The sequence below is a fragment of the Puntigrus tetrazona genome, chromosome 11, assembly GCF_018831695.1.
Source record: "Puntigrus tetrazona isolate hp1 chromosome 11, ASM1883169v1, whole genome shotgun sequence".
Classification (NCBI taxonomy): domain Eukaryota; kingdom Metazoa; phylum Chordata; class Actinopteri; order Cypriniformes; family Cyprinidae; genus Puntigrus; species Puntigrus tetrazona.
The window spans coordinates 3162330-3282329 of NC_056709.1; the positions used below are offsets into that span (position 1 = coordinate 3162330).

General features: G+C 38.1%; 8 protein-coding genes across 9 annotated transcripts in view; 6 read left to right on the plus strand and 2 right to left on the minus strand.

The window, feature by feature from the left end:
* The first annotated feature begins 50659 nt into the window (after positions 1–50659).
* itih3a.2 (inter-alpha-trypsin inhibitor heavy chain 3a, tandem duplicate 2) lies at positions 50660–63289 on the plus strand. Its single transcript, XM_043252002.1, is given in 21 exon segments — positions 50660–50830; positions 53676–53830; positions 53929–54033; positions 54138–54300; positions 54401–54511; positions 54805–54933; positions 55019–55135; positions 55213–55381; positions 55559–55675; positions 56124–56305; positions 56389–56574; positions 56652–56791; positions 56871–57028; positions 59717–59743; positions 59840–59917; positions 60024–60137; positions 60463–60664; positions 61343–61515; positions 62744–62779; positions 62782–62854; positions 62934–63289. Coding segments are annotated over 21 exon segments (2688 nt in total). The 5' UTR covers positions 50660–50716; the 3' UTR covers positions 63073–63289.
* Positions 63290–63480: 191 nt separating this feature from the next.
* itih3a.1 (inter-alpha-trypsin inhibitor heavy chain 3a, tandem duplicate 1) lies at positions 63481–78930 on the plus strand. Its single transcript, XM_043252001.1, has 22 exons — positions 63481–63626; positions 68564–68596; positions 69003–69026; positions 69751–69905; positions 69995–70099; positions 70174–70336; positions 71031–71141; positions 71279–71407; positions 71497–71613; positions 71701–71869; positions 72036–72161; positions 72487–72668; positions 74635–74823; positions 75222–75361; positions 75467–75624; positions 75713–75739; positions 76420–76473; positions 76765–76878; positions 77531–77732; positions 77841–78013; positions 78265–78376; positions 78456–78930. Exons 1-22 carry the CDS (start codon positions 63531–63533, stop codon positions 78592–78594), a joined length of 2718 nt encoding a protein of 905 aa, XP_043107936.1. The 5' UTR covers positions 63481–63530; the 3' UTR covers positions 78595–78930.
* A 3569-nt stretch (positions 78931–82499) lies between these two features.
* dnajc16l (DnaJ (Hsp40) homolog, subfamily C, member 16 like) lies at positions 82500–91520 on the plus strand. Of its 2 annotated transcripts, none has more exons than XM_043252003.1 (15): positions 82500–82639; positions 83310–83509; positions 83662–83728; positions 84722–85043; positions 85349–85533; positions 86517–86621; positions 86709–86867; positions 86945–87075; positions 87174–87351; positions 87445–87627; positions 88354–88430; positions 89296–89376; positions 89457–89546; positions 89681–89851; positions 90177–91520. In XM_043252003.1, the coding sequence occupies exons 2-15, from the start codon at positions 83334–83336 to the stop codon at positions 90601–90603; spliced, it is 2352 nt and encodes a 783-aa protein (XP_043107938.1). In that variant the 5' UTR covers positions 82500–82639; positions 83310–83333; the 3' UTR covers positions 90604–91520. The 2 variants fall into 2 exon arrangements, with proteins under 2 accessions (XP_043107938.1, XP_043107939.1); XM_043252004.1 differs by having other exon boundaries at positions 82519–82639; positions 83238–83509.
* A 13-nt stretch (positions 91521–91533) lies between these two features.
* Positions 91534–93883, minus strand: cdab (cytidine deaminase b). The gene is made up of 4 exons (XM_043252009.1): positions 93612–93883; positions 92044–92155; positions 91884–91941; positions 91534–91797 (listed from the first exon to the last, which is right to left on the minus strand). Exons 1-4 carry the CDS (start codon positions 93781–93783, stop codon positions 91660–91662), a joined length of 480 nt encoding a protein of 159 aa, XP_043107944.1. The 5' UTR covers positions 93784–93883; the 3' UTR covers positions 91534–91659.
* A 666-nt stretch (positions 93884–94549) lies between these two features.
* si:dkey-33m11.8 (trypsin-3) lies at positions 94550–101785 on the minus strand. Its single transcript, XM_043252011.1, has 6 exons — positions 97616–101785; positions 96787–96849; positions 96482–96632; positions 96217–96358; positions 95168–95422; positions 94550–95037 (listed from the first exon to the last, which is right to left on the minus strand). The coding sequence occupies exons 2-6, from the start codon at positions 96836–96838 to the stop codon at positions 94879–94881; spliced, it is 759 nt and encodes a 252-aa protein (XP_043107946.1). The 5' UTR covers positions 96839–96849; positions 97616–101785; the 3' UTR covers positions 94550–94878.
* si:dkey-33m11.7 (trypsin) lies at positions 101300–104947 on the plus strand. The gene is made up of 5 exons (XM_043252513.1): positions 101300–101415; positions 102263–102442; positions 102819–102960; positions 104084–104350; positions 104448–104947. The coding sequence occupies exons 1-5, from the start codon at positions 101300–101302 to the stop codon at positions 104640–104642; spliced, it is 900 nt and encodes a 299-aa protein (XP_043108448.1). The 3' UTR covers positions 104643–104947.
* A 3544-nt stretch (positions 104948–108491) lies between these two features.
* Positions 108492–110281, plus strand: camk2n1 (calcium/calmodulin dependent protein kinase II inhibitor 1). Its single transcript, XM_043252010.1, has 2 exons — positions 108492–109053; positions 109302–110281. Exons 1-2 carry the CDS (start codon positions 108885–108887, stop codon positions 109361–109363), a joined length of 231 nt encoding a protein of 76 aa, XP_043107945.1. The 5' UTR covers positions 108492–108884; the 3' UTR covers positions 109364–110281.
* A 6190-nt stretch (positions 110282–116471) lies between these two features.
* ddx19b (DEAD-box helicase 19b) overlaps positions 116472–120000 on the plus strand; it is a 6740-nt gene continuing 3211 nt past the window's right edge. Inside the window, exons 1-11 of the mRNA XM_043252005.1 lie at positions 116472–116731; positions 117021–117075; positions 117183–117233; positions 117328–117463; positions 117589–117681; positions 118409–118511; positions 118592–118706; positions 118900–119077; positions 119272–119509; positions 119605–119767; positions 119854–120000. The exon at positions 119854–120000 is cut by the window's right edge and continues 45 nt beyond it. Coding sequence (XP_043107940.1) covers positions 116675–116731; positions 117021–117075; positions 117183–117233; positions 117328–117463; positions 117589–117681; positions 118409–118511; positions 118592–118706; positions 118900–119077; positions 119272–119509; positions 119605–119767; positions 119854–120000 — 1336 coding nt within the window. The 5' untranslated portion in view covers positions 116472–116674. The remainder of the gene's footprint in view (positions 116732–117020; positions 117076–117182; positions 117234–117327; positions 117464–117588; positions 117682–118408; positions 118512–118591; positions 118707–118899; positions 119078–119271; positions 119510–119604; positions 119768–119853) is intronic.

Here is a 120000-nt window from a genome sequence, read left to right on the forward strand (position 1 = left end):
CATAAAGAACTAATAAAAAGTCTAAAGTTTGTATGTTAAATAAAGTTTAAATAAAATAAAACAATCACGATTAATCGCATACAAAATAAAAGATTTACATAATATATGTGTGTTACATATTTTTAAGATTTTTTATGTTTACATGTTAAATACACTTATATATAATATAAAATGTAAGAATATAAATATATACGTTTTAAATAAATATAAATATTTCTAAAATATTTACTGCATGTGTGTGTATTTATTTATACAATGAATATATACAACACACACACATAAATTATATAAACAAAAAATTTATTTTGGTTGTGATTAATCACGATTAATCGTTGCCTAGCGCTAATAAAAAAAACATTATACTGTTATTGTTTTAATATCAAACATTTTAAGACATTATACAAATTTGCTATAAAAACAAGATTATATTTTTAAAATATCTTGCTAAACTAAATCATAGTATCACACAGTTAGCACCCCCCCGATTACAATGCTCATTATTTAAATGCTTATCGATACATAATTCATTTTCTAACAGATTCCTATGGCGTGGAATAAGTTACGCAAAAGATTAATATGTAGGTATAGTGTATTCGATTTTTGTTGTCGTTATTTAAAGTCCCTAACCCTATATAAGCAACAGCAATATTGATAACTTGTAAAAATGCGTGCCTTTTATGGAAAATAAACCTTGAAACATTGCATTAGCAGCCCAGATCTTCATCATGTACAGTGTCTAAAGTGTGTGCAAATGCCACCGGATTGATAGAAGCAACAGCTCCCTGTCCTGTTTAGACAAGTGTTTCCTATCGGGCGGCTTCAAATGAGCGACTGGCTCTTAACACACACGTATTGTCACACACACACACACACCTACGACCGAGCCACCGTTGCCTGCCCATGAACAAACACAAACCAGCAACAAACACAAAACCGCTTCGGAATGCGAGCAAAGACAAAAACAAATATGTCAGGATTGTTGAGATCACAGCCACAGGCCAACACACACACACACACACACACACACCTCAAAGTGAGTACCCCGGGGGCAGCAATGGGAGGTAGCGAGTGTGCTAACAGAAAAACATGTGTAAAGCTTTAAATAAGACACAAAGTTAAGAGGCGAACTCCCACTCGCTGTCTTCACCTCCTCTCATCCTCACAACGCCCAGATTATAAAGGGAAGAAAAGGGCAAAGGCTGAGGATGAATGCAATCTCTCTTCTTCCCTCTCTCCCTCTTTTTTCCCGTCGCTCCGCACATATGAATGCTTAATTAAATGTGCAGCTTGTGCAAAGTATTATTCCAGTTGAGATGCTTATCGGCCATCTATGTAATAAGATCTTTGCAGGCTCATAGCTACATTTCAAGCAAATTTCCTCCCTATTCTTGTTCTCGTCCCTTCATTCTGCGGCCGGTGCTGTGAAGAAGGGGAGGCGTGCACGTGTTAATATCCTGGTCCGGCATGTTTTTCTTAATTAGCGCTTGTACGAAAACGCGTATGGGGCAGATGGATGAAATTCATTTTTTGGGGGGATTTCAAGGGAAGCGTCCTTACATGTGTTTGTTCGTGACATGAACGGATGGTGAAACTGGGAATGGGAGGAGAGGAAGATGCTCCTTCAGCTCCCAAATCTCTCTCTCTCTTTCTCTCTCTACGTAAGGCTGGTCTCAGTTTTAGGAGCGAGCTAATCTGTCTTGAACAGTGTAAAATATGAGGCTGTTTTTGAATTCATCTGCGATCTGCAATCCACAACATGATTCATCATTCACAGCTCAAGGTTCTCTGAGGGTGGCCTGACTGCTCGATGGGAACGCTAATGCTCTTCAGCGCTTCTCGGCTCTTATCTCTGCTGTTCTTTCTTTCTTTCCGTCTTCCTTTTGTCTTTCTTTCCTAAATATGTTATTTGTTTGTTTGTTTATTAAATAATCTGTTTGATTGTTGGTTTGTTTTACTGTTTTCTTTCTTTCTTTCTTTCTTTCTTTCTTTCTTTCTTTCTTTCTTTCTTTCTTTCTTTCTTTCTTTCAGTTTTTTGTAAAATGGCATGATAATGCTAGACATGTACTAAAATAAAAAAATAAATAAAAATTACAAATAAATAAATAAATATATATATGTATATACATATACATGTACACACACACACACACACACATATATATATATATATATATATATATATATATATATATATATATATATATATATATATATATGATATATTGGACTATATATATATATACCCTTTTCATTTATTTTTCATGAGTATAATGTCACTACTATAACAAATATGCTGGATTACCATTTTGTTTTATTTTCATTATATATAATGTCATTACTATAACAAATATGCTGGATTACCATTTTGTTATAATTTTCTATTATATATATATATAGTATATATATATATATATATATATATATATATATATATATATATATATATCAGGCTTTCTTTGGTTTTTGGCTTTTCAGAACAAGCACTAAAGGATCTCTAAAGACATAAGCCAAACAGACAGCACATACACACATAGACCTGCAAGCATGACATCATTCTCATGGGCTTGTGATCAAACCTCTCCGAAGAATTCACACACATACATGATGCAAAACAACACTGGGCTCCGCAGTTGATTTCATCTCACAAGTTAAAATCTCATTTCATGCTGTCAGAGAAGGATCAGTCATCGCTCGTAACAGACCCGAGCCAGAGAAATCGCGAAGGCCAGATTTTTCCTCTCCATCCAAGGAAAGGAGGAATGGCAGAGGGAGTGAGAGATGTCAGCATCGCCTACCCATAAACATGCAGAAGATCATCAGCCTGCCCTAGGAAAGAGGCTTTTTTTCTCAAGATAGATGAGGAAGATGATATATAATAACAGCATTTCCACCCTCTATAAATCTAGCAACACATACGCACACACCCACAGGTGCACACACACACACACACACACACACACACACACACACACGCCTGTATCTGTTAAAGAACACTACTGCCTCCTAATGGTAATGTGTGAATCGCACTCAGGTTTACAAATCAAGTAAGTGGCTTACACACAAATTCAACAAGATATTTATTGATGGTTTTGCGCTGCTTTTGCTCATCCCCATCCACTTTCATTTTATTTATGAACAATTTGAATTTAGGAGGTATTACAGATAGCATACACAGCACAATGACATTTGGTCCCGAGCTGTCATCTAATGAGTATTAATTGCAATTGTGTAACTGTTTTCAATTGTATTTATTTCTTTCTTTTACATGTTAATTATATAAAGTTTCCACCTGTTCTGGATCTTTCTATATACATATTATATTATATACATATTATATACAGTTTAACCTTATTTTGATGGTCCCTTTAGTACATTTCTTGACAATTTTGCAGATTGGTGACATATCTACTAACTCTCATTGTAGACCGGTTATGATTGAAATAAGCTGACAAGCACTTGCAAAGTTACTCAAAGTCAGTACAACGTCTGTTAGGAGATCTTAATCAGACAGTATTGTAATGAGAGTTTGTTGAATTGTACGTGCAAAGTTACTTCTAGTTAACAGACTGTTCAAAATGGACCTCAAAAAAGTGCCACCTTATTTTGCTTTCATTTTAAATGTATTTTTAATGTTAACGTCTATCGCTCAAAACAAAAATGACAAAAAAACTAACAAACAATTATTTTAAAGTATGCAAAAAAACGGCTCTTAATAAAAATCGCTCTCCACAAAATAAACCAAAGCATTAACACGCAAGCAAGCAACAAATAAGAAAAATCTTAAAAACATGCAGGTTACTAAATTACTAAGCAACCGAAAATATGCTACCGTATATTATTAATTACTATTGAATAGCTTTGTTTTTTTGCTGTGCATGTGCATTTTCTGTGCATTTTTATATACTTTGTTTCACATTATATGCGATGCCAAAAAAAGCATCACATTTATGAAAAAACACACTTCACTTCTTTAAGCACATATTGTTAGTTCTCAATAAAATGGTCTTTTTTTTATTCATGTAGAGGCACAACTTGCCTATAAAACTAATATTTAAGCCATGAGTTCAAAAGATTATAAGAAACCTTTATTAAATCACATTCGTCCAAACATTCAAATGGTTTCTATATTACTAAGACTCATAATACGCTTGAATGTATAATTCCAGTAATAATATAGCATAAGGTCATTCCACGTGGTTCTCTGGGCACCATAAAGACAATACACATACTGATGGAATGACCGTCTTACTGAGACTCCCAACACACCCAAACTGACTGATTCCAGATCTGTATTTCTGCTTAACATCAGTAAAACAAATAAAGGGGATTCTGATCCGTGATCAGGCTCTTTATGAATACAGCTCAAAGTCGACCATCCATCACATTAAAGAGGAACTTGATGTGCGACTTCTCTCAATTACGTGTCATCTTCTGTGTTCAACACCCGCAGAGGTCGTGACCCCCGTTTATTACTCACACAGTCTTAGCGGATTCAGCAGAAGCGAGTGAGTCAGAGTCTGAGGGTCCTGGCCACTACCTGACCGCTGCTCTGAGATCAGAGTCCAGCAGCGCGTGTCAGGACGTCGTTAGCTGATGAGCATGATGTCACGCATGAACAATTTTTGGGGTGAAGAGAGAAAAAGTCCAAATACGTGACGCACTTTCATTTTGATCTTCTTCTTTTAGAGAATGTGCACCCATGCGCTCACGTGTGTGTGTGTGTGTGTGTGTGTGTGTAACGTGTATTTATGCATACATATACACACGTACATTTAATGTTTATCTGTTTTTATTACATTATTACATTGTTATTATTATTGTTTTTATTACCTGATCTGAGAATGCAGAAACATATTATTTATATTTCCAATTTTGCCAGTTTATGAATATTATTGTTACATGTTATAAATTAATGCAAAAAATGAAAAACAAATAAAGAAATTGCTAATAAATATATATATATATATATATATATATATATATATATATATATATATATATATATATATATATATATATAGAAAGAGAGAGAGCAAATAAGAAATAATAATGTAAAATCAGAATACATAACTGAAAGTCTATATATATATATATATATATATATATATATATATATATATATACAGCGGTGTGAAAAAGTGTTGGCTCCTTTTTTTGCCACGCTTTAATGTTTCAGGTCATCACACAAATTTAAATATTAATCAAAGATAACACAAGTAAACACAACATGCAGTTTTACTAAATTTCTCTAGCCACGCCCAGGCCTGATTACTCAGGCCAATCAAGAAATCACTTCAATAGGACCTGTCTGACAAAGTGAAGTAGACCAAAAGATGTTCAAATTGCTACACATCATGTTGAAATCCAAAGAAATTCAGGAACAAATGAGAAAAGAAAGTAATTGAGATCTATCAGTCTGGATAAGGTTATAAAGCCATTTCTAAAGCTTTGGGACTCTTTGGCGAACCACAGCGAGAGCCATTATCCACAAAAGGTAAAAACATGAAACAGTGGTGAACCTTCCCAGGAGTGGACGGCCAACCAAAATTACACCAAGAGCGCAGAGACAACTCATTGAAGAGGTCACAAAAGACCCCTCAACAACATCCAGAGAAATGCAGGCCAGTGGTCATGACTCCACCAAGACGAAAACCGCTGCTGAACAAAAAGAACATAAAGGCTTTTCACAATCTTGATGATGCCCAAGACTTTTCGTAATATACTACTGATGAGACAAAAGTTGAACTTTTTGGAAGGTGTGTGTCCCATTACATCTGAGGTAAAAGTACCACAGCAAGAACATCATACCTTCAGTAAAATATGGTGGTGGTGTGATGGTCTGGGGCTGTTTTGCTGCTTCAGGACCTGGAAGACTTGCTGTGATAAATGGAACCATGATTTCTGCTGTCTACCAAAAACTCTTGAAGGAAAAAGTCCGGCCATCTGTTTGTGACCTCAGGCTGAATCGAACTTGGGTTCTGCAGCAGGACACTGATCTAAATCACACCAGCGAGTCCACCTCTGAATTGCTGAAGAAAAACAAAATAAAGCCTAGTCAAAGTCCTAACCTGAATCCCGCTGTGATGCTCTGGCATGACCTTAAAAAGACAGTTCATGCTCAAAAGTCATGCACAAGCTCCGATGTGGCTGAATTCCAACAATTCTGAAAGGATGAGTGAGCCAAAATTCCTCCACAGCGCCGTAACAGACTCAGGTTATCACAAACGTGATCGTAGTTGCTGCTGCTAAGGGTGGCCCAACCAGTTATTAGGTTTAGGGGGAAGCACTTTTTCACACAGGGCCGTGTGGGTATAGATTTTGTTCTCCCTTCATAAACGAAAAAAAATCATTTTGTGTTTCCTTGTGTTATTTTTGATTAATGTTTCCATGTCTTTGATCTAAAGTGTGACAAACGTGCACTTTTTCACACCACTGTAAATACATAAATATGTATACTGTATATGTGTGCCTTTATGTATACATAATAAATATATATGATATGATTGATTGCATGTATGTGTATATACATACTAAATATGACTAAATACTAAATATATATACTAAATATTAAGTACTAAACTATATACTAAATAATTAGCTGAAGCATCTTTAGAGTCTCAAGCATTTTTTGGTTGATGCAACAAGCTTTGCTCATCAGCAATTTCACATTTATCAGCCAGTCTTCTCCTCACCTCTTCACCTCTCAAGCTCTGTCAGGTGGGATGGAGGCAGATGCCACAAATATTTGATTGGGTTCAGTCCCAGGCTGTGGATGGGCCTCACAAAGGTCATTCACAAAGTTGTCTACAAGCCACTCTTGCTGTGTGTTCGGGTCATTGTCCTGTTGGGAGCTGAACCTTCTGCCCAGTTTCTGAAATGTTCTGGACTGGGTTTCCTTTAAGGCTATTTCTATATTTACATTTTTCCTCATCTGTTCTGATGAGACTCTCAGTCTCTGCCGCTGAAAATCAGCCTTGCGTCATGGGATTGCTTCCAGCACACTTTTGGGATGGTACTCTGCAGGTGATGAGCAGAGCTGGTTTCCTTCAAACATGATGCTTAGAATTGAGGTTTATCAGACCAGAGAAGTCTGAGGGTGCTTTAGTTGCTTTTTTGCAAATTCCAAGTGTGCTTTCAAGTGGATTAACTAAGGATACGTTTGAGTCTTGCCACACTGCTATACAGCCCAAATTGATGAAGTGTTGCAGAGATGTTGTCCTTCTGTAGATTTCTTCTATCTTAACATATAGTCATGGACCTCAACTAGGGTGACCATCAGGTTCTCCTGATCTCCTATGTTGAACTAACCACTATGTGTATTAAAAAAAATATAAAAAACTGTAAACTGTTCTTTATCTTTGTGTGTTATTCTGCCTGCACCACATCATGACAAGGGGTTACGTCTGAATTTTCTCACACACATGTTTCCATGTTTTATGGGCACACTCCATAGGCGTAATGGTTTTTATACTGTACAGACTGTATGTGTTATTGTCCTACATCAACCCTACATCTAAACCTACGCCTTACAGGAAACTACTGGCATTTTTAGATAGTCAAAAAATGTAATCCTATATATTTTTTTAAGCTTGCTTCCTCATGGAGACCTAAAAGAATGTCCTTGTTGGGACATTTGGTCCCCGTAACGTGATAAATACCAGATACACACACACACACACAAAACGAGACACCAATGTTTTAGAACACGTTTATTCAATAACAGTTTTATTTATCATTTTGGTTTATGGCATGATTTTAAATCTGTATTTAACCTCAGAATGATCACAAAATGAATAAGATGTGATAAGCCTGATTTTGTGGTGGCTTTAAATTGTTACATGGCTCTGTGAAATGCTTAATTCTGATTGGTCAGTCTTGACATTCCGAGGTACATCCCCAATAACAACTGGTAAAAGCTTGGTAAGTACTAGTATTTCATTATTTATGTGTTGAAAAGTTGTGTAATAAAAGATCTATGTCTGCACCGTATCCCTTAAATGTCCATCTAGTTTGAACTTGCTGCTTGCTAGAAATTTAGACAATTAAAGAGTAATCAATTTTAATAAGTTACATTACTTTACTTTAATAAAATAAATGAAAAGTTACACTACTTATTACATTTTGAATAGGGTAACTTGTAACCTATGACATTTGCAAAGTACCCTTCCAAACACTGGATCTAGGAGGAGTCCAAGTTGTTTCAAACTTCTTTTATTAATGTTAATGTAGACTCCATGCGTCTGTGACCCTTCAGTGAAGCATATTTTTTTTTCTCAGCTCTGTTTCTCAGCAGTTACTTTTTGAGGGGTGAGAACCAGGAAGACGTAAGTGACATTTCACCAACTTTACAGGAGAGCCAAAACAAAAATGTTATCATAGTTTGATCTGGCTTTGTGTGCTGAACTTTTTGTAATACAAATTTGCACACTCATGGATGACAGTGCCTTTGTCAGTAGAAAGAGCTCATTAAGAGCTTTCATTTGATATATATATATCTTCATTTCACCAGAAATGTCACTTACACCCTTCTGGTTCTCACCTCATTTTGACCTCAATGCATGGTTTTGTTCTGATGTGCATTATCAGCTGTTAGACCTTTTATTAAGACATGTGATCATACACAAATCAAATACCAATACCCATTCCTGAGCTAGATTTCAACTGTCCAAGATAAGGGTATGAATACTTATGCAATTAAATCATTTTTGTTTTTTATTTTTAATACATTTGCAAAGATGTTAAAAACCTGTTTTTGCTGTACAATTATGGTAGTTTAACATAAGGCAGCAGCATAACAACATTTGAAATATATAAATGGAAATGGAAATATATATTTAGTTCTGGGGTGTAACATTTATGGTCGCAAAGTTGGGGCTCCAGGTTGGGCCACAGTGTCCCATTTACAGGTCAAGCTAATGCTATACGAGAAAGTCAGCATGCTGTGTATTCATATATAAATGTTACTCAATCTCTGTGTTTGCTAAATAAACACCGTTCAGCATGCACATCAACACACACACATTAAAGCAAAAAAATTCATCATAACCGATTTGACAAGAACAGAGGGATTGAATGCCAAACACTGGAAGAGAGAGAGATAAAATGTTGCGGGGATCGAAGGAAGAGGGTGATTTAATGTGAGCAATTTCAACATTAAAAAGAGTGGGAGAGGAAACCAAAAGGGAAAGAAAGGGAAGGAAACTTCAAAATGCTCTTTGAGGAGAATGAGATCACAGGCAGCAATTATATAATTCCTGTCAAGTGATGGCTGAGATAGCCTAGGAGGAATGCGCACGCTGCGGACGAAACAACCGCCCTCTGAGTGGGCCAGAGCTCCCGAGGTCACCCGAAGGTCAGTCACAGGAAGCAGTTACCACTCCCGTTATATAGCCCCCCGTTACAGCAAAGCAAACGGGTAGAGCGCCATGCAAGATGGCCGCCACGGCTGCATGTAACATGGTTCCTGGAGAAACACGCTTCCTGCGCCGATAGGCTATTTTTGGTTTATTGTACTTCACAGTGGAGCACAAATGTTGACCTGTGCGAGGGTCCAGCCGTAGCCCGGCGTGGGCGGAGAGGCTCGTGTGCAGGGGTAAAGGGGCAGTCAAGGAGTGCACGGTTCATGGAAGGTTCCCAGGGAGAACGACGTGGCTGGTGGAGGCAGTTTGTCTGCAGAAACACAGGCAGACTCCAACAGAGATGCCTATCAGCCCTGCTACAGCCTGTGGGGGCAGGGGCCGAGAGGAAGGGTGAGAAAAAGAGCAAGCGAGACTGAGAGAGACCAGTTAAACACGAATTGCTATTTTGTGTAAATAAATAGGTAGTACATTTTAATGTTTAAATATATGGATCCAAAAACAACCCATGCAAACTTTATTACAGGAAAACAGAAAGCAAGCACTCCAATTATTAACTTTTTTGATCAGTAAAAATTTTTTGCTGATGTTGGACTGGCTAATATGCCATTTGTCTTTGACTCATACTGACATCTACTGGTGTGGATGAAGAATTGTGTAAAATAAGATGTCATTCGTTACTAGTACCACTGTATAAATGCACAATTTGAGGTTTTTATTTATTTATTCAATAATACATTATTTTGGTTGCAGAGGTGAAGTGTGCTGTATTCAGCTAGTCATGTCATAAACCTGGCGGTAACACTTTAGGGTAGATAACACTTGTTAACTATTAACTACAAATTTTACCTCAGAAAATTCTTAATTTGTTGTTTATTAATAATTAGTAAGGTAGTTGTTAAGTTTAGGTATTGAGTAGGATTAGGGATGTAGATTAAGGTCATACAGAATAAGGCATAATATTTGTGCTTAATTAGCTTAATTAGCTAATATTCTAGTTATTTGCATGCTAATAAAGAGCCAAAGGGATATAACCGTAAAATAAATCAATGTAAAACAAACATTATTTTATTAGGCTGCTGATGTGACTGTAATCTTCCTCTTAAAGTGATAGTTCACACTAATATTGACAATTCTGTCGTAAATTACTCATCCTCATGTCATTCTAAACCTGTACAAATTTTGTTCATCTTCAGAACACAAATGAAGATATTTTTGATGAAATCCAAGAGCTTTCTGTCCCTTGGAACATTTTAATGATGTCCTTTCTGGGCCCATGGTAGTTGCATTGCTGTCTATGCAGGGTCAGAAAGCTCTTAGATTTCACGAAAAAATCTTTATTTTTTGTTATTCAAAAGTTTTATGGGCTTGGAATGACATGGTTGAGTATTTTATGGGGTTAACTATCCCTTTAAACCCTTTAATGCGTACAATAGGGTACATGTACTATAGTACAGTATGTACATATTGTATGCATGCAGGCATACATTTTTTGTGTGTGTGTGTGCTCTTATGTACTAATTGCTAATTATTCCACAAGGCTTTATGTAAATGTGCATGGTTTGAAGCATATTTAAGCACTAGTAATGCATATATTTGGGGAAAAAAAAATCATGGAAAAAAATTATGTGCAGTTTTAAGGAGTTACGGTATATAATGAATGACATGTTTTGTCTTTACGACTGATCATATTATAAAACTAGTTGAATGAAGTGTCTATCTTGTTGATATGATCTTAAACTATACTCATAAACGATGCCTCTGGGCCAAAGCTGGTCAAATACTGGACATACCAGTTATAATGATCACAGACCGTTTTCTTGATCTTGGGCAAGACTAAAATCACCAGGGCCCATGATCAGAACAAATCCTGCTTTGGAACTCCTTGCAAATTAGTGTTTTCCGAATGGCTTTTAAGTGCTATCTTTGGGGATCTTATTCAAGTGCAAGATGTTAGGCTTTACCAAATAATGCCAAAGATAAAATCTATCAACTTATCAGCCAATATAAAAGCAGAATGTTTCAGAGAGTGATTAACGTTTTAAATTGTGACTCCGTAAGTCTATAAATGCACATGTAGGATAAATTTGGGTTTATGGCCCATGGTGAAACCACCCACAGTGAAACAACAGGCCTTTCTTTATACCAGTTTATTCCAGATGGCCCTAAAGCTAATTTAGTTATAAGATAATAATTCCACTTTTATTGCACTGTAATTGTTATTCACAGTGTTTTGAAATACTAGCTAATTGTAATGTGTTATTAGTCTTACTTGTGTGCAGTGCTACATTAACCTTAAGAGAGAGAGAGAAACAAAAATACTTAAAATTCATAACAGAATTTTTAGGCTTTATTTATTTATTTATTTTAATATAATATTAGGTGTAAGGAGCTAAAATTAGTAAAAAAAATTTGATTGCATTTAAAGATTACATTTATTTTAAATAAAAAAACAAGAACAAGACAAAATTACAAATTTATTAATAAAGTACTACTAGATGTAAAAAAAAAAAAAAATCACAAGCTTCTCTGATCATTCTCAAAATGGTAGCAGATCCCAATTGTTTGGATTTGTTTCCCTTTTTTTAAGATTTACATTTGTAATTGCGATTACACACGTCTTTGGGTAAAATGGTAAAATTAATTTCAAGTTAAAGTGACTCAAAACCAAACAAATAAATAATAAAAAAATAATCACTTTTCCAGCCTCCAAGGAACTACAGATGTACCCAAAAACAACATACGCTCAAGAACCCCATAGAGCTCGAAAAGAAGAGGGCCTTTTGTTAAAAAGTGTTGCAAAGATCCATTGAAAAGCTTTATTTGTAAGAGTGTAAACACATACACACGGGCAGAGCGCAGCAGCTGCAGGAGTGTGAGCATTCGCTGTTTACTAATGCATCAGCTTGAGGGGACGTTCTTTATTCTCTCTGCAGATTGAGATGACATGCTTCCAGGGCTGAAGGGCCGCAGACAGGACTAATGTCGTCTGTCTCCGACACAGCGGCATCAAAGTAGCAATGTGTGTGTGTGTCCAGGCACTCTTGAGCCTCTGTTAGCATTTAATCTGATTACATGAATCTGACTGGGGGGCAGCAACAGAGGGGGCGTCAAGAAGTCTAAATTCGTTGGGCTGAGATGACTTATAATCACTTTACGCAAGTCATACTCAACGAATGCCTAATCTATTCTCTGCTTCATGTGTGTGTCTACAGTGAAAACGGAAAAGTTGTTTTCTTATGCAGCTCGTAGCCCTGTGACACCACCCCACCCCCATGTGGAGTGGAAAAATAATATTGGCTGTAACATGCGAGCACGGCTGATTAAATGTCAATGAACAGAGAAAGACGGTAAAGACCACCTGATGTAAGTGAAAGCCTTGGAAAGTGTTTTAACAATGAAAACTTTAACGCATGGATAAGAAACCTCACGTGCACAAAAACCTTGCATATATAAAAAACATGAAACGTTTCTGCGTGGATGGGAAACTTGTGCACAATAACCCTAACTGTAAACTGTTTGGATATCTCCTGTATAGTTTTGCTGTGCGTGCACATTTTTGCGTAGACTATGCTTTCGACGAACCTATAAAACTTTGGCCAGGACTTGACACTGTAAGCGTTTCACTAGCATTTGCGCCTAAAAATAGATAAAATGTATTTAGGACTACATCTTAGTGATAATTACGCATAGTCTTATATTCGAAAAACGGAAAAAAAGTAATCGCAATTAATTTATGTAACATTTTAAAAATTTGAAATGTAGCACTGTCGCGTGTTCTACAAGCTTACCGTTTCGGAGCGGTTCACAATCTATGATTATCATGCTGTTATGCCATTAGATTGCTTATGATTACGTCTTTGTTTGTTTTAGGGTGTTTGTATTGTGATATATATGTACATTTTTCTATATGAGCAATAAGACAATCATACACATTTCAAAATAAGAGTGCCGGTTAATTCCATTCATGTTTGTATTGCCCTCATACAAATAACATTAATTCAATTCTTACCATTTAACGCGCAAAATTTACTGACAATCGTGCCATTCATAGGAATCTCTAATCAATCCCTGTAGACAGTTCTATTACGCTCATCTGAGAAAACGACACTAACTTAAGGGGGCAGAGCTTAACAAAGAGTCAATTCATAATTCATCATCCCTTCGCAATTCTTTTCTTGAGTCTTACTCAAACACCACATAAAGGAGCAAGCAAGTGCACTACGGTGATCAGAAGCGAGAACCAGAATGAGAGAAACATAGAAAAGGATTTCTGGCTTGCAGTGGTTGAATGACGGCGCAGACACAGACGAGGCATCTGCTGAATGGGAGGGATGCTGTGCCGGGAGTAGCAAATTGAGGTACGTGTAACACGACACAAACGAACAAAAAGTATTTAGCTAATGATTTATTATTTAAGAAGGCTCCTTAACCCCTCGGCTAGGCCCGGGCTCTGTTGTAGACAGATCTGAGACTAGATAAGGGAACTTCTAATGGCAGTCAGCTGGCAGGTGGGCAAGTGTAGACCCAGCGCCGGCCCAGCGTGGGTTAATCAGTGTTAAGTGATATTTGAGCGAAGAGCGACGGCCCCGTGTCACTGAATACAGGGGGTTTAGAGAGGCCCGCCAGCACAGGTAACTCACCTGAGGAGGCAGCTGGGCCAGAGCGCTGAATACACTGGTAGCGCTAAACACGGTCAAAGACGGTCTGGATTTACTTTCCTTCATACACACATAGACACAGTCTCCTCTTGTACACCTGCAGCCACTGTTGTTTTGTGTTGGCCCATGTCAGGGTACTTCAGTAAAAAGATTATTCAATCTTCCTTAGGTGCGCTGTCAGAGTAGGTAAAGTGTTATGTGCTAATGACAAATGCTTAACCCAGGTTCATTGGAAGTACAGGCTTGCGGTGACATTTCCAGCCCGATCTCGCAGCAACATATTTTACGAGGTGTCTAATTCTTTAAAAACTTATAAAGCCTCACTTGTACAAATTCATATGATTTTTGCCAAATCGTACGCATTTTATGAGTTGCCAATTTGAATTCAAGTCAGGTAAGTGGTGCTAAAACTCACACTCAATGAATTGTTATTAAATTAAAGGCGCATACTGTGGCATATTCGTTACATTGCTTCCGGTACTTTGCTTCCATTGCTTCCATAGCATGGCCATCCAGAATTCAAATTAATTTCACTAAATGGTTAATGCTTTATTAAACCTTCCACATAGTCTTAATGAATGCAAAAGTGATTTTACAACACATTCACTGATGCAACTGTGTCATTTCATCTAACTTATACTGTATGCAGATTAGAGCTATTTTAAACCATAGTTTCACAGGATTTGTACCAAAGCACTTCACCTCTTAAGTGCAACGGCATATCAGGTGTGCTACTGAGCAAACCTACTAAATTAGAAAACTCATACATAAGAAGCTGTTTATGCCAATATTCAACAAAACATTCAGTTTTTTTGAATCTCTCAGTGTATTAAAATACTTTTAAGCTAAAATCATAATAGTATGCAAGGAATTATGTGAGAATTGGGTTTTCTTCAGCGAAACTCTGGCCATGTAAACAGTGCTGGGTAGATTACTTACAAATTGTAGCATGTTGATAATTACAGATTATATGACAACAAGTTGTAGTTAACAATGTAATTCTTTACACATTTTAGGTACTACTGTATATTTAATTACTTTTTAGATTTCATTTCACCTAATTCGTTTATCACATGGCTTTAAATAGGATTACGTCGTACCATATTAACACACACACACACACACGCACACGCACACACACACACACACAAAGAGTATGAGAAAATAAAACTACATTCTTTGCTAATAACAAGAATGAAAAAATGATAAATGTAAAAACCTAAAAATTAAAAATGTATCAAATTAAAACTAAATTCCATTTGGGAATGCCTGCATTACCTGTAAATAAAATAAAATAAAATAAAATAAAATAATTTCAATTTGTGTACTTTAAAGTATTTGAAAGATAAAAGTTTTTCAAAGACACAACCTGTCCTGAAATGATTTTTGTTAATCCACTGATTGTAGCATCATGACAGTGGGCGTATTGGCAAAAGAAAAGCGACTTAGCTATAGGTCAGTGACAACATGGTATCTGTAGTACATTTATAATAAATACATTCATTCTAATGTATATAAAACATACTTCTGTATATAAAAGCTAATGCTGAAATATCCTCTCGGTATATGTAGTATAACAGTTTTACATATCTCGTGGTAGAGATGCCATACTTTTAAAGTAAGCATCATAACAAAACGTTCAAATTGATATGACTTTTCTCAGACATTACCATCTTGTGCAGCACTGAAACACATACTCCATTCATTTTACGCTGTTGTTTTTAATCAATCAAATATACCAGATAAAACCCTAGTCGCACACGTAAATATAAGTAACCTAACGTCAATGTCTTCACTGACTTGCTACTTACTTGCACTTCCTGCTAAAAGAAAACTAGCTCACAAATATCAGATACTAAGAGGCCCAAACTAAGAATAATTGAGCCGGAATACCTACTCACTGCTTCCTAATTGAATAAAGACGCATTAGGACGGCGACCATCATGAAACCTGTGGAAGACAGTGCGCCTGTCTCTCGGTTTGGGCAAGAAAATGCCATTTTCTGTCTGTGCCTCCTACTGGATGATATCTGAGTCCCATTCTCGTGTATTAAACTGGGTGAACAGGAAATCAGTCTATATGAAAAAACAACAGCGGGGCTTTTTGTTCCACAGCCATAAAGTAAAGGCCCGGCGTTCCACGGAGCGAGCTATGACAGCGCAGTAATGAAGACTGGGTAATTGGAAAAAGGTTTTGGCCTGAAACGTTTCTCTACAGGCTTTTAGCGCTGTCTCCCAAATCAAAGCCAAACGGCGGGCAAACCAAACAAATATAGCGCAAACACAAGACACGCAAGCGTAAATGAGGTCTGATGGGTGGGAGCTAGACGAAAAATGAACTGGATTCGCTTATAAACTGGAGTGTGCACGCTTATAAATCATACATCATAGCAGGAGGAGTATTACAACAATAACCCTTGAGGGCAGATGGGACTTTTACACTGTAACATCAGTCATCCCGACACGTATCTCTCTCTTCCCCCTCCCGAACATCCCCATCTCTCTGTATTCTTCCATAAAATGGAGTTGTACCTCTGGAGAAGCCTGGCTGGGATGAAGCTCTGCGTAAACCAGCGGCCATAAACATGTGTGGAATAAATTTATCAGTGCCACATGCGGAGCTGACACTCAGATAATACAGCAGGGGAGCGGGTAAGCGTGCGCTGAGAGCAGATGAGGCCTGCGCCGCAGTGACCAAACAAAAGAAAAATAGCTTTTCTCTGGAGTTACATCAGCACCGAATCCAGTGGCCCACCTTTACAAGCTTACATGCAAGTCGAGCTTAAATTATTATGGTAACACTTTACTTGAAGCCTGTATGTATGACGCGTGATCACATGAATAACTGTATCTACAGTGCATTATGTCAGTTAATTATATAGACCTCAGAAAGTATCATTTAAACACAAACGACCTATTAAGCAAATGCGAATGCCTTATTCTACATCCCTAATCCTACCTTAATACCATAAATTTAACAACTAGCTTACTAACTATTAATAATCAGCAAATTAGGAATTTATTGAGGCAGCCGTCGTAGTTAATAGTTAATCAGTAGTGTTCTCTATTCTAAAGTGTAAATATAAAATGGATTGCAATGTACATTATGAATACATTTATAATATATTATAAATGATGGCTTCAAGCAAAGTGTATTTTACAATCGTCCTTCCTATTCTTAAAATTAATAATTAAATGGTAACTCTTTATTTTAGGGTAACTATTTAACTAGTTACTCATTAGCATGCATATTACTAGAATATTAGCCATTTATCAGTATTAATTAAGCACATATTAATGCCTTATCCTACATCCCTAATCCTACCCAATACCTAAACTTAACAAATACCTTATTAACTATTAATAAGCAGCAAATTAGGAATTTATTAAGGGCAAAGTCGTGTGTAAGTGTTCCCTATTCTAAATTGTTACCAAATAAATCAATAATTATTTAACAACAACAACAACAAAAACAAAGTTTTAATTTGTAAACATTAAAATACATTTTAACCTTATTTTATCCTGAAAAAAAAATGAAATCACTATTCTTTTATGTATAATCACCTTCATTTATATGGCAATGCAATGCCTAAAACAATTGTGAAAAATTATGGGGATGATCCTCAAATAAACGCAACTTATGTTAAAAGATTTAACAGAAGAATGAATATAAATGCTTTTAAAAAATTCTATGACTTTAAATTCTCTAAAAAAAGGGTAAGTCCTTCACTTTAACCTAAATGAAAAAAAAAAAAAAAAAAAAAAAAATATATATATATATATATATATATATATATATATATATATATATATATATATATATATATATATATATATATATAAACTGTTTTAATATTATTTCATAGTAATCAACCTGCATGTGGGCTTGATGTTAATTTTTAGCATAATAATAATTGGTTGTTTTTACAAAATTATAAGCTTCGCATTTCTGTTTTTAACTCCCCCCCAAAAAATTGTCTCCATTCATTCACGTTGTTAGTGCCTCACCGAAACATCAGTTAGGGATGAGTGAAAATTATTTTGTGGTAATCAAACATTGTGCCTCAAATGCTCTCGATTGAGCTTAACTTGCACTGAACCTGGAATTCTACTTTAAGTCCGCTCACATGAAAGGCGTGTGTGTGTTCTGCCGGTCAGCTTGTAAGGGCGCCAATTTGCGGGCGTTGCATTAATTATATGTGTGAACAATGTGCAAAGAGCATGACTGACAAGGCCAAGGTGATTAACTTTGGCTCAGCTCTGCCTCCTCACTAATTACCTGGCCATTCACTGTGTCAAAATGAACTGGATCTGTGGTACACACACAGCGCATGTGACTGCATGACTGAATTTGTGCATATGACTACGAATGTTTGTGTACTGTATGTGTGTGCGTGTGTGTGTATATAAGTGTGTATGCGTCTGCAGTCAGCCACCAGCCTACGGGCTTGATGTCAATCAAACAGTGCTCTAATTAAAAGCATCTGGAAGAGGCTGCTGGGGAAACCAATCACTATCAAAGTCCCATTTTCATATGAATGGCCTTTTTTAATTAAACTCAACAGCTAATAAACGCCTGTATCAAAAAGATGGAGCCGTTTACCAGACAAAGCGCTTTCGTCTAAACCAAAGGAAGAGGAGAAGAGACAGGGATGAGAAAGGAATAGAGAAAGCTGGTAGACGCATTGCCTTTGAACCTGTTCTGCCTTTTGTTTTTGTTCTCGCGGGCACCTCGCCAGCAACTATTAACGCGGGCAAAGTTTATTTAGCATTGATGGTATTAAAGACACAAGTTGACGACGAGAAAAGGAGAGAAAGGAGAGAGAAACACAACATTCACTATCTCCTGAGCTGATTAAAAGAGAAAAACAAGCGTGTGTGAGTGTTATAAAACTGAGTGGACTCAATCAAAACTATGAACAAACCTCAAATGGCTACAGTTGCTTTCGCATCTTAAGAATAAGAAAAGAAACCCCGAACCTATTCTTTTACTGTCGCTGAAACCTAATGGGTTGCAGAATAATGCCTGGGTAAATGTACACCAGCCTGGAGTGAAAAATAAAAAAAATACTGTGTTTCGGATTGAATACACGCTCTGTTGACTGCATCTGTGACATGCTGTTGATTACCATAGAAAATAATATCTTCTTGAGAAATCCTTCAGTTTATAAAAACAAGCAGAAGTCATGTCGTTACAACTGTCCTTGTTAACATAAAAACTGGTCTGATAGAACAGTTTGATCTATTAAGAATTCCAAAGTACTGGCAAGCAATATTTACACACACGCTTGGATATGTCTTGCCATATGGCTTCTGGTAAATGCCATGCATGACAAATGTGCAGCATGAAGGTAAATTTGAGAATTAATGCATATTTTCAATATTTTACTAAAAAAAATCCAAACTAAAATTAGTTCATATATATATATATATGCTTATATATTCAGATTCTATAAATATCTTAAATTATTATAATACTTACAGATTCTGTATTGTTAAACCAATTATTATAGGTCTTTAAAAAAAATTAAATATAGGATACTGTTAATTAACTGTTAACTTTCACCTTTGCTTCCATATAATCATAATTTTGCTGCTTATTAATAGTTATTAAGGTCATTTTTAAGTTTAGGTGTGGGGTCGGATTAACGGCTCTATAATATGGTCATACTGGTCAATATGTAATATGCATGGTAATAACAACTAGTTAACAATGACAACTGGTCCTTTAACTAAAGCTAATGTACAAAAATGTGTGCTAGAACGTGAGCTATGTATGAATTACTATTATCGTGTCAGATACACCAGCTTTAAAACTTTTTGTGTGCAAAATTACATTCTGTCTTTCATTTCATGAAAAATCAAAGCCAGTAAACGAAACTTTACAAAACATTCGAAAAGATCCAAAACCTTCGCAGAGAAAAATGAACCAAAAAAAAGAAACTTTAACCAAAGATAGTAGGTAATGCATAAGATCAGAGGCTTCCCGATAAGTATCATTTTACGGCTAAATAATATAGATTTTTTCTAAAGCGGAGTTGTGGGAAAATTGTTAAAAGGTCGCTTTAACCAAAATACAAGCTTATTATAGCATTAACTGACATGCTGCGGATGCTGTCCATAGAGTCTAACTTTATTTGAACCCTTTCTTTAAAGAGCTTTGTGGGAAAATTATGGGTCAACGTGCAGCGGTTACATTTTGTTCTTTGGACGGCTGGCTGATTAAAACGCTTCTTGTTTTTGTTAATTATAAGTGACTAATGAAAAGTGTAGCTATTAGGGCATATCCATAGGGTGATCTCCTGACTGCAGCGAACTGTTAGCTCCATTTCATCATTTCAGGCAGGCCTGATATCAGAAGGCTTAATTGGAAATGAGACACTAAATATCAAATCGGCTTAAAAGCGATGGCTATTATTTCACGTTGATCTCAGGGGTGATATCAGACTCCGTTACGTCATTAGGACTGGCCTTTGCACAAATGTTTGCTTTGTTCCGGAACCGGATAACATTAGTGTGCAAAACTGAAATCAGAGAACACGCTGGCCTTGTTTTGCTCTTCCATAATTCAGACACACGCACACACACACACACACACACACTCACACTCAAAATACATCCATACAGGAAGTCGTACATATTTCATATACTCTGACTGGCATTTGGGATTAAGTAGCATTAAATAGACACAGCACAAGACATGGGATTTAATAATGCGAATGGCGAGAACAAATCAAAGCTATCGACGTACTGGAGGTTCATTTCGAGGTAAGTTTGAGGTGTAATTTTCCGAAATCAACTAAATCTCCATTTAAAAAACAGTTAGAGGTGAATTAGCCAACTTGATTTTCCAAATCGCTTCTACCCTGATAGTGTCATTTAAGCTTAATATCTTCACACATTTAGAAAAAGAGTGGTCGAATCCTTCAAAGCCGCCACTCCTGCTCAACAACCCTCTTAATTTCCTCTTTCGCACTTCTTCTCAAACTTTCAACATTGTGACCCCAGGAAACATTCGCAAACTATAACAATAAAATGAACTTGTAATGAGCAAAATAATTGCACTTCAAACACAGTATGGCTGGTGGAGTTTGCGCGCCCAAGACGGGCCTAATTTATAGATTACATGGCTCATGAGTGCCCAAGTTCAAAACACAGAGAAATTGGTTGTGAAGTGGGGAAAAAAGGCCGCCTTCACGAACGAGTCTCCAGCATTCTTTAAACTTGTGTAATGGATATGCTGCGGGCGTTGGGGCGAATTTACCATGCAAAGAATCTCCATTCTGCACGCAGCCACTTCAAAGGCAGGGGAACCGTGTTTTAGCCAGCCAGTGGGGAAGAAGGAAGGGGGGAAAAAGAAGCTCGGCAACGTGCGTTCGTCTCCCGGAGTGACAGAAATTGGTGGGGGGTGTTTAAAGCAGAAGAGATCGAGCTGATCTGGGACGAAGTCTTTTTCAGTCAACACGGCAGTGTTCCTCAATCTTCAAAAAACGGAGAGAAATAACCGCTGAGGGAATGACACAGAGAGTTAAAAAGAAAGAAAGACCAAGAAAATGAGTGAGGAGGGCATTAAAAGCGCTTTATTTTTCACGTTCCCTGTGCGAGAGATGTGAAGCAGGAAAACGGGCCGCTTTTGTATTTTAGTATCAAAATGCACAAAAATAAATGCATATGTGGATGTTAAAATTAATTTAGGTGCACTAATATTCGGCTTCCCAAAATACCCAAAAGTTTTCAATACAATTCCTATATTAGTTTAAGTATGTAGCACGTGTATTACGATCAGAGCAGAGAAAGTTACAGCGATAATGTCAAGAGTATGATTCTCATTCTGTGATGACAGAGTTTAGCATGGTAATATAGATGGCAATGTATATATCGATCTGCTACGCTGCTGCTGCAACCGTGGCGGAGCAAGAACTGAGACCTGCTGCTGAATTTATAACTTAAGTGAATTATTCAGTTCTTGGAAATCTGTACAGGTGGAGCTGGGGAAGTCGGAGGGTTTACCGAAGTGCACTGCCAATTACTAAAGCTAACAGTGGCCACATATTTAAATGATTAGAAGCAAGATCACTGGATTCTTATGGAAAAGAAAGCGATCAGCTGTGCTGCGTAGACAACGACGTGATTACGAAGTTAGATTAATCAGCCTGCGTCATCTAGAGCTTGACAAAAATACTTTGCCTCAATGTCTTTTAAAAAGAAAACTGACACATGTCAGGTTGTTTGGGCGTATTTTCGGTAAATAAGGCTCCTTCACAGTTTGTAACGCAAAAATAATCATACACACATTTAAGACACGTAGATACGTAAACATATGCATCAGGCCACTTTTAGGATTTAACTCATAAGATCATTAGAATAAAATGTTTGTACGTATTATTTTAGGTCTACACCACCCCTTACAACCCAATCAAAAGTTGACTCTGTCTGAACTCCAGATCTGAACTCCAGATCTCCAGTCTTTTCAATCTATTTCAGATATTTTACAATATTGTAGTATCAAACATATGATATATGGAGAGAAATTTGCAAGAATTTTTGGTCACTACTTTTTCAGTTGGAAAAGAATTAGCTTAAAACGCTTCAAAATGTGATTCAAAAGAAGCATTAAAGAATGGTCCACAAGACATTATATGTAATGATGTGTAGGGAACAGAACTTTTTAAAAATTTTAATGTTCACATTAGCTTTGAGAGTTCATGAGTAAATCCGTGATTCGTCCGGTTCATGAACAAGTCATACAGTTCTTTTTTATGAATCAGCTCATTCAATTCACACAACCAGCTGAATGATTCCATCACAAATCCAATGGATTCAGACCTTACCGACTCTGCTCACAGTGGAACTCTTTGGAGGGGAACTAAATTTTGGTGCGTTCCAAAAAATCATACAGGACCGAAACAAGAAACAATGGCAGAATGTTCATTTTTGGCTGAACTATCCCATAATGTGCATTACATACCGAGGCAATCTTCAATTTTCCTTGCATTTTCACTTCTTCTCTCACGATTTCCCTTCCTCTTCAGCGACCCCCTTCTCTCTTTCTCCATCTTTCACTCTCTCGCTGCCTTTTTCTGAGTTTATCTGATTGGCGACCAGCCACTGTTTTCATAAAGCGCTGTTTTAAGGGCTAGCATATGTACATTAAAAACCACGTTTTAACCTCTGTAATCCGCATATACATGCACACACACAAACTTCCGCACATACACACACTTGCAGAACTTGTGAAGGAGTTTGGCGACCGGTTCATGGCAGGTTAGTTTAAACATGTCAGATGGCTTCCTCCTTGTCAATGCCGGTTTATAAACAAATCCTTCTCTCTCTCTCGCTTGCGTTCTCTCCCTTCAACAAAAGCTACATAAACATACCCCACATACCTGCCGAACATTAAAGTCGAGTTTTAAGAAAAACGACTGACTAACTGCATTGACTGCTAGTGGGATCTGCTGGTGGGATTCGCAACATCAAACTGAGTAAAATTACTCTTTAATCTCACATTTATATCAAGAGTTTTCGTGTTGGTTTTTTTCCCACCACTACAGAATAAATAACTTCCGGATACACACTGACCCATTCCTTCATGCTTGGTTGACTGGACTGTAACTGTATCTCTCTGTGTCTGTCTGTCTCTCTCTCTCTCTTTCTACAGCAGCAGCGGCAGCCTACACAAACCATTAGTCTTCCCATCGGTTTCGGCTAATTTGTCTCCGGCTGCTGCGTGATTCCAGCTCCATTGTGTCCAATTAAAATTCCTACATATGTTGTCCCTCAAAATTAGGTTACTTGTGCAAATTTACACTAATTTACTTACCTCTGGAGCTCAGCATTCAAAAGTGCTGTTTGTTTAACATGCAACTTGAACCCGACTGTTAACCCATATCCACACACACACACACACACACGCAGACAATCACTGGACAACAGTTCACAGATCGGACACTTCATTCCGCTATGTTGTGTTTGAAAACCGCCGAACAACTTTATCTAACAACTGAGGTTTGGTGGGGGGTCGATTACAGTGAGATGTGGGTTTTGATTCTTTGCGGTTTTCCTGATGTTTGAGGGTTTTATGACAGTCGGAAAAGAAGCTTGCACACTCGAGGGATATGTAAATCCGTTAGTCAGAACATGATGTGGGAATTTGAAGGGTTTGTGCTGACAAATGGGGAATGCCGCGGGCTTGCTGTCGTAGATGTTGACCTCTTTTACCTCTTTGATTCTAGGTTTAGTGGCTCTAGATATCATCGAGCTTGTTTAGAACGGTTGCTGTTGATATCATCTTAATGCCATCCAAGTGAGGATGCCATTAAGCAAACGATCTCTAACACAGGCATTTTTAAACAAATTTGTTGCCACAAATACAGGTCTTAATGATTACAAGTAATAGTGTTTTCTTGCATCTATCAATCATTTAGCATCAAAACATCTCAATATCATCAAGTACTCATTTTATGTTGCCCGTATATGCTTTTTGGTGGTAGTGATGGTAGCTATATATGACTTGCATTTTAGCAATCATCATTGACCACGGTTTCAGATAAAAATTCGCTTCACTGTTCTACTGAAAACGTCACTTCGGAAGACCTAAGGGTGAGAAATGAATAGCAAATTTGAATGTTTGAGTGAAGGTTTTCTAAAATAAGTGTCTGGAGCTCACCAAGGTTGCATCAAACAGGAATATTGTGAAATACTTCCTATTCAAATGTATTTTAAAATGTTATTTTTTCTGTGATGGCAACACAAATCTTTCAGCGCTCATTATACTGGTCTTCAGTGACCCTTCGTTCTCATGCTAATGTGAAAACTTTTAACTGTTATATACTATTTATAATGCGGCAGTGCACACAGAGAAGCTATTGCTAATTTAGTTGAGGAGTTCACACACACGTAAACACACACACAGACACTTTTCACCGGTCCGTGGAGAGCACATAAACAGGATATTTTAGAGGTATTTCACAACTGCAGAAGTGTGGCAATACAGCACGTACTGGGACTGACAAACATCGCGGCATTCACGTGAACACTTTCACAGCTTCGTACTGTAGGTGTCTCCATCAAGGCGTCAAGGGCTCCCAGCTCATCAATCATGTCTGAGATAATATTGTCACTTTAGTATGTGCAACATTATCCTATTGTTGCTTTTACACATTTTCAGTTCTTTATCTCCCGTGCTGACACACTGATGCTGCATAAAAAGATGAGGCACTCATGACAATTCACTTTTAAATGATTTGATTTATATTAAACTCCCTTCGTTTTAAAGCATAATAACACCCTTTGACCTTTATATATAGTAAAAATGTCTTTAATTATCAAAAGCTAATTAGTCCTGCTTGTGCAATTTATTATAATTCTGACTGATTAAGCAGCGCTTACCAATACTGAAAGGTTGTACTTTTTTTTTGAACACTAGTATTTCCCACCTTCTTGTTAATCATTGAGCTTCTGCTCCCTGAGTAATTAGTGACCTCTGTTTCCTTTTCCCAGCTCATGCGGTCTGAGCCGCGCACACAGAATGTGTTGTGTCTGGAGCCGTTAGAGCTAACGGAGGGGTCAGGGCTCAAATTAGGGTCCCCTAGATTCCCACCGTCATTACTTCAGTCTTTCTTACTCCAGAGTTCAACAGGAAGTAAAAAAACATAGCGAGGAATTGCTTTGTTGCTTTTGTGTCCTTGTCTCCTGAACTTAATTGTGATAAAAACAGCGCAGTGCAAGGTTATGATCTGCTTGATTTGTTTATAAAATAGCGGAAAACAGATACAGTTTAATTTATTACCGTCAAGGAGTGGTGGGACAATAAGATGAGGAGGACGATAACTCCATGATGAGGCAATCCAACAAGAAAGGTTGCATTTCACAGACATCAACGAAGTATTGACGAGACCGGATGAAGAAACACTGAACAGGATACAACTTATATGGGGAAGGTAATTGACGACCATTACAGTTACTACATTTTTTATGGATATTATTTGTAATATTCACAATTAATATAAAACTAATCACACAATACCGTGTATGCTACTTACAATTTAACACTATAGTAATATAAATATATGAAAGCTTCTCAAAACGCATCTGAAAGTTATAAATTTAATTGTAAACTCATTTAATCGGAAACTCGACTGTGAATTACCATCTCACAGTTCTCTACTTTTCTTAAAAAAATGCTCATTTTGTATCTCGCAGTCTTTAAACTAGCATGAACTAGCAATTGTGCGTTTATTACGAGATATGAAATAAATAGAGAATTGACCAAATGCCTTTAAAATTGCAGCTGTGGAATATAAAGTTGCAATTAAAAGGGAATTGTTTTAAAAATGGTGAGATGCGAATGCTAAATTGCGCGCTAAAGTCAGAATTGCAGGCTTGTATCGCGCAACTCAGAACGATATCTCAGAAATGTGATATATATACTAGAAATTACTATATATATAAACAAATATAAGATCTAAACCTACAAACGAAGCAAAATGGGCCGCAATTATTTTTTTCATTTAATTGATTAGTTTATTTTTGTATTTTTCGTCCTGTGGTGCCATAAACAGGGTTCCGTATAAACAAGCATGCTACTTATCGTGAAGTGGATAAAAAAAAAAAAAAAAGCTTTCGCCCAACAATAGTGACGCAACATTTTGTTGGCCGCCTGAATTCATGCTGTGCAGCCCCGCCCACTGTGAAATCTAATTGGCCCGAAATCGCATTATATAATTCAATATTAAACTCTGCTAAATGTCAGTTTCTCAATATAAACTTCTTGCTTTTATGTCGGTGCGTGCGTGCGCGTGTGGTGAAGCAGATCTCCTTCACTCAGGGGGAACACGGCCATGGCAAATTAGCGGCACGGCTCCTTCAATAGGCTCTCCTGTTACTGAACATGCATAACCAGCCCAATTCCCTCCCCAGGCATAGAGAAAAAGCAGAGAGAGAGAAAGAGAGACGGGCAGGTATGGCATAGATGGAGAGAGGGAGGAGAAAGAGTGAAATGACTGTGTAATGTAATCCGTTTAGTCCGCTCAGTCGTTTGCATTCCCCTCGGTTGTGAAATAACCACAATAACATAAATAAGTCTACCGCCACTGGATCACGGTAATAACCACAACTATAGCCAGATTATACGTGTGTCAGCCCACCGCTGCTACTGGCTAATGTTGTTATTCCGAAAATGTAATAACAATGTCACACAAATGAAAACTTTTCAACCGGCTACATTAGCTGGTTAAAAGTAGCGTTACATTGGACCGATAATAAACTGAAATTGTTGCCCGAAGAGATGAAATTTAGGCCAGAAATGTAGTCTGGTAAATGCACGGCTAGCATGCAGCCCCGCTGTTGTATTTCATTTTCAGTTTTAAATGCGTGCTGTTGTGGTAATAAAACCTCAAAAAGAAGCGACGGAGTTAACTTCAAATGTTTTTGCTATGAAATTGGATGTTATTATTCATTTCGCTACAGTGAATATGTAAGACGTTTCTTCAAAACTAGGCTTTTTATGTCCCTGAACTTAAGTGAAGGAAGTGAATAAATCAATAAATACATTTGCCGTTGATGAACATTTAAGAAGAATTATTAACGCAAGCATTAATGTTTTTCTTTTTTCAAATGTTTTTGGTATTTTTGTCACGGCATGGTCACATTAAAACTTATTTGGAAATGTTTTTGCCATGTTTCACGTTTGTGATGCATTTGAATTATTGCATATTTAAAATTCGAATCATCTAAACAAAGAGTAAAACAAAAAGCTAAGTAAACTGTGTGTGTGTGCGTGTGTGTGTTATAATGTTAAGATTACATATTAAACTGATAAAGTGAATTGTTATATTAAGTTCAATTAAAATATCAAGCATTTATGCAAACTTTAATTCCAGAAAAGGTTTAGAAATCTGTATCATTGTCAAATTATGTCTCATTCATTTCAATAAAGCACACTTTCATCACTAAAGGTTCATTTTCTAAGAGTACGCAGGGCCAAAAATGGTCATAGTTAAAAAAAGCTTGTGAATGCTGTGTAAAACAAAGATGGTTCTTCTAGGAGAGCACGTTTTTTTGGGCACGGGGTTGATGACTGAAGCGGACTGAAACTCATTACACTCATTTGAAACTCCTCAAGCTTCACTTGTCGATCTTCTGAATCTGAATGAAAGTGACACTTCTTTTCTGCAGAAAAGAGAATGGCTAATAATGAGGGAAAACGTCCAGAACTCAAAATACGAATTCATAAAACAGCGAGAGAGGCGGTGAGACAGACGTCAGGCGGTTCTTCAGACAGCTTAAATAAAGAGTCTGACAGCACTCTTTCCCTTTCATTCAATATTTAAGTATTTTTATACCCTGGGTTCTGGGTCTTCCCTGCAGACAGATAAAACGGAGCAGGAAAAGCCACAATGACAGTCATTGTCGGGCTTTTTGTCATCCGTCCTCTGAACCTGTCTTTCCAGAACTGAGAGAGTTGTGCAACTGCAGGGTCACAGGTCAGTCGGAGTGATGAAATGTGTGTGTGTGTGTGTGTGTGTGTGTGTGTGTGTGTGTGTGTAAATACACAGGCAACGCGGGTAACGGGGTGCTCGTATCGACATTGTGCCTCCCTGGGACGTCAACCGTCATTTGCATAATTACTTCCCTCACACACACACACACACACACACACACACGCACAAACTCGCACACAGAGCAACAAGGACACACGAGTCGGGGAGATACGCAAACAAAACCCAGAGTGATGAGAGAACAATGGTGGCCTTGAAGGGTCATTTGCTTCTCTTTGGATATATTTTCGTCTAATTGTCGTTTCTGACAAAGAGACGCCAGGAGTTTGATGCACATGTGCAAATTACATTTTAGTGCAGGAACTAAAACAAAAACAAAAAAAACTTTCATAACTGCACACCAGAAGGTACCTTAAACATGATCAGAGTTAGTTTATGAACAAGACTCTCATATGACAGACTAACTGTAGTATTTGTTATGACTGTGGTTAAACTATTACATGTGGGTTATATGTGGCCCAGATGGAATATGAATTTTTTTTCCCACATTTTCTGTGCTGACTGTTGGGGAGTTCTGCAGAATGTTCTGGATTTTAATATGGTAAATGTTTCATTATCAAATTTTCCATATTGTTTTTTTTGTTTGTTTTTTTTTGAATGACGCTACCTTTAAAGTGCTCCTATTATAGATTTTTGAAAGATTTTGAAAGATTCTGTGTTTTAATGTGCAGTGCATTTTACAGATTTTGCTCCAACCTCAACTGTTTCACTACTTTGTTTGGCAGAAGAATGTTTGTATTAATATCGTTACACTTTATTTGCTCTGTTTTATTTTGTGAACGTATGACGTACACTGAACAATCATTTTATAAAAGCAATAAGTCAAGTGAAGCCGTGGTTTACGGTGAATTGATCATTTTCGTAGCTGTTATCAATTCACTGTAAACCACGGCTTCGCTTGGCTTATCGCTTTATTTGAGGCTAAAGCTCGGAATAATGGTAAGGGGCATTATTTCAGACACACGCTTGAGATGTTCGACCATTCACAGCAGACAGAAGGAGGGGCTTTGTAGAAATCTATGCATTTTCCGTTTCACCCAATACACAAAATAAGAATATTTGAAAATGGCACCATATGGCCTCTTTAAATATAGACTGATTCCTGTTAAAGAGTTTTATAGAGTGTAACGGTGTGTTAGATTTCTCAAGCCAACATAATAATAAGACAGAATGATAGAACTCTACATTTTGCTCAAACACACTAATACCGAGGGATATTAATGAGAGGCATTTTGTGTCTGAATGATTAAAAGGTCAGCAATAACATTTTCAAATGAGATCATTAAAAACAAACGAATGACAAAAGGTGTACTTTGCATTTCGGCAACCCATTTGTCTTCGTTTCACCTGAATTCTCCGCAAAGCCGTGCAGATTTCCAAGACGTCCTCTACAAGGTGAGACGCTTCCTACAGTACATTCTCAGCAGTTTTCAAATGCAGAGAGAAGGATGGGTTGGCCTGCCACGCAAGACTGAGTGCAAGGCAACAAAGACGACCCATCTTGGAGAGTTTATATTATCGATGGTACGCGTGGCATCTGAGGATCTTTCTCTCTGGTTGATGACAGCCTATCAAATGGAGATGGGACCATACAGCAGGTGTGGCTGGGCAGGGCTGGGTGGAGGTGGCTTCTTGGTGGTGGGGGTTTGTGGGTGGATGATGAATGATGTTGATAGGACGAGAGAGGTGCGAGACGGGCTGTGTTATCAGCTGAGCAGGCGGCAGGCCTGTCTGTGTGATGTGTGTGCTGTCGCTCCATACTTTATAGCTCTTTTCCTGTCCGTCCTCCATCTCTGGAGCACCACTCATGTCGCCGAAATGGGATTTGACCCCCTTCTCTGTTTCTTTTGCCCTCCTCTTTTCTATTGCAGTCATCTTCCTGTTGATTCTCGCCCCACTTGGATACTCTTTTCGGCATTAAGAAAATAAATGGAGTTTATCAATGGCGGTACAAACTCCTACATGAGACACCACTTTCTGAAGGATCCATATTTGGACCAGGCATTGAAGGCCTTGCTGGAGTTTGATTACCTCAGAGCAAACTCAATAAGTCTGAACGTTTATCGACCTCTCAGGGCAGACTGTAAAGATTAGACCATGAAAATTAATCTACAAACAAACTGAATAGGCAGAACTGGTGCCATTGGAGATTTACATGTCAAACGCCAACATGACGCGGACGCAAATGGAGTTAAGCTTGTGGTTTGTTACGAAATGGTTAGTCCACTTTTTGTTTTCAAATGAGATGTACATCACGAGAGTCGTCTGAGACTTCGCAAGACGCTACATAAAGTTAAAAGATACAAATTCAATAGGGATCCATCTGGACAGAGAAATAAAAAAAAGAGATTCTGGCTGAATAAAAAAGCTAAAAACTAATCCGAAACACACAAAGATGCATTAAAATTATGTTTCACATTTCTACAACATTTCAGATACTAGTTTGGTAGCTTCCACTGCATGTCACACTGACTTCTGAATGAATGAGCTTTCGTTCTTTCTTCCACGGGAAGTTTAAACCTGCCTTCCACCTCAATATTATTGTAACAATTGATTTGGCCTCCTGAAATGTCGTAAAGTTGATCGATATCCTGTCCTTATGAAAAATGTGGTGTGTGTGGTGGATATAACCTGTCTCTGCGCAGAATGCGCTGAATGGAAGCGTGTGAGTGTAAGTTTATGATGAATGTAAGTAATGGACAGTGACAGAGCTGCAGTTATGGCTTCTCTCATTTTATCCTTCCCTCCTCTCTCGTCCTTCTTTCTCCTTTCTTCCTGACAGAGACACACGACATGGAGTCGCTCGACTTTAATGGCCGCGTTCGGTCGCGGGAAGTGAAGGTGACACATCGCCTGCGTGTCTGCATGTGCTGTTTGTGTGTTATTGAGAGCAGCGTGTTATCTATTACCGTGCCCACCTTCGATAACTTCCCAGAATTCCTCCTGCTAGCCATCAACCGCGTCCCGCGCTTGTGTGGTCCGTGAGTGGTGGCTCGTTCAACATCTCTCTCCCTTCCAGTACAACTAATGCCTTCCCATGATCCCGTTTCACTGGTTATTCTGTCAAATGAAGGGCATTGAAACAACTGCATCTCCATCTTTGCTGCACTGCCCTCTCTTTCTCTCTCTCTCTCTCCTCATCACCTCTTTCCTCTGTCATCTCCGCCTATCAATCAAAAATGTATTAAGTCCAAAGTGGGGCCGATCAAAGGCAGAATTCCTCCGAGGAGGACAGATAAGGCCTATCTCATTAATAAGTGCTTTAGCATCAGAGAAGACCTCTGCCTCCCTCCCCACCCTTGCCTTTGATATCTAATTATCCCCACCCTCACACACACACACACACACACACCCCTCCCATTTCCTCTCTATCAGCCATTGAACATGCTATGCCAATGTACCTACACACAGACGGCATGTGAATATGAAGATGACACTGTTTAAAAGGCAAGCTGCAAAACAAACACATTTTTAGAAATTGGGGCTACACGTTAATATAGGGACCAACTCTCAATAGCTGCTTTTAGCGTGCTTGTTAACATATTGGCTGTTAATAGTCTTTATAAAGCACATACTCTACATCCCTAATCTTACCCAATACGTAAACCTAACAACTACCTATTAACTATTAATTAAGTATTAATAGGCACAGTTAATGAGAATTTGACTTTAAACATGTCGAAAATTAAAAACTACGTTTGGCTGTTTTCCACAAATTCAAAAAGAAGTTTTAATGCAATTCAAATCTAAAAAGTAAATATTTTGTTAATCGTATTAATCGCGTTTTAAAGAAGTACGCTTATTTTGATGTGTTCTATTATAGCTAAAAATATTTAATCATTACTGAACTTTAACTATAGTGTGTTATTTGTTATTATATATAAAATGTTATGTATTTTAAATATAGATTTTTTTTAAATGCATTAAAGTGTATTTTAGTTCCTAATAAATGCTTGGCAGTACATTTTAATTATATCATATTATAAAATTATATATAAATATGTATTAAAGTTCTACTTATTCACTCAAAAAGCACTCTCAGTAACATAATTTTATTGGTTTCTTAAATAGTTGCTTATTAGCATGCATATTGCTTAAATATTAGCCATTTATTAGTAGCAATTAAGCACATATTCATGTCGTATTCCACGTGAACTTATTCTACATCTCTAATCCTACCTTAACTTCCTTTCTAACTATTAATAAACAGTAACATAAATGTTCCCTATTCTAAAGTGTTATAGCCCTCAACTGATTGCATTTAAAAATAAACTGAAAGTATGTAGTTTTTATTTAATTGTAAATGCTAGTGTCCCTATTACTGTCCAAATTTGGTTTGTTAATAGTTGGTATGGTTTTTAAGATAAGGTATGGGATAGATTATGGTCATGCAGAATAAGACATTAATATGTGATTTATAAGTACAGTACTAATAAACGGCCAACATGGTAATAATATGCATGCTAATAAGCAAATATAGGGAGAACTGGTCCTTAAAATAAAGTGTTTACATGCATCCAAGGTCAAAAACACTTCCTATCTCTCATAATTTACATTGTGCATTGCCTCATATCTGAAAGAGTCTAAGTTTGTTCAAAGATTCAGTCTCTCTAAAGCCCTCCTTTTCACAAGGCATTGATTTTAATAGATATATAAATTAATAAAGCATATTCTGTTACATTCAGTACCACATTGTACTCCTAATGCAATTAGTGAATAACGAAATTAAATAAAATGAAAGCAAAACACCAATAATAACATAGAGGTCATTCTACCAAGCCAGAGGTCAACTTTTCACAAATAAATAAACACAAATAATTTAATGACAATCAAACTCGGAGCAGTTTTTAACATGGCACCGTACATCTCCAAATGTTAATGTTCTAATGAAAATTGGGATTTGACAATAACAATTTAATAAATGCTATGAGATAAAGCAGAAATAGAAAGAAAGAAAAATAATTGTGTGAGCGTGTTTAATGGTGAAGCCTACTTTAGCAAGTTCCACAAAAAAAGTAAAACATCTCTTGGTCTTTTTTAATTGACTCGTGAGTAACTACAGAAAGAAACCTGACTTAGGACATGAAATAAATATATTAATGGGTGTCGCATTAGTCTGTAAGTCTAAACTGCTAATGTTATTACAGCTTAAACCCACTTTCAGGCAGGTATTCGTTGTAAAATATCTGAATAGGTAACATGCTGTGGGGTTGAGAAGGTATTGAATGAATCCATGCTGAACAAACAAAACCTTTTGAGAAAAGGCGGCGGATCAGATGTTACAGGAATATTTCAGGATAAACACAACATAAGCTCCACGTCACGTGATATCAGTTCATCCACTGATAAAACTAAAAAGCTACAATTCAGACAACTTTACAACCCAAATGACATTTTTACTGATAAACACGTGCAAGCTCATAAATCTGTCATATTATTCTGTTGTCTTTGAAATATGGTTTATTGCTGAATGCAGAAACAAGCATTTATTTTAAACTAAAATATACTTTAATGTAATTCAGAGGGGAATGTATGTCATGCATGTAAACATTTTTGTAATTAAATATCTGTAATGATGAAGTTGCAGTTTAGTTAAATGTAATATCAAATAACATGATAGTTAATACACTACTTTACATGAAACTTTATGTTAGTCAGTACAGTAACATAGGTATATGCATATATATGTGTGTGTGTGTGTGTGTGTTTGCAAAATGCATATATTTATTTAAATGCAGCCAATATTGTGTCAATAAAAAAAAACTAGATTAGCCTTACTATCACTTTATAGCTTAAAATCCATATTTAAATGTTAAGTAATTTAGTAAAAGACTAAACTGTTGGAAGCACATTACTGTCAATGTTACCGTTTATATTTCTGCGAACTGAAGGACGAATGAAATTCGGTTGCAACACACTCTCCATTAACTATTGTTTTTAACGGAGGCAAGATTCAGCTCCGAGAAGATACAGTATACAACATGGCTCAGAGAAGCAAAAGAAGGTGAGGAGGAAAAGAATGAGAAATAGACAAAAGAAAACAGAACGGATGAAACGGAGTGAGACGGACAGAGGAGAAATCAGAGAAAGGGAAATAGCAGGCAGAGAAAGTGTTCTTTTTCCTTTTTCCCGTCTCTCTCGCTCGCTCCTTAGTTTTCTGTAAAAGAAGCTGTGAGAGATAAGACTAAAAGGACAGTGAGTCTGTTCTGAACAATCCTTTCCCTGTCCCTCTCCCTCTTTCTCTCTCTCCCTCTTTCCCGGTCTCATCCCCCCACTCCGCTACTGTTCCTTCTGCTTAATGGCCCCCACTCAGATTTCCATTGATGCCTGTGCTGATAGACCCTCTCTCCTGATAGACCCTGTTCTCCTCAGGTCTGCGCTCTCGTTTCAGGCCATGCTACTTCACTCCTGACCTTCCATTCACAGAAACACACGGCCCAAAACGTGCTATAACACAAATCATGTACATCAGGCTTCAGTATTTCGGTGGTTAGCACCATGCAAATATTGTGATCATTTAATGTAATATTAGTCTAAGTATGTGGAGAAGAATATATATATATATATATATATATATATATATATATATATATATATATATATATATATATATAATCAGAAGAATTGAACTCCGCTAATAGTCAGAAGATAGTTCATTAGGCCACATGCAGATAATATTAATAATAATAATAAAAGTATCAAGTGTGGTAAAAGCAGGTTGATCATGAGCTGCCCAGGCTAAAAATTAGCTTGCAACTTAAATCACATTATGTTTCAATTCATTACGCAGCTCTAATAAGTCCAATAACTGTAATGATAATGGTATTTCCTTGGAGGAGGGCAGTTTTGGTTACTGTAACTACTAGGCTATCATATTAAAAGAGTCATACCAAGTTGATATGACTTTTATGGTCTTAATAAAAAGTCTTTTGTTAAAACTTTTCAATGGTAGTGTAAAAACAAATTTTTACCCGTCAAAGTCATCTCTGTTTTCAGCAAGCCATTTTAGTCCATACTGCTTTAAATGCTAATGAGCTCTGCTGACCCCACCCCTTTCCTTAGCGGAGTGTCGAGCAGACTGTACATTTCAGCCGTGAAACTGGCCGACAGACATTATTAGAGAAGGTAACTTGCAAAGATGATTCACGGATGATTCGAGTGAACATGGATGCATTTAGGCAGGGATCAGGGATCGTTAATCATCTGGCAGCTCGCTAAGGAGGGGCCTAAGGTAGGATGACCTTGTCAATCAACGGTCATGGGAGGGGCCTGTGCAGAAGTATGTCACTCCACCACGAATCTCAGAACAGCCTAATTTGAGAAATGAGATTTAAAAAAAAGCAATGTAAATCTTTGTCATTATAGGATGGATGCGTACACGTCCAACACACAATTGTGTTTAAACAACTTGTAAAGTGAATTTTGCAACCTATGACCCCTTTAAATACTTTTGTAAGTGCTTGATTTTGGGTTTGGGGTTGGGGGGTCATACTCATGAACACAGTAAGCCTATAAACACAAACAAACCCATACACACACATACACACAATTAACAGAATCAACCGACCTGGAGGAGGCCTGGAGGAGGCCTGGAGGAGGGGAAAATGTTCTCCTTCAGTCGAAATATTACTAATCGCTCAGGGCTCTTCTTAGAGCAAACAGACAGAGGATTTAGCAGAACAAAACAGAGCAAAACACACCCCATGCGGCACACAAAGACTCAAAGGCAACTTTAAATAAGGCCTTCATCTCCGCTCCCCTTGTTATGAAGACGTGCGTGTTGAAAGGGTACGAAAACAGTCATTAAACGTGCAAAAAATTGCACGTCAAAAACTCAGGTCACAATGTTTACAAAGAGAGGAAAATTTAATCCAATCACAGAGTCTTCTCTCCGCTTCATTCTGCTCTTTTCATGAGCTTAGGACTCAAATTAAAAAACGAAAACAGCACAACTAATTAATTTACTGATCATGAAAAAAAAATGGTCTACTTTGTTTTTTAAAGAACAGAACTGCATGCAAAAAGATACAAAGAGGAACAACAGACAGGGGGAAAAGCAATGAGGATTGGTCTTGCCGTGTACATGTTGTTTAATTTGCATATTTAAAGGAGAAAAAAATCTACACTCAAAACAAATGCTAAACATTTAAAGGGGAGGAAAATCTCCTGCCAGTGAATAAAGAGACTGTTTTGTCTTGGCAAAACATAAAATCCAAGTGTCAAACCACTGAAACTGAAAAATGCACATCCTTCAAGAATAAAACATGTTTCGGTTAGCGCATAGCATCGTAATTCCGGTTTCCAGAAAAAGAAATTCACATGGAATTTATGGAAGAAAGGCAACACAATTATATAAAATTTCGCATACGCAAACCTCTTAACCTCTTTCTTTCTCTGCATCTCTGTTGCTCTCTGACTGTGTGACCTGTAGTTGTTCTGCCGCCCGAGGGCTGAAATAACTGTCTGGTGCCAGGCTTCTGCACCCAGGGGCTTGTGGGAGATGAGGCAGGGGTCGGGAAAAGGGTGGTGTGTGTTGAGTGTGTGCGCGTGTCCGTTCCTCTTGTCCCCTTTACCTGACCTCGATCATGGGATTTCAAACCAGCCGTGCCCAACGCAAAAATCAGTAGTCAGACGCAGAAGGAAAAGCATAAAAAAGGCAACCCAGTCTGACCTATACGGAGCAGCGTTCCCAGAATCCTCTTTGTGTTTTCATGTCATCCTCTCTGGACTCACAATGCTATTATTGACGGCTCCTGACAAACAGCGATGCTCTTCAAAACATGTTTTCATAATCACGCAAGTGTCACTTTTCCTTGCCGTCTCCAGTAATAATCTCCCTCCTCCATGTGAACACAAGGGCTGCTGCTGAGCGCGTTGCCCCAGGGCAGGGCTCTCTCTCTGGGCACGAGGGGGCCGACTCCCTGGGTGGTTTGGCCTGGATGAAGGCTCTTGTGCTCAATGACGGGTCTGGTTGTGATTTCGTGTCTGAATGTTCACTCTGGCTGTCTGATTTTTCCCAGGGATTCTGGGTGAGATGGAGGTCAGGGAGGTTCCAGTCAGTGTGTTTTGGGGACTGCGTGCGTATGCGTGTGTGGCAGAGGGAAGCATTTCTAAAACAGCGAGGGCCGAGCTCCCCTACCCTTTCTGAACAAGCGAAAGCAAACAAACAGTCTTATCCTCTGATCCTGCTGGCCAGACATGCGGTTTCAAATCTGAACGGCCTCTCTTCCTACACGCCACCTAAAACAGGAAGTGACACACTTAAAACGGTACTATTGATATGACCCGGGAACATACAGGTCAGAGAAAAACGGCTGTCAAGGCCGGTCGGCATAACGATTGCACTCACTTTTTTAGCTTTCCTTGCTCCCACACGTTTGGCTAATCTCTGACAGGAAAAGGTTGGGGGGCATTTCTAACAAGTTCTGGGAACACTGGGGTTTTGGGTCAGTGTTGATTTTGGATCCTTGCGGATTTGCCCTTTCCACAATCAAAATTTTGCCAAAGGGCCGGCAAATTCATCAAGCGCAAATAATTAGTTCTTTTATTCAATTTGTTTCGTGCAATCACTCCTTGCGGTCACTTGACCGGCAACATGGCATGACGTGGAGAGCGTACCGAAAGGTCACGGTCGGGTCATCATAACCCATCAAAAGTGAAACAGATGGGAGAGCTGTGCGCCGTTCAAAAACTTTACCTTATTTTCTCTCCTTCAGAGCGGGGATTATGCTGGTTTTAGCTGGAGTGTATGTCCTGTTTTCTTTGTGGAAGCGAGCTCATCGTACTACCGCAGTATGAGACGAGGCTATTTAGCGGACGGCACCCCAGTTCAATCTGCCTAACTTTTAAATACTGAGGCAAATCCCACTTCAGACCTCTGAAAAAAATCGATAACTCATGGGTCAATGACAACAAAGGGCATGCGAGACTACGAAAGTGCAAACCAAGTTTTCATTCATGTTACTATTTATTTTTAAATACACGGGTTGACCATATGTTTTGATTTAATGATCAAATGTCATCTTCAATATATGCAAATGTAAACATTTTAGTATTTAAGGTTTTACATATAATGTAAATATAATAACAATTAACTAAATGGACAAACTTCTCAAAAGTTCTTTGAGTAACGCCATTTGACATCCTGAACTAATTAATGCAGTCACTATAAAAAAATGACATGATCTGACCTTGACCCAGCAAAGGAGGGTGCACAGGGTCTGTGATATCATTTCTTATTTTATTTTGTTTCTGGTATATTGTTATGCTGACTTGGATTTGGCAGGCAAGTTTTTTATTTTTTTATATTATTCTAACATGTTCCTGCTACTTGGTTTTGATTTAAAAAAAAATACAAAATGTATGTTTAACAAAAATTGTATTTGTTTGATCAAAAATACAGTAAGAACGCTAACACTTTCAAATATTATTACATTTTATAAATAGCTATTTTCTATTTGAATAGCCTATATTTATAAATGCAATGCAATTGCAAAAAAAAAAATCCTATTTATCCCTGTGATGAAAGAATGTTACGTAAAGTTCAAAATTATTTTTCATGAATTTAATGCATCTTTGCTAACTGAATGAAAATGAAACGCAGAGGCTGCATTAAAGAATGCCTCACTTTTAATTGCCATATATTGCTAAACTGTTGATTCGGTTGGAGTTTGTGGATAAATTCGAAATGACAAACTTTAATCTGCTCCGTCTGAGCAAATCAAAGGAGCGGCGTCCAGCACACTCCCAAACAATTTTCCCAGAGTGCACCAGGGCTCCTGTCGTCAGCCTGTCTGCCCTCTCTTTTACTTTCATACTTTCTATTTTTGAGTTTTTGTTTGCTTGTTTCTCTCCTTATCATGCCATCTGGAATTCAACTCCATGGTTCTGATAAACATGGGGCACCACTTTGTCTCTCTTTCTCTCTCTCCTTCTCTCTTACTCTTTCTCAGATGGAATTGCGATTTAACAGGCATGACAGTACGGGGACAAAACTCCCAGCATGTGAAAACAAACAAACAAATCAATAAGATAAGTCTGAAATATGTACAGAATCTTATCGTCGCATGAAACTAAAAAAATGTGCAAAACTGGCAGAGCTGCCCTTGGTGTAGTGAGGTGTGAGCGGAGAGAAACAGGAACGACGGACAGATTGTAACTATACGCTCTAACCTTTCCCGCCGGGGTCATCTGAGAGGTTCAAGATGGCTCATTCAACAATGGATGACAAGTTCTGAGCTGTAAGAAAGAAAAAGCTTTGGATTAGTGCAATAAGTTGACTTGTACTTGCAAAGTTGCTTGTGATCAGTAGAATGTGTCTTACGCGAGCTTCGAAATAAAGTGCTAGCAGATATTAAGCATATAATCTGCTAATACTCTAATGAATAGTAGTTATTATGTGTTTCTACAGTTATTTATAGTTGGTAGAATGTCTAAAGTGGACTATCAAATTAAAGTGTCACCATTTACAATTAGAGCAAATAGAAATCAAAAGTACAGACAAGCTCCAAAAATCCTACACAGCAAGTGTAAACATATTTGGGTAATATTTCAGATGAATAGCAACTTATTACACATACATGATCCGACTGTACGCATAAGTAAATTTGTTCCAAAGTTACACACAAGCAAGCAATCATGAATGAATTATTATATGAGAAAAAGGAGTTAAAAAAAAATACTTTGGGTGCCACCAAACATACAGATACTATATAGAGTTCGTAAGCCGAAGCTCTAAAATCTCAAGTTTTAAGATTTTCCCTGATTCTATAAACTTAAATTAAGGTACTAGCATAAGCAATTCAAGCAAATCTGATTGAATGAAGCCCAAAATCACATGATACGATTCACAAGGCTCAGAAAGAGACGCGAGAAATAAATGAACTCTTTCTTTAACCACTCCAGACATGAAAGAAAAATTAGTGAAAGAGGGAGACAGTAAAATACAAAGAGCGCACTAAGGAGCGGGGGGGAGAAACAAGGACAGAGATCGCAGGAGTCAATGTACGACCGGAGAACGAAGGAGACGAGGAAGAGATAAAACCCGGGCGGCCATGTGGGTGATTCCAGCCTCGGTCAGGTGTGTCCAAACAGCGGCGTGCTGAGACAGACAGGCGGGCACGGGCGGGCAGACTGGCGTCAACGGCCACACGCATGCCCCGTCGCACCACACGCCAAGGGCCCGCATACCAGCGCTCCCACACGTGTGTACACAATGAGAGCTCAGTCCTGCATCACGCACCAGCGGCAACAGCAATGCGAAATATTCAAACGGGGACAAAGGTACAGCACAGGAGGGGTGTGAGGGGATCGTGGCGGACCGCCGAGGGGTGAGGAAGGGGTGACGGGTGGAGAACGAGACCTGGACATGGAGATCAGAGCGGAGATGGCGCAACGGAGCAACGATGGAGCTGGAACCATTAGGGTTAGGGTCAGGACCATTAGATACAGTTCAAGAGAAATTAGGTCAGAGGTCTTGTTCGGTGACACGCTGTGTTTAGATTTTTCATTACATTCGGTACTTCGGCCGGTTGAATGATAATGAAACAGATCCTGTTACATATGACATGTGCAGACAAGCATGACAAGTACTGACAGACTAGAGCAAAGTTTATACTGGCAGCTTAGAGCAACGTTAATATACTCAGACTAGACTGAGACGAAGCACCGGCGGACCTGAGCGCCGTTTTAACTTTGAAATATTAATAGCTGTAAGAGAAATATGGTAAGAGCGATATTTGACAAATAAACAGAGACGCTAAAATACTGACAGACAAGAATGGCATTACAGTATTGACGGACTAGTACAGCGGTGAAACACTTAAGCAACATAAATATAGACATTATGATATTGACATTAAAATACTGACATACTAGATCAACATTATCGCTGTCGTTTTAAGATATTGACAGACTAGAACGGCATTAAAATACTGACATATAAGAGCAACGTGACAATTATGTTATACTACAGTGACATTAAGATATTGACAGACTAGACGGGCATTAAAATGTTCACATACTACTGACAGAAATTTAAAACACTGACATACTAACTAGAGCAACATAAAAATGATTTCATGCTGCAGCGACATAAGTATACTGACAGACTAAAGCAACATAAACATACGAATGGACGTTAAGATATTGACAGACAAGACTGACAATGAAATACTGACAGACACGAATGACATTAATCGACAGACTACAGTTAAAATGTTGACGTACTAAAGAAATGTAAAAATACTGACAGATAATACTGACATTAAGATATTGACAGACTAGTGCAACATAAATATACTAATAGGCATTAAGATATCGACGTACAATAACGAAGTAAAACACTAACAAAAGCAAAATGCAACAATGTCAGACCAGAGCGATATTAAAACATTGGTTAACCTTAACATTGAAATACTGACAGACAAAAATGGCATTGAAATATTGACAGACTGAAGCGACATTAAAATAATAGCAGTCTAGAATAAGATTTTTTTGAACTGAAAGACTAATTGTCATAAAGAATTATTATATCCCGTTAAAATCTTCATTCTGAATCCTTGTTCTCTCGAGGATTTGTGTTTCAAACACCAAGGTCAAAATTTAAATGACAGCAATTTGTGTATTCATAATAAAAATAAAACATTTTGTAATTATACTATATAACGAAGGTAGGTTCGTATTGCTGTATTACGTGATTTTTGGTTATGTTATGCGGTGACATTTTATAGAATGTACCGCAGACAGTATTTCTCGACCAAAATAATGGTTTGGTACTTTTTGACAGCTCTTTTTTTTTTTTTTAACAAGGCCGACATGAACTGTGTGGAACAAGATATCAAAAAAATTCTGCTAACCAGCCCCTTTTCTCTCCTAATTAACATGAAAGCTCTTCTGGAACATGGATTATCAGTGAGCACTAAAAACAATATGACAACTTTGGGTGTAATTTGTGTAAGAAAAGACCATTAATATCTTACAACAGCACGAAACTGTAGCCTGCGTGCAATGGTTTAACATCACTAATGAATTCGATCTCACATATATAGACTTCAGATCTCTTTTACCAAATCAAACCATCTTGATTTACACAAAGTCAATTAAAAATTCAAAACATTAAACTTTCAAATGTAGACATACAGCATACAACGGCTTACAATACATATTTGTTAAAGCAGACAGTTAGATATTATAAGAGCCACTTAAGGTTATGTTTTTGCTGTTGTTGTTTTTACTGATATCACAATACCACCAAAAATTTCTAGTTTTCATTTTAAATTACAATATTAATTATGCGCTACACCCCGTGGATAATGACTGTGATCTATGTTTAATCTGCACAATTAGACAGCCCACAAATTCAAAATTTCAAGCTAATATAAGCCTGCATTGTCTGTCAAACAATATTAGACACTTTAACAAAAATAAATACGCACAAAAAAATATATAATGTCAGATGAATTGTAATATCCTTCTATAACGAAATATTATAAGCGAATGCATTATACAATAAACATTAAACAATAATAATAATAATAGCAATTTACTACTATTTCATGTATTTAAAATTGTCTGTAATTATTATTGAATATAAAATATTTGTTTATATTACAAGGTATTTTTATACATTTATATTTATGCAAACTATATTTATAGATTATTTAATTGTAACTCGAGCTAATAAATGATAATAAACAAATAATAGGTAAATAAAATGAATGAATGAATGAATAATGCAGCATTCGAAGTAACATTATTTAGTCAAAATAATTAAAGAAAATGGAAATTTAGCCTATTAATAAAACCAAGCCTTTTTCCCATTTCAAATGTATCATACCAACGTGTGCTGCCATCTAGTGGATGACACCTCTGGATCAATGCTGTGACTCTACCGCCATCTAGTGTTTAAAGCTGGACCTCCACTGGACAGTCATGAGACAAGTGGGGTTTATACAGAAAATGGCTCTAAATATCGTTTTTATGGCACTTCACAATGTAAAGCAGAACTGTAAAACAGGTAAAACTATACTGAGTCTTATACTTCTGTCGCTCTATTTATCTACATATCTCTCCCACTCTTTCACTGCTTTGAGAAGCACATCTGTTCTTAGTTAACGGGCCTCAGCCGGCCCGATCTCCCTCTGGCCTTTCAGACTCCTTCAAATACAGCTCAACTCCTGAACTTCCGACATGATCTGGGTCAATTCCTCTGCCCTCTCCCTCAAGGAAATACACTTCAGCCATCTAATCACAGCTAAAGAGGCAAAATGTACTTTAGGGGGTTCAGCGACCATACATACATACATATATATATATATATATATATATATATATATATATATATATATATATATATATATATATATATATATATATATATATATGACTCAATACGTATAACTAGTATCCAATAAGAAACTGTTCCGCCACAAGCAACACATTTTTGAAAAATCTGCTCAGCATAGCTTTTTTTAAATCACACGCACACTTCCTGTGAGAAAGGCCCAAAATCCTACATTCATCCGGACCAAACTCCTTCTGGCCTGCATCGTTGCCATGGCGATGGTGTTGTCTGTTTTTGTGATGATGTCAGGTCCTCAGTGGAGATTCTGACAGCACATCCTCACCCTGCCCACTGTGTGCCAGGAGCCACGGGACAGAACCTAGTTTCCTTCCAGCCCATAGATTTCACGTGCATTAGTGATTAAACACCGATTCAGAATGCTCTTACTGGGGTTAAATATGCCTTGAAGATGAACAGAAGCGCTAAAACAAAGTTTCGAGGCAAGGTAGAGTAGTCAAAAAAGGGGTTCAGTTGGTTAATTAGTTCGATAACACTTTATTTTATGGTTACACTTATTAGTTGCTTATTAGCATGCATATTACTAGAATATTAGCTATGTATCAGTGCTAATTAAAGGTGACATATGGTTCTGATTATCATGTATATCATGCAAAAATCATGCATTTTAAACATATTAGTTTAAACTTGTGATGTACGGTTGTCTGAATGCACACATATGAAGCACACAGGCAGTGGCTGTCTGTCTCCGAGTAAAAAAAAAACTAAAATTTAAAGGGAAAAATGTCATACCTGGATATGATGGTACCATTTCCCATACTGAGGAAATATTGCTCAGTTGCTATGCTTTTATCATACTAAGGAGTGCATTTAGCATAGGTGCATTTCCTCTGTTGATCCATTGTTGGAGAAATAAACTCATGTACATCTCGTATGATGTATCATTTTTGGGGAAACCGTTCCTTTCAAAATGTAATAAAATGCGATCTTCATGGACATGTTTTTTGTCGACAACCGTCCTATCTATATGATTATATAATCACACATTTTTCATACACTTTCCTTTTCTCCTACATTTCCCAGAGGCACACAGGATGCATACATACTAAGTCATTCTCCTGAATGTCTGTCTCTTGCCACAGTCAGCAGAAGTGTGCAAAAAAGTGTTTATTACATTTGAAATCTTTATCTTACAGAAATGCATGTATTTGGTACAGGAGGCATTCATTTTATTATTAATGTGCACACTTTATTTTACGTCTTCTGAGCTGTTTGACAAAAAACACCCTCTTGTCCTCTTTAAAAGGTTTGGAGGGTCCAGGACGGTTTTTTATATAATTGTAATTGGATTCGTCTGCAAGAAGAGAGTCACGTACACACAGGATGCTTGGAACTAACCCTTTAAATGCTACATTTTCCTTTTTCTAAATTGCTTTTTGAATGAGTTTAAACGTATGCAATATTGTAAACTGCTGTATTCGCCCAAATGTCTTTGTGTTCTTGTTTGATAACAAGAACAATAATGTTAATCTTTCAATTACTGCTATCGCCTTAATAATTCTGTGTGTGATTGTTTTAGCCCATTTTAAGGCAGCAATATAATAATTTGTAAACAATAGTGGGTAACACATTAGAATATCACATATGCCGCATAACGTTTTCCTTTTTTTTTTTTACTTACCATTATAGTGATTAGTGTTCCTTTTGGTTGGACACTTTGTCTATATTGTTCGAATTTTCATCCTATTAATGCAGCGATGCAACATAAAAACATTTTTTTCAATTAGTATATTCATTTTGCGTGTTTATTAACAATCTTTTTGCACTTGAGAACCACTTGAGAAGATTTTAATTTGGATAATATAATATATTTAAATAATTGTGGATACTGTCTTCATCATTCAGAATGTGAATCACTACAATAGCAACAATTAAATTTCATTTATTTCTATTAATTGTATAGCCATTTTTTTGCGCTACTGCTGACACAAGAAAGCAAATTAAATTTGCAAATAAAAACAACAACAACTGTAAAACAAAGTTACTATAACCCTCTTAAGTATGTTGCATGTTTTTTTTTTTAAGTAAGCTCAACTAATAAGATTTTACAGTACAGTAGCAACTTTGTTACAGTGCACTACTATTATAAGCTTACAATGGAAATCAAATCGGCTTTTTTTTGCTGCACACCCAAAAGGACTCATAACTATAATTGTACATAACAAGGGGTGAGAACCAGAAGGGTGTAAGGGACATTTTGGGTGAAATGGAGATACAATTATATATATCTCCATGAGTGTACCATGCCTTATTCTACATCCCTAACCCTACCTAGTACCTAAACTATCTTACCATTAATAAAGGAGCAAATTAAGAATTTATTGAGGGAAAACTGCCTGTTCCCTTAAGGGAAGTGTCCAAAGCCCAGCAGCCTGAATCACTATTACCTGCTCTTGAGAGGTATGGAGGTGAACCGAACATGTGTAGAACCTTTTTAATCAAGTGTTCTATGTTCATCTCACTTCAGCCGCTAACGTTCTCCACAGAGGAGGCGAAGGTGGCGTTTCTTATTACTCTGCTGACCGGGAAGGCGGCACTGTAGGGAAAGCATCATGTTCTTCAGCCTGTCCAATGTGATGAGAGCCATGTTCAATCGCTGATCTTCGCCAGGGGGAGAGGACGGTCTATTCTAGGGAGTTTCGCACACTGGCTGCAGAGTGTAGATGAAATGAAAATGCGCAGTGGGACATCTTCCTGCATGGGCTGACCGTATTCAACAAGAAATATTCTTGATGGATTTACCTAACTAGCTGGAAGGGCTCGTGGATTTGGCGTTGCGTGTTGATGTACACTTAACAAGTGAGTTCAACTTCCATCACTAGGGGGTTTCTTAGAGTTTTCCCCTTAAGGAACTGAGAGTATGGTCAGCCATTCTCCAGACATCGAACCCATGCTGGTTGGTAGAGCTCGGCTTTCCCGGGAGGACAGACTCTGACTCTTATCACCTCAGACAACCACACTGACCTGTTTTGTTGCGGGATGAGCCGGTGAATCTGTCTAACATGCCCAAAGAGTATGACCCGAAGTAGGTGTTCAGAGCTGCTTCTTTTCCTCCTTATCGTCCCTATGACTGTGCCACATATTTAGTTCCAGGTACTTCTCTGCTTAAAGGCAGGTAATATTCACTTTTTGCTCCTGAAAGGGATGCCATATCATTCGCCCTTCTTCTCCAGCAGGGGCGGGTTTTTTGTCACGAAGAAGGATGACTCCTTGCAACCTTGTATTAATTATTGGAGGATAAATAGCATTACAGTAAAGAATATCCATTGCTGTTAATGTCTTCAGGCTTCGAACAGGGAGCATCCATCTTCACTAAATTGGATTTACGTAATGCTTACCATTTGGTCTAAATTAGAAGAGGGGATGAGTGGAAGGCCACTTTTAATACCCCAGGTGGCATTTAGAGTATGTTGTTATGGCGTTCAGATTATTGAACTCCCCTGCATTCTTTCAAGCATTTGTGAATGACGTGTTGAGAGATGATCTATTCGTTCATATATGTCTACCTGGATGACTTATTTTTTTCAACATGTCAGGTGAGTGCCCCACAGGCTGGTAGAGAAAGAGCTTTTTGTCAAGGTGGAGAAGTGTGCATTTCATGCACAGTCAGTTCCTTTCTGGAGTACATGGTGTCATCTAAAGGGGGTTTACATGGGTCATGATAAGGCTGTGGTGGATTGGCCAACCTCTGACTCCTGCAAGACCCTGCAGAGATTTCTTGGGTTCACCAAATTTTTTCACCAGTTTTTTTATTTACAATTTTAGCCAAGTAGCCACTCTTCTGACTGCCTTGACCTCCACCAAGATGGCGTTCAGGTGGTCGAAAGCAGCTGAGACTGTATTCATCAAACTGAAAAGCCGCTTTGTTTTAATTCCTATTCTCTGGGCCCCTGATCCCACGTGGCAGTTTGTAGTAGAGGTCAACATGTCAAACGTCTTAATTCCAGGCAGGCTTGTTGGGCACTATTTTTCAGATGATTAGATTGTTCCATCTCCTACTGTGTTCCAAAAACATCAAACCTGACATGACGTACAGCCTAGTGTCTCTCAGTCACTTGGGAGATTGATTTGAAGGTTCACACCGTCTTAGAAGTGGTAACACCTCTGCCCGGATGCCCAACTTACCGATTGTTTGTGCTGAAGAGGTTGCGGTCAGACGTTATGTGTACAATATTGTTGGATTAAACATATCCTCAGCCAAGGAGACAGTGTCTACCGTCATTAACCATGTATTTCACATTCATGGCCTCCCGGTAGACGTGGTTTCTGACAGGGATCTCCAGTTCATATACAAATTTTAAGAGTTTTGCCAGTTACTGGGGGATACCGTTAGTTTGTCTTCAGTGTTCCACCCTTAGACCAACGGCCAAACTGAACGGGCCAACCAGGATCTCGAGAGGGTATTACAATGTTTGGTCACTCAGAAACCCACTTCCTGGTGTTAGCAAGTACCATGGGTCACGCATAACTCACTACCAGTGTTGTCTATGGGCCTTTTGCCGTTTGAACGTAGCCTAGGTTACCAGCCATCGCTTTTTACCAGTATGGAATCCAAAGTCGCGGCCCCTTTCTGCTCATGCTTTCATCCAGAGGTGCCACCGTACCCGGACAAGAGTCAAAGTGCCTGGACAAGAGGACCTAGAGGCTCTCCTCCAGGTGGGGGGCGTGCACCAAGGCTAAGGCTGATCACCACTGGTCGGAGCCTCACATCTATGTTGTTGGTCAAAAAGTGTGGCTTTCTAATAAGGACATTCCACTCTGTTTGCAATATGCTAGCTACCAAATTTATTGGCCTATTTATTGTCACTAAGATTCTTATTCCAGTGGCAGTCCACCTCAAACTCCTGCGTACAGAAGAATTCATCCTGTGCTTCACGTTTCAAAAGTCAAACCCATTTTTCGTTCTTGACTTTCTCAGGGAGGGGTAATGTCACGGTTCATGGGTTTACTGACTCATCTGTGCATGTGGTGTGTGTGAATGGACGTGGTTGAGGTCTGATGTGAGCTGATTGTTTCCAGCTGCAGCTCATATCTAGACCTTTAAATGAGTGTTCTCCCTGTCCTGTTGTTGTCAGTTCCTTTGTTTGTCTCCTGTCTCCTTGCTCCTGTCCCCTTCCCTTTATTTTCACTTTAGAATACTGTTTCAGGTTCTATATTATCTGAAAATATTTTATTACTAAAGGTCTTTTTACATTACAACTACTGTTTCAGGTCCAAAACTGATTCACTTTCCCTCAGTTCTTGCCTTATTTGTGAGAAATTCATTATTTGTATATGCTGAGGAGGCACACATACAGCACTGTATATAAAATATAAAAACTAAGGTAAGTTATCACAAGGCACTGGAGTGGTGGTGGAGTTTCAGCTATCATATGCTGATTTCTTACAAAAAATTCACAAAACAGGCAATTTATTGATTAATTTGATTGACTGTTATTTCACACAATCATAAAATTGTAGTACATATTGATTAGTTAGCATATATTCCTTAGAGGTTAACAGTAGTGAGTTAAGTGTTAATGAATTATTTTATTCATTACTGTATTCTACAGTGTGACCCAATAGTGGACAACCCAGCATGGTGGGTAAAAGCATTAACCAAACAGCAGATATAGTCAAAATAACCCTTTTCTCCACACAGTACCCCCACACCTTACCCCCAGTGAACAACGCCACTTTTCAAAAAGTCTTTCAACCAAGGAGGTGTAAAAAGGCCCCTCTGAAACAAGAGGGTTTCATGACCCTAATCAAATTACTCAAGTTACGTTGACTTTATTACTCTCTCTCTCTTTCATTCACATATATATAAGATTAGATTAGAGCTATAAAGGTAGTCCCTGTAATCATTTTGGATACACAGTACCTTTACAGCCATGCCATTCCTGAGTTGTGTTGTTTCAGTGCTGACTAAATGTTTACCTTTGAAGAATGACATCACATCTGACTTCAGCCTTGTTAAAGAGGGAGTGGTGAGAAAACCAAAACACACGCAAACACTCTAGCGCCCTAGCAATGCTGACCAGACATGACATACTGGAGTCCAGAAAACAGACTCATTGACACAGTTGATCACACTCATCTCTCTATTTCCCTCAAAAGCTTGATTGCTTGTCGTTTGGCTGCTCTCGGGCACAACTTACGGCACATTAACTCTCTCTCTCTCAGTACATACGGTTTAGGAGAGTTACCTCTGATAAATGAGAGGTTCTGTGCGAGTTATTCAAGCAAACAGACGGTCTAAAGAGCTTCTCATCACAGCACAAAAAGCATCTGTACTTTCATTAAAAAAAGAGAGAACATTGGAGTTAAAGCACATACGCAGGCCCACATCAGAACTCTATGATGGTCAAACATTTTTTTTACATTTGCACTTTACACACAACTGCTGGGAAAACTAAAATATACATAATGTACGAGTTAAATCAAAGAATGTGCAGGACCTGGATATTTCTGAAAAACCATGCAAGCAGTTTGACAACAAGTGTTTCCACAGCACTGTGTGGATGTATTTTATAAATGCAATAATAGGTTCACATACTTTTACCTGCAACTTATGGACATATGGATGTACAGAAGGATGGATGTCTGTTCTGGGTGGAGTGAGTAGGCAGTGAAGAATGTACTAGATTATTGGGCATACTCACACACCCCTTTGGCAACGCTTATAGTGCCAGTACAACACACAGGCGGTCATTCATCCGTCTCTCTCTCTCTCTTCATTTCACTCTCCTTTAAGAACATTTACACCCAGCGTTGAAGTCAGTTCAAACCAGGCTTCACCATGTCTGCAGTGAAAGTCATTCTGTGGATGTGTGTGTGTATTAATGTGATTCTTACTGCTAAAGCTCAAGACACTATGACCATCAGAGATCAAAACAATAATTCAGAAAAAAAGGTAAGGTTCTTCAGTTTCTCAAGTCTATATCAAGAGCACAACGCTGGTTATTTATAATATGTCATTTGTTTCTTTTATTTTTTCCAGTATCTATCTGTTACAGTTACTGAAAAAAAATGTGTGAATTAAATTATACTTAAGTTATATAAAGTTACCATATAAATACATTCTGAAGAATATGCCACAATTTGTATGGACTGCTTTACAATATTTAGATTTAGGAGCTTGACAGTCCCTTGTCCCCATCCACTTTCACTGCAGAGTGAATGTAGAATGCCTTGAGCACCAAATACCTTAGAAAGTTTCTCCATTAATGTTCCGTGTAATTTTAAACACGCTTAAATCATGTGAAACATCTAGCCTGTTCTAACTCTTTTGATGTATACCAACTACTTTCTTCATAGCAATGACATTTAGTGTCATTTAACTATTAAGTCAAATCTGATTAGAACATGAAAGAAATCAACAATTTTATCAAACATTTTCCCTTAAAAAAAGTGATGGTAACACTTTATTTTGACAGTCCACTTTAGAAATTCTACTAAAATTCAGCTAGCAATCTTTAGAGTATTAGTAGACTGTCTGATTAATAAATTCTAACACTTTATTTCGATGGGTCCACAACATACTGTCTATGATCAGTGGACATCACCATATATTCCATAATGTTAGTTCGAAGCAGACTTATATGTTCCATTCCAAGTAAACTTTCCCCTGCTCAGGGAGTAGGGAGCAATGAACACTCTGCAGGGACCATGTTGATTGGAACACGCTCAATTCTAATGAGCGAGCTGATTATCAGAATCAGGTGCGTTAACAAAGAGAGACATACAAAATATACAGAACGGTGGGGCTCAAGAACTGGGATTGAGAACCGCTGAGTTTCAGGGTTGGAGCTAAACTTTGCCGGGGAGTGGGCCTCCAGGATCAACGTTCCCCAACTGTGGTCTATGAGAAACAAAATTATATGTCAACTTATTCTACTAATCTTAAACCTACCTACACTGAGAGATAGTAGTTGACATGTAGTTCCAAAGTTACTTGCAGTTAGTAGAATGTCTAAAGTAGAAATAAAGTTTAACAAAAGTGATGCTCCTTGCATGCTCCTTTAAACAACAACGTCATCAGGGAGGGACAGCTGGGAATGCCGTCTTGGAGTAACACAATGAGGTCCACAATATGTATATGTATGATATGATGATATGTATGATACATGTGGAAAAGGTGACCTAAAAAAAAATGATGAAAAAGTCCTGTGCACACCAATACGAATGCTGTGTGACAGAAAATGGCACACAGGGTGAATGAAGAAGTAAATTCACTCTCGAGAGTAGGTGGCATTTATCCACCTTGTTTTTAAACACAGAAGTATAGATTGTTTTTGTACTGCTGAAATAAATGAAAGCAGCTGACACCAGAAGTCTTAAGAATGTTAAGAATGTCAGAAGTTAAGAATGGCCATGTCTGCTCATGTATTAAAAATATGGTGGACAGATGTCTTCAAACAGCTATTCATATTTTTGTATTTGCTATGGTGTTGATCAAGAGTGCAGAGACTCCATGTCACCATGTATTCGTTCTATTCACTACAGATCTGGGTACATGTCGGTAAGTGGGATTTTTCTGGCCAGCTTTTGCAGGTCAATGTAAAAGAGTAAGTATGTGAATGAGCATGCAAGCGTGTGAATCAACGTGAAAGTCATACTGAATTTTGACACTTGGTGTAAAAAGGCCTAATCAACTAGTAGACACTATTTTGAATATACAAAGTGTTGAGCATAAAAATGAATAGCTCAGACATGAAACTCTACTTGCATTCTTATTGGTTCATTCAATTCGGTGCGTCTAGCCAATCGGATTAATGTACTCATTACTGTTTATCTACATCATGACATATTAAATTAATGGCATGGCTGTGCGGAATGCATATTGTTATCTTAGCTTCCTCCTCCCCAGCACCACCTACTCATGGATCTCCTATTAGGATCTTCCTTTTTCTAGCATCAGCAATATGTTTCATTTCATTTTAAAATCTGAGCATTTAGCAGAAACAAGTTTACTTTCTGTCCAGCAGCAGTGCAGCAGATATAGTCCGCCAAAAACAAACCTATGTACATTTGGTTTAGAATCCGAAATCTGGAAATGTTGGGACGTTTTTTTTTTAAATTGGAATAAAATGAAAATCAAAAGGATTTCAAAATCACAAAAGCTATTATTTTAGTCACAAAAGAAAACAGATAACATAGCAAATGTCTAAACTGAGAAACATTACAATTTTATACACAACATTAGCCAATTTCAAATTTGATGGCAGCTACAGGTCTCAGAATAGTTGGGATGGGGCATGTTATATGTTTCAAATCAGTTTGAAGAAGTCTGGGCATTGAGGTTATATGTTTCTGGAGTTTGGTTTCGGAATTTGGTCCCATTTTTGTCTGATTTCCAGCTGTTAAATAGTTGTATTCTTTGACAAATTTTCTCGCTTAATGATACTCCAAATGTTCTCTGTAGGTGAAAGCCCTGGACTGCAGGCAGGTCAATTCAGCAACTGAACTCTTCTACCATGAAGCCTGTGCAATCTTTTTCGAAACCTGTAGCAGGTTTCAAATTTCAAATGAACTCATATAGTGAATAAAAGTGTAAAATTTCCCATTTCGCATTTGTTCTTTGTGTTCTATTGTGACTAAATATTGACTCATGTGATTTGAAAGTCTTCAAATCCTGAGAGTTATGATAACAACAGTTATACAATAAAAATTCGACATGCAAATAATTTGCTCTGTACAATTATTGTCAAATAGAGTCTCTAACTTTCTCTTACTATCTATCATTCTCTCTCTCTTAGATAGAAGTACAAAGTATGAGAGTGGACTGCAAAGTCGCATCTCGTTTTGCTCACACCGTCATGACCACCAAAGCCTTGAGCACAGCCAATGCATCACAGGAGGTGTTCTTTGAGGTGGACTTACCCAAAACAGCCTTCATCACCAACTTTAGCATGTTAGTCTTCCTTTCTTTTCACAAGCTATAAATATATATATTACAGTGACCAAAACCAACAAGTGCCTCATGAAATATTTTGTGTTTGTTTTTTTTAGAGAGATTGAGGGCAGGATATATGTCAGCGAGGTGAAGGAAAAAGAGCAGGCCAGGCAGCAGTATGAGAGCGCTGTGTCATTCGGCCAAACTGCTGGCCTGGTTAAGTAAGTACTGGTCATTGGCAAAGCTCTGGAAAGCTGACAGAGTACACATTTGCTTTTCAGTATAATCTCACTTATCAGAAATGAGAGTTGTTTTTGGTTTTCAGGGCTTCGGGAAGGAACATGGAGAAGTTTTCTGTGTCCGTGAACATTGCACCCCAGAGCCGCGTCACGTTCACGCTTACTTACGAAGAGCTGCTGCAACGACGTCTTGGTAGCTATGAGATCATGATAGGTGTCCGACCAAAACAGCTGGTTCAAAATTTCGAGGTTCCTCAGTTTCTCCCTCAAACTCTTTCATTGCACATATTATGTTGAAATATTTAAATACTGGAAGCTATGCTGTATCGCTCATGTCTCTGATCCACAGATTGTGGTAGATATCTATGAACCTAAAGGAATTGCGTTTGTGGACGTCAACGGGACATTCATCACCAATGAACTGCTCCCTCTAGTGAAGAAAACTGTCACAGATAAAAAGGTTAATATAAAATTAACTAACACTGGTTGTTTAAAACTAAAGCCTGTTTATGCCTTAATCAAAACAAAACACCAAACCAATCAAATAATCAATATAACTATTTAATCACAAAACCAAATGTCACAAAGGCTACTGTGACTGCCATAGATTATTTCATATTTGTTTTTATTTCTTATAATTGCACCTTTATGTCAGCATTTCTTTATATCCTGGGAAACCGCCCCCCAAAATGTTTAACTATTAGAAGAAACACACTTATGCTTGCGACAATTATCGTCTATGATCTTCCTCAGGCACACGTGTACTTCTCTCCTACACTGGATCAGCAAAAGACATGCTCGGACTGTGAAGAAACATTAATTGATGGAGATTTTTTAATTAAATATGATGTGAGCCACCCACAGGATATAGGAGAAATTCAGGTACAGCGTCAACATAGTCTCTACTCAATGAATTTATTACTAATGATGCCTTATGATGCCGAATGTTCTTGTGTTTCTGTTTCAGATAGTAAATGGCTACTTTGTACACTTCTTTGCCCCAGATAATTTGCCACAAATGCCTAAAAATGTGGTATTTGTGATAGACCGAAGTGGCTCAATGGAGGGAGAGAAGATGAAACAGGCAAGTCAAACGAATACTTTCCTATGCTCTCCTACTAGTCTGTACGTTAGAATCATCTGATGATTATCTGTTGGTAGACTCGAGAAGCTCTGATGACAATATTAAGTGAACTGCATGAAGATGATTACTTTGGGCTGGTCACGTTTGATGACACTATAGAGTCGTGGAGACCATTCCTTAGCAAAGCTACACCAGAAAATGTGACAGAAGCGAAAAAATTTGTCAAGACTATTGAAGCGAGACACAGTAAGTATGAAGTGAAATAAAAGGACTGCACACAGTTAAAATCATAGCCTACCTGTAAGTACTCTGACATATCGGTTCTCTAGTAACCCAATACAACAAGTCCTTATTTTACAGCAAATTACAGGTTTTATGTTTTACTGATGCAGTATTAAAAATTCTCTTGTGTTTTTCCATTAGTGACTGATATAAACAAGGGCCTTTTATATGCGGTGGACATGCTTACCTCGGAAAAAAGTGACTTTTTGCCAGAAATGTCCATGATCATTCTACTCACTGATGGACTACCCAGTTCTGGTGTGTATTGGCTTTGCAGAGTACAATAATTAATAATTAATGTTTTGCTGTACATATAAGCGCACATTTTTAGGTTTAAGTTAAACTGTTATTTAACTCCGTTCTTTTAAGTTAAGTTGTTTAATCCAAGAAATATGCAATAGAATTCAACTTTGCAAAAGAAATCATACAATTTATGAGATATTGTAAACAGGATTAAACATCTCATTATGTCATGTTAAAAAAAAGTTTATGTTTTTTAATGCAGCCTAAACAAACAGTTAAGTTTTAAACAGTTAAGACAAATATAACTGCCTTTTTTAAAGAAAGATATCCCTTATAAGAGGGATCATTATATTGCAGGTCCATGGCAATAAAAAGTTCGAAAACTTCTGCTTTATAAAATGTAAAAGTAAACCTCAATTCATACAGATTTTACAATCTGCTTTGAATAATATATATGTTTAAGGCCAGCAAGATATAACCAAAATCCAAGAAAATGTCCACAATGCTATTAATGGAAGCATGAGCCTCTTTTGTTTGGGCTTTGGCTATGATGTGGACTACAGCCTTCTTGACACATTGGCCAAGCAGAATGATGGACTCGCTCGAAGAGTATATGAGGCCTCTGATGCTGTACTTCAACTACAGGTATTCTCAAAAAAATACTGTTACAATAAATGTAACCTAATCAAGATTGCATCCAGCTCCTGAATGATTTTCTATGTCTACAGGGTTTTTATGACGAGGTGGCTATTCCACTTCTTTTAGAGGTGAATCTCAATTATCCTGGCAACACTGTAACCGACTTAACACAAAGTCACTTTAGACAGTTCTTCAGAGGCTCTGAGATTGTTGTAGCTGGACGTCTGCAAGAACTTGAAATCGAAGAATTTCAGACTGAAGTATTTGCAAATGGGGTAAGGGAAGCAAACTATATTTATTTTATATCTGTTTAATTGTACTGTTTCATTTGTTGCCATACACCTTATTTCAGTTGGGAGACCAGTTTGTGGTTGGGGGTCTTGCGATTGCTGAGGAGTGGGACAGTGTGTTTCCTAATCAGGAGTATATCTTTGGGGATTTCATAGAACGACTCTGGGCATATCTGACCATCCAGCAGCTCTTGGATAAAAGGTTTAAACATGCACTCCTGTATTTTTCATGTTACCCGAGAATGACAAAAATAATAGAGTTTCCAATAACGTGTTAACAGAGAGAAATGCTCCCCAGAAGACAAGGAAAACATCACAGCTCAGGCTCTAGACCTTTCTCTGAGATATAACTTTGTTACACCTCTTACTTCCATGGTGGTTACCAAACCAGAGACTGAAGATAAAGATGAAACACTCATTGCTGACAAGCTAACTGAAGGTACTTGCAGTTTTTTTTAAAAAAGAGGTGAAAAGTTTGTAATTTACTTACCATCATGTTCCAAACCTGTTTGAAATTTTTGAAAGTCTGACATATACTATAAAAATACTATGATGTATTTTAAATCGATTTATAACATGCTAAATCTACTATAAATGCCATTTTATATATTTAAGGTCCATGTCTTGGCCCAAGGAAGGCATTGAATGGTGGATGATGGTTTGCTTTGTGTTTGGTCTATTCAGCACGTATATGACCTCAAAATTAGATTGAAATTCAAAATGGTTGTCTGTTTTCTAATTTAGTATTCACTTTGCTATTTGGTTATTCTAGTTAGCTCTTTGTTATTTACTCATTCATTCGGGTGCTCATGTCGCCAGCAAGGATACAAGGAAGTTGTTTTGGGTCATCATGGGGAAAGAAGGGAAATGCAGAAATGTATTCAGACCCCCTTAAATTTTTCACTCTGTTATATTGCAGCCATTTGCTAAAATCATTTAAGTTCTTTTTTTTCCCTGAATGTAGACACAGCACCCCATATTGACAGAAAAACACAGAATTGTTGACGTTTTCGCACATTTATTAAAAAAAGAAAAACTGAAATATCACATGGTCCTAAGTATTCAGACCCTTAGCTCAGTATTTAGTAGAAGCAGCCTTTTGATCTAATTCAGCTATGAATCTCTTTGGGAAAGATTAAAGTTTTACACACCTGGATATCAGGATCCTCTGCCATTCCTCCTTGCAGATCCTCTCTAGTTCTGTCAGGTTGGATGGTAAACGTGGACAGCCATTTTCATATCTCTCCAGAGATACTCAGTTGGGTTGAAGTCAGGCCTCTGGCTGGGCCATTCAGGAATAGTCACAGAGTTGATGTGAAGCCACTCCTTCGCTATTTATGTGCTTAGGGTCATTGTCTTGTTGGAAGGTAAACCTTTGGCCCAGTCTGAGGTCCCGAGCACTCTGGAGAAGGTATTCGTCCAGGACATCCCTGTACTTGGCCGCCTTCATCTTTCCCTCAATAGCAACCAGTTGTCCCTTCAGCTGAAAAACAGCATGATAGACTGTTGGGACTGTATTGGACAAGTGATGAGCAGTGCCTGGTTTTCTCCACACATACTGTTTAGAATTAAGGCCAAAAAGTTATATCTTGGTCTCATCTGACCAGAGAATCTTATTTCTCACCATGTTGGAGTTTTTTTTAGCAAACTCCAGGCAGGCTTTCATGCGTCTTGCACTCAAGAAAGGCTTCTGTTGAGCCACTCTGATATAAAGCCCCAACTGGTGGAGGGCTGCAGTGGTGGTTGACTTTCTATAACTTTCTCCCATCTCCCGACTCCATCTCTGGAGCTCAGCCACAGTGATCTTTGGGTTCTTTTTTACCTCTCTCACCAAGGTTCTTCTCCCCCGATAGCTCAGTTTGGCTGGATGGCCAGCTATAGGAAGGGCTCTAGTCGTCCCAAACATCATCCATTTAGGGATTATGGAGGCCACTGTCCTCTTAGGAACCTTAAGTGCAGCAGAATTTTTTTTTGTAACCTTGGCAGGACCTGTGCCTTGCCACAATTCTGTCTCTAAGCTCTCCAGGCAGTTCCTTTGACCTCATGATTCTCATTTGCTCTGACATGCACTGTGAGCTGTAAGGGATTATATAGACAGGTGTGTGGCTTTCCTAATCAAGTCTAATCAGTATAATCAAACACAGCTGGACTCAAATGAAGATGTAGAAGCAGCTCAAGGATGATCAGAAGAAATGAACAGCACCTTTAAATATATGAGTGTCGCAGAAACTGTGTGATATTTCAGTTGTTGTTTTTTTTAATAAATCTGCAAATATGTCAACAATTCTGTGTTCTTCTGTCCATATGGGGTGCTGTGTATACATTAATGAGGGAAAAAAAAGAACTGACATGAATTTAAGGGGGTCTGCATACTTTCTGTACCCACTGTATATATATGTATACAGTATGTATATATACTGTATATGTATATGTATATGTATATATATACACATACATATACACACACAGGCATGTGAAAGAGTTAGAACACCTTATTGAATTCCATGGTTTTCTTTATAAGGACATAATAAGAAAAATAACACAAACAATAACATCTGACAAATTGCAACATGTTAAAATAAAGCCAAAATGCAAAAGGGTGGGTGACAAAATTAGAACACACTTACTGTTAATATTGTAGCATAAGTAGCAGTCAGGTGCTGCTAATCAAATACCTTTGATTAACGGATTGTCAGCAAGTGTGAGCATCTCTAAAGCAGAAGGTTTAGCAGTTAGATGTGTGTTAACACAATAATAAGAAGGTAAGACACCAGCAACGATCTTAGCGAAGCAATTGTTGCTGCAAAAAGAGTGACAAGTCTTCATCAGCGTCACGTCTTGTCAGTTCACCAGCTCCACCTGGCTCCATCGTCCTTCTGGCTCCGCCTTGGTCTGCTGTCAATCATCCATTGTATAAGTTGCATTCTGTTTAGTGTTTCTCCATCCGGTCTCGTCGATGTGTATGTGTGGTTTCTGCTCATCAGTGGTTTACTACCCTTATGTAGATTATTAAATCTATTGTGATTCCTCCTCTTTGTGAGTGTACTCCTGCACCACCCCATGACAATGTGACTGGCTGAAGAGGGGCTATTGTGACAAATTAACAATGTGTTCTTTTGATCCACAGATCAGCGAGAGGACACAGCAAAACCTGGTAAGAGGAAATTCACTTGTACATCATCATAAATAAGTCTTATCTTGTATTACAAAACCTGCATACTCTATATCTCTATCTCACAACTACCTGAAGTTATAAGTTCCCTTCGTGGTCCACCTAAGATGTCACAAAAAGTTTACCAAGCCCAAAATGTTGTATCCTCCTCTTTTGGTAAGAAGAGATATAATTTTTTTGTAGTTTGAATACATTTTAAAGAGAATTTTACAGTAAAGAAAAATATTGACAAGTTACTCATGAGTTTGTCTCTTGTTTGGAGTTGATGGAGATCCACATTTCATCATTGAGCTGCCAGATCAGAACGATGCTCTGTGCTTCAACATTGATCACAAACCTGGTACCATCTTCAACCTGGTTAGAGACTCACTTACAGGTGATTCATTCTGTCATAAAAACAAGAAAAAAAGTTTGGTCACACTTTATTTTATGGCTACATCTATTAGTTGCTTACTATTGCTCATATTACTAGAATATTAATCATTTATTAGTGCTAATTAATCACACGTTAATGCCTCATTCAACATGACCTTATTGCACGTCCCTAATCAAATATCTAAACTAACAACTACCTTACTAACTATTAAAAAGCAGAAAATTAAGAATGTATTGAGGGAAAAGTTAACAAGTGTTACCTATTCTAAAGTGTTTAGTTTAGATGTGGGTTTATTTTATTTCTTCTCATATTTAATCATATTCAGGCATTGTGGTCAATGGCCAAATCATTGGAGATAAGAAGGTCATGCCAGGGAGCAAAATGCACACCTATTTTGGGCGTTTTGGGATTGTTCATGAGAAGTTTGGCATCAGATTGATGGTGAGCACAAAGGAGATCGTAGTGTCTGAAAATGGAAAGCAGGCACAATTCTCCTGGACTAACAACAAGACTTTAGAAGGACTGAAGTAAGTGAAATAAATACATTTATATTAAAAGGGATAGTTGAAAAGTTGAAAAAATTAAAACTGAAATAAATTAAAAAACAGCTCCTCCTGAGACCCCACACCTCTGAAATTTTATTCATATTTTGTTCTATGTGTAAAATTCTATGAGGACAATTAGACTCAGTTTTTCTTAAAATTAGAATAGCATGACTAGGCAAAAACAATGTGATTTATTTTTTTAATCACCAGTCATTTCTTAATACCTCAAATATGTTATAAAATATGTAATAAAATTATTTCATGTACAGTTTTGTTTTATGTGTGTAAAAATTTCCCATAAAACACTCCCATTAATATGTAACCAATTAACATGTTAATGTGTTGCTGTTGGGACAGCATGTTGAAAAAAAGATTTGTCATAATGGAAGGAACAATTGGCCAGATTTCCATAATAATATCTAATATTTCCATAAAAATACTGATCACATATATTTTTTCTATTCATTTGTTAAATCTCCCAAAATGCATAATAAACATATTTTAGTTCACATTTGGATTGAAGTCCCTTTATGACAAACAATTTGAAAACTATTTATATTTAAATGACAATTACAAAATATAATCATATTTCCATAAAAATGTATATGTATTATGAAAATGAAATTAAGCACAATTTGTTTGGTTTTTTGGTTTCTCCAGCATGGATCTGCAGGTGATCGAAGATTGCAGTTTAACAGTGACCATAAGGAACTCAGTCAAGTTTCTTATTATCCTGCACAAAATATGGAAGATGCACCCATATCATCAAGACTACCTCGGGTTCTACACATTGGACAGCCACCTCTTTTCAAGCAATGTCCACGGTCTTCTTGGTAAAATAAGATGTTCTCAAATATTAGCAGAAGAACTCTACATACGCTTTTTTTTTTTTAATTACACTCACCCACATTCAAGTTTGTTTGTCTTTTCCAAACATTTAACAGTTCGATAGTTGTGTGCCAAATGACGTACAATGTACTATTAGAACACCTGCTCTTGGAGAGCCACCATCCTGCAGATTTCAGCTCCAACTCCAGTCAAACACACCTGAACTAGCTCATAAGGGTTACTTGGGTTGGAGCAAGTTTGGAGCAAAAATGCAACTCAAGCAATTTACCAAGAGCAGGGCTGGAGATCCCTGACCTAGGGCGTGAATTTCTAAAGTTTATTATTTGTTATTATGACCAAATTATGACCTTAACTAGTTGCTTATTAACCCGAATATTACTATATTAAGCCTTTATTAGTAGTAATTAAAAAATGAAAATTTTTCACAGTAAATCCACAGAGAGCAATCCAACATGAAGGGTACGAGAAACACACATCACATGCATGTTCACTCTGAAGTTAACAAGAACGGACAAACTAACACTGAAAGGGAACTTATGAAGGACTATAATGAGAGTAAAACTTTCACTCCGAATGGCTCATTATCTTGACGTTAAAGAGATGAAATCTCTTAAAAATAGCTGTTTTTTTCAATTTACTCCCCCTCAGGCCATCAAAGCCATCAATTTTATTTCATTTATCTTGATGTTTTAGGCTTTGATTTCAGCGCAGTGAAGCATCTCAAGCACCAACACGTTTTCAATAAGTTAGAATTGTGCTTCAAATAAAGAATTTTATGTTGACCAGATCAGTTAATCACTTACAAGTCAATATTGGATATACTGACAGTGATTTAAGAAAACAGTTAGAAGCAACCAGTACAAAAAATTAGCATAGAGCCCTGACACCATTTACCAGACAAGCTGCTCTTTGAAGGAATAAAAGTTTATTCAAAATCGGGAGCCCACTGATCAAAACAACCAAGAGAGACTCTCTGTGACTGAGTAAAAATCATTAACAATCAAATCTACTTAATTACATTTACTGTAATTTGTCATACTGATTTGGTCGTTGGTTTGTCACATGACTGTTCTACTGTTTAAAAGCACTTTTTTGGGTAAGTACAAATGATTTAATAATAGAGACACTGCCTTTGATCTGAGCATCCTTCACTTTTTTAAACCTTCTGTGCTGAATATATCCCTTTTTTAAGTTTTGGTCATTGCATTGCAGGTCAGTTCTACCATGGCGTAAGCTTCGAGGTCAGTGACTTGTTCCCGGAAAAGATCCCGATAAACAAGATGCCAACATGTTTGTGAAAGGAAACAAGCTCACAGTTACCAGGTGGACGAAAATGAACATAAACTGCATTGTTGAACTTAGACATCAAGAGAAATTCATTTCTACTTTCGTTCGTCTCTAGGGGCTGGAAGAGAGATTTCAGACAGGACGTGAAGAACGGAGAAAATGTGCCCTGTTGGTTCATTCACAATAACGGCACCGGGCTCCTCGATGGAGTTCACACAGACTACATCGTCTCCGGTCTCCTCAAAACAATATAGACAACATATGTCACTCAACTGATCTTTGCACTACACACCAAGTACATGTTAGCTTTCACATAGTTTTAAGTATATAAGAGGTGATGGATTTATTCGGATATAATGTCAAATCTGACAAAACTGTTAATGATGGTAGTATTTTTTGTTTGTTTGTTTGTTTGTTTGTTTTACATAGAATGGCATTCAGCGACTACACAATAAACTATCTTTCCAAACATGTTTTGTGTTTCTACCATATCTTTACATCCAAAAAACTTATGATTGAAAAAATAATAATTACTCAAGCAAGAGCATTATATACACAAAAATACCTTGGTGCAAATGTTGAGTACTGGTCAAGAATTTAAGAGCAAAGGTCACACTCCCACTCAATTAAATATTTGCTCTGGTACAAAGTTTGCACATTGATTTTAGAGTGTTTAAAAGCCCTGAATGTGGTCGACAGTCGACAGTGCATCATGTCTACAGGGTGGATATTCTGCGTCTTTGTGTGCATATGTTTTTCTTCAGGGTCTTTTGAGTCCTTGGTCATCTCAAAGGGACACGAGCAATGGGTAGGTTTGCTTTTGCAATTTACTCTTGTTTTTCTGCACTAAAGAAGTAGCTTATACTGTAGGCATTAACAGGCACATATACTGAGCTACAGTATGTCTTCACTGTTAATACAGTATCAAAATAACAAAATGGTTTAATTATTATTGATTTACCCATACAGTCGAGGCCTTGCAATCTTTGGGGACAGGCATTGAAATAAAAAAGGCAGCCCTCTTATAATTATTATTTATAAATGTAAAGTTATATATTGTTACCAAGTCACTATTTCTTTTTACTCGTTTCTTCAATTGATGAGGCTGGTACACCCTGTCGTGAATGAGGGGCCTGAGGCGTGCGGATCCATTAGCAAGCTTTTATTTGATGAAGGCATGGTCAAAGTAGGCAGGCGTCGAAACACAGCAAACAGGAGTACAAGAGGCAAGGCAACAACAGAATCCAAAAAACAGGCAGAGATCGGGTCAGGCAGCAAACAATCAAAGTATCAGAGACAGGCAGGGTTAAAACCAAAGAATCTATAACAAGGAGAATGCAAGGCTAGGCTAACTAGGAACAAACAAATAATCAATGCAACCTGCAGGTGAGGGGCCTGTTTCAGTATTTATAGTCTTACAACAGGAAGTAGCAGCAGAGGGAGTGATCACAGATCATCCAGAGGTAATGGCTCCCTCTGCTGGCTTGGTGACACACCCATAGGCAAAGATTGCGGATTATGGCGAATCTGCATTTTGGCGAATAATATTGCTTGCCTGTCCCATGTCGCGATTGGATATTTAACAGGGGTTTTGTTTCATACAACAAACATAAACATAACATTTCTCAAGAGTAATTTTTGAAGGGGACACAAATAGTACAATAAAATTTTACTTATAAAGATATGTCAACAAAATGGAAACCTTCGCTTCTATCATTATTGTATCATTATGATTATTTTCAAAGTTTTCAATTCCACACAGACAGGGGACTTTAAAACTTTAGAGAACCTGCTGCCATTTTTCTGCAGCCCAGTTCCTGTGTTTTCATGCACACTTGAGTCGCTTGGCCTTTTTCCTACGTTGGAGGTATGGCTTTTTAGCTTCTATGAAGACCCGAACACTTGAGGACTATACCCAGGAATATCTGGACCTGGCTTACCTCTCAGACTGAATTGTTTCACGAGGGAATAAATCAGCCATTTAAATCACGACTTGTTCGCGAGGGTCCACGTGAGACACTTGCACAGTTTATAGAGTTCGCTTTAGTGACTGTGGGGTCAACTTTCACGCTGGGTATAGAGGAGAAAGAGGACACTGCATCGATTCCTGTAATGGCTGCCTTCCCCGAGCCGCTGCCCAAGATGGCCGCCATCCCCGAGCCGCTGCCCAAGATGGCCGCCTTCCCCGAGCCGCTGCCCAAGATGGCCGCCGCCTCCCCAGAGCCGCTGCACAAGATGGCCGCCGCCTCCCCAGAGCCGCTGCACAGATCTCCCTCCTGTGGCCGCGCCTCCAGTGTCAGTCGCCAAAGCCTGCAGTGTCGCCTAGGACCTCCAGCGCCTCTGTGTCGCCCTGGCTCTTCGGCTCTCCGCCTCAGTCTCCCCGACCACCTGCTCCGCCGCCGTCGGTCGGCCCCATGGTGTTGATGACCGCTACCTCTCCATGGCTCCTCCCTCCGTCAACTCCACCACTGACCATCATGGATGGGCTCTGGATCACCTCCCGCTCCGGACTCCTCCTGTCTTCTCCCTGGCTCCTCCCTCCGTCTCTTCCTCCCTGGACTCTGTTTGCTGACTCCCTCCCGGAACCCCCTCCCAAGCTCCCAGTTTTGTTTTGTTTTGTTTGTTTTGTGGAGCGCCAGGAGTCGCTCCTAGGAGGGGGCCAGCAGTAGAGGACCAAGCCAGCAGAGGGAGCTCTTACCTCTGGGTGATCTGCGATCACTCCCTCTGCAGCTACTTCCTGTCTGAGGACTATAAATTCAGTAGCAGGCCACTCACCTGCAGGTTGCATTGTTCGCCTCTGTGGATTGTTATCGGATTGTTGTTTCTTGTTTCCCTGATTTTGACCCTGCCTGTCTTCTGATATTCTGATTGTTCGCTGCCTGACTCGACCTTCGCCTGTTTTTGGATTTTGTTATTGCCTTGCCTCTGATACATCTGTTTGCCCTGTTTGACGCCTGCCTGCTTTGACCATGCCTTTGCTCAATAAAAGCCTGCACATGGATCCGCACGCCTCAGACCTCTCATTCGTGACAAGCTGTTTCTTTGTACTGCTTTAAAAGAGCTTGAACAGCACATCTTGAAACCTCAGTCTGCTTTGAAATTTTCATCTGGGAGAGACCTTGTTGATGCAGTAAAACTACCGTGTGTGTGTGTGTGTGTGTGTGTGTGTGTGTGTGTGTGTGTGTGTGTGTGTTATACTGAGTATCTATATAGTATGTATTTTCATTGTTGTTCAGACTTATGCTTGTGGGTTTCATGTTTTGTTTGAATAGAGATGGATAAGGGGAAATGAAAGCCCAAGATTTATAGACTGTTGCTGTGAAGCAGTTTTAGTATAACAGTACATGTCAAATTTGTGCTGGTCAGACGAAGTGTGGACATTGAGATTTATGCAACTAAGAGTGTTGAATAATCTCAAAGTGTCAAACAGTGGCAGAGAGTGAGCAACAGATAGAATTGAATATGACTGTAAATAGTCTCATTGCCATAATGCTTACAGTTGTTCTAGCCTTAACTAGTACAAACACTCACAGCATTAGATGGAGGAGATTTTACTTCTTGGAGGTAGAATCTTGAGGACAGTCCACTGACCAGCTCTCCTCAGCTTTTCTTAAGGCCTGTTTTCTTCTTTGCCTCAGGCTACAAAGACATGTCAAATATGTCACTATTTAATGACAAGCTATCAAATCCTTATAATCCAGTGACAATAAAACCTACTTTTTGTGGATGAGGAGGACACTGAAGATCAGAGGTTTAGCTCCATCCCTAATCCTCACAACATTTGACCTGTCCTGTCAAAGTCCTCCAGCTTGAGATGATAGCAAGAAGGACAAAACCGGAACAAATAACTTGCCATAAGATTCAGATTTCGATTACAGGCAGTTTAGTTCATAATACAAAATATACCATAGGCTAAAACTATATGAGAAAGAATGTATACATTTTGATTTCATACAAACTCTTAACTTGCAGCCAAGTAACTATATCGCTAAAGTTAGTTATTAATAGACACAACAGCTAATAACTGTCAACAAAATGTTTCAATGACCAAATAAAACCAGAAACAACGCTGACTATGCTTTACAATAGTATTTTATTCTGGGGAGTGATGATTTTATATGGTTATTATTAATATAAAAATGTGCATAGTATTTAGAATAAAATATAGAAAATGTTTATAAATTGCAGTGAAAAGTGGCAAATGATAAAATAAATGTAATGCCATGGTTTAACCACCAAATGCCGGTATGTCTGTTTATTAAATATAACCTACATATATTTAGCAGCTTTTACCAGTCCTGACAGATCATTTATTCATTTATGTTTTGGTTTAAGACATTATTAGACACTCAGTGTTTATAAGTTTAGCTTTTTTAAACATTGAATTTCAAGTGTAATTGTACTCATATCCCAGTATGACTTTAAGAAATGCATGTAAAAAACAGCAAATACAAAATTTAACCTACTAAATATTTAAATAATGTTTAAACAAACACAAGGGCGCCAACTGCATTCAGGGCAACTCTTTCTTGCATTCGTTTAATGGGCAGTCTTCAATGAAACTTATTCAACTACCTACATGGAGAGAAAGACTGCAGAAAGACTAACGTTAGATTTGTTATATTCTTCCAATTGGGTGGCTCGCCAAGTATTAGATTTCTCTAATACATAAAATGAGTAAGCTGGGCCAGAGTTCTTGGAGAGGGATGAATTTATTGAATTTATTGTATTGTAGCCATTCCTGATGTTAGTGTCTTCCACGAACCTTACTAATGTCTGTTTTTGAAGATAACACTACATACCAGGTTACACAAAAGTCAGGACCTCCCATTTCAGGGCCCTTACAAAGTTTACTGCATCTGAGGAACGATTTCATGTAAATGACAAATAATAATCTTTCCCTAAAAACCTGGGATATGATAATATGATCATTAACATCTGGATATTTTGCTATTGAGGTGTTTCTCACACTAACTCCAAATATAGCATAACTGCCTATTATCTAAAAATAAACTAACGCATTTCATAAAATACAACTACTGGTAAATTAATGCATTAAAATGCCAAAATCTTCCTGCGTAGTGTGCTTGAGAAGCACTGAAATGAATGCTAGATGCTAGAACTATCGGTTGTTTAAAACTATTAGCCACTCACTTTACTTCCATATATATAAATGTTATTAGTAATGTTAGAAATATAACATGTTAAAAAAAATGAAATTATGTAGGCCTAAGCTAAAGTTGCCAACTGATGGCAGAAAATAAATTACAGAATCATTTATTCAAATGACTTGTTTAAACTGCTTCATTCAAAAACAAAGCTTCATTCAAAAACAAAGCCAAAGCCACCAAAATATTTTACTTTTCTGCTTTATTTTTTTATGTAAAAATATGCTAACTTTTTTATTTGACAAAATAGAGCAAAAATAGTAAACAAACAAAAAAAGTAAACAAGAACAGGAAAAAAAATGAACCAAAAAGTCCAAAAACCCTAAAAAAATGAAGATCACATTTACAGTCCTGCTTATATTTGCTTGTTGTAATGCTTAATGGAATCTTAATACTTGTATGCAGTTGTTGGACACAAAATTTGGCAACAGGCCAAATTTAAATAAAAACTAAAATATAAAATAAATATCTTGACCAAAGTGTGAAGAATCCGTCTTAAGGCAGGCTAAAGGCAGCACTTTGAGTGTATCTGTGCATTCGCTTTCATACATTAATGCATCCTCTTGTGTCTCTCCAGGTCGGTGACACCAGCATGACCAGACTCTTAAAGGTATCGCAACAATGTTGCTAAACATCTGCTATGCCAGTTTTTTGTGTAAAGCAATTGTTCTAGCATGGATGAGAGTCCAACCAAGGGGGTCATGACTTTTATGGGGGGCTTCAGCAAACTTTGAGGGGTACATGACACTTAAAGTTAAGTTTTGTCATCATTTACAACATATTTTTCCAAACCTGCATAAGTTAGCTATAAGAACTCTTTATGATCATTTATTTTCCTTTAAAAAAAGTAGACCTTTCTACTCAAAATGGTTAAAACCACTAATGACCAGTATTAAAACTATATTTAAGAATTATAAAAGTGTCAAATAATACACATGAAGTATAATATACAACATTTTTTACATCTACACACTTTTTGTCGCCATCTAAAAAATGTTTTATTTGTCTCCTCACAGAAGAGAAGCGTGAGCAGTCCTGAGGTGGGAACTCTATTACCTTTCACACGTTTGTCTGTCGAGTCTTCGTGATTTACAAGTTAATTAGAAATGAATGTGGGCTATTCTTGGGTTATTTTTACTGTACCTTATCTGATCCCTGTCTGACACAAAACACAATCTACATGCATGATCTATATATATATGGCCACGTTATTATCTATATTGTCTCTGATTATTTCATTTATGAAGATCCTTATTTTTTGAGCCCGGTAGACTCTGGGAATCCAGTAACTCATTGTTAGGGTGTTCCCTACCGTAATACACCTAAAACAGGGATTGCCGTAAAAACTCATCTTTGGCAGGGAAGCGTTGTTTAACCTAAATGACGAGAGATACCTTGTCAATCGTGTGGAAAGAGTTCAAAAGCTTTGTCCTGAAATGACCACAGTCTAAGTCAATAGAAGTAATCACTGCTGAAAAGTGTACTGAACGCTTTGTGTAGAATTAATGATTTATCAAGCTTTCCAGGTTTTGAAAATGCTTTTTACAAATGCTTTTTTCATGTTAAGGTGTAAATTACATGCAAGTTACCCTAATCCCAATCTTATATGTGTAGCTGATTAATAATAATTGGTGCTTAAATGTAGAATTACACCGTAACAAGGACACTTCAAGTGTAACCAAATTGTTATATAGCAGTAAAACAGCAATATATTAGAGACATTTGCCCCATTTACTTCTATGTGTTTTTTTCTCTGTCTTTCAGATAGAGGTGCAGAGCATAAAGGTGGACTGCAAGGTGACGTCACGTTTTGCCCACACTGTCATGACCACTAAAGCTCTCAACAAGGCCAACGTCTCACAAGAAGTGTCTTTTGAGGTGGAGTTACCTAAGACGTCCTTCATCACCAACTTCAGCATGTCAGTCCTTTTCCATCCGAGTTATAATCAGAGGAACTCCATTTCAGAAATGGTTGCAGCAAGTTGTGACACATTTTTTGGATTTTCAGGGAGATTGATGGCAAGACATTCACAGGTGTGGTGAAGGAAAAAGAGAAGGCCAAGCAGCAGTATCAGAAGGCTGTGTCATCTGGACAGACTGCTGGTTTAGTCAAGTGAGAAGAGGAATAAATAAAACTTGAAACTGCTGTTAATGTACTACTAACTAACTTGTGTTCCGGTGTTCCAGGGCTTCCGGTCGAAAAATGGAGAAGTTTTCTGTTAACGTGAATGTCGCAGCAGACAGCAGTGTCATATTTGTTCTCACCTATGAGGAACTTCTGAAGCGACAATTTGGCAAATATGAGCTCATGATCAGAGTCAAACCCAAACAGCTGGTCCAGCACTTTGAGGTTAATTATTAACCATAGTTGATTTCATAACAAATGAATAATAATTTGTCAATAAGTGAACTGCAAAAAAGTAACTAATGGTGGCATTTGAATTTTTACATTATAATTTCCATTTATAATCTTTATGGTAAAAGAATAGTTTACCCAAAAATGAACAATTTACTCTCTGACAGGCCATCCGAGATGTAGATACAAATGAGTTTTTTTTTTTTATTGGAAAAGATTGAGAAATTCAGCATCACATCATTTGCTCAGCAGTAGATCTTCTGCGGTGAATGGAAGTCATCAAAAGGAGAGTTAAAAGCCTCTTGATGGATTTATGCAGATTTTCGCCTCAATACATAAATGAATGGGCGGGTTTGGTAAGGATTATTGTTATGTTTCATCTGTTTGGATCCATTGGTGAGCAAGTGACGCAATGTAGAATTTTTCTGCTCTGACAAAAGAAACATACTTATCTACATCTTGGATTGTCTGAGGATGGAGAAAGTTCTGCAAATCTTGGGTGAACGATTCCTTTCAAAATGTAAACATTTGCGATACGATTTTTGTCAACAACCTGCCTATCTACCTCTTATTTAAACCAAGAATGACTTGTTGGCTTGAATTCTATTTATGCACATTACATGCAAAATTATATAAAAATACATGAATGAATAAAATAACCATAATCTGTTGTGTCACTCATGCGCAGATCGTAGCAGACATTTTTGAACCGCAGGGAATTGCGTTTGTGGACGCCTACGGTACTTTTATCACCAATGAACTGCTCCCTCTAGTGGAGAAAACTGTCACTGACAAGAAGGTGACGATTCAAATATCTTTACATGGACAAATACAAGTATTAATGTTGTACATGTGCGTTAAATAATGCTAGCAACTAAGAAGGATTTCCATCAGAGAATAATAATGGTGACAATTATCAATCTGATCTTTGTTCAGGCCCATGTGTCCTTCTCTCCAACAATGGATCAACAGAGGAAATGCACTGAGTGTGATGGGACACTCATCGATGGAGATTTCTTCATTAAGTATGATGTCAACCGTGCTCAGGACATTGGTGATATCCAGGTCAGATATCATTATGGTGAACACACATGCTACTGTACATGTTAAAAACACAAAGAGTAAAATGAAAATAAGATTTTTATCATCTACAGATTGTAAATGGATACTTTGTGCATTTTTTCGCACCCGCTAACTTTCCAAGAGTGCCAAAAATGGTTGTTTTTGTGATAGACAACAGCTACTCTATGGTGGGAAATAAAATGTCACAGGTAAGTTACGATTCATTACTGTTCATTGAGAAAAGTTTCAGATTTTCAGTATATTGGACTTCTGTCTGTGTTTGTTTTCCAAATGAGACTAAAGAGGCTCTGGGGACCATCCTGGGTGATCTCCCAGAGGACGACTACTTTGCCATCATTGTATTTTCAACCACCTTTGTTGTGTGGCGGCCATATTTAAGCAAAGCAACACCAGAAAATGTGAAAGAAGCCCAGGAATATGTCAAAACAATTGAAGTTATTGGTGGTAAGTATGAATATGGAGTAGCCTATACAAGGAAGTAAATTTGTCACTGAATAAATCATAAATGTTTAGTTGTATGTAGTCTAAAAAGAAACACCATACAAAGCAAAAGAAATTCCAAAACATACAGAAAAGTACAAATTCCTGAGCACTTTTGTTTTTGTCTAAGGTACTGAATTGCATGATGCTGTCATTCATGGTGTGAATATGTTGTATGAAGAGCAGCGTAACGGTACAGCGCCAAAGAACATGGTGCAGATGATCATTTTGCTGACCGATGGAGAACCAAACACATGTATGTATTTTATTTAAAGCGATTTTGATCAATGAAATACACTGCATAATCACATTTGCAGGATTGATATATCTGTGTTTGAAGTTTAAGCAATATGAATATTCAAAGCTTCTAAATGATACCATATGTTCAAGTCACTGCTTTACAGTTATAGATTTGTTACCATAACTCTGATGATGCCATTTTGGCAGGGGGCAGATTAAAGAACACCAATGAGAATTTTGAAAATTTCATCTCATAAGCAGACTTGATTAATCTATTATTTATGACTGTTGCACTTTTTGTTATTGTCTGTGATGGAATCATAAATATTATTCATTTTTAGATCCGAGAACTCTTCCTGAGATCCAAGAGAGCATTCGTCACGCCATTGATGGGAATATCACTCTGTTCAGTTTGGCTTTTGGTAAAGACGCAAACTATGGATTTTTGGATACTTTGAGCAAGCAGAATAATGGATTGGTTCGCAGGATTTATGAGGACTCGGATGCCCCACTTCAGCTAAAGGTAGTGAAACTGAGGTCTTTGTTTTAAAGTTTGTAATAACTAGCAAAAAATAAATTTGGTTCTAAAAATGTTGTTAGCATGATTTAGAACAGGGATGGTAATTATGTCAGTAATTATGTCCCCACTGCAATAATTACATTGTTAACACATATCTTTAGTCTCAGTATGTGTCATTGCTAACAGCTTTGTACAAATAAAAAAATTGTTAAAATAAGACTAATAGTAGAATCAATGGAATTTAATGGTATATACCATAAAATGTAACTTTTAACTACCTAATCTGTCACATTGCAATGATTACAACAAAGCAACTGTTCTCCCATAGTAGACTGTTACTGTAGAATGCCATAAAGTAGCAGCTGAAGTCGAGAACTCAGAATATGTCATACTACATGTCACTACTTTCAGAGTAGTAGAACGTGCACACTAATGTAAACATTCATTAACGTTAGCAAATAATAACTAAACATATTTCCCAGTAAACAGAATATATATTTAACAAGTTCAAGGGGATTCGTACAGGGGTTGGACAATAAAACTGAAATGCATGGTTTTAGACCACAATAATTCATTAGTATGGTGTAGGGCCTAGCTTGGTTTGCGGCCAATATAGCATCAGTTTGTCTTGGGAATGAACAGTGAAAGTCCTGAACAGTGGCCAGAGGGATTTTGAGCCATTCTTCTTGCAGAATAGTGGCCAAGTCACTACGTGATGCTGGTGAAAGAAAACATTTCCTGACTCGCTCCTCCAAAACACCCCAAAGTGTCTCGATAAGATCTGGTGACTGTGAAGGCCATGGGAGATGTTTACCTTCACTTTAATTTTCATCAATCCACTCGGTCACCAGTCGTGTTGTGTGTATTGGTGCATTATCATCCTGTTACACGGCACCACCTGCAGGATACAATGTTTGAACCATTGGGTGCACATGGTCCTCCAGAATGGTTCGGTAGTCCTTGGCAGTGACGCGCCCATCTAGCACAAGTATTGGGACTAGGGAATTCCATGATATTGCAGCCCAAACCATCACTGATCCACCTCCATGCTTCACTCTGGGCATGCAACAGCCTGGGTGGTACGCTTCTCCCGGATGTAGGAAAGACAGTGAAGGTGGACTCATCAGAGAACAATACATGTTTCACATTGTCCACAGCTGAAGATTTTCACTGCTGGCACCATTGAAACTAAAGTTTGGCATTGGCACGAGTGAGCAAGGTTTGGCTATAGCAGCCCGGCCATGTATATTGAGCCTGTAGAGCTCCCAATGGACAGTTTTCGTGGAAACAGGAGAGATGAGTTGCACGTTTAATTCTGCAGTGAGTTGGGCCGCTGTGGTTTTATATTTTTTGGATACAAGACAGCTACCTTTTGCATCCACAATTACTACTGTTGGATGTGGTTCATCCTTCTTGGTGGCATGCTGACATTACCCTGGCTATGTTCAGAGTTCCTGTCTGGGTCACAGATGAGCCATCAAGTTGTGTACCAACAATTTGTCCTCTTTTGAAGTCTGATATATCAGTAATGTTGTGTGCATTGAAATATCTTAAGCAAAACTGTGCTATTACTTAGCTAATTAAACCTTCACACTCTGATCTTACTGTAATTTGCGATCAATGAAGATTGGCCACCAGGCTGGTCAAATTTAGCCATGAACCCTCCAACACTAAATTGGCCAGTGTTTCAGTTTCATTGTTCAACCCCTGTATATGTTTGGAAATCTGTATTTCTTTTTAAATCTTTATCACACCATTGCTCACAAACCACAGAGACCACTGTGGAGAGTTGCAATAAATTAAATTAAATCAACTCAAAACCTTGTGAATTGGAATAGATTTGGAAAATGTGCATCCATATTCAACCCTGGTAACGATCTAGTTTAACTGTGACATGTTAAATAACATGTTGATCTTTTTTTAGTAATTCTGTCTAAAAATGTTTGTTTCATGATTTGTTGTTACCCAGGGATTTTATGAAGAAGTCTCAAGTCCTTTGCTCTCAGACGTGCATTTTCGCTATCCGGACAACGCAGTTAACTCACTGACAAAAAGCCATTTTAAACAGCTCTTCAACGGCTCTGAGATCATGGTCGCTGGTCAACTTAATGACTTAAATGAAATAGACAACTTCGCAATTGAAGTGTCCGCACAAGGGGTGAGTAAATACCTCTGGAACTGATAAGCAATTATAAATGTGGACACTGGTGATTTGATGTGTCTAAGCATAAAATCTTAATATCTCCATGTCAGTGTGAAAAGAAAGAAAGAAAGAAAAATTTTATTCTTTTAAGGATTACAAATAATTTAATGAATTTCTGTCCCTCTAGCCATTGATTGGTCTAAGAGATAGCTCCCCAGACCACTGGTTGAGCAATTTTCTGCATTATCAGCCTTATTTCCGATTGCTACTGCATATTGAACTGGATAAGATGAACAATAGAAAATTGTATCACCAGTGAATGCTTAGTTTGTAGCTTTGTTAATACTGTTTGGTTTTACATAATTGTTTTGTGGACTTGTAAATCTAATCCCACTTTCTTTGTTTTGCCACAGTTCCAAAATAACGTTGAGCTGAAAGGTCAAGCGAATACTCAGAAGTGGGAAACCATATTTCCTGGTGAAGAGTATATATTTGGGGACTTTACTGAGCGTCTCTGGGCATATATGACCATCCAGGAGCTACTAGATACAAAGTCTGTTTGAAAAAGCATGATCTAAATTATTTTTACTAATTTAAATTCTTACGCGAAAGATCTGAATCAAATCTAATTACAAAAAATATATATATTTTCTGCCAGAGACAAGGGTACACCAGAGGAGAAAGGAAATGCCACTGAAAAAGCTCTGCACCTTTCGTTAAAGTACAACTTTGTTACGCCACTTACCTCCATGGTTGTCACCAAACCTGAAGATGAGACTAAAAACGACACATTTATTGCTGACAAGCTGACTGAAGGTATGACTAAACTGAAGTTTCCCATTAATTTGTAAATATATGTTTGATCAGCTACATCACACTCACTCTTTTCAACATTTATTCACAGAGGAACGAGGAAATGTCCAAAAATATGGTAAGTGTTACACTGGTACATATTTATTTGGTTATTAAAGTATCAAGTCATGAGTCCCAGTTTTTGCTCCTAAGATCCAAAAGCAAACAGTTCTAATTCATGAACTTGTTGCTGTATTACAACTGTAGCAAATCAGCTTATTAAGGGGCAATATATATATATCGATAATTACAATTAATTATGACTAATTGCAAATATTTATATCAGCTGCCAGTAGTAACTGTAGCAGAATTACATTGCCATCAACGAATATGTTTGTCGCTTGAACTTCCTAGATACACTTTATTAGCCCTTTGGTTGGGGAAAGGGGCATTAAAGATTACTGGTTAACTAGAACAAATACTTGGTGTCTGATTGGTTAAAATGCTACACAACTAAAACTCATGATGCCAATCTTTACCTTCATAACAAAATCTTAGTTGACCGTGATAATAAATTATTAAAATAGTAGTGTCCTTGACACTGTGACCCAGGGACACTTTTTTATAGCTTTAAGGTGCATTAAAAATTAATAGTGCTAATGAACCATTGAGGTAATATTCTTACTTGCGATTTGGACCTGGGAACAGTTTGATATGTCATGACTTAAAAAAGAAAGCTTCATTTACTTTTTTTCATATTTGAAATATGTTAGCTATTCCACAGCATTTATTTTAGTTCAATCATTGTCTTATTTGCAGGTTACACAGGCATAGCGTACAGCTACCCCAAGTACACTGCACCCACATATTATGGTAAATATACTATAAAACTATATTCACTGGTCAAGTAGGTAAAGCTTCCCTGTTGAAAAAATGCTGGTGAGGTAAGTTTTGAAGCTGGGATGCTTGTTTAAGCTGGTCCTTTGCTGGTTTATGCTGGTCATGCACTGGTGCTAAGCTGGTCTGACCAGCTTAAAACCTAGCAAAGGACCGGTAGAAACCAGCAAAGCACCAGCTTAAACCAGCAAAGCATACCTAACCGCCAATGCTGTATTTTTCATATCAGCAGAGCATTTCTAACAATTTGCTAAACAAATGTAACAGTTGATGGAGATCCACATTTCATCATTGAGCTGCCAGACCAGAACGATGCTCTTTGCTTCAACATTGATGACAAACCTGGTACCATCTTTAACCTGGTTAGAGATTCACTTACAGGTAAGAACAATGTGCTAATTCATCAGAAAATACCAAGGCATAGCTTCACACATAAAAATAAATGTTGCCCCTTCTGACATTGCAGATATATTGCAGATATATTCTGAAATAACTTTGAAAGCTTAAAGTCTAAAAATTAGCATGATTAAGATGTAACACATTTTACCATGTTATTAGCATGATTTATCACACTCTTACTATGTTTCATCATGTCATTACAATGGTTTAATCACATTACTAACATGTTTTAGCATGTTTTAGCATGATGCTAGCATCATTTATATTTTTTACTATGTGGTTAGCATGATTTATCCTATGGCACATAGCACACACACTATCAGAGTGATTTAGGATGTTGCCACCACATTATAACTTGATTTAGAATCTTGTCAAATCATTCCTTCTGGAAGTCCCAGTTTCATCTTAGAGAAAAAAGAAGCCTAAATAGAAGATGAGTTTGTTTACTTGGTAATGTGTTTTTATATTTTTATTAGTTTTTCACACTTCTATTTCAAATAAGAATTTCATGTCTATTGAAACAAGAAGCTGTGATTTGTGGAATTTTAGGCCTAAATGTTTCTAATAATCAAAATTATTTTAAATCACACATATCCAGTGTTTGCAGTTCATTTATGTTCTTGGTGCTCTACAGGTATTGTGGTCAATGGCCAAACCATTGGAGATAAGAAAGTCATCCCAGGAAGCACAATGCACACCTATTTTGGGCGGTTTGGGATTGTTCATGAGAAGTTTGGTATCAGATTGATGGTGAGCACAAAGGAGATCGTAGTGTCTGAAAAGGGAAAACGAGCAAAATTCTTCTGGACTGACACGGCAACAGTTAAAGGGCCCAAGTAAGATTCAGAATATCACTACATTTTGAGCTAACTGAAAGAACCCTTTCAGAAAGGAATGGAGGAAAGACTTATAACCCTGAGAGAACTTTGTCCTTCTTTCTCCAGCATGGATCTGCACGTGATCAAAGATCGCAGTTTAACAGTGACCCTAAGGAACTCAGTCAAGTTTCTTATCATCCTGCACAAAGTCTGGCAGAAACACCCATACCATCAAGACTACCTCGGGTTCTACACATTGGACAGTCACCTCTTTTCAAGCAATGTCCATGGAATGCTTGGTAAAAAAAAAATAAAAAATCACCCCAGAAAAACAATGTGAGGTTTGAGGTTTGAGGTTTACAAACTGGTCAAAGCCTCTCACTGTTACCCACAGGATGGACAAGTTGAAACATGTTTATAGTCGTTAACAATAGGCCACAAATGCAAACATACATCTTAATGAGTTTGAAATATTGTTTTTAGAGTGTATTATCATCAAGCAGCACAGTCTGTGATGGCTGTGCTCTGAACTGTGTTCAACTCTCTTCAGGTCAGTTCTACCATGGACTGCAGTTTGAAGTGAGTGAAACGTTTCCAGGAAGGGATCCAAACAAACCAGATGCCATGATGTTGGTGAAGGGACAAGAACTTATAGTTACCAGGTGAATTTAAGACACGTTTTCCCTTTTTGAACATGAAAGTTTGATATCACCTTAATTCTGTGTTATTCTGTGACAACAGGGGTTGGCAGAAAGATTTCAGACAGGACGTGAAGAACGGAGAAAATGTGCCCTGTTGGTTCATTCACAATAACGGCACCGGGCTCCTCGATGGAGTTCACACAGACTACATCGTCTCCGGTCTCTTCAAGACAATCTAACAGCGAGCCATGAAAGCCAGAGAAAATGATGACCGACAGCTATAATGAACCAGAGGAAGACTTCAAAAAAAAAGGAACATGTTATCATCAAAATAACAATCCCAACAACAAATTGCTTTCGCATCAAAATACAGATTTTTCAATAATCAGATACTGAAATGGTATTTAAACTCATTTTGTTTGGTTCACAGTTAAGGCGGCAAAGCCAGTCAATTTGATACGCATATATAATATGCGCCACTCATGCTTTATTTTCATATTCATACAATTTCTAACATTTTTTAAAGACTTGATTACAGCATTGCACTAGATTTGTAATAAAAAAGCATCTGTAAACATCTGTTGCATCTGTTATTACAAAATCTTCACCATACAATATAAAACTCAGAAAATGACACAATTTGTATGGACTACTTTACAATATTTTGATTGTGATTTTAGAGCTATTACGGTAGTATAGGTATACTATTAAGGTGTAGTATCTTCACAACTATATTCCTTCTTAGAAAAAAATGGTATCTGAGAGGATTTCCAGTCAGGATTTACACTGGAACCACAGTACTGAGACTGCTCTCATTAGAGTTACAAATGACCTGCTTTTGTCATTTGGTTGTGGTTGTATCTCTTTATTAGTGCTATAGGATCTCAGTGCTGCATTCGACACTTTCAAAAACTCAACATTCTCTTAAATAGACTAGAAAACTATGTTAGGATTAGAGTAAGTGTCTTAGCATGGTTCAAATCATTTATCTGACTGCCATCAGTTCGTAGCAGTAAATGAGAAGGTATATCGATCATGAAATGAAATATGGAATACCTCAAGGCTCAGTACTAGGGCCATTACTTTTACACTTTGCATGTTACCTCTGAGAGATATTATCAGGAGACATGGTGTTAGCTTTTACTGTTATGCTGATGATAATCAGCTCTATATTTCTTCACAGCCCAGTGAAGCACACCAAATTGAGAAACTATCAGAATGTGCAGTTAATATAAAAAAACTGAGTAATTTTATAATGTTATTTTCTGAAGAAAAAAAACAGAGATGCTAATTATCGGACCTAGAAACCTCACATGTAATAATTTAGAACAACTGATGGCTGTTCTGTTAATTGTTCTTCATCAGTTAAATACCTAGGTGTGCTGCTTGATAGCAATCTTTCCTTTGAAAACCATGTTTCTAGCTTTATAACAGCAAAAACGCACAAAATAACAAGTGAGAAGGTCTTAAGTAGGCTATATGTTTTGTGTGGAGATATGTTGTCATACAAATAGGAAAGCTAATCTACAATATTGCTGCAATATAGCCTCCCAACCAACTAAAGCAAAGACGTAGAATAACATTCGCAAAAGAACCAGACTGTGGCCGAGGCATGGTTGGGGTATACAGTCTGTGGGCATGACAGGTCTCATTGCCATAGCTTCACTGGGCAAGACAGCACTCTTAGCTAGACGCTCTTACCTCAGCCAGAGGACAGCTCTATGGTTTGCATTCTACCGTTAATTAAAACACATTTTATATGAATGAATATATAGCCCAGCATTCACCGTTTACCACAAATTAAGAACACAGTCTGATACCCATGTTTTTAAATGGGTCAGATAGTATTATTTTCCTTTTCCAGCTGTATTATAGTATATAGGTTGCAATGTTATGCTTTCAGTTAGGCATTATCAGCACTATAAAATAATATTTTGTGATTTAGTGCTGTATGAATATGACTGAATTAACCATAAATGCACATCTTTGTGATATATATTTAATGTAAACTTCATACGTTTTATACAGAAAGACAATATGTGATTTTTTTTTATTGTTTCCAAAATGGGGCCATTCAAAAGCTTTATGAAGCTCTCCTTCCTCCTCTAATGGCTGACAGTCTGACAGGCCCAGCAGTCAGCTTCTCTGTATGATGTCAATATTGATTACCTTAAACTGGTAGTTGTGACCTACAGTACTCAAATATAGGCAACTTGTAGCAATATATGTGTACATACATGTGTCTAGTAGCCTAGAGAGGTCTATGCTCCTGTCTGAAGTGCATATAGGCTATCTAGCACATATTATGGATTCAGACAGCAGGCCTCGAAGCACTGCACATTAATGTGGGGTTCACATTCCTTACTAAGGTCGAGGCTACTCCTGACATGTCCCTGCTTTCTTGGCTGCACTTTCAGAAGTGGTTCTTTGCCATCTTTATAAGGGCAATTTTGTATTAGACTCTAGATCAATCTAGATCAGGTATGACCACAGATAACCACAGCATAGACTCTGAAAGCGTGATTAAGAGAGTGTTAAAGCTTTTATATAATAACTTTAAATAATCTGAAAGTAGAACATTAAATGTCATAAAAATGCAAGTTTAAATGCACCGATATAACAAGTCTGGCTGATAGTGATAATTACCATGCTATTGCTGATATTAAAATTCTATACTGTTCTAAATTAACTGAAACTTATACAGTAAGAACAATCACCCTTAGTGAAAGAAATTTGTGGTGCTATAGTACTCAACAATCCTCCCAATTTTTATAATAAAATTACATTTGGCTCATTTTGTATGCTGACTGTACTTGACACAGATTTTTCCAGAGAGGATCCCGTAACTCAAAGCTAACGTAGCCCTTAATGGTAAAAAAAAAATAAATAAAAAATTAAACCCAAGTGAACATGATACCTTACAAAGAAACTTGGCAGTCACACAAAGAGCTAACATAAATACTAAATGCTAAACTCAAACTAAAATGATGACTAAGCTGTGTCAAAATATTCAAGGGAAACTAAGTCTTTCACACGTCTTTCACAAACATCAGATCTCATCCAGTAAACACGTTCTTGGTCAAATTAAGGAGCAGATGTTCGTGTAAGTGAGTGCTCGAACTGTGTGTCTTCAGTGAAGCGGAGCATTCTCTCAGCTTTACAAGCCTGCGGTCAGCAGCTCCCTGTGTTCACAGTGATCACAGCTTCTCATTAACATTCAGTCAGAACAGCCATTTCTCAGAGATTTCTCTGTAAACTGTGTGCAGGGCAGGACACGACGCTGCGCTGTGGTATCACTGATCGCTTTTTATTTAAGTCATCTTTATCATTTATTATACTGTAGGTTTCTCTTGGAAAAGTGTGCATTTAACTGTGCACTAAGAAGATGGCGATTTTTTTTTTGAATGTTGATGAAACTCTACATGTAACCGTGGCAATGATGATGTGGGAAAAAGTACAGATGATACACAATATTCAAACAAAAGCTAACGCAAATAAGCTGTATGAAAAAGAAAAAAAATGTTACTCACCTATCACGTCCTTGGCATCGAAGCCTTCCAGTTCTCTCCACCACTGTAAAGCTGCTCTGATATTTACATGGGTTTTAAGTTACCTGAACTTATTTTTAATGTTTTTTCTTTGATATACAGTACTGTGCAAAAGCTTTTAGGAAGGTGTGAAAAAATGCTTCAAACAAAGAATGCCTTCAGAAATATAAATAAGGATGGTTTAAATTGTCAATTTAGAAAATGCAGGAGAACAAGAAAAATACTTGGTGTTAGTACCTTTTGCCTTCAAACCAGCATCACACTTGCACAAAATCAGGGATATGATCAACTAATTATACCAAACAGGTGCTAATGATCATCAGTGTTGTAATAAAAGATTATATTGGTTGCATTATACTGCTTACTTCGTAAAGAAAGCACATTTTGCTCACAGATTGCTCATATATCAGTATGTTTTCCAGAATGATAAAGTTCCACCATAAAGAACTTAAGGATCGCCCTACCTCTGCAAAACAAACTTAAAGCAAACAAACTGTCCCAATAGAAGTCCATAATTAAATATGATTTGATCAAGGTCAGAAATCTGCTAAAAACTATTTTGATAAAAAAAAAATCTGTCAGACTTTTATCATAGAACGTGTTTACCCACAATCCCTAACTTCCGGAAGTACCAGGCAGGGAAAGGCCGGGGATACGGTCCACCCATTACCATCGGGAGAACATGGATTGCTGCTAAATTGTGAATATATACGATTACAGCGAGCGTCGTGCCTAGGTATTACAATCGTTGTGGGTTCTTCTGTTTAACGCGGTGTTCGCATCAATGCTGTAGCTGCATTAAAGCGTCATCCTCAGCAGGGCGGGCGGCTCGCGTTTCTGTGGACTGAGGTTGAAATCATTAAATCGGGAAATGTTACCTCAGCGTATCTATATCATTCTTGTCAAACGCAGACAGCGTTTTTGTCTGCTGTAAACAGTCGCTGTCTCATGCGTTTGGCCTGCGCTGATCATATGATCACATCGAGCAGCTCATCTGATGCTGATTTTCTCGCATTGATCGCTTTCGGTGTGCCGGTTCCCATAGAAACGCTTCAGATGAAATGCATTGCAATCACCGATCTATAATAAAGATCATTATAAAGAGTGATCGCGGTACTAGCTTTCAGGTGACTAGAGACGAGTGTGCGTTGATAGACCTGACTACCAAAAAAGTGGTTTGATAGTTTTGCTTTAAAGAAGTATTTTACCTGTTATAACTGTTTGAATTTAGTCAAAAAGCCTATAATAGGCCGTTTAATATGATGTTTTAGTTGTGACAGCATGCACCGATATTGGAGTCAGTGAACTGTATGTTTTTTTGTTTGTTATTAAAGATGTAGACTTACCCTTAGGGATCGTTCCTGGTGTGAAATGTGTGACAACCAACCCCCGGTGTGTTTGTGTAGCCTGTCAGTTCGCGTAGCACGAAGATGGGAGGCTGGAGCGCGTTCGTGACCTGCTGTGTTTGGGCGATTCTTCTCCTGGCTCTGTTCGGAGATTCGCTGGCATCATCGCCCGAGTTCGATCCCTACAAGGTTCTCAGAGTGTCCAGACATGCCAGCCAGGCCGAAATCAAGAAAGTCTACAAGAAGCTCGCGAGAGAATGGTGAGTGATGGGTACGAGGCCAAAGGGGTCACTGGGCAATACATGAGCACTCTCTAAATAAGAATAGGATTGCTTTTTTGTGTTTTCTCTTTAATATTGAGTTGTAATTGTGTGACCCTCTACAAATGAAAACGTTTTCACTTTTTATTCAGGCATCCAGACAAAAACAAAAGTCCAGGGGCAGAGGACATGTTTATCAAGGTCACTAAATCATATGAGGTAGGACGAGGTTGCCATTTTTACCTAATTCTGTATGTGTGTGAGCATTCAAAAGTTCGATATCTAAATGTTTTCTACTTCGTTTCGTACGCTTATGTTATGGTAAAGCTGCTTCGGTCTTCAGAGTCACGTGATCCAACACGTCATCTATTGTAATATGCCGATTCGAAATATTTAATTTTAATACCAGTGTTGAAAACAGTTTCATTTTAGAGTGCTGCGTTTAATATCTTTGCATTTTAATGTTTTGTGCAAACTGAGACTTTTAAGGATTCTTTTGATAAATAGTTCAAAAGCACAGCGTTTATTTGAAATGGACATTTTTAGTTTGGAACGTTATCGATTTCGTGTTACTGTGTAAGGGGCCATTTTTATTATTTTCATTATTGCATCAAGTCTTGCATTTTTAGACACAAAGTTTTGTGTGAATATCCCCTTATAGAATTTTTCAACACTAGTATGTTTATGTGCACAAAATGTCTGCTGTAAAAAAAATATATATATTTAATTACTCATGAATTGCAAGTATGAAATAAAACGGTTTATTTGTTTAAATGGCAATTGTTTTATACATGCGTTTTTTATCTGGCTTTTTTAGCAATTTTATTTAATATTTTTATATAATACAGATGTTTTTACGAAATTTATATTTAAAATATATAGCACATAAGTGGTTACATTTTACCTTTTTTTTTTAATTTGCGTAAATTTGTCAAATAAGCAATATTTTCTTATAAACGTACATTTACATTTGTGTCGTTCCTTTTTACAAACATTTCGACACACATAATGCACTTTTGACATTTGGTGCCACCCTTCTGTGAATTCTTTGAAAAATCCAACAAAAAAAATTGTCTGATAAGTAGTTTTAACAGGATGGAAGCAAAAGCACACATCATTCATTTGCATATACCAGGACTGACAAAGCTGGTTAAAAATGAGCAAACTGGTAGAATTGGTGTAAGATTTGTGTATTGTATCTACTTTCCATAGATTCTTTCTAATGAGGAGAGAAGGGCGAACTATGACCGGTTTGGACAAATGGACGAGAATCAAAACTTCGCCCGAGCACCGCAGGGCTTCAGACATTATCATGACAGCTTTTACTTCGATGAGTCGTTCTTTCACTTCCCTCGGACGAGTCGGGATTTCACAGACAGCAAGCACCTCCTTCAATACAACCAATATATCAACGAGGTGCTGCCGGACAGTTTCAAGAGACCCTACCTGATCAAGATCACGTCGGAGTGGTGCTTCACCTGTATCCATATCGAGCCTGTTTGGAAGGACACTGTGCAAGAGCTGGAGCCATTGGGTAGGTTCTTCAGGATTTTCACTCTCATAGTTAATTCCCGTAAAACTGGGCACGCAATGAAATGCTAATATTGGAAAAATTACCCTTCTAATAAACAATAGACCAATAGAAACCATCATGGTTTCTATTAAAATACCATTAGCTTTTAGAATCCATCACATACTAGTAGACACCATTATAGTTTCCATTAAAACCAATACAATTCCCATTATAACCATTAAACCCATAGATTTTCTTTTGTGTTTTGGGCATGGTCCTATTGTTTATATATTATACTCTCAATATACCCTGTTGGTTTTTTTTAGGAGTTGGTATTGGTGTGGTGGACATTGGATATGAGAGACAGCTGGCGAACCATCTCGGTGCCCACCGCACACCATCCATACTAGGTTTAATCAATGGCAAAGTCACTTTCTTCCACTACGCTGTGGTCAGGGAACACTTGAGACAATTTGTGGAAAGCCTTCTGCCTCAGAAGCTGGTTGAGAAGGTAGGCGTACTCTCAATCTTATAGTGCAAGTGCATCCATTAAGCCCACCAAAATCAAAAAAAATGTTTGTTTTTTTTCGTACATATTAACATTGTTTACAAGAAAAAAATATTTTTGAAATAAGAGATAGATCTTGCATTTTAACAATGTATAGATTAGTTGATTAAAATATTTGAATAAATAATAATATATGAATAAATTCAAAAGTCTGGATTTATTCACAAAAATATTAAGACTTATTGATTTTAAAGGAGTAAAAAAATCTATTTATTTATTCAGTGACAGCAAAGTATTTTAACAAAAATATTTTCCTAATGTTTGCTGTCACTTGTCACCCGTACCAGTAACATTTAACCAATGAGCATTAAATCTGATCTTGGCCCTCACACTCTCTCCCTCAAAGACTTTCTGTCCTCTCCAAAATGTTTCTGTTTCACAGTGATGCTAACCTGTGTGATTTGTAGGCCTCTCTGTAATAAGTACTTTAAGGTAAAAGCACACGAAGAATTTAGCTATTGAACACTTTCTTTCCTTTTGCCTCTTTATTCTAATTTCCTTCACCCTTTTCTCTATTATTTTCCATCTCTCTTTCATTTTCTTTTAACCATCTTTTCCTGTTTTTCCATTGCCTTTCTCTTTCATTTTTACTTTATTCTCTTGTCCTTGCCACTTCCCTTTTTCCCTCTTTCTTTTTACTTTTTATTTCCATGTTGCTTCTCCTCCCTTTATCCTTCCTCCTCCACTTCTCTACTCTGCTCCTTATCTTTCTCCTTCTATTTCTTCTTTCCATTTCCTTTCCTTTTCCTTTCCCATTCGCGTTTGCTAACCTTCCCACTTTTCCACCCTTTTCCTCATTGTTTTCTACTTCTCTTCTTTCCCTCTCCCCTTCCCTTACCATTCTCCCTTTTCCTTTCTTTTCCCCCTTGTCTCTTTTATTTGTCCATTCTTTTCCCTTTCTCCCTTTCTTTACTTCCTTTTTTTAGGTGACAGATAGCAGCTACCTCGAGTTTTTAAACAGTTGGCATGAGGAGAATAAACCAAGAGTGCTAATGTTTGATGTAGCATCTAATATCCCTCTTTTGTATAAGGTAAGCGTTCCTTATATTAGCTGTTCAAGTAGTCTGTCATCAAAATCAATGGTTTTGACACAAGTGGTTATATCCTCTTGTTCACAGCTCACCGCGTTTGCCTATAAAGACTATGTACGGTTTGGCTATGTGGACATGGGCCTGACTGAGACCTCCAAAGTCGTGCAGAGGTTTAACATCAACACATACGCTCCCACCATGCTTCTGTTCAAAGAGAACACAGAAAAACCAGCTGATGTTATACAGGTGAGGCCCAGCTCTCTATTTGTTATAGCCATTTTTTTGTTTTGGCTAGACAAGACCTTTTTGATTTTCTTCCACAGGCAAGAGGAATGAAAAAGCAGATAATCGACGAGTTTGTGTCCAATAACCGTTTCCTGCTGGTGCCGCGGCTGGTGAATCAGAAACTCTTCGACGAGCTGTGTCCAGTTAAACAGTTCCACCGTCGCAGGAAGTAAGAAATCTATCTTCTAACTGTAGCATCGGGGATCGGCGGACTTGCTGCGTATCTCTGAGAGAACTTCATCGTCTCCCTTTCTTTGTGATTGACAGGTACTGTGTTCTTCTCGTTACTGGTGAAGGGGAGCAGTTTGTGTCCGTGAATGAGGCCTTCTTTGACTTTGCGTCTTCCAACACTAAAGAAGTTCTCAGGTTCGCTTATGTTTATCAAAGGCAGCAGCAGCCTCTCTGTGACACCCTGCTCAAAAAAGAAGACACAACCCCTCCACAGGTCAGAGACATTCGTGTGCTAATACACACACTCCATGTAGTCACCTTCTTTTAATGACTTATGAATTCATACCTCTTGTTCATAAAACCTCAGGTGATTCTCCTGGAGAGACGCAGTGCTACAGGAAGGGTGTTGTATCGGACAGTGACAGGTGGATGGAATGGGAGTGACGATGATAAGCACCGCCTCCACGAGCAGCTTGAGATTCTGCAAAGAGACCCCTCCTACCTTACCCATGATGCCATGCTGCCCGAACTCAACAATGAGTTTGCCTCCGTAAGTCATGCTTAAATTAAGGTCGACTTACATGAAGGTCTAAAGGCCTCGATAAAATCGAAAAACGAAGAACTAAAATGATGTCATTTCGAACAAAATCAGGCCAAAACTAAGTTTGTTTTGGCCGTTCGAATTGGCTGACCCAAGCGAACTTTTTGGGGACTTTTTGTTTTAGCTCCTAAACACCTTTGAGCTACCATTGGTCCGAGGCGGTTAAGTAGTCAATGGGTGTGTTCTTAAACTCCACCTTCTTTGATGCAGCTGAGGTCAGGCGGTGGTGCACAGATATATCCGCACTTGTAAGATCGCTTGTGGAGAGAATTTAAAAGTTCACCGAAAGCAATTAATTCCTACAACGAAGCTTGTGTTAATGACCCGGAGTTATGCAAAAAGCGACGTAGAGAAACTCAAGATAGTTTTCCAAAGCCATGAAAAGAAAAAATGGAATGGTAACAAGCAAACGAATATTACACCATGCATGTCGTTGTTGTTCTTTCAAAGAGAATGTAAGGTATACAATAAATAAACCATTTTTATAAAATGTATAGGCTACGCTTGAGTGTCACGTCATGTTTAAATTAATCTAAACCCCGCCTCCAGCAGCTTGGGGGTGTCAGAATGTTCAGAAACAGTATACCGTCACTCAGCCTTTTCAAACGTCTTTTTGTCTATAATGAGAGAAATAATATACAGTGATAATGTATTGTTGTATTATTATTATTTCAGATGTTTCTGATTCAGTGGATAAATACTGCATATGATTACGTCGCTCAATTTTACTTTGATCTTCTATACTCTAACTGGTGAGTACAATCAGTTCTGTTTGTACGCGTTTTCTAAGCTCTTTTTCCACCAGAATGTTTTGCGTTCTAGAGCCAGAGCAAAATCTTGGCCAGTACTCGACCATGCAAACTAGATCCTGTTGCAAACCAGCTACATTTTCCACAGATATGAGAAATTAATAATGGTATTTGACTTAAACTAGCCGCTATTGAAATGCGTAGAAATCTATGTCAGTGGAAAAAGGACACGAGTGGTCCATTGTGATCAATCAGAAATTAAAGCAACGTTGGCAGCACTAGTCATACTGTTGCTTCAGCTTAAATTGCAAACTGCATAGTGCTACATTTGGTTTGAAACTTTAAAACCATTAAAACAACTTGTTATTATGTGGTTAGAATGAAATTGGGACATATTAAATGTCAAGTGGCCTACGGTGTGATTTGCTTTGTTTCTACTATTCGCAAGTCCTTTACCTTGGCCTTATGGGAGATTAAAGTCTCCGATGCTTACGCACTTCAAAATCTTTCACCTACTGCTTTATGAAAATTCATTAAACAGAACCTGTTCTAAATTGGAATTTGATTTTAAAAGTACAGCATAATGTTATAAAATCAAAGATGCAAAGAAGAGTATTTGTTACATTTTGGGAGTGCATTGATGTTCTACCGTTACCACACCTCAAATATTACTGTGTTGTATTTCAATTTTGTCAACAAAAATGTGATTAACAAGAAGTAATATCAGACTAAATGGTAATAAAATTTGTTGATAGCTATTTTGAGGTTTATTGTTTATTGATTTGCTGGTTAGAAGTTTTATTTATTTTTGTTTGTTTAATAAATGAGAAACTCTGCACCCTTTTATGTCATGTTCTACTTCCCCTAGGCGTGAGATGATGCCTGTACTGTCTCTGATCTTCTCCGCTCTTTTCATCCTGTTTGGGACTGTAATCATTCAGGCCTTCAGGTACAACAGATTTTTATATATCACAGTGCTTATTGTACGGAGAGTTGATTGATTGATTGATTGATTGACTGATTGATTAGTGACGCTGGGGAAGATAAACCAGCCAAACAAAAGGCCGCTGATCCACCAAAGACAGCAGAAAGCTCTCCAGGACAAGAAAGTACTTCAAGGTAAGACGCTGATGGCTTGAGAATAAAATATAATATAGAATATGAAATAACAGCAAGACAAATAAAGATTTTGAGATCAGAGCTGTGTGTGTGTTCATTAGCTGAATCGCTAACAGTTAGCTTTCCTGTTACAGTCGTCCACCGAAGAAGAATTTTGTGGAGGTGACGGAGCTGACGGACATCACCTACATGAGTAACCTAGTCAGGTTAAAGCCTGGTCACATCAACGTCGTGCTGATCCTAACTGATGTTTCTAAGCAAGTACTGCTCAGAAAGTTTGCCAAAGAAGTGTATTCGTTCTCAGGGTGAGGCCTTTATATGTTTTTGAGACTGCTAAAACCTGTTTCTGGAGATCAACTTTCTTTAGTTTAGACCACTTGATGCTTATCAACAGAGAGAAATAGATCTGAGTACAATATTTTTCTTTTAAGATGCACGCAGTTCTATTTATTAACCACAAGTGCACCAAAATAATTTTTTTGAATATTAATGTCCATCTGTTCCAATTTCCATATCTGGATAGCATTACGTTACCGGAATTAAACACAGAAAAAAAGTACATCTCCAGAAACCGTTATTGAGCATTTTTGATTTCAACTTAAATTCAACTATCCCAACTCCCTCCCACAGATCTCAGACTCTTCACTACTCCTTTTTAAATGTGGACAAGCACAGCCAATGGATGGATTCCCTCATGGAGTCGGCTCCTGAAGCCAGACCGTCAGACTGCTTGGAAAACGAGGAGGACTCCACCTCCAACAAATCAGACTACACTGGCCACGTCCTGGCCCTCAACGGCCACAAGAAATACTTCTGCATATTCAGACCCGTCTTCACAGGGGAAGAAGCCGAAAGTAGTAGGTGGTCCGACGAGGATGCTGGTTCAAGCAAAGCCTCGAGGTCCCGATCAAGTTCCCGACAGAAGGCCACCACTCTGGAGATCCACCACAAACTGGACCGACTGGGATTGTGGATGGAGAGGCTTATGGAGGGAACTCTACCACGGCACTATGTTCCGGCCTGGCCCGGTCTGGACACCATAACGCCACAGAAATAATAATCGCCTTTGTCCTCAGGCACACACTGCAGTAGTGACGTGAAAAGTGTTGAGCTCTCAACATCTTTTCGATCCAAATTACTTTGTTACTTAAAAAGATATTAATTTATTCTGTAAAACGCACTGGTGATTAGTAGAGGTTTTCGTTATTTAGAGCACCATGTGCTCGTCGGCTGCTTTAGGGGCAAAACTCTTTTCAAGCTGTAACGGTACACTGTCATTTTTGTTTGTATGGTTTAATTTTTGTATGGATGCCAGTACCCAGATAAAGCCTCTCTGTGTAGCTTCCGACAGGGCTATCGTGTCTTTACACTGCTGGGTATGTGGCAGCTAAATCCCACCCTTAGAATTTCATCCTTGGTCATTGGAATTCAAGCAACAGGCCAGATTTCAGAAGCAGCTCGTATTAAGATTACCGTTCTGCCTTTTTTTCCAGTCAGAGTCACTATGTGGATGATAGAAATTTGAAAAAGAGAGTGCGCTGTGTGTGTGTGACTGCGTGCGTGCAGGTTTATTCATCTTCTCTCCTTATGCAAAGTCTTCAAATACAAATTTACTAAACAGTGCTGCATGAAGAATCACGTTTTGGAGACTAGAGGAGATACTTAGATTTTACTGCCATCGGTGCATGTGCTGCCTTTCCTTAAAGCCCGTACTTTCTTTAACGCCATATGTTTCATGTTTTGCACTTTGACAACTTGCTTAGGATTCTTTGATTCATAAATGTAATATTTAAATAGAGGTTCTAACTGCATTTGAATTATCACTATAACTTAAGGTTAAGAATTTTAAGAACGTCTCTAGATCATCAGTTGGCATTTTCTTTCAGGAAAATGACCTTATTTTTGTGTTGCACTTTTTTTTCGTGGTTGGTTTATATGTGCATTGTTTAAAAATAATAAAGTTTGTACTGTAGCGACACGTGTTCACTTACGTTTATAACTGTATTTACTTTTATTTGAAAATAATCGCACAAAATGTACACATTTACATACATTATAACCTTTTTCTATCTACAAGCAAGACTTATCGGGTAGTCTTTCCAGAGTCTGTGCTTCAGAACTCGTTCCTAATATTCGCTTTCTTCATTTGTAAGTCTTCTGGACCAAAAGATGCAGGCAGAAGTTCTTCAACAGTCATCTCCACATAGGAGCCGTCAGGTTTCGACAAATAAACGTCCCAGTTTGCTCCGAACTGTATCGGTGAAAATAAAAATAACGTGTTTAATGAGAACGCTTCTTGTTTAATTGATATGAAATGCTGTGGTGAATTAAACTGGCCTCTCTCATGAATTGCCTGCAGCCGCCACAGGGGGAAATAAAGTGCTCGCACATATCGCTAAAATAGAAGACAAGATGCTGCGTTATACAAACAACATATGGAGGTAGTTAGAAATGTAATGTAGCCACTAGAGGGCCTGTGAATACAGTAGAAATTTACCTCGCAATAGCAATGGCTTTGAAATCCCGGTAGCCCTCTGATACAGCTTTTGAGATGGCGGTTCTCTCAGCACAGATTCCCAGGTTGAAGCACGCGTTTTCTACGTTACAGCCTGATGAGGAGAAATAACGAAAAGTTGTCGACTTGTTACTTCACGCTGTGAACGAATATTACGTAAGGTACATCTCGTGCTGCGTTTCGTGCTGATTTCTATTGGCTGGTCCGGAAGGGGCCTGTCAGGCGAGCATCGAGCCAAGTTTTTATTTACTTTCTGTGACGACAAAAAAAAAAAACCTGTATGGTCAATAAACAACAGTTTCATCGCAGTTCAAGGCCGGGTCACTTAACGTACCGAGAGGGCAGTCAACTATATGGGATCAAAGTGGTATTTACCAGAGCATTAACGTTGGCCAGTTCAGATCAACACGGCATTTAAATGTAAAAATGCCAGTTTTTTTTTTTTTTTTTCAGTGTTTATGAGCTACATCGCGTTTTAATAAATTATCCCTTAATCGTTTAGTGCCGTCGAACGATTAATCGTGAGTAATAGCATCCGAAATAGTTTGTTTACGTATGTGTTTGTGCGTAAATAAACACACATACATGCGTGTATATGTTTAAGAAAAACAGGTTACGTTTATATTATTAAAGTTGCAGTCTATAGCTTTCTGTTCAAAATGGAAATGATATATAAACATGTAAATATATAAGTAAATATTTTCTAAATATGTATCCGTGTGTGCGCGCATAATAGCCCGCGCGCGCACATTATGTGAACAAAAGCGTTTTATTTTGGATGCGGTTACTCGTTTGACAGGCTTTTTTGTAAAATGTATAAATGTGTGTGTGTGTGTGTGTGTGTGTGTGTGTGTGTGTGTGTGTGTGTGTGTGTGTGTATTTAAAACTATAGCCTATATTTCCAAATGGAGATAGAAAGAGAGAGCGAATGCAAAAATGTTTGTGTTTCACTGAGAGACTTAGAAAAATCCAGAAGTGGCATTAAGTATAATTTTAGTAGTAAAAGTATCCACTAAAATATACAAAACAATTAGTCTAGCAACAAGAAGAACCTTGCAACAATATTTTAGAAATGGCCTGTTAATGTTGAAGATAGCCGAGCTAATTTTTACTACATTCGATAGATGAAGTGCAAGATGTTTGAATAAAAAATAGAGTTCGGGCCTGCAGTGTGATACAAGAGATGAGAAAATAGCTACCCGGATGGGTGGATTGAAATAAGATGGCAAAGATCTGAAATAATCACTCCTAAAGTGTGTGTGTTGAGTCTCATTTCACGTGTCAGAGGTGTTAACTGCTTTTAGTCTCCCTTCTGTTTCCACGTAATGGTTTAACAAGCTTTTATGTGCATTTGCCAAAATCTTTGCTCTCAGAGTGGCAACAAATTGAGCACACATTAGAGTTCAGCCTTCATACATTATTCATCGTTTTTGAGTTCACAAACACTCGTTAAAGCAGTTGATGTTTCTTACGCAACCAGCACTTGGGAACTGACTGCTAAAACTCTCTAATATTGGTACTTTTACGGTGCATTTCAGGCATTGCCTCACCTGTGAAAACCGTGCCGTCGTGGGTCAGGAGCGCCGCTCCGACTCGGAACTTGCTGTAGGGGCAGTAGGCAAACTTCCTGGCCTCAAGGGATTTCCGAATCACTTCTTTCATTCCAGAGAAGCGATCATTCAACCCCTTAAAAAGCTCACGTCTCATCTTTTGATCGCCCATGTTGCTGTTCTTTGTGTGTATTGTGTTTCTGTGGCACAATAGACTTGCCTGCGACTTTATTTTTTCAGATCTGGCATCCAATCCCCTTTTCCCCAGATCTCCCGCCTCCCTGACGCTCTGTGTTTGATGTGTGTGATGCTGTCGTGCTGCAAGGTTATGTAATTTCCAGTCAGAGTCGACACAGCAACCTTTCCCTTAGCCACACCGAGACAGTGAGGAGGATGAGGTGTAAAGGTCACGGCACTATAATACAGTGATATTCCCAGTGCAATAACGGTGAAAAAGCATTTCCTTTTCACAACAGATGGGCCAACAGCGGTAGTAAGCTGGGAAAATATTTATTATTGTATAATCTTCTGCCTTTAAATGATAAAAAAATAAAATCAAATATAAAGATTTTAAAACAAATAGACCATAAAATTTTTTGATTTTTTTTTGTTTTCTCTTACGCCAGTACAAATGTCATTTTAACCAGTACTAATATTTCAACGGTTTTGGATCAAGATACAGCTACTTAAGAAGCAAAAGGACTTCAGATGTTAAGCCTTGTTTTCTGAAAATTTTATAAAAATATATTTAGAACCTATACATATATATATATATATATATGTGTGTGTGTGTGTGTGTGTGTGTATGTATGTATATATATATATATATATATATATATATATATATATATGTGTGTGTGTGTGTGTGTGTGTGTGTGTGTGTGTGTGTGTGTGTGTGTGTGTGTGTTATATTCACAAAAAAATTCCCAGAAAAAACAAGACTTCATATTATTAATTTTTAAGCTATTTTGCATCTCAGATAAATGCCTCTCCATTCAAGAATGTTCAAATATCCGTACTATAAAACAAAACAAAAATATTAAGAAGCAAATATTAAGAAATATTTTTTTTTTGCAGTGCGGCATCCAAACCTGCACTGCCCTTTCTTTCATTGATAAACTGAGCATAACAGAATAAAACAAGTTTTGATGCTGGTATTCATCTTATCTAACAGACGCTGACCGCGTACTCAGTATACTGGGTCTTTTCGACCGTCTGGTGTCAATTCTACAGTGTGGCAGTTCAATGACCTTCAAAAAGGAACATTCTAGCTGGTGACGTCATTTTCGATTACCCAGCTGATCCAAGAGACGTAGTTGCGGACTTTGGTGTAGACTCCAGGGAAATACGGGTTGGCACAACTGATGCCCCAGGACACGATCCCCTCAAAATAACCATTACAGACGAGAGGCCCGCCAGAGTCGCCCTGCAGCCAAACAACCACACAAATGTTACACAACGCTGCGTGTTGTACCAAAAAACGCATTGTGCGTGCAATTTTGTCCTTATCTCTGTGTTTCGTGTTTCAGAACAAAAGCCCTGCTGCTTGGATTCACCTGGCAGGAGTCTTTGCCGCCCAGCGGAGAGCCGGCACACAACATGTTGTCTGTGATTCTGTAGTAGTAGTAGTATTGACACTGAGGGATGATCTGGACGTCCACCGCGCGCAGGACAGGGGACAGGTAATAACTGTAGACCTGAGTGACGCCCCAGCCGCTCACCGTGCAAATTGTGCCGCCTTGTAAGGGTGCGAGCGAGTTCGGCATCACAGCTGGCTGAACGTATGCATTGAGCACTGCAGGCTTTTCCAGCTAAGGTACAGATCCAGCAGTGAATGAAAGTGAAAAATGTTATTAATGACATAACAATAATGTATATCATTGATAGGTTTACATCGATAACAATAAGAAAGGTATTTGAACAGCATTTATAAAGGATTTGAAAATTAATACTTTCATCAGAAATAATGAGTAGATTAAAGGAAAATATGGAATTGAAAAGATGACCTGTTTAATATTTAAAAATATTTTAAAAAACGGTATCAACCCCAAAACCTTGAAAGGCCAAAATTAGTTGATTAAGAGAATTGTTTGTTACTTGCTGTTACCATATAAAAATGTAACAAACTAAAAATATATATATATATATTTCTGGTAGATATATTTGATCCTGGAGCACAAAACCTATCATGGGTATATATGTAGCAATAGCCAACAATTGTATAGCTAAAAATTATTCCAAAAATCACTAGGATATTAAGTAAAGATTATCTTCCATGAAGATATTTTGTCAATAAATATAAAACGTATCAATATATTTTTTTAATTAGTAATATGCTTTGCTAATAACCTCATTTGGAGAACAAGGCAATTTTCTCAGTATTTAAATTTTTTGCACCTTCAGATTCCAGATTTTCAAATGATTATATATTATAAATATTGCCCCGACAAACCATACATAAATGGAAATCTTATTCATTCAGTTTTCAGAATATGTATAAATCTCAGTTTCAAAGAAATTGTGAGCGGTTTCGTGGTCCAGGGTCTCGCATATACACTATTAACGCGTGTGCAGTATTTATATATTCCTTGCTTGGTGAACTTACTTTCAAGAGCATAATGTCACTGTCAAACGTCCTGTAATTGTACATGTAATACACCAGGGCTTTGGACACATTGAACACCTGCTCGACTCCCTCTTTAATGGAGAGGTTATGCTCGCTCAAAACCACTTTGATTAAATAGCTCCTGCGAAAAGATTAGACAGCAGAAATCGACATTATCGCATCGGCACAGTCAGTGTAAGGATGTGGCCTGCCTCAAATACTGTAGCATGTGTCAGTGCGGGTGGATTCTGACTGAAATACTCACGGTCTCCAGCAGTGGGCGGCACTAACCACCCACTGAGGGTGTACGAGCGTGCCTCCGCAGTAATGATAGTTGTTGTACTGGACAGAGGCCTGGTACTTTATGGAGTAGGGATCAACCTCCTGTCCTCCGATGATTCTCTGCTGCAGAGAGCCTGGGAATGATAAAGCGAGGCTTCGTATGTGCTCAGTAAACATAAAACGGCAGCTGGCGCGTTTCAATAACGTGTATGCGCCAAAAGCAACTTCCTGTTACATATGCATTATTTTTAGATGAGACCGCTGTGAGTTACTCAGGTAATGCTTTACCGTGAAGCGTAGAGATGACGAGGAGCACGGTGTATTCAAGGCATTTCTTCATGTTTGAGTGGTCTAAAACACAGAGGGTGTTTAGAGGTCAGGCAACAAATACAATCAGCTGTGATCAAGAAAAATAAGCACTGCCATTAATCAATCAATCGCTGTTATTTAAAAATGTCTAGAAGTGTTGAAATTGAAAGTGTGTTACGTTTTAATATATATTTATATTTCTATATATATGTGTATGTATGTATATATATATGTATATATATATATATATATATATATATATATATATATATATATATATATATATATATATATGTATGTATATATGTATATATATATATATATATATATATATATATATATATATATATATATATATATATATATACATATAAAAAAGTAAAAATAAAATATAAATAAAAGTAAGGTAAAGATAAGTTAATTATATTTTATTTCAGGACTTATATGTATATCCACAGAAATATGAAGCAATGAATAAATGTTTTCTTGACAAATCCACATATTAGAATGATTTCTGAAGGATCATGACACTGAATACTGGAGTAACAATGTTGAAATTATAGCTTTGCAAAGGAACAAATAATATTTTAAAATATATTAAAATAAAAAGCAGGCATTTTCAGTTGTAATAAAATTTCACAATATTGCTGTTTTTACTTTACTTTTGCTCAAATAAATACATCCTAGGCAGATGTGCACTAAAGACTTCAAAACCATTTTTTAATATAACATTTGACAGTATAATATATGATATATATTATGTTGTCAATATTACGTTAAAACATAAAAAGATGGCATAAAAACTCACCCTGAGCATCGAAAACTCAATCCTCAGCAGCTAAAATCCACTAACTTCTACCGGCACTAACTTAGCTGAGATATTGTCTTTGCTTTTATAGTGTAACCACATCTGTCCCTTAGGTTTTATGGTCTTGTTTGTACACTAACTATTCACGGGGACAGAAACAATAACATGCCAAGACTTGGGCTGACCCAAAAGCCCTGAATACCTGTGATCGCCTCCTCTTGTTTGAAGCTATCATGTCTAAGACCTTGCCTTTGATTCATACACAGAGAGCTGCTCTCTTAGGGGAAATCAAATACCTATAGACTTTTTCATTTGACAAAACAGTTTGTCAGAGAATAGGATATCGGGTGACAGTGAAATCGGGAGGAAAGGGCAACAGGGTGGTGGTAACCAAAGCACCTGCGAACAAGGTCTTTCCAATATCGTTTGACTGTATAAATGCACGTCTATATCCTCAGGGGAGAGCTCCACCTAGAAGGATGAGTTCGCCATTTATCTGAAGTCCCACCTTGGATGTAATGAATATGTATTCTCATACCGCCTCGTGAGATTTGTTTAGAAAAATAATGTTGATTTCTCTTCTCTCATTGTTTGGAAATCAAACGAGATACTAAATATGAAATTCTTTTTATTGGCGCTGCATCGTCTTTGTTGTATGTAACTAGTGTTCAGGAGTTATTGTGATTCTCTTTCCTTTGACGTAGGCAGAAACGTGGTATGTATCTCTGAAACAAAATGCTCTTGTGTGAGAAGGGAAGGCAAACGTTTGGTCCAGCGTCCTGAATTAAATGTAATGGTGAAAACGTTTGGGAGTTGACAAAGATTTACATTTAAGGTGCGATCATATTAGCCATTGTGTACCGTCTCACACAGAAGTCAACGCAAGAAGCTTTCTTTTAGAGAGTTGGCGAATTCGCATGACCACCTTGAAGCCATTGTGAGATCTGCGTAGTGAAATATTTTGGCCTCATGCAAAGTTCCTGATCGTATGGATTCCTATTTAAATAACTGGAAAATTTACAGAAGAATGGTAAATGTAACCACCCCTTTAGACTGGAACGTAAAAGTCAGCAGTTAAGAAATCATGAATGAATGAATTTTCAATATTGATGAATTTTCACATCAGCATAAATAAAAAGATACAGGGGTTGGAAAAAATGATGTTATATACCCATTGTTATAGGGTTTAATATAATTTGTGCAGGAGCATCTGTAAGCTTAACAGCCCAACTGTTAGTTTCACTGGTATTTTAAGAACAGCAGTTATAAAAAGTCCACAAAGCATGACAAGACTTTGTCAGAGAAGAGTAAATGCGGTTGATGACTGAAAAGTAATGGCATATTAGATTCAATTTTATTGTCATTATACATGAAAGGTACATGGCAACGAAATGCAGTTAGCATCTAACCAAAAGCGTGGGATATGCAATATCTACAATATGTTACAAATGTACAATGAATATACAGATAAGGTAGTACTATGGACATACTTTACATACCATTACATAACATTACATTTACATAATTCAAATACTATTCGAAATGATATAGGGATGGGTGTACTATGAACATGCTATACAGATGGATATGAATCTGTGTATGTACACTATATGCAGAAACAATGAATATCATTTAAAAATGCATATGTATTAGACATTAGAAAAATAATGCAAGATTTCGAATGAGAATGATCTGTTGAACATTAGTGCAAGTGATAACAAGTGTGACAAAAAAAAACAGATGTGGTGATTAGGAGGGGGTGACTTGTGTGGGGGGATGTCATTAGACAGAATTTACATACTGAGAGTCTGCTGACCCTTGCCTGTAGGCTCCTGAAGAGCCTCTTGGAGGACAGGAGGCTGAACACTTTATGGTCAGGGTGAAATGAATCCTTAAGAATGCGGTCCTTAACAAGTGGTGTTTCTCTTGGGCGGTTTTTACCACTCTTTGGAGTGCCTTGCTGTCAGTATCTGAGCAGTTCCGATTCCAGACTGTGATACAACTGGTCAGGATGCTCTCAGTCTCATAAAAGTAGAAGTTCACCAGGATGGCAAAGGATAACTGGTTCTTATTCAGTGTGCTAATGAAGAAGAGGCGCTGGTGAGCCTTCTTGACCAAGACAGCTCCTCCGAGATATGGTTCTCAGGAACTTAAAGCTGGAGACATGTTCAACAACCATCCTGTTACTGTGGAAGGGGTCATGCATGCTTTCCATGTCCATTATAATCTCCTTTGTCTTACTGATGTTAAGGAGCAGGTTGTTGACAGCACACCATGCGACCAGGTGATGTACCTCCTCTTGGTAGGAGGTGGTGTAAACTTGATGATGGAGTTGGATCCATGCATAGGTCTGCAGTCGTGGGTGTAGAGAGTAGAGGAATGGGCTCAGCACACAGCCATGTGGTACGCCAATGTTGAGTGTGATGGTGGTGGAGCATATGTGGCCTGACCTAACATGCTGAAGTCTGTTGGTCAAAAGGTCCATAATCCAGTTGTATAGGGAGGTGTTAATGTCCAGGTGTCCAAGTTTAGTGGTCAGCTTGGAGGAATGACAATGTTGAATGCTGAGCTTAAATCCAAAACAACATCCTTACATATGTGTTGTTAATGTCCAAGTGTGTGAGCAAAGTCAGTGTTCGTCCGGTGAGGGTGGGAGGCAGTTCTTGAGGTGTGCCAGGGCCAGTCGCTCAAAGCTCTTCATAACAATGGGTGCTGCAGGGCAGTAGTCATTCAGGCACGTCGGGGAGGAGTGTTTCGTCACTGGCACAATGGATGCGGACTTAAAGCATATTGGCACAGTTGCTTGGGGGAGGGACAAGTTGAAAATTTCTGTGAAGACCCCTGCGAGCTGCTCTGCACATGCCATGAGCACAGTGCTGTTGGGGCCAGCAGCCTTGTGTGCATCGATCCAAATCAATGCTGTGTAGACATCTGTGGAGGTGAGTTTGAGGGTTTGATGGTTTGCTGAGGGTGTGATCTTGGTGGCCATCTCCTTGTTGCATAGAAGTCATTTAACTCATTAAGAAAGGTTACGTCTGTGACCATCGGAGTGGAGATGTTTGGTTTGTAGTTACTGATGGCCTTAGCAAAGCAAAGCAGATGGAAACAGAGATCCGGAGGAGAACAGTTCACTGACTGGCATCAACACAAGACTAAGCTCTGGTACTTGAGCTGAAGCAAAGTGTAAAGGGAAGAGTGACCAAGTATGGTGACCCATGCTCAGAATTTGTGTGACAGCCAATGCCTTGCTTAAGGGTCTCACCTCAGTCGTAGTAGACTGTTTAGAGAGAGTGCTGGTTATTCACCCTCTCCATGACAATTCCCGAGAGTCGATCCCATCATTGCTAAATTCTTATATGAGGCCTTTAGGATTGGTTTTATATTAAAAATGACCATTATATTAGTAGTACATTAGCCTTTTTAACAAGGGACTGATTAATTATCACATGCAGAGTTAGGGAGGCTTACCAGATGTGTTTGAGCTTGTCTTAATACATGTCCATTACCTTGAAGTGATTCAGTGAGAACACACTATGTGTTATGAGAAGGTCAGGAAGGGCAATGCTGCTGAAAGCCCAACTTGTTCAGTTGAATCAAGCACTGTTTGATTCATAGCACCTCTTGAGTACTGAAATCAGAACTATGGAAACCTGAGGAACAGTGTTGATGTGATTTCCTTACCCTATGCGGAGGGGTCTGGTAGATATAGTCCAGCTGATCTTCAGTGCTGCTTTCCGTGCTGACATTAACCATGGTCATGCTGCTCTTTCTGCTGCTGTTGAAACTCATCCAAGCCAACTGTAAGTACACTGAATAATATCAGGAGATAAACTACTTATTTTTGCCTACAAAGTAATGCATTGCCTGTAACAGTGTTTATGCATTTTAGTTAGTTCTACTTAGTTTTAGGTAAAATGACATGGTGCTTATATTTGCCTTGAAATTAATAGAACTTTGTGATGAAGAGCATTTTCTGAATGCTTATAATATTGCTTATATATTATATTTATTATATTATATTTATTATAATTATATTGTGATACAAGTGTCCTAATATCATAAAAAGAGCCTTGGTAGTTGGGGGTAGTTTAATTATTATTTCCCAAAAGAAGATAAATTAAACTTGCTTATTAATGTAACTTAACCATTGTAGTAACATCATTATGTGTGTGTGCGCATGATTTTATATATATATATATATATATATATATATATATATATATATATATATATATACAAAGTTTATATGCAAAAGTCCTTGTGTGTCTGACGTTTTTCTTTAAAACTGGCATTTATTCTGACATATACATATATACATACATATATATATATATATGTACAAAGTATGATGTACAGTAATATATATTAAGGAAATATGATAATAGTTTTACCTATTAGTTATACCACATGACATTATTAGAGTCAGTTAACTTAAATACAAAATGGCCACAACAAGAATTAAAAAAAAAAAATTTCTTATCTTCATCATGGACATTTTTGATGTTCATAAATATTATAAATCATAAACCACTGTTGCATGCTACCATTAACAAACCCCTTTGTAACCAATAAGAAGAATATCAGACCATGTAGAGGTTTATTTCATTGTCCTTTCACTGTCGCCTTGAGTTCTGAGATATTTTAAAGGGTTTTTTTATGTTTTCCAGGTCTGGACTTTGTTCAGGGGCGCATTGTTGGCGGATATACCCCCTCGCCAAATTCAATCAAATACATTGTGTCGTTACAGAGCTCGAAGGGCCAGCACTTCTGTGGTGGATCTCTGGTCCATAAGTCCTGGGTGCTCACAGCTGCCCATTGCAATATTGGGTGTGTGATTTTTCACCTTTTCTTTAAATAAATTCTCTCTCTAACAGGCTGCTTGTGAGACTTACAGGATGTACAATATGGCAGGAGACTTGATGGCCAAGTTCGTGGGTGAGTCGAAAGTCAGAGTAAAGCAGACAGGCACTCAGGACACGGTCTAACCTTGACCCGTCATCACTGTGTGGGACTTAATGAATGCTGGCTTATCTGCAGCTTGGCACGGACGAGGCTGCTAACAGCGAGAAACACTGTCATTCAACTCATGTCCTCTACAAAGAGTCACTGCGTTTAACAAGAAATCAGATATTAAGCATATTTGAACCACACTGTTGACCGTATGGTGGTGTTAGAATTAACAGTAATTTTGCTTGTCTTTAAGGATGGATCAGATGATGGTTGTGGCTGGAGACTATACTTTAGGTGTTTATGAGGGGACAGAGCAATACTTCAAGCCTCTGTCGCTTATTCCGCACCCTCGGTACAACAGGAGCACCAATAATGCAGATATTATGCTCATAAAGGTACAGCACTCTGGTTCTTTCAACATCGATCTTAAGTTAGAGAGTGTATATCTATAATAAAATACTGGGTGCTTGCAGCTTTGGTTAATATGAGCAAAGGTGGCTGTGCAAATAATTTGTTTTTGACCAGGAGCATGAAATTGTCCAGCCATGACTTTTATAAATATGAGGAGCACAAAGGCCATAAATCATCCATCACAAAGAGTAGAACCAAAAATTGTAGTTCGGGGCAAACAGGGATAAAAAGTAACCCCATGTTCATAGTTAAATATAGTGGATTTTTAAAGAGAGATTCTGCTTGAAGGAACAGTTGTTCTATACCTCTTCAGGCATTACAGGAGAAAAGCTGCTATCTTGGCAAAAGGATGCTGCAATTATTGAGTGCCAATAATTGTGGCCAACATGCACTAGGGAAAGCATTTATTTCATCATGAGACTTTCCCTCACTTTAAGTACTTTAATAACATTTTGTGAGTTTTTGGAATGAAAGGTCAAAAAGATAAACAATACACACTTATTTTACAGCCGCCTTTGCTGATATTTACCAAGGGTGCCAATAATAGAGAAGGCCACAGCACATCTGGATTATATTCAACTCTACATACTTTACTAAACAGAACATACTTTTTTAATGGTTGAGGAGTGCTTATTCAAAAGGTGGACTTGCTCAGAAAGTATGCAATATTCTTTGAGAATAAATCACTGAATCGTCCAAATCAACAGGTTTTTTCAAAATAACTATTTCTGGCCAAAATTAGTCAATGAGTTGTTAATTCAGTCAGTTCATTTAAAGTGCCTCTATTATGGGTTATGATAGGTTCATATTTCTGGGGTTCCGAACAACAGGTTGACATTTATGCAAGGTCAAAAAACACTTTCATTTAGTTTTGTTGTGTTTTTATTCCCCATGTGCCTGCCTTGACTCAGTTTCTCCATGCCCATATTTGGTCCTTCCTGTTCCTGTCCTCGTGTGATTATGAGTTGATTCCCCTCATTATACACAGTGCACTTTCAGTAAAACATACTCCAATAGTTTCTTCTTTACTTACTATACAATGTTAGTTAATATTAAGTTTGATTTTATATATACTCTGTATGTCTGTCTCTGGATGTTGTATTTCAGCTTAGTGCACCCATAGAGCTCAACAGGTACGTGTCCCTCGCCCCGCTCCCCAAACAAAGCGCAGGGCTGTTGGCGGGTAAGATGTGCCGGGTGTCTGGCTGGGGCTCCACCAGCCACAGCGGAGGTTTGACGCCCCTCACCCTTCGCACGGTCAAACTCCCCATCGTCTCCAGCTCCAAGTGCAACAGCAGCAACTCCTTCAGCGGAAACATCACAACAAACATGATCTGCGCTGGGTCCAGCTCAGGAGGAAAAGACGCATGTAAGGTACAGTGGAGAAGTATAAGCTATAATGACCAGCTGGCATTCCCCGTTAACTGGAATTCAAATGCTTCATAAAGATGTTGGCGCTCTGATGCTCCAGGGAGACTCCGGAGGACCGCTGGTGTGTGATGGACGTGTCTATGGTCTGGTCTCTTGGGGAAATGGCTGTGGAGATCCTAGGTTTCCCGGGGTTTACACGGCTGTGTCCAGGTTCCGCAGATGGATCGACCAGACCATATATAGCCCATATTCACGATGCCTTAAGTCAGCTGGTCTCTTCAGCAGGGAAGACTAAGTCATTTTAATTACCAAATTTTCAGTGATGAATATACACACATCACAGAAAACTCTTAATTTTTTGACAATATTATTAGCACATCTTAAATGATTCTTTGGTTTCATGCCACATCGTTCTGTTGTGGAAATGTATATTTTAATGCATTAACCGATATAATCTCAAAATTATAGCTGAAATGATACACTATAATCAGTTCATGAATAGTTACTATCCTTTTTTTGGGGGGGGGCAGAACTGTGGAACAACATTCATTTAAAAAAATAAAATTGTATATCATTTAGTGCTGTCAAACGATTAATCATATCAAAATAAAGGTTTTTATTTACATAATATATCTGTGTGTGCTGTGTATATTTATTATGCATTTATAAATATCTATATTTCAAATAAATCTGTTTCACATTAAATGTATTTCTAATATAAATATAGTATATAAAAATATTAACTTTATGTGTGCATTCATATTTACATAATCTAAACAGAACACACACATATTACATGAAGAAGAATGGTTTTTTTTGAGATGCGATTAATCATATGACAGCACTAATGTCAATCATTTACTCACAATACTGTATTGATATTTTTTTTTCATGTATCAGTTTTAAGTTACAATTTTTGTGATTGATTTTCGTAATACTGAAGTTGTTACGAAATTTCAAAAGCGGTGGAAAAGGAATAGTACATTGGATTTTAACATGGGAATTATATTTAAAATAAAAAAACATTGTTCTAAAACATCAAACACCCATAAATAAAAACAACAGAAATACAATGTAATGTGAAGGCCTTTTAAAACTATAATACAATTACAAACTCTAAAATGATGTGATTAATATTCATCAATATTCACGTTACCTCAGTTAGCTGCTACATGTCATGCACGCGGTTGTAAAAATAAACGGCATGCCTTTAAATTGCGTATTTACAAAGGAATTACCTCAAAAGGCTTCACCAAAGGATGTTAAATGCACAAAAATTGCCTTTGTTTAGCTCAACTGGTGTTACTGGAAAGCAATATAAAAATTTGACGTTGCACCACTCGTGCAACAATAGACGTTTCCGCATCTAAAAGGTCTGGGTGTGTCTGCAATTACTCTTCTCTGAGGGTGGCATCAGTTCCAGGAGCTTTTGGTTTCACTGCCTGCACATGACACCGCACGTAAGATGATCGCCGCACGAACTACACACAATGATTCGCAGCTGTTTATCCTTGTATCGGATGAATGCATCCCAAAAGCTCGATTTGATGACGATGACTTTTATGCATCTGGGGCATCGTTCATTACTTGCGTGATTAAAAACAATGGGTAACATTAAGCGCAAAGGTTAAAGCAACCCGACGATACGGGTCGTATGGGAATAACAACGTCTTTGCTAACGTGTTTTGCTGTATAATGGGGTAATCTGATGGATCTCTGAATAGAGTTTCGTGGGAAATAAATCGCGGAGCAGCACGTTCCCACAGGGAGAGCCATTGTGAATGAATATGCCACACGAAAATAAGTACATGGTAAAGAACGACGCTCATTTCGCATGCTACTTGTTACCGGCTAGGCACTTATCGTAAAAAAGCTGACCCGAGAGTCATTTTATTATCTGTACCGTTAAATATTTAGTATATTTGTTTGGCATTTAAGATCTTCGTGTGGTTGGTGAACAAGTTTACAGCTGGTTTCCGCTTTTGTTCAAACTCTAAACCTTTCATCTTTGCGCTATGCTTCTAAGTCTTTGTTCCTGACTTTTTTGTAGGCCTGCCATGTTTGACCAGCAGTGTCACATGTAACTCACTTTTTTTTTTTTTTTTTTCCCAACTAACCAGTTTTTCATTTACACGAGTTGCACAGCTACGTGCTTCCAGCGGATGTGCTCCAAAATGGTGACTCTCGAATAAAGCCTAAATCTGAAGTTTACTCGTTACGCTTTTCGCGCGAGAGGCCTTGTTACGTTTGTCCAAAACCAGAACTTTTTTCGAGGAAGTCCAGTCTAGATGAGGAAAAAGTAGTGCCAAACGTAACGGAATGCATTGCTTTCCATTAAAAGTAGCTACTGCTGGTGAAATGCGTTATTGTAACGCATTACCTTTCAGAATAACTTTTTCCGACGCTGTGGACCAGGCACACCAAATATGACCACGTAACAATATCGTCCAAAACTCAAATCCAATTTCTGGAAGGAAATCAGTTTTTAGCTACTGTGTGTGAGCAAAGTCAGTGGATGTTAGTTCTGTACATAATAACAATTCAATACAATCCACATTGTGCAAAAAACATGTTGAAACACACGTGAAATGACATATTTCGAGCGCCACCTTATTTTCTGTAAATTATTTTCCTATTCTGAAGCACTCTACGCTCTGCTCATCCTCATCATTCTTCCTAACATTGTACCGTCTGAAACCTAAGCGTTCCTCTCAGAGGAAACGGGCTGGTTTTCAGCAAACCCGAGACGAAGCTCAACCGGCTCTGTGTGTTTCCCATTTCGGCTATTCAGATCAGATAGAAGGGAACAAAATGGCCTCTCGTTCATCCCGCTCGTTTCTGCAGCGGAGTGACAATGTCTGCTGCTCAATCCTGGAAAGGTTATAACCGCGCCTGGTGCAGAAGATTACGCTCTCGAAATCTTGGACAGAGGAGCAAACCCCCTCAGCTCATATATCCAGATTGTGCCAGTATGAGTTCAGCATCACTCCAGCTTCTGATATTACAAAATGAAAACCTATACACAGAGGGGGGGAAATCATCCCATATTGCCTTCTGTTGTGAGCGTGTTTTAGTATCTTATTCTGTTTGGTCGGGTTTTAGCTGAAAAAGCATGCAACAGGGATAAAAATGAATGAATAAAATAATACATGGGCCACGTCTGAGACATGAGGTCTTACAAAATGCAGATGGCTCTCAGTTTTATTAAACTGAGCCAGTGCGTATTTAATTTGCACGGTGGTGCGCTTTAACCCTTTGACTGTCTCTGATTTGCTCATTTTCTGACTCCTGCTAAACCTTCAGTTTCATTACGGTGCCACGCGATCGCAGGTGATGAAATGCGTTGCATGTGCGTAGTTCATTTATTTGCTAAATTCACACATGTCTGCTCAGTTCAGGTCTCGGATCCTCTGCAAATGAGCGGTCGAGGTGACGCAGGTGTATTACATAAGAGAGACATTCAAAATGTGCAGTACTTCGACACTTCGGGACTGAGAACCAGTATTTCAATAAGCCTCAACATAAGCACCAAGTCGTTGTTGCAAACCTTCACTGCCCATAAAGCAACTGGAAAAAATTCAAAAGGGGATCTCTAATGAAAAAGAGATGTTTATTAATAATAAGTCAGTCCTTTATGTCTTTTATATACTGTGATGGCTTTTTATAGTTAATGGTTTGCTTTCATGAAATGAATGGAAATTAAGGTAAAGTAGTTATATAATAATAATATCCTCCAATAACTTTTTTGGAATTTATACTTTTTATTTTGTCCAGCATGTATTAAGTTTTAGTTTTATTAAACGTTTAATAGATCATCTTGTCTGTGTCTCAAGTTTAAGGTATCACATTAAAAAATGAATTAAAAAAATGAATAGATAAAAGTTTTATTTGGTAAAAAAAACTATGTTTGAAGACTTAATGATGCTTTTGTACACTAGGTAGGCTGCTTAGCAGATTTTATACACTGTCTTAAAATCACAAATGTCGTGTAAAACGTTGTGTAAAATGTATGAAATGAACATTATTCGGTTTGAAGGCCACCTTAAAGGGCAATTAAATAATAAGAGGTTAATTATCTCGGGCGTCTTTATTTGTCAGTGACACATGGAACCATTCTGTTCCCATGCATAAACAGCTTGGAAATTTCCCAAGATTAATATTGGCGATAGCTGCAATGAAAGAGCTGGAGAGGAAGCCCGCGCCTCAGTGACGTTCATTCTCCATCAGGGATCTTTGTTTTGCATCGCTTCCCAATTTGCATTTGTTTCTCAGGTTTTCCATACGACGCTCCAGCCGCCGCCAAGCCCCGAGAGCGCAAAGGCGCATTCCTCCGCGATCCGTTCGCCTCTCCAGCGTTGGGAACGTTTGAAGGAACCGACTCGGGCTCGAACCGAACGAAGGAAATTACATGCGTTCGCCTCTCCTCCTCGCCATCCACTCGAGGAGACACGTGCGGTAGAGGTAAACAGCCCAGAGATCCGCTCCACGAAATTCACCTCGCGCTATCGATACAGTAGCCGCTGTCGGTTCATACAGCATGTCGGATGTATTACCGTACAACGAGGACAAAATGACTCATTATGGCAACGACGGCGACGAGGAACACCTTTCCTTCACCTGCCGCCTCCAAGACACCAACAACTTTTTCGGTGGCAACCAGAATAAACGACCACCAAAGCTGGGGCAGATCGGGAGAAGCAAAAGAGGTAACGGGCGGAAGCCTTTGTTTATCATGCGAAATTCCATGTTGCGTTTTGCGCGCGAAAATGCGCGCGTTGCGGCTTAAGCTTTCGCGCTTTTTGAGGAGACGCTGATGTATTGCGCCATTTCTGGTGTGTTAAAATTCACGGCAACATGGAATCTCCATCTTTGTGCCAGTGCGCAGACAATAGAGGGGTCTATCTGTGAGTTGGTTTCTCGTTCTAACCCCTTGTGTGTCTCTCTTGGCCGACAGTCGAGGAAGACAACGATGGCGAAGCAATGGACAAGAGCTCAGAGAAGTCTTCTACGGCGTGAACGGACCCAAAGACTCTTAACCTCTCTGATGTGTATATCCAAAGACGTTGTGAAGAGGCACTCTCTCCCATCTGGCGACAAGCACTCCACGCATTCTCCTCTCGATCTCCCAAACTCCATTGTCCAGGGTTTACGGCGTGAACCGGCGGTCCGGAAGAGCGGCCCAGGGGCTTGAAGGAATACTGTGTTTTCCAAACTATACTCCGAGATATGTGCAATGACAGGGTTCGGTCTCGTTAGAGACCGGATTCTTCTTTTTTATTTGTTTTTTTTTTGTTGTTCTAATGAAGCAATTCGATTGAGACTGAGCAAACGGTACCATTAACATCAAACCAGTATCTTCCCACTTAACCCAGTAGCCTACTGGTGGTGTTAATGGTACACTAGCAATGTTGACCTTTTCTTCCAAGAGTGGACCTCCAAAGAGGTTCCACTACGTATGTGTAAAAAAAAAAGAAGCTATTTATTAAATCTTTGGATACATATTTTGCAGTGTTGAAGGTTGAGCAACCGTTTTATATAATGGAACGATGACGAGAAGTGACTTTTGCTTTAGATAGATGTTTTGTATGTAGCTTAACTGTGATTCTCGTGATCTGCTTCATTTCATTTGATGTTCGGTTCGATCTGGAATGTCAGTTTAAGGACAGTAACCTTATTATCGTAAAGCATATTAACTGTAGATGTGCCAAATTTATCCTGAAGAGAAACGTACCTTTCTGTGCTTTCTTCACGCGCACAGGTTTATTAATATTCGGTGGTCATGTTTACAGGGCTCTTTCATACTACTTGTGATGTATTCTAGTCATGCATGACGAACCTCGAGACCTCAAGAACGTCTTCTTGAATATATTACGTATTTATCTCACAGAACATTTCTACAGAATATCTGTTATAATAAAGATTTTGAGAAACGTTCCAGACGTTTTTTTTTTCGTTTTTTTTTTTTCTTTCCTCCCCGACACATCTCTAATGCTCCGTTCAGCCCGGTTAAATCTGTGCGCGCGCTCAAATCCAAGGGACGTGACATTTCCGCCTCCGCCACCAGCTTTAAATGATTCATGGTTTGGGGTGAGCGTTGTCGAAGCGCACCGTTTCTGGAGGTGATCGCGTGGCGCGTCGGGAGCAAATACGATCCGCGAACTGTACGAGGGAGTTTTCAAGAGCTTCTCCTGTCAGTCTGGAGGAGACCGTCATTAAAAATGCTGGCTGGATGGATGGGCTGCCATGGAAACAGATTCAACCCTGCTGAAATTTCTATTGTGTCCGCTAGGGAAGGCACGGCAGAGGATCTGGCAACGTGGAGGAGCATGACATCCATCCAGATGTCTGCGTTCATAAATTCTATTGTGGCACTAAGCCCTATATAGTAGGCGAGCCATCCCTCTCTAGTGCCTCTTACCTATTCAGCGCTATGCCAAACTGAAAAGGCATTCGAGGACGCATGACTTTTCCTAAAAAGCAGTCTCAGGTTCTGCCGCGAAGCAATTGGCTGGGAAGACCGCAGGATAACGTGAAAACGTTAGCTCACGTCAGATGGCGTTACGTAACGCACGAGGGAAGTCGGCTGCGTGTGGTGGCACGGCCTGGTGCGCGTTTGGTAGAGACATGCAAATAATCTGGCTTCTGCTGCTATTTGCATTTTGCTTCTATGTTTTGCTTTGGTTTTTTTCGGCGGGGGGCTCCGGGGCTTGGGTTTCATGGGAGCGCCCCGAACGAAGACACAACATGACTCACACGTGTTCAGGCGGATGCCCGCAGAGGCGTGATCGGAATAGGGAAATTTTGTGGTGGGTTTTGTGAAATGGAAGCTTCCGTGGAAAGGTTCTGGGATTCTGAGACGGGTTGCTGCAATTGATCGGGTGTTGGGAATGTTGGAGCTGCTGACGTAGATTGATCAGAAGCCCAAACAAACTTCCACGGTTTTTATGCTAGTGGAACTGCTTTTCTTATACATGTCTGTCTGGCGCTAATCAGTCTAACCACCAGAAAAAGTCAAAATGAAGCAAAGGAAATCATTTAAATGAAATAAGGAAATAGTTATAAGGAAATAATGCAAAAATTAAATCAGTTACATTTCACACACACACATATATATATATATATATATATATATATATATATATATATATATATATATATATATATTATAATTATGTGTAATTTTTTATTATATTTACCATTATATTAATTTAAGTGATTACATAATGATAAAACAAGAATATAATGAAATTAATAAAAAATCAACAGTAATTATTTCTAATGAATAATTATTCATTTTAATTCATAATTAAATCAATGTGAAATGATACATTAATCATATAAATAATATCTGTCATACAATTTGAGTGTGTGTACATAAATATTCGACATTTCATAATATATTCTGTGATATATATTGTTAAATAATCATTTTAATAATTAAATAATTCAGTCATACTATATATATATATATATATATATATATATATATATATATATATATATATATATAAATAAAGATTTATATGGCAAATCAATCATATAAATGTAATAAATTTGTACATGTTAAAGAAATTGTAATATTTTCTGCAATATATATTGTTAAATACTTCCATTTAAGTAATGAATAATTAACTCAAACAGTATTGTGCAATGATTGATATGATAAACGTGTGTGAATACCATTTTAAACCTTGCAACATACATATAAATAAATTTAAGGCACTGTTATATCATTAAATCATAAGAGTGCAGTGTTTAAATGACTGATAAGGTCAGATGTGTCACATCAGTGACACTGGAAGCTGCAGTGTGTGTGTGTGTGTGTGTGTGTGTGTGTGTGTGATTTCGTTGCGAGCGTGAGTCAGAGAGCCTCACTCAGTATGTACACCATGCACACCAGAAGGCTACATACACTGTTGGCTGACTGGACTGTTTCCATGGTTACCATTACAGGTTTCTGCTCTCTTTGCTACTGCAAAGTCGTCAGTGGAAGCGTACGAGAATGTTTCAGAGTGCGATTTTTTTTGGTGCAGAGGCTTCAAGAGAAAGCCTCGGAACAATCGCGGCACGCGTCCGTCTTTTCCGACGCGAGCGGCGGCCTCGGGGCTCTCTGGAAATCTTCCAGTCTCTCGAAACGAAACTGCGATGGCAAACGTGATGTAACGGAGCTCCAGCTGCTAATTAAAATATCAAAAATCGCACTGCGTGCCACCGATTGGCTTTCCGCTGAGGATGATGTAACCCCATTGTGTAGTTCGGAGGTTCTGAGGAAAAGCATTTAAAATGCGTCGGCCGTCCACAGCTTAAACGCACAATACCAGAGATCGTTTTCAGAGTGGGCTCTTTGTCTCTCTGTGGCGAGGAGCGACTGTGTAAAAGCCCAGGGCAACACGGCTGGTAACCGTGTAAGTCAAGCTCTTGAATAAAACATGCCGGCCCAGATGGAAATCCACCATTGGGTGCTGGATTAGACCCGCGTGTCTAAAGGACCCAAACAAACTCGTTGAAGTCCCGATGCCAGGATATGAAGCTTCGTTTAGGACGGTGAAGCAGAACGCATACTTACCCTTGATATTAATAGTCCTTCAAATTCAGCGCGTTGCTTTCGGAGATCTGATCAATCGACATTTTTCGTTTTTTCGTCCAGATGAAAGCGTACCAAATAGCTATTGAGTGTCGGCATTATAAAGAAACTAATGTATTATTAAGAACGTAATAAGGCGGTGCTGGAAACACGTTATTGGAGAATGACCGCCTGTCTGCTGACACAAAAAAGCGGTGGCGTCTGGATACGAAGTGCTTAGCCTAGCTCACGTTTACAGGCGAAAGCAGTACACGTCTGCATATCAGTGCCGTCGCTGCTATTTTATCATCTAGCACAACTTTTAGGCTTCTTGAGACTGAAATGTCATATATTTCGGATGCATATGTCTTGGCAGTTCATGGTGTTGTAGCCAAGCACAGTTTTTTTACATGTAAAATATAGATATACTGTATATTTGGACATATTTACATGTATATACATTTACATTTTTTATTATGTATAAACGAATCGTTTGACAGCACTAATTAAAACAATCAGCATGGTGGCAAAAGAAAACACTGCAACATTACGGTAATAAAAATACTAAAACGGTCATTTATGTAGCTGCACAGGCTGCTCTTTTAATGCGAAACTGCAAAGTTAATTTATGCCAAAAATGTTAATATTGCATAAAACTTGCAGAGCACTGCTCCTGACAGCTCTTTGTTTTATATAATAAATTACCGTAAATTATTTTATTTACTATACAGTCTCCTCTCACACACTTTTTCAATGAACAATTATTCAAATACATTAATCCCTTGAGGCAAATTCACATTAATTTTTATTAAATTGTATTTATTTATTTTCTTTCAATGCGTCTGCTTTCATAGTAGTTTATGTGTAAATTAATAGCTACACGTTTACACATAAATGCACATTTTAAGATTTCATGTACATCTTCTTTTTTCCATAAAATTTTTATGCGATTTCCTGTAATTTGCATAAAAATATATGCACGGAAAATACGGAATTCACGCTATAAATGACCACTAAATGCAGACTGACACATCTGAAAATTTTATTTAATTTAATTAAAAAAATCAGAGTAATACAATTCTAATTTATTATTGAGAATAAATATAATATAAATAAATTATAATCCACTATAAAATGTTTGTTTTTTTTTTTATGTTGCTTTAGATCACAGCGGTGTGTTCGAGCTTTTCAGCTCACTAGGAAGGGAATGTGAAAACACTAGCTCAAAGATCGCGGATGGCTTTATTGCATATACGTGTCGTCAGCCGTATCTGAAAACAGATATATTTTTGTTGAACTGAAAACTGTGTGCGCAGTGAAGGAGCATTTCGTAATCTTTCCATCGCTGGTTACCATGGACACTTGCAAAGATCATCATTATGAACAGCAAAGATAAAAAGACAAGGCATTCCCTCTTCCCCCCCAGTTATAAACATTTTTGGGAAGAAAAGAATGTTTCTCGACCAAAACCGATGCGGTTTTTAGACGCAAGAAGACTGCGACCATCAGTCAGCCTATTCAATACGAGAGCAAACCAGAATCAATTACTCATTTAAGCTAACAAGAGACTCAGCCAGGCCACAATCTTGATTGTGAAACAGTGAAACGGTCAATATATGTCAATATATAAGTTTATAATAAAATGTAGGTATCATTTTGGTATAATGCAGGTATTGGTTTACAATACTGTAAGTTAAAGATGCATAAATAGAGTAATGACCCATATCAGAGCCTCAATGCTTGAATTCTGGTTACCACAGAAGAAAGTCCAAATGCAGACAGAACAGAACAATAGACGTTTTCTTCTCGTTTTAAATATATAATGTCTTATCCTAGCAAATTCTTCTCATCTGTCACTGAGAAGTGCCTGTCTGCGAAAACGTTTGAGAGGTGTGGGGCAGCATCTACAGGCGATGGAGAGAATTACTGAGAAGAAAATGATTGCAGCATTTGGACGGCTGGTCTGAAATAAAACATGCCGTACGACTTGCAAAGCCTCGTCATGCTGAGATTTAGAATCCGACACGCGTAAAAAAAAAGGATATGATATATCGTGCGATATGAGCGGTCTTTCAGAAATACAGCGATACAGTTTGTTGAAGTACATGTCTGCTGGATATTCCACGGTCAGCTTTAAACAGCGTTAGGAAGATCAGAGCGGTTCTTCTTCAAGCTCTTGTTCTGTACGGGTTGGACGGTTGCAATGCTCTCTTGGCAGGTCTTCTAGGCAGTTCTATGAAACCTTCGCAGCATCAGTGTTTGCCTGTACTCTCAGAATTAAAAGTGCAAAAGCTGTAACTGGGGCGCTGACTGGGGCTGGCTGACGCGATTGTAGCTAAACGGTCCATTTTGGTACCTTTAAGGAACATATTAGTACTTAAAGTTCTGCCACAGTGAAGAATGAATGCAACTGCTTAGTCAATACTTAGCCAGCTTTTGCCGATCTAGCACATTCCATAAATCTGGGAAAATTTGGAGGCCATGGTCCAGTTGAGATGCTAGCACACCGCTCACAGGCACTTTCATCGGCGGATGGGGGTTATCATGGGCTCTCTGGCTGGTTTGCAGCTGCGCAGCCCCATATGAAGCAAACTGTGATACACTGCATTTTCTTGCATCTCTCCATCATGGCCAGCGTTTTTTTTTGACAAGTTTGAACTACAGACGTTCTTCTGCGTAATCAAACGCCGAGTGAGTCTCCAGAAGGACAAAACCACGCGTAAGAGCCAGGGGGTGAAAACTTTTGAACAAAATGGAGATTTTGGTACATTTTTCATATTTTGCCTAAATATGCATACATATATTTTCAGTGCTGCCCTTCAGAGGCAACAGAAGACAAAATAGGTTAAATTCACCCTGGTGTTCAAATTCTAAAAGTTTTCAACCCCGGCTCTCAATGCATGATTTTCTTTTCTTCTGGAGCATCTGTGAACTTTTGAACCTCCTCTAACTGGACTATAAATAAACATCTTTCATGTGAAATATCTAATTTAGGTTAGTTTTATGATCCCTCTTATTTTAATAAAAATAATTAACATTATTCAGATTCTAAAAGAGGGATGTAAACTTTTGACCTCAACTGTGCACTCAAAATTATCCATTTTTATTTTATGCCGAAAATTATTATTAGGATATGAAGTAAAGACCGTGTTCCATGAGAACATTTTTAAAGATATTCCTACCATAAATATATCAAAACTTAAACTTAACTTCATTTGGCACTTTTCTCAATATTCGTATTTTCTTGCAACCTCAGATTCCATTTCATATAGTTGCATCTCAGCCTATCCTAACAAACCATACATCAGTATTTATTAAAGCGTATTTATTCAGATGATTATTTCAATTTTAAAAATGCATTATATTGTTTATTTATAAATAATATGAACAATAATAATTATATTAATTATAATAACACAAGCGTGTTATCATCCATAAAATGTATAATTATTAATTTTACATTATGCACAAGTAGAGATTATGCATTTTTTTTCAGTGGTCGTCGTTTCACGTCACGCATGTTACCGTACAGCGGAACGTTTAAGAGGAACCAAGCGCAGTCGAGCCTGTTTCCGGTCGAAGGTGTGAGAGTGACGCACTCCATAAGCAGCGAGGACCGATACACGCCATTGTATGAATTTGTTGCTTTCGCGTCTTTTCCGTTTAATTTTACAAAGGTTTTAGGTGCAGTTAGATTTAACAGTCCCTTGTTAAATCTTCGACTCCCGCTTTTAAGGACAGATATTTTATTTACGATTAAGGACATGGCATCAGACTCGTGGGCCCAGGCTGTCGATGAACAAGAAGCCGCAGCGGAATCGGTGGGTTTCAACCTCAAACTCAATCATAACAATTATAGAGAGCTGGATAATTGAATAAAACATCTTACGAACCACAATAACTAGCTTGTTAAGCATGTAACCATACAATAAAGTTTTTTGTGTCGCGGTGACATTGCATAGCATGCTGAGTGCAAATTAAATAATGCAATATAATATGAGTGCAGTATAACCGCACTGATATTTTAGAGACTTTAAGTCATCTGTATTTCGGCTGTGTTTATTGAGCCCCTTTCCTTGCGATCTCAGTAAAGCTCGTTATCGTTTACAGATAGGTAGCTTGCAAATAAACGAAAAAGAAGACAAACTGAAAGCTGAAGCAAACGGTGAGAATTAAAACTTGTATGAATCTTAAAGTTTTTCTTATATTGTGTGTTGTGGAGTTGTATTATGATGCTGGGATTGACTTTCTTCCTTACGTTTTATTAACAAGGGGCAAAGACTGAAGGAGACGATAAAGAGAAGACCGAGGAGGATGATAAAGGTGAAGTTTACAGCACAACCATCACTGTTTTCTTCAGTCTGAGTACGTGTATGTTCTCCACATGAGAGGTAACTAAAACTGATCCGAATTGCAGAGGACAAGGCAGCACAGTCACTACTGAACAAGCTGATCCGCAGTAATCTAGTGAACACGACCAATCAAGTTGAAGTCCTCCAGAGGGATCCGAGCTCTCCGCTCTACTCCGTCAAGTCATTCGAAGAGCTACGACTGTGAGTCTGACAGTGTTCCAGCTTTAAAAGGACTAGCACGATACTGTTTGTCTTGTTTGGTCCATGCAAATGATGCACGCCATCTTCCTGTGGTTTACTTCGAAGTCGTCTTTATTTCTTGCTAGAAAACCCCAGCTGCTGCAAGGAGTGTATGCCATGGGTTTCAACAGGCCCTCCAAAATCCAGGAGACGGCGTTGCCCATGATGCTTGCAGAACCGTAAGGGTTTTTTTTCTCATTTAATAGAAATTTCAATTTTTTTTGTTATGAATGTTTGCAATGTTGATTGTAGAATTTGTTAGCGCGATTAACAATAACACGCGTTTAATGTCGCAAATGTTTTTCATCAAATTCTGATGTTCATATTTTTGGTGCTATTGAAAATATAAAAACTGAAATATCACTGAAATTAAGTCTCAATTAAAGCCAAGTGAGTAAGTAAATTTACAAGAACTAGGTATATTAGACAGAATTTGTCAATTTCTGACTCTTGTGTTGTCCTCCATCTTTGTTTTTAAATTGAAGGTGCATGAGACGTGCCTTTGAGCCGTTTCAGAGAACTGGTTTATCATTGATTGATCTACATTCTCTTCATTAGTGGCCAGTTTGGAGAAAAAAGTAATATGCTTGACAGTCTAGGGCAACTAGATTTAACCATTTTGCATGTAATGGCTTGTACGATGAACTACATGTTTTGAAGGGTAAGAGAGCTGTGTAATACATTGTAATACCTCTACTAATGAACCGACGAGTTTAATCGGGTGTTGGGTGAATCTCGTTTCTTTTTCTGACGATTGTGAACTTTAATGGATTGCAAAAAAAAAAAAATGTAATGGTGAATTATGCAGGATCCTCCAAAAACTTGACATTAAGATCACCTAAACTGTAAATCACTGGAGGGACTGTTGAGATCGGAGTTAAACGCATCATATCCTTTCCTGTCCAGTCCGCAGAATCTGATCGCTCAGTCTCAGTCAGGCACGGGTAAAACGGCTGCCTTCGTGCTGGCCATGTTGAGTCACGTGGACCCCGAAAACAAGTGGCCTCAGGTATGCATCCTAAGCATCGAATGCAATGAGTTTAGTTCAGCTGATTTAATGTTAATGCCGCTCTCACTCTCTGTGTCCAGTGTCTGTGTGTGTCCCCCACATACGAGCTTGCCCTGCAGACGGGCAAGGTCATCGAACAGATGGGCAAATTTTACCCTGAAGTCCAGCTAGTGTATGCCATCAGAGGAAACAAATGTAAGCTCTTATTTTAGGAGTTGTTATACCGTGCAATTCTCTACTGAAACGTTATCTGCAACGTGTAGATTACTGCTCGATGTTTTCCCGATTCTTCGATTTTTAGTTGTTGACCCCATGGTGTCGCTATCAAGATAACTACATGTTTATTACACGGGAGTAGCTTCTAATTGTGTTGTTTGGTTCGGTCCAGTGGAGCGGGGAACGAAATTACAGGAACAGATCGTCATTGGCACTCCCGGGACTGTTTTGGATTGGTGCCAAAAGCTTAAATTCATCGACCCCAAGAAGATCAAGGTGTTCGTTCTGGATGAAGCTGATGTCATGATCGCCACACAGGGCCATCAAGACCAGAGCATTCGTATCCAGAGGTACGGGGTTTCTCATAGCTGGCTAAATGTTTATACATTTCTCAAATTATTGACAAAATGGATACAGTTTGATTTATATTCTAGACCCCATTTAATACAGGTGTAAATATTTTAATTGTCTTCAGTTCGTTCAGAGCATTGGGATCAAGTTAAATTTTAGGAAGCATTACAACCCGTTCTTGTATTTTTTTCAGGATGCTTCCTAAAACTTGCCAGATGCTGCTGTTCTCGGCCACATTCGAAGACACCGTGTGGAACTTTGCGAAGAGGATCGTTCCCGACCCCAACATCATTAAACTGAAGCGCGAGGAAGAAACTCTGGACACCATCAAGCAGTACTATGTCATCTGCAACAGCAAGGAGGAGAAATTCCAGGCTTTGTGCAACATCTATGGAGCCATCACTATCGCCCAGGCCATGATCTTCTGCCACGTAAGTAGAACATCATTTGTTGATGTTGGGGTGTTATTATGGAGTACAACCATAAGGAATTGAGTAATGCGTGACCATGTGATTTGCCATCACAGACCAGGAAAACCGCCGGGTGGCTGGCAGGAGAGCTGTCCAGAGAAGGCCACCAGGTGGCGCTGCTCAGTGGAGAGATGCAGGTGGAGCAGAGGGCAGCGGTCATCGAACGTTTCCGTGATGGCAAGGAGAAAGTTCTCGTTACCACCAACGTCTGTGCTAGAGGTACGTATCCGTCATTTTACTGGCGATCTCCTCTTTAATTCAGGTTAAGGTAGATTTTGGCTCATAGGCTTCACTGCTGCTTCCAGGTATTGATGTGGAGCAAGTTTCAGTCGTCATCAACTTTGATCTGCCAGTGGACAAGGACGGAAACCCTGACAACGAGACGTATTTGCACAGAATCGGGCGTACTGGGCGATTTGGCAAGAGGGGGTTGGCAATCAACATGGTGGACA

Excerpts from the sequence above, each read along its gene's own strand:
- si:dkey-33m11.8 (XM_043252011.1), bottom strand. The coding sequence starts at position 96,838 with ATGAAGAAATGCCTTGAATACACCGTGCTCCTCGTCATCTCTACGCTT. Across the intron at positions 96,359-96,481 it reads GCCGCCCACTGCTGGAGACC|GAGCTATTTAATCAAAGTGG; the intron begins GTGAGTATTTCA and ends ATCTTTTCGCAG. Across the intron at positions 95,423-96,216 it reads GTGACATTATGCTCTTGAAA|CTGGAAAAGCCTGCAGTGCT; the intron begins GTAAGTTCACCA and ends TCTGTACCTTAG.
- cdab (XM_043252009.1), bottom strand. The coding sequence starts at position 93,783 with ATGGGCGATCAAAAGATGAGACGTGAGCTTTTTAAGGGGTTGAATGAT. Across the intron at positions 92,156-93,611 it reads CGACGGCACGGTTTTCACAG|GCTGTAACGTAGAAAACGCG; the intron begins GTGAGGCAATGC and ends TCTCCTCATCAG. Across the intron at positions 91,942-92,043 it reads AAAGCCATTGCTATTGCGAG|CGATATGTGCGAGCACTTTA; the intron begins GTAAATTTCTAC and ends CTTCTATTTTAG.
- itih3a.1 (XM_043252001.1), top strand. The coding sequence starts at position 63,531 with ATGTCTACAGGGTGGATATTCTGCGTCTTTGTGTGCATATGTTTTTCT. Across the intron at positions 71,408-71,496 it reads AGGACATTGGTGATATCCAG|ATTGTAAATGGATACTTTGT; the intron begins GTCAGATATCAT and ends TATCATCTACAG. Across the intron at positions 77,733-77,840 it reads GCAACAGTTAAAGGGCCCAA|CATGGATCTGCACGTGATCA; the intron begins GTAAGATTCAGA and ends TTCTTTCTCCAG.
- camk2n1 (XM_043252010.1), top strand. The coding sequence starts at position 108,885 with ATGTCGGATGTATTACCGTACAACGAGGACAAAATGACTCATTATGGC. Across the intron at positions 109,054-109,301 it reads GATCGGGAGAAGCAAAAGAG|TCGAGGAAGACAACGATGGC; the intron begins GTAACGGGCGGA and ends CTTGGCCGACAG.
- dnajc16l (XM_043252003.1), top strand. The coding sequence starts at position 83,334 with ATGGGAGGCTGGAGCGCGTTCGTGACCTGCTGTGTTTGGGCGATTCTT. Across the intron at positions 83,729-84,721 it reads AGGTCACTAAATCATATGAG|ATTCTTTCTAATGAGGAGAG; the intron begins GTAGGACGAGGT and ends TACTTTCCATAG. Across the intron at positions 89,377-89,456 it reads GTAATCATTCAGGCCTTCAG|TGACGCTGGGGAAGATAAAC; the intron begins GTACAACAGATT and ends CTGATTGATTAG.
- si:dkey-33m11.7 (XM_043252513.1), top strand. The coding sequence starts at position 101,300 with ATGCGGAGGGGTCTGGTAGATATAGTCCAGCTGATCTTCAGTGCTGCT. Across the intron at positions 101,416-102,262 it reads GAAACTCATCCAAGCCAACT|GGTTTTTTTATGTTTTCCAG; the intron begins GTAAGTACACTG and ends GATATTTTAAAG. Across the intron at positions 102,961-104,083 it reads CAGATATTATGCTCATAAAG|CTTAGTGCACCCATAGAGCT; the intron begins GTACAGCACTCT and ends GTTGTATTTCAG.